At 34.9% G+C, this 144,179-nt stretch overlaps 1 protein-coding gene across 2 annotated transcripts; it reads left to right on the top strand.

Annotated features, from left to right (window-relative positions):
* The first annotated feature begins 60,842 nt into the window (after window positions 1-60,842).
* Window positions 60,843-135,542, top strand: LOC124638405. 2 transcript variants are annotated; one of them, XM_047175364.1, is made up of 3 exons: window positions 60,843-62,059; window positions 124,726-124,734; window positions 133,011-135,542. In XM_047175364.1, the coding sequence occupies exons 1-3, from the start codon at window positions 61,303-61,305 to the stop codon at window positions 134,414-134,416; spliced, it is 2,172 nt and encodes a 723-aa protein (XP_047031320.1). In that variant the 5' UTR covers window positions 60,843-61,302; the 3' UTR covers window positions 134,417-135,542. The 2 variants fall into 2 exon arrangements, with proteins under 2 accessions (XP_047031320.1, XP_047031328.1); XM_047175372.1 differs by lacking the exon at window positions 124,726-124,734.
* Window positions 135,543-144,179: the final 8,637 nt, after the last annotated feature.

Below are 144,179 nucleotides of genomic sequence, written 5' to 3'. Positions count from 1 at the left end.
CATTCTGGTCAAACCAGTCCTCGTTGTTTCGTTTTTTGTATCCTATGGTTTCCGTAGCCACAGTCAGTACGGTGGATGAGATCTGTTTCCATTTTGATATTAAGTCACCTTGCTGGGCATCAAACACATCTAGCGCATCTGTTAGGCCTTTCTGGTATTTCTCTTGAAGATCTTTACAATCCAGTCGATCTAAGTTGAGAGATATTGGTTTAGCCCTGCAGGGTCTTCGTGGTTCACGAAGGCGGAGTCTCAACTTAGTTACCAAAAGCCTGTGGTCTGTCCAGCAGTGCGCGCCGCGCATAACGCGTGTGATATGCACCTGGGAGATGTCCCTTCATCGCGTTATCGCGTAATCGAGGAGATGCCAGTGTTTAGAACGCGGGTGCATCCAGGTGGTTTTGAATTTGTCGCGAAGCCTAAACAGAGTGTTTGTGATGGTGTGGTCGAATTGGGCACAGAGTGTGAGTAGTAGTTGTCCGTTACTATTCATATTGCCCACACCATTATTTCCAATTACGCCCGGCCACGACTCAGAATCTCTGCCAACCCTCGCGTTGAAATCCCCCAGCAGCAGTATTTGTTCGTTTGAACGTATGCTGGTAAGGCATTGGCAAAGTTCTTCATAAAACTGATCTTTGACACTGTCCTCGTTACTCATTGTTGGTGCGTATACGCTTATCACATTCAGGTAGTTGTCGTTTGGTAGGTGAAGGCGTAATGTGATAATGCGGTTCGAGATGTATTGTGGACATTCTGGCAGTTTTTTTGCGATGGTGGATTTGATGGCAAAATACTACGCCAGCTAACCTTCGTTCACTTTGGGGTCTTCCTTTCCAGAAGAATGTATAACCAACGCCGATTTCCTCGAGTTCGCCTTGGTCAGCTAAGCGTGTTTCGCTTAAAGCTGCCACGTCTACATTGTATCGAGCAAGTTCACGTGCTACGACAGCAGTTTTACGCTCCGGGCAAAGGTTTCCGTCATTATCGATTAATGTACGCACGTTCCATGCGCCAAATGTCATAAATGATGATTTTGTCTTATTTTTCCTGTGACGTCGACCGCGAGTAATGGGGTGCCTAAGCAGCCGCGGTTGCTACTCCCCCAATTTGACGGGACAAGCATTTTTTCAGGACACCTTTTCTAGCCCCCTCCCCGGCTGAGCGGGGGAAGCAGTGCCTCCCTGAATAGGGCTGCTTCATCACCTAAGGTGCTGCCCAATCCACATTGTTGTCCCAAGTGCAGTGCAGAAACGATCACTCTCCTTAGGCTGCCATACGTGCAGGCTCCAGACAAAGCCGGGTGTGCACCACAACCCAACCTCTCTACTTCAACCCATCGCCGCAGGTCTTTATCAGGATCCAGTAACCAGAAGCAGTCAGTTGCGAGTGAAATATTTAAGTGCGTAAGTGTTTGCGCAGACACACGCACTCTCTCGTCCTCCACCCTCTATTCCCAGTGGAACGGAGAGTGCCACGACTGGAGAAGGGTTTGGATGCAGTGAATGGCCGACGAGCACTTTTGACCTCTGTCGTCGCCCTAAGCCTATCACAAGACTTCACTGCCCCGCCGAGTCCGCCACTATCGGTTGCCTATCAGCGTTGGTGTGCCATCTTCGCCGGGGCAGATTCTACGCATAAAGCGGGAGGTATCCGCAGCACCGGTGCCGAAGCATCCAGTCCCCCTCACCGGGTCTAGCCCACGAGTCGACGTGGTTAACCAGGGTGTGGCCGCTGCATGCGATACAGCTACTTGGAGCCACCGGTGAGAGATTATGAGCCGCCGCAAATTTTGTGAGCTCCCTTTCGGTCGACTAAACTACACAGGTGATTGGCGCCCCACTACACACACAATATTCAGCGATCGGTGGTTAATACAATTATTGCCGCAATGTTTGTATCGATATAATTTTACGATGTGGTCATCACACGCAGCGGCTGTAATTAACAATAATTTGTTGCCTAAGTACACAATTGTTCAGTCATTTGATACACAAAACAGTTTATTTAACTAATTAATAATATGACAAATATTCACTCTGTGGAGGACAGTTTCGGGTTTTCTCTAATTATTGTTGGTTCATTAGTGATTAGTCGATATATTTGTGTGGAAAACACTAAAACGTCGATTGTATTGTTTGTATCAGTTTCATGTTGTTATAATCAATTATTGAACACAAATAGTTGACCCAGTTTTCATGTTAGTGGTCAAAGCAGTTACGGATATTATGATGAGCACAGCGTTACCTATGTGTTCTAGTTTATTGTTATTAAATATTCAATTGTTTTTCAGTTGTGACTTCATTTATTGAGAAAAACAAACGAAGCCCTACTTTCATTGGGGGTTTAGGCTTACTTAATTTATTTCTTCACCTATTTGAAACGTTTCTCTAAAGATAATTTATAAAGTTATTCTTCATGCCGAATTACATAATTCAGATGGAAACCTCGATAATGAGTCCTATGATCGGAACCAGCACTTTATGGTCAGCACGGATATACCCAATGAAACGAGAACAATAGACGTCCTTCGTCCTAGAACCATATAACTTGTACCCTAAATGCTTAGTTACACTGGTAAGGTTCGTCAGTATGTCAGTGTGTGCGTGACGCAGGACTAGGGACAGCTGATGGCAGATAGGGACACAATGCGCTTCCTCTGCTCTGCGCAGTAAACATGTCTACAGACAATAGAACCTTTGTCACTCGCACCTACTGTTAACGCTGCAGCCAGAGACGTTCCTATTATTGATCTTTGCATAATTTTAAGATGATATCTAGTTTTAATAACCCACTGTAGTCATATATACGTAAACGTATATAGGAAATTGAAGGGAACTAAGCGTAAACGATTTTCAGATTGTGGCGACATTTTCTTTGCGGATATTCATAGATTTTTTGATTCTAGAATTCGTCGCTAGTACAAATGATGTATAGTTAATCATTTGGAATAACTGTTGCATTGCATGTGTTCAGATTTCATCACTTCAGTTCGTCGGTAAAAATGTGAAGAGGCAGAGGTATAAATTCTCCTCCACCTAAAGGTTGACTGGTAGAGAACGCCTAAGGCGTTAAGTTCGCCTTTGTACAAAGTAACAAGTACAACCTTAATAGATGAAGTATTGTTGTGTGTTTGTCGAGGACCGTTAGGGTATCGTTACATTGAGTGAATGGGACTCATTTGTTGTTCATTAAGGACCGGCTTCACGTAAATAGGTATGCGTAGTTACTTTAACAATCGATAGGGTCCTTCTTCTTTTGTGGTGGTGACGACCATAGTGGCTGCCGGTAAGGATACAAGATTTGATTTTGAATAGGGAAGTGAATATAGGAGTAGTTGGACAAGGACACCTTATTATCATTATCTTAGTTGATTAACCTGCTGATTATCTGTTTTTTATATTTTTAGGGAACAGACCCACAGTGTTTTTATATTATGTAGGTACTTTGAAAAAGTAATTGCTATACATGTGGAGAGGTAGGAACATAGAGTAGGTAATCCGTATCTGTCTAATCTATTACAAAGTTAAGTATTTATGTTTTAATGAATTAAAATGGCATTATAACAAATAGTGTCTGTATCATCAATCACTTTCTTTGCTGTTTTATTCACTTCATCATTTTGAAGAGACATCGATCCTGCGCTAACCGACCAAATATTCTGAGCTTCGCTTTGTACCATCTCTTAGATATTATGATCGTATCTCGAGAGATTACATGTCAGAAGAAATGTAAGAGCTGTTCCATTCATAAATAATTTGATGGATTTTATAAATCGTTTTATACTTATATGTACCTATATTATTGCGGCGGAAAAATAAAAGCCAATTTTCTTTAATAAAAGACTTTTCATTCATCTCATAATCTTGTCTGTACTTAAGAACTAATTACTGCCAAAGCCTGTTGTTCAATTAAGTCGTTGTACGGTCTAAGATTATCCTTCAATCCATTACTTCATTAGCTGTTCAGTCAAAGACGTCAGTGCTATTAGGGATTCTGCCGGGATCCTCGTTATCTAGATAATCTGTCTGATGATTGTGCTGCCGATTATCAGCCGGATTACGTCAGGCTTTTTTCCAGAAACTGTGGGATTATCTCCTTGTAGGTGTAACGCTGTGCGCATATGAATGAACTACTACTGTGAGCATTGTATTGAATACAAGATTGGGTCCACTCGTGAGGAATTTTGGAATCTCAATAAATCCGCTGAAGCGTCTTGTTCCAGATTGCTTTTTACGCATTTCAGATGCTTAAATCACTCGAACAGGTACAATTGTATTTGTTTCTTAATTCTTTAGCCACCGGGTTTTGTTATTTATTTGATATGTTTAAGAAGTAAATAAAATAAACGTGCCTAAATATAAAGAGTAATATAGTAATCTGTGGTAATACCTGTATACTTAGTTTGTATGCAGCGAGCCTTAGTGAACGTTCCCGAGGGACCGCAAACAGACCACTTAGGAGTTTTTGCGTAGTTAGAGGCCGATAAAATGACGCTCGGATACGTTACAACCGCAACCACGATGTTTACGCCGGCACAGCATATGGTGTACTCTGTGTAAATAAACAACGTTAAGTACTCATAAATTAAATTTCAAGATATTAAATCAAGTAATCTACGTTTGTAGGTAATCAAAATTGATTTATAACTCTGTTATTTGTTACGGTATTTACGAAACAGCTGTTTGAAAATCATATTCTTTAAAGTGTAGGCACCTACTGTTTTGGCAACTTGTCTCCCTCATTTTTTTTACCAGACTGCTATTATCTATGTAAGTTACTTCGGTAAATGAAATCGTAAATAATTTTGAAAAAAGATTGCATTGCTGAATACGAGGTGCGTTTTACAAATGATCTGAACGACATTAAATATCAAATAACAAACAGCTCAGCACTTTTCCGAAGCGGCATTTTAGTGACTCATCTCCGGGATTGAATAATGAGAGGAAGGATGTGTGCTAAGAATAACTGCGCGGACGCCGAATTGACGGGATCCTGTGCTCCGCGCTATTCCTGACGTGGATGCGTGGGCGCAGATCATTATGGAGCACCCACCGCATAGGGGCGACACTTACTGTTTGTTTACGAACTGCGGCCATGAACACGGACGGCCATGAACTTCACTGGGAGCGTTACTGTAACCCATATTAGTGGTAAGGTCACCCTTATTTATAAATCGTATGATTTTTGGCAATTTTAGCCGGATAATGTACCCTAACTAAGCAATTTTGTGTAAGATCGAAATATTATAAGAAGGTATCTTCAGTGCGACGCTCCTTGTAAAATACTCGAGTCCTTTTATTATAACGTTTCAAATAGCATAGTTTAATGCAGCTGAAGTATTTCCCTTTGAAAGTAACTTCTCAACTTGAACGTTAGTGGTTTCATTTGACAAGTTGCGCTACGCTTACAAATGAGATCTCGTATTTTATTACATTTATAATTTGAATTTTATTACGAAGTAGGTAAGTAAAATTATATCAGTCTATTTCTTTACAAAGGAATAGGAAGATTATTAAATATTTCAGGACTTCTAGATACCTATTCATATAGCTGCTGGATTTAAATTAGATATTGCGCCAAAGTCCGAGATACATCACATCATTATAGAGGGTGCAAAAGATATACTTTTTGAAAAGAACTAGGATATCATGAGCCTTCCTCCAGAAATCTTTCAGAAAATTATATTCGGAACAAAAGTTTTTTACATCACTACACAGTTCATCATATTGATATCTGTTTAGAACATGTGCTTGCAGTAATACTTACTCTGTGATTATCTGCTGCACATCTGATCATTTGGTGCACGTGCGGAGTCGCTCGTGCGTGCGACGCGTGCGCAGTAGCGCGGGTATAACCGCCCGCTGAATAAATTACTGCTATTTTGTAAGATGAAACGGTTTTTCAGTAATTCAGCACGTGGAGGCAAAAAGAGTTCTAAAGGTTTATGATAATCTAACAACTATATACCGAAGTCCTGCATCTGTTCTAGGTTTCAGTCAAAATTCATTATAGTTCGGCCATTCAGAGAATGCGTTCCTGACACGTCGCGATTGAACTGACGACGTAACTTTGCAATGGCGTTGCAGTTACGATAAAAATATTTTTGCTGGTTGTTTACCGTTTTAACAATTGAGGAGCATTAAAACAACATTATTATATCAATAATCAATGAATGTTATAATTTTGTGCCAAACTGAGTGTCAAATAACTTGGTAAACAATATTTTTCTAAATCTATACTGCGCTATTACAAGGTTATGTCAGCGGTTTATATTTTGTAGTGCTGTGCTAAAAATAACAGGCAAGTATCGTAATCTGTTCTTATACAGTTATAATATAAAATAATACGTTTTGATTTTCTTTTTAAGAATTGGAAAATAATGGACTATAAGACTTAATTATAACGTTTATGAAATATAAAAATAAAACTATGACCAAACCGCATTTTTATACTTAGATTAAAAATGGTAACCCCAAATGGCGTTATGGGCCGCCATTTTGTGACGCTAAAACAGTCGTCCGTTGTCGTTTCGTGCGCATAGACCACGTTTTTCAAGTGTTTTCGATCTGTTTTTATTTGATTACCCGGCTTTTGTTAGACCGAGATATCAGGATTGATTCTGTTATTGATAATAATATAATTATACATGTAGGCGAAGATGATGATGAAGACACCACCTCCTCAAGCAAATCGGAGTCTGATTAATATTCTGTTCGCACATTCAATTCAATGTACTTGTAACAAAGAATAAATAAAACAATTTTATTATATGAATATTACCTTTTTTTGGTTTCCACTTAAATAACTAAAATATAAAACAAATGATTCCGCCAATTTAAAACGAAAATAATCTTAAAATAATGCGGCGGTTCATTTTGAAGGAACGGTAACGAACTCAGTGTTATGTTGTGCCCATCACTAGTCGTGACTAACTGATAGGTGTCAGGAACGCATTCTCTGAACGGCCGAAGTATAGTAACTTGTGACTTGTGCATATAAAAAAGCTGTGAGACACCTTTTGAATTCATATCGTGGACTAAATTGACAAATACCTACCTAGGAAACGCAGCAGGATACTGCATGTGTGTCTCTAGAACATTCCACTTAGTAAGTACCGACAAACCGTTTAATTTGATTGAATCAAGTGCGCCGGAGTGCGGCCCCCTGCCGGGTCCGTGGCCACGCCCACTTATCTGCGACATTGTTTTATTTATAGATATGAGTTGTGCTCATCTGTGCGGTATGCCTTTATGACATAGATTTTGTGACTCACTTCAAGGATCATATTTAGAGCAAAAGAATCATTCAGGTACCATTTAAAAGGTAGTTTTCTGTAGACAAATATAATATCGTCATATCGTAGGTTTCTCCCAAGAGCGGCAAACATATCAAATAATAATTATTTATCTCCTTCCTCTGTTTAACAGGAAGTTCCTTAAAATGATGACCTAGTATTACGGTGAATAATCTCAATTACGGTGGGATGCTGAGGATGAGATCCGCAATGACGAATAAATTATCCAGTAGAGGTCGTTTGTCTCCTGTTTTGCAGAATCCATGTTCCCTATAACGCATGCTCTGAGATCGTGATGATACACGTGTGAGTTTTAGACGAATATTTATGAGTTCACAAATTCTTCAGTCTAAATTCCAGATAAGCTAGATGCGATAAATCTAGCGTTTCATAAAAATCAATGAAAACAAGATTTTTACGATGGAATAGTTGAACTGTATCCAATGCATGAGGCATCGGTCACATGACGCGGAGTAACGGGTGTCGTAGTGAGGAGTTATATCTACATAGATACATATATTATATCTAATTATAGTTATAAAAATAAAAATAGAGAACCTTGAACAATCTCAAAGATTTACTAGTATAGAGATAAAGAATATTCCTCCGAAAAAAGGAGAAACCAAAGCTGAACTTCTAGATCACATAAATAACATCGGACGGACCCTAAACCTACCACCCATACATTATAATGAAATAAAAAACATTTTTCGTATAAACACAAAGAATGAAGACAACAAACCCATTATAGTGGATTTTTCTACCGTTTTTCTAAAAGAAAAAGTTATAGAACACTCAAAGGAATTCAACAAACGAAACCTCAAAAACAAACTGAATACTTCACATCTACACTTAGATGGTGCACCGAAACCAATTTACATTGCAGAAAACCTTACAACAAAAAACAGACGATTGTTTTTCCTAGCCCGTGAATTTTCAAAAAACAATAATTTCGCATACTGCTGGGCCGCCCACGGCAAAATTTACGTTAGAAAAGGAGAAGGAGTTCCACATATCCGCATCCGCTCTGAGGCAGACATCCAACAACTTAAATAAGATAAGTTAAATAGATAAGTAAGTCTAGTAATCTAAGAACTTTGTTAAATACCTACTTAACCAGAGATACCATTACCTTTGTACATAGTTATATTCTAGCTACACTGCAATTTTATTTACACTTTTTCTTAACTCTAAATTTAACAATTGCACCATTTATTTAAAATACCTACTTTGTTATTTGAAAATGGCAAATTTTTCAGTAAATTTAAACGAAGACCTAGACTCTGTATCAGTAGCTCATTCTGCATCGGGTGATATTGAAGAATGCCATACCTTATTAAAAAACCCCAGCTCAACTCTAAAAATTTTTAGCCAAAACATTCGAAGTATTAACTGTAATTTTGCCAACCTACAGACATTACTTGCGCGTTCCAAAATTGATTGGGATGTGGTAATTTTAACTGAATGCTGGCTAATGCGTAATCCTAACATACCTGAAATTGCGGGATATAAATCTCACCACACCCTTAACAATTTGACACAAAATGAAGGTGTAATTATTTACTATCAACAGGACAAACAAATCAGTATTGAAGAACCAGACATACAGGATGCAAACTGTCTTATAATTAAAACAAAAATTGATACGGCTATAATTGCAATTTACCGCCCACCTAGTCATAAAAACATAGAAAACTTTTTGATCTCGCTTGATAGATGCCTGAGTAACCTCACTAGTTTTAAGAATGTTGTTGTAATAGGAGATATTAATATTGATATCATAGACAATACCCCTGATACAAGATCTCTACACTACCTTAATTTAATAGCTTCGCACGGTATGCTGCCAGCTCACACCATCCCTACACATAACCGCACCTGTCTGGACCATGTTATGTTAAAGACTAAATTAGAGGCACACTGTTATGTCGCACAGACATATATTACAGATCATAACAGTGTTATTTTGTTTATTGACAGAATACGACTACAAGGACAAGGCTCGAGAACTATAAAACGTGTTGATGAAGAAGGCCTAAACAGAGACGTAAAAAACCTAGATTTTAATCATATTTACAGCATCACTGATGTTAATAAAGCTACAGATCTATTAATTGACTCCTTAAATCAGGCTATCGATAAAAATACTACAATACAAAAAACACCTAGACGGAAAACAATTTTAAAGCCGTGGATTACTCCCGGTCTTTTAAGATGCATGCGAAACCGCGACAAACTGTATCAAAAAGCGCTAAAGTATCCAGACAATGATATAATACAGGTTACATCAAGGAGATACAGAAATTTTTGTAATAATATTTTGAAAAAAGTCAAGAGGAATTACGAGAAAGATTCCATTAACAAGGCCGGTAAAAACACAAAAAAAATATGGGAAGCTATTAAAAATATAACGTTTACTAATAAAATTCGTCAATCACCAACAGAACTGATATCGGATAAGACACCTGCTGAGTCTATTAATAACGTAAACTCATTCTTTGCCAATATAGGCAAAAATCTTTCTGAAAAGCTACTTTCGAAACAAATCCAATATTCCACTCAACACCAAAACATTCAATTCGATTCCACTTTTCATAAATCTCTCGTTCTCCTTCCGACAGACGAAGATGAAATTAAAACATTAATTACTAATTTGCGCAATGACTGTGCTGTAGGATTAGATAATATATCTGGGATCTTTCTCAAACGCTTTTCGGACATAGTTGTCCCACCTCTGACATATATTTGCAATCTTGCCTTCTCCACTGGAAAATTCCCACGAGCATTTAAGAGATCAAGAATTGTACCTGTATATAAGAGCGGTGACAGACACTGCGTAAACAACTACAGACCCATATCTATACTCCCAACACTATCAAAAATCCTAGAACGGTTAATAAACAATAGACTAGTCAATTTCTTAGAAAATAATAATCTTTTATCCCCGTCGCAATTTGGTTTTCGCTCAGGTAGATCTACTGCGGATGCGGTCCACGATCTAACTGATCATATAGTACATGGGCTTGACAATAAAAAGAAAATAATTGCTATCTATCTTGATCTAGCTAAAGCCTTTGATACAGTGTCTGTCCCAATCTTGTTAAATAAATTAGAACAATTAGGAGTTAGAAGTCTACCACTACAATTGTTTTCAGATTACCTATCTGACAGGACTCAAAGAGTAAAAATAGATCACTGGCTTAGTAATGAACTGCCAAATGAGTATGGAGTACCTCAAGGAAGTATTCTAGGACCCACATTATTTCTTGTCTATATCAATGACTTATGCAAAATCAACCTGCAAAATGGTAAAATTATTACTTTTGCAGATGATACGGCTTTATTATTCGACGGCGATTCATGGAATGAGGTTTATTCTCACGCACAGACCGGATTCAATTTAGTTTACAGATGGCTTTATGATAATCTCTTAACCTTAAATGTAGACAAAACAAAATATATGACTTATTCATTAAGAAGTAATGAACAACCAAATCTAAACCTTTACGCACATTACTGTGACTTATATAGCTCATGTGCATGTCCTAAATTAACTAAAACCACTTGTATTAGATACCTTGGAGTTCTCATTGATGACCACCTGAATTTTCAACAACATATCGATGCACTTGTTAAAAGAATCCGCAAGCTAATTTTCATTTTCAAAACCATACGCCATATCTCAGATACTACAGTTATCAAGTCAGTATATTATGCACTTTGTCAATCGCTACTTATCTATTGCATTACTTCTTGGGGTGGTACAAGTAAGTCTACACTCATAAACTTGGAACGTGCACAAAGAGCTGTATTAAAAGTCAGTTGTTTTCTACCCAGACTACACCCTACCTTTGAACTGTATCAACATTGCAAAGTTTTGACTGTTAGACAGCTCTTCATTCTAATGACAGTTCTCAAAAAACATTCTTTGACACACAACTCAATTAGTACTTCCCAGAATAAAAGGATCCCCACTGTATGCACAATAAACAGGTACAACACCAGTTTCTCACATAATTTTTTTGGTTTTCTTGGGACATTCCTTTACAATAAAATAAACCAAAAATTACATATCGTTACCAATACTAAATTACAATGTAAGAAGAAACTGACTACATGGCTTCAAAACTTAGATTATGACTCAACAGAAAAATTATTAAAACCTATAAACTAAGCTAAATTAGTAATTATTTATAGTAAAAAAAAAAAAAAAAAAAAAAAAAAAAAACCTTCATTGTAGGACTACACGTCAAACACTATTGATACCTATGCTATTTATACATATTGATAACTAAATGCAAAACATAAATTAGATATAAAATAAAAAAATAAATAAAATAAAATAAAATTGATGATATTACCTAAAATATGAAACAAAAATAACTAATAATATGAAACTAAAATATGAAACAAAAATTAGAATTATTAAATACACCACTACTAACTACCTACTAAATTAAATTTAGAAAAAATAAAAGTACTTTGTTAACTAAAAAACTTTCTAGGATTAATTCATCTGCCCTACCACAAATTTTATATCCTAAATAAATTATATTTTAAGTCTTGATTAGTAATTAAACTACATTTGATCTCAAAATGACTACACTTTTAAGTTACTATTAATTAGAAGTTTGCCATCGTATGTACTATGTGCATAATTGTGAATGTAATTGTACCTACCCACGGAAAAGTGGCTCTTAATATTAAGTTAATTTTGTGTTATTATTATTTATTATTGATAACGCGTATTCATAAGTGGAAAAAGCTATAATTATATGTTATGTGTTATATATTTAAATGTTTATTTGCAATAAATAAGTGCAGTGACTTATGTTTGTTAACGTATTCCTATTTTCTGTTATTTTAATTTATCTATGGTATAAGCATTACGATAATAAGCATAGATGTATTTTAGATTTCTCTTTGCCTCTCTCCTTACAAAATGTACTGTAGAAAATTCAATAGGATTAATGGTGATCTGTAACACAGGGGTAACCTTAAGCAGACACCATTCTCTTAGAAATGCAACTTGTATTGTAATGTACTTTTAACACTGTAATTGAAGAGAAAAATAAAGATTTTTTATTATTATTTGTATGTCTCTAACCGACCACGGGACTACAGAGTCCCGGATTTTTGGAAGGCGAACGTGGGGCCGAAGCCAACACGCTGAAGCCCTTTTGAGACAACTTTAATGAAATGGTAACACAAAACCGACGATTATCCCTGTATACACTATAGAAATGTACCCAAGGACAATCCCCGGTTCTGGGCTAAACTATTGCTAACTGTGGATGAAAACTACTTGGGCTATTGTGATGGGATGCTAATGGACTAGGAATGGGGAAACTACGGGAACTATGGCACCTGCCGATGACAATGTATTAAATACATGTAAAAATGGCAGGTGGAGACTCGCCACCTCACTTACTGGGCCCCCGGGAATCAGTCGCTAAATCGCAACAAGAGGGCAACAGGAACATGAGCGGCTGAGAAGGGTGAGGATACCTCGGCGGACTTTAAACGCAGATCACGCGCTCCCTGTGGGTCCAGCATCACCGGCCCACTCGCCACTTACCACGAGGCACCTACCCTCCGAGTGGGCTACTAACCCTGCTCTAGCGACTCCACTCTGACCGGCCGATGAAGGCAAGCCAAGAGGCGGGAGACCTATCCCCCGTCATGCTTCACTCCGGCAAGCCGGAGGTGGGGGACAGTATACTCTCCCTGGAGCACTCGGATATATAGCCCCGCGGGGTCGCTACTCCCCGTCATCCGCCTCAGATGCCCTGCGGGGCCCTCAGATGCCCTGCGGGGCTTATTATTATTATGTAATTTTATGTCTCTACCAGACCTCGGGACTATAGAGTCCCGGATTTTTGGGAGGCGAACGTGGGGCCGAAGCCAACACGCTGAAGCCCTTTTGAGACAACTTTAATGAAATGGCGACACAAAACCGACGATTATCCCCGTATACACTATAGAAATGTACCCAGGGACAATCCCCGGTTCTGTGCTAAACTATTGCTAACTATGGAGGAAAACTACTTGGGCTATTGCGATAGGATGTTAGTGGACTAGGAATGGGAAGACTATGGGAACTATGGCACCTGCCGATAACAATGTTTGCACACGTAAAAATGGCAGGCGGAGACTCGCCAACTCACTTACTGGGCCCCCGGGAATCAGTCACTGAATAGCAACAAGAGGGCAACAGGTACATGAGCGGCTGAAGGGTGAGGATACCTCGGCGGACTTTAAACGCAGATCACGCGCTCCCTGTGGGTCCAGCATCACCGGCCCACTCGCCACTTACCACGAGGCACCTACCCTCCGAGTGGGCTGCTAACCCTGCTCTAGCGACTCCACTCTGACCGGCCGATGAAGGCAAGCCAAGAGGCGGGAGACCTATCCCCCGTCATGCTTCACTCCGGCAGGCCGGAGATGGGGGACAGTATACTCTCCCTGGAGCACTCGGATATATAGCCCCGCGGGGTCGCTACTCCCCGTCATCCGCCTCAGATGCCCTGCGTATTATTATAGTGGGTTTAATGTACCGCGCACGTGGCAGCCCTAGAGGCTACACTTCCGAGTGCAGTAGTGCCAGCGACGCGACAGCTACGTTATCTCTGCTGAAAGGACATCAACGGAATTCACAATGGAGCGACGTCATTGCTGTTTTCGGACCAACTGTCAGACAAAGACACCAAATGCAGCGTTATTTATCAGGTTTATTCAGGCATTTAGGGAAAGTTTACCTACGATCCGTTCTGAGAACTTAATCACAATTGTTCTACTCTAAATGGAAAACAGTCAGCCTTCAATCCAGAGAAGCAGTTTTGTATATGCTGTTCCACATGATATTTATAAAGTTGTCACTTGTTTAAGATTTTGCTAATAATAAGTACTTATGTACCTAAACTGTTATAGTGTTATATATACCTTTTATTAACGGTAAAGTCCTCAGATAAATAAGAGGAAAGGAAGACGTATATAGGGATTAGATATATTATTAACTGTTAAGTGCAGAACTGATGAGGATAAACGCTATTTGCACGATCGTAAAGGAGCTCGTTACTAGGAATATTACAGAGTTCATTAAAATGTACTCATTAGCAGCCAACAAGAACTAATTATATAATATATAGCTACCTACGCGGTGCGAGTTAATTTTAGATAGAACTGTTTACACGAGTTCTATTTAAATGATGCCAGTTTTAGTGCCACTAGATTCTGCATTACCAGCGTATTTGTTTAACAGATGACTAAACTTATCGGTCGTTTGTCAATAGGCAGTAAATGTATTTGCATTTCCCTATAATATGCTCATTGATAGTGATAAGATAATTTGATAGTGACGATTCTGTTTATAGGACATAATGTTAGCTTTTATGATTGCCTGTATTATTGGGAAGTTCTAGAAAAATCTAACTAAGCTCAGCTAAAAATAAGTTTGGCAAAAAAATGCAAAACAATAAAAAAACCTAAGTACCTAAGAATGATAAGATAACTTATAACAAACCTACATAATTGAATACGAATAAATGTGTGTGTGCTCACAAATGAGTCATCATTTTTTAAAAATCTTTTTAAGCAATATTAAAAACTAAAACTACAAAAAAGTAGCCAAGAATTAAAATATATCAATAGAAAATTATAATTTATGTTATAGCATCGCAGTGCAGCAGTGGGTCAACTCCACCATATTGAATGTCAAGGAGCACAGGTGGAGTGCGCCCGCGCCGCACGTGACGACACGCACACACACACATACACCCAGTGCGCCTGTGTGAGTGCTACGATCACCTTAACCCTGTTAGTGGACTAACGAATGAGGTCGATAATTTCATAAAGTTTTTATTATTTATTTTCAATTAAAGCTATGAATGGCTATTTAACATAAATAATATATTTTTTTGTTCCATAAGTGTTTTTGTACATAATGTTTGTACATAATGTCCATAATGTTTTTGTACATAGAAATTATTTTTAACCCACTTTATATCGCTGTTGTAAGAGCAGTGTTCCAAATAAATTGCTTTATGCGCATTTCTTATTCTGATTCATATAAAATGCACATTGTGCACTCTACCACATTTTCTTATAAATAAAAGCAGTAACTTTGCTTTCAGAGCAGTTATTTATAAAAAGACTACACTGATCTGCCATGACCTTTGTAACCTTGACAAAATCGTAAAAGTCGAAGAAAATAGACGTTTTGGCAGCTTACATCACATTGATCGATGATTTCATGCTTTCGTCATGACTGGGAAATAAACGTCAAGTGTGAAATATGCTCTGTAGGTACTATTAAAAAAATTGTAGCTATCGGATGGTTTTTCCAATATTTCGTAGAGTTTTTAACAATAGCTTATTTGTATCAATAGATGAATAACATAAGAGTTACATCTAGGTAACATTTGGGCTCGATAATGTATTTTTTGTAGTATTTGCTTGATCAATATTTTACCTTTAAAAAGTTGTGCGAAATTATAAAACAAGTGTTCCAATTTGTTTTATTTTCCAATGGATGCACAGCAAGCAAATTAAAGTAGCATACTAGTTGATAAACGAAGTAACGAACAAGTTTTCGAATTAAGAATGGTAAACATGTTGCGTTTGTAAAATTAGTCACACATTTGCTAAGCTAGCAATAACTACGTGCAGAGTTATATTTCATAACACCAACTTAAACTTTAGTTTTGTGTTATGAAATATAACTGTAACTAATATAAAATATAATATAATATAAAATATAACTGTAAATAATTTCAAATACGTAGTATAATGTAATATGTAATATAAATATTACATATTACATTATATAATAATATTTATATTACATATTACATTATACTACGTATTTGAAATTATTTTTTGGAAAAGTTTATTTTTCTCCAATGTCTCAAAGATCTCTTGAGGATCATGATTGTGTATATGTGATCATGCTAAACTAATTCATCAGCTTATGTAACGAAAATAATAAGTTTTTCATCATCCTGCAAGATCATTATTCATTAAATGATAGGTCACTTCCAGAGATGGCTGTAAGTGATATTAATTATATGCATTCAAGTGATTAAACAGCACCAATGAGGAAATAACTACTTACTGAAATACCTTCCACGAGGAACGACTGCAAGTGTGTATGTTAATAAATTTCTAGAGAGACTACGTCAATCTGTATACCTATAGTCCCTTTTATATCAGAATATACTTCAAAATGGCTTTATTTAAGCACTTTAGCTAGGTAAGCGTGCTCGGTTGGAAACTTTTGGGAAGTTTCCTACACTAGTATTTTCAATTGATTTAATTAAACTTCACACGATGTTGGAACGTCTCCAAGATTGTTCAATATATTTTTTCACTGGACGAGCTGCATTCCTTCTATTCGCGCTTCTTCGCTGTTAGTTGCTATCGATTCTTGCTGCTTTAAAATAGACTATAGTTTTGTAGAAAATAAATACTTGATTAAACAAAAATAGAGTTTTAACATAGGATCTTCCGTTAATTCTTTAACCCACTTTTATTCCTTCTTTTTCTCACAAATGTTAGAGAAATTGATGACTAATTATTTTAATAGAGTACGACTTTAAATGATGATCTGATAAGTAAATTATTAAAATTTCTCTGAAAATTAAAATTTTCACATAAATAAATTAAAATTTTCAGATAAATTTTAAGTAATAAAATTCTTATAAATTCAGAATTTTAGATAAGAAGAAGTTTTAGACAATAGGGCGAAGTGAATCCAAGTTTATTACTAGTGCATATTAAACTAAGAGATTATAAAGCACTTATGATGCAGTCACACCACGGGCCTCGCCTCGTGACAGTGACGTCACTCGTGCATCGCGGTGCAAGCGCATCACGCCGACACTGACAAGTGAAAAATTCATAATTACCGTGCACTTACCGCGCTATTACTGAACAGCGTTATATTATACGGTTGGAAGACAATTGTTGAGACATACAGTTTTAATGCGCGAACGTTATAGATAGAGAACTAAGTAGAACAATGTGCTGTTGCTCCCCTGATATATTAACCTGAAAATGTTCTCATTATGTTGAATTACCAATAAATGGCCAGTTATGATGCAGTTAGAAAGTCTCGTTCATTATATCCATTAAGTAGGTATTTTTCCTACTGAAGCGTGGAACCTTCTCAATAGGCAGCCATAGCCTTACTACATACTTTCACAGAAAATTATATCATATCGAACTTATAATATAGATAAAAGTGTAGATGCTGAAAGCTGGGCATAAAAATCCTCGATGGTAATCAAGTTATTGTTATTCAAAATAAGAAAACCCGTCAGCTGTGACGCGTCAACAAATTACCGAACAAAGCGTTGTAATTCGAGCGCCGAACTTCCATTATTTTGGGGAATTCTCAATTTTATCTGTAATCACAACACGTTCCGATTCACTCTGAACGCGGTAAATGTTCAGTAGAGTGAAAAGGTAACGACATCATAAATGATTGGGACAATAACCATCTTTAATGTAAATTTTTATGCAGGTAAATGATGTAAATTTTAAAAGGACAAAATGTACATTATTTGTGTTAAATTAAATTATTTTGCTGTAAGTAAGTATTTACGCCAATCATGCAAATTTTCCAGTTAATTTCCCACTTAAAGGTGCTAATTAATGTTAATGGCAGGACTTCAGTAATTTTCCAAAATAGTTTATATAAATTTATTCATGTCTGACAATTTTGCTGTTTAGTTGCCCAAGAATGTTGGGATTTACAAAGTTTGTAAGCTTTCACCGTTTTCGCTGAAACACTCTGAACAAATTCAATAAGTTTGCTGGAAGTTTATTCTGCATAAATAAACATAGTTTGTGGGAAAATCATTATCATACTTTATTTATGTTTATGTTAATTGTAGTTTGTACTTGGCTAAGTTTTAAACCCCTACAGTGTAATGAGCGCTATTTGTAGTTCAGTTTTCTTAATGATCTTCATTGTGATTTAACTTTTGAAATAAATTCAGAAGTCTTGCTTATTGGCCTATTCACTATAACTCCACGCAGTCTAATAAAATCAAATAGGTATATTAGGTAATATTATTCATTATTCATATGTAGATGTTTACTTGAGCTCCTTGTTTATCCCGAATATTCGAGAGTCTGGTCACTTTTCGATAACTTTTGTTTTTCTTGTTCCGTTGCCCGAGGTCATTGACCTTCGTCGGGTAGTGACGCGCAGCGGTCAAGCCGGACCCGGGATTATCCGGAAAATACATTTCCAATTCTAAAATAATATTTGTATTTTATCTTGACTACATTACGAAAAATCTATTTTCTAAACAATTTTATGTTAAACGGCTTTCCGTTATAGTAAGAAAGAAATTGAAAATAAAATAATGATTATTAATAAAATAATATTCGTATTTGAAATGACTGGAAATTCAGATTAAAGCTGAGAAGTATCGCGCTTTTGGAGGACATTTTAGATTAATCGACATGAGAGCTTATTGTGAAAGCTTTTGAATGGCATATTTCACTAGCAACGAATACAGCTATAATATAAGGATGATCCCACTTGATATTGCGGTCTTTATAGAGGTGTTTGACCCTCTATTACTTCGATAACGATGGAACTGCCTCCGTTAACCGGCGGATCTCGATAATGTCTGCACCTGATGGTTATAGGAGTCTGCTGATATTGCTCCATGAAAATGCAAATCATACTGTAGGTATAGGATCGAGTACAGATATGAGTGCGTAGTTCTTTGCTTTTCCAAAATTACGTAGTTTTATACTATGAATAGGTAGAACATTTTTTGTTAGCCTATTAGGAAGTTTGTAACGCTTGCGTAAATCATAGGTTTTACTAACCCCAAATTATTTAAAAAGTGAGTAGGATACTAAATTAAATATAGAATATTATGTAAATAATAGACACAGTGACGCTACATATCGTTACATGTCTAACTATCAAGATTAATGAGATAATGCATTCCTGCCTTGGACAGACGCACACTGAAGTCTTAACAATAAGGTCTTAAATAAATAAATAAATATTATTTCATCCTTTGGATATGGAACCTTAAAACAATAGAAAAACTTGCCACCAGAAAAAGGGGCCTTTCTTTTTGACAAGTAAATCAGATTCGTGATTACAATACATCACGACACCGTGAGCACGCGGTGCGTTTTTGAGGCCAAGGGTGTAACTGTACGTGTTACTACTTACAACCGTTTACTGGCTGATATTGTTTGGGTATTTTCCTTTGAGAGCTACAACTTACCTCTTTGTTTGGTTAAATCAAGAATTTTACTCCTACAGACTGATTCAGTCGCGGGTAGGTCAAGGTATACGCACCCGTGCTAAGTAATTTGCTTAGTATAAGTATAGTTAATGGCAACATGAATGAAATAGTTTTTTAATAAATAATTTTATAATAACTTTCTTTAGGCTTCCGAGCATCGTGTCATACTCCTATGTATTGTGTTTTTGAGTATGACTTACTTATTTGCTTTAGCAAATGTACTCCTTCAAAATAATAATTTGAACTTTTTGTACATAAGGCTTACTGTACTTTAGGGAACAACGTTGGTTCCTTGTGAAAATAAACCTTAAGTATGTACTGCTATATCCACGCTGGGGGCTGCTTTATACTACACACTATATACTATATGCTATATACTAGTAATCGTTTTCATCCACATTACTACATAGGTATATGATGTCCATAATATAAATTTTCTCAGACGTTACATTGCTTCCTACAACACAATGAAAACTACGGTATGTATCGATAACAATATTCCCGGTGTGGCACATCACTATTGCACAAATTGACACATTGTCCACAGCTGGACAGTGCGCACAACGATCTTCTGACCGTCGGTTCCGTGGGAACGACAAACTACGATCTTTGTTCACCATCCTACTACTGAACTTACAAACTATTACATTTGGGACCTATGAGGTAATTTGCTAGCATTTACACTTCTCTTTAAAACTTTATAACAACTAACAATAAGTCTAACGAAAGATTCCGCTATTCAAAAGTGACCTTGACATTTGAATAAAAACCCCAAGAGTTTTTATCTAGACTTTGGATGAGCGCGCTCTTTTTCATTCTAAAAAATATTTTTTGTTGAACGAATTCAAAGCTATGATGCTATGTTTATTTAGGTACATTAATGTATTTATCACACATTAGCGTATAAAAATATATCTCTTTTTACCATATCTTTATTTTCCCGTCCACATTTTACAGTTATTGCCTCTCGATATTGAATAAATTATAGCACTTCATATAGAACCCAAAGTCAATGTCAGCCATTGGTGTGCATATAACATCGATGTTATTACTTTCCTGTCCGATATTGTTTAAAAACATAATAATTTACTAGCATTTCTCGCATAAATTACTGAAATCGACGTGTTTGTTTCTACAGCCAGTGAAAATATATCCGAGAACACGTCATCGCGACACTGCATTTAAAACTGAAAATAAATCGATATTTTAAAGTATCAAGAAGTGAAAAAAGTTATTTTTAAAGGTCAAGGTCATTTTTTATTTTAAGGTTAGATCGTTTATCGAAGAAAAAGAATTGGATTACACAAATGAATGGATGCAGTAATGGGGAGGAATAAATTAAATGTCTCAACCGGATTTGTGAGCCGTTTGTTTTGCAGGTAAATGTATATTTTGCGTTGTAATTTGATTAAGTCTTGAGTGAAATGAATGGACTGCAAAAATAGCAGTTATTCACCCGAAATGTACTGTTCGTGCGATACCATGGAATGTAAATATGAAATTATTATTTCATGTTTGTTTGAGACTTCAAGCTTAAGGATCACTTGAGGGAGACTATTTCTGGTTACTACTATTGTTTTTAATTATTCTGATTCTGATATCCTGATAACATCTACTGAGAATGAAGCATTCAACAAAACAATGACAAAAACGTTTCCAGTTTCTTTTATGAACTGTTTACTAGTTAGAGGTAATTACCAGCTTGACACATCCTTGAAAAAGGCTCATTGCCAAAAATCTAGGGCAAAAACAATCGACCTATATTGAAGTCTATAAATTAGATTAAGCTAAGATTAGGGTCTGACATTGACCCGGCTGTTGTACCGACATAATTGTAATTACTGTCTAGCAAAATCATTATGAAGTCATAAATTACGCAATAAAAAGGATCTCCTTTTGGCAACTAATACACGAGATACATTGTTAATTGATACATATTGCTTTCGAAAAGATAAAAGCAATAACAGCTAAAGATCAAATTGATCTCGATATACAACTATAATAGGGACAAACGCAGCTTTCCCGAAGAGCGGAGTAATTTCGAATTGTACAAGTTTTGTAACGATTTATTATGGAAACTAAATTTTACTTTGAGTCAATTTGTGCAGGTCAGTTTATTCGGTGTGTTATTGAGTGAACCCAAATATCGTCAAATCCATACGTGTAGCAACAACCTATGTTCAGCAGTGGGTAATAAATATGCCTAACTACGACTGAAAACTAACTTGCAATACAATACATCAATCCAAAAACTGCAACCAGTGACTGTACGAAGAACCGAAATAACTTCAGATTAAAAAAGTAATAAAAAATCAAAACTCTTTGAAGTCAAATAAGTATTCAAATTGGAATCGCGAATGATTTGAAAGCCTAGCGACGGAGTGAAGGGGAATTATTCACAATTTTGCTGGAAATGTGTTCTTTAAGCAAATATTTATTTTTGACGTACAAATTATTTCGATTGCAGATTACAAATTAATTATCTGCGTGGTATTGAACTGAACTGTGTCATTTGGTATGCCATTGGTAGAGGTAATGCAGAGTTCAAGTTATGTTCACAGTATTAATTACCAAAATTGGTGTCGCTTTTTTTGATACAATGTAACATTAAATAAACTGTAGTTTCACTTACTGAGAGCACTACATCACACACAATATTTTTACCAGATTTACGGCACTACACCGAGCTTTTTTAATGTATAGCATTTGTATGATAAGCAATATATAGTCATAGTAATAAGTTTTTCGTTCTTTGCCCTTGACCTTGACAAGACACCTAAGTGTTCTACTCAGTGAATCTGCTTACTAACGCAACTTACGCGATAATTATGTTCAGTCACTTACACTTGCAAGTAGCACTTATGACGGGTTAAGTTACAATTACTTTGACAATGGTTCATTTAAGTACCATTACTCGTCGGTAAGATGTCACTTAATCTCTGAGCTGTCGTTGGATGGCATAATCTAAAAGCACGGGGCTCAGTAAAAACTTGAGAATTACTAAGTACTTATTTTATAATCCACAAAAAAAACTCAAGGTCAAATATAACAACTTGTACGCTGTAAAGGACTTCATAATCTCTTATTACAAATTGGAGACACGGCATTGACCTAATTACACTGAATACAACTTAAATGGTAATTAAAACAATGTCCAAAGTTGAAATAGTAAAACCGCTTATATTTTGTTACTTGGGTCATGCGTGAAAGCTGCGTGTAGCGCGGCAAGTCCAGTCGCTCGTAGGCCCGCGAGCCATAAGCCCGTGCTACGCCGCTACGACGCTACGCCGTAGAAGTGTTCACAGTTTGTGTAGCGAAAGTTCTCAAGTTTTTTCGGAGAAGGGTAAGATATTTTATTATGATTTATTAGATTTGCGGAAAGGGATGAAGTATATTCTTAACAAGGAAAAATATGAAACTTTTTGGTACTTACACGTGTTTTCGAAAGTAATTCAAAGTTCATTGAAAATACGTAGACTGAAATAAACTCGTGTTTTGTTCATGTAGGTACAAGTTCTGAAATTTAATTAATTACACCTTTTTTAAATGAAATATTTCGATATCATACATCCGATAAACTTAGAGCTTTCGCTTCATCAGATGCAACTTAATTGTTTTTACTGGAACAAATAAATGAACGGATTACGTTATTAATTGAATGGGAACTACTGAAAACTCTCAATTAACTCGGCCGGCACTTGACCGATTTTATTACTTCATCTAGCTGGAACTTGAAACTTAATGGAGTACCTTTATAAAGTTTCTGTATTGCCTTATGTTTAACAAGCGAAAGTTTTGTTAAGTATTTGTTTGTTATGTTTTTACGGTTCAACTGATTTGGATGAAATTAAATTTATTCCTGGAATAGATATTTACAACACAAAAAGAAAACTATCCTAGTAGAACAATAAAAAAACTAAAATATATACACTATATCTAAAAGGCGTCAAAAAATTCATCCCCATCGCTGTCAACTGGGAATTGTCTGTAATATTTAAATGGGATTTTTAAAAGTACTTCGCATATGATGGAGATTAATAGACCAAACCGCGGGAAACATAGCACATACCTAATTAAGGTAGCAACCGATTCAATATTCTTATTAAAATGTCTTTTACTAGTTTTTCAGTTAAATAGGATTCAAATAAGCGCGTCTTCTGCGTAGTGGGTCGCGTAACGATCTATTGTATTGTGGCACATTTTTTCTATTCCAATTTAAATAAATAAAATTCAGTCGCTTCAATGTATATATTATTATCACAGTCTACCAGCCGGTTCTATCGATTTATGCTAATAATCGTTAGAAAGAAGTTTTAAATCCCTTATTCTTGTAAAGATAGAGATTCCCAAAAAAAATGCATAGGTACTTATGTCGTTATACCTTTACTGGATACCTAATTTACTAAGTTTTCTTGTGCTTATCGCATTAGCACTTCAACCCCAATCATTACTTGATTAAACTACCTTCATGTAGACAACGTTGATGTTCCCCAATCGTCCTAAAAGGCAACATCCACGGCGAGCGAGCGATACCTGTCACCGTGCGGGGCAATAAACCCATTGTCTTTGATATTATAGTCTATCTATGGGATATATGGGCTTTATAGTCTGTAGCGACGGATTCATGACAAACATGCAGATAGCTTGCTCATATATTTATTAGAATTGCCCTATGAGTCATAGGTATAACGTGGTTTCTGTATTACGATCTCATTATTTTGTTTTCTTTGGCATCTAATTTGTAGTTGTGCATCTGTATGTAATAAACAACACTTCTGTAAAAGCAAATCGTCAATACGAAGTATATTATTAATTAGCTGGGTGCTCAAAATAACCTAAACTGCATTATTTCTTGAATACTTTTTGCTCTCACCCACTGTTCATTTGATCCACAATTTTCAGGCACACTTTTGCCTGACAATATCCACCCATATACTTCATCATATACTACATTAAATATATGAATGAGCTTGTACATTAAATACCTCATTCACATAACTGAGTAGCATCCAGCACTTCTCTATAACTTATCTATACAAGATGTTCGAACAATCTCCTACCGTTCATACTGCCCTGGTACCTCACCAGGCATGATTGTATCGCTCGAGGCGTGGGGGTAAAGAGTTGCTAGATTAATAAAGTTTTGCACTACTTTGTGCTTTCATATCTGTGGAGAATAGATTTATGACGTCATAAAGTAGAATCTACAATAATTATGTGGTCATAATACTGCATTTTTTACTTATAAAGTAATAGTTTTAAGTTTTTGGTTGGTTCTAGGGTGAAATGGTCGAATTAAGTGTGAAGTTTGGCGAAAGTTATAGTATACATTTTTCTGAAACAAAATCCTAACGTCTGTAAAAAAAGTGATTAGCCAATAAAAGATATACACGAACTGACCATTAGACCAATGTACTGGAATGCTCATGGCTGGCCGTGTTAACGACGCGCGTAAACCGCAAATAAAATTGTTATGATTCTGAAACGTTCGGTTTGTGTCAGCTCGTCATAATCATATAAATGTTATGCTCTATCTGTCGGTTGATATATGGCGGCTTTTACTTCTTTAATGACAAAGTGTGTAATGGATATGTCATCATGTATTGCTCAATATACATCTGCGATCCCAGGGAGCCAATTTTCTCAATTGATTGGGCTCTAAACCTTTTTTATTTCGTTCTTTTTTACATCTACAAGTTAAGGGACGTTGTATCATCATCATGATCATGACAGAGCACTTGCCTCTTTTCATACGAAGGAGGAATGAGCGTTAATCGCAAAACTAAGTGCCTGAAAGGCTGGTTCTTTAACCACCACGAATTTTTCACGTTTAATGGGATTGACAAAGGATAGTTTTCAGAATGAAATTCTGACTATTGCGATAGTGCTGATAGATTACAGATTAGCGCTTTTCAGGAAAGATTCCCATCAAAAGGGGCTTTGATACTCTAGGACAAAGAGATTAGTCAGAACCGTACGATCCTACATTAACGGATATTCGGATTAACCCTAAATGGGTATCGAGCGACGCGACGCTCCACCTCGCTCCCGATTCTAATATATTAAGCTCTCTGTGTCGACTGAAAGGGTGCGTCCACATCTGGCGAATGCGCCGCGAATGCGCAGCACGCGAGCCGATCGCGAGCTGTCCGCGAGCTGCGCGCGTGCATTTTTGTTCGTGCGCCGCTTCTGCTTGGCCCGCGCGCAGCTCGCGCGCGACCTAAGCGCCGCACGCGAGCGGCGCGCAGGCGGCGCGCGACGTCTGCCATCTTCGATAGTACTGAGCCAATATACGGAACTGTAAGGGCGAGAACTGATTGCGCGCAGATCGCGCGCCGCTCGCGCGCTCTATACGAGCCTTGCGTGAGTTGCGCTAAAGACAAGCACCGAACTATTGCAGTGACTGCACGCGCGCAGCTCGCGGACAGCTCGCGATCGGCTCGCGTGCTGCGCATTCGCGGCGCATTCGCCAGATGTGGACGCACCCAAAGGGAATTACGAATAAAATAAACCTGTTTGATTCAGAAGTTTTTAAATTGCGAAATCGTGAGATTGGTTTATGTTATGTCTTTTGTTATTAATTGCCTTGTTAGTTTAGTATACAGTAGTATCCAGCAAGGTCCTTCTGCTAATGTCTAGACTTAAAAGGTTATTTATTTAGGATTAAAAGGTTATTTATTTTATTTTAGGGAATTTATTGTTTCGTAAAGCATTTAAAAATAAAGTCACTCACATTTAACGCTTTGAACCCTTCAAAAACAATGTTTAAATATAAACACATAACAAAATGTTTATATTTAAACTATTTAACACACATTACCGTAACAAATTACACTTACTATTATAGTGGTAACACAGATTGCATCGTACTGATGACGTCACGCTGTCGTGTCGCTCGTCAGTGCCGTGTCGTGACGTGCATGCATGCATGGCGTCTGTGGGACACTGGTATCATGCATTTCATCATATGAAGGTCATGTGAGATAGCCCCGTATTGCATTGTAAGTTTGTAAATGGTATTAAAATTAAGTTAGTGGTAACTTTAATTTCACTGTCGCAAATAAGTAGTTGGTGTTATAAGTTTGCCCACTATGTATGTCTGTCTGTTTGAGTGATGTATCTGTGACATCATAGCTCTTAAAGGGATTGACCGATTTGGACGCGGTTTGTTTTGGTTGAAAGCTTTTATTTTAATTTTTTTAATGCATTTGGTGTCCATGCGAAACTCTTGTCAGTTAGATTGAGCTAAGCCTTCAATAAAATAAGGAAAAAGGATAAACAAACCATAACACTAAATAGTAAGATTTTCCTAGTAAATCACACTTAGCCTCGATCGATTAATCAAACTCATAACCATTATTGTAATCGTTTGAACAAAAACTATATAATGAAGTGGTTTGATTTGACAATTGAGTCAGACAGGTTTGATTGCAGTGATCAATCAATTGCTTCGTTGGGGGGAGTCCCACGGCGTGACGTCATGCTGTGACCATGCGAGGGTTGGCAGACGTCACCAGTCCTTGTCTCTGGTCAAGGTTTAAAAATCCTTGTTTTGTATGCACTGCTATTTATTATCGCAGATTCTAGTCTAATCGCTTAGGTATTCAAAGTATGCACTTTTGTAAGAATGTAGGTAATATTAGCGGGCGGATAAAAAACTCTTGAAATAGATCGGTATCAGCTTTCATTTTTTTTTTAATTAAATAAAACGCATTTTTTAATATTTGTCTTTTAAAATCAATACGCAAGGCAAACTTCCCAAAGTGAAATTAGACTGTGCTGACTAGTCAACACATTAACTAAAGAGTTACTGACCTGTTTTAAATAATTTAGTTACACTAATATCTTTTATTAGATGAGCATGATGTAGTAGCAACAAACAGAATGAGTATAGGTTTGATCTGATAACATTGACCGTGAATGCGTCATGTAGTGTGAGCCATCATTACCGGCCATGTGGATAGTTGTGATATTTTTAGGCTTAAGTAGGTACATGGCTTTTTAGTTGATAAGTACAATCAGAATAAAATAAATGTGCTCCAGTGAATCTTGCAATTACAGATTTATCAATCTACAATAACGTCAACTGTTAGAAAACAAATGGATACGTCAATAAACTGTTCCATTAATAAAACAATTAGTTTGTACAAGATTAGGGCTTGTTTGACATTTCACGCGATATTGACTTCATTACTTGTGTAAATGGTCGAGCGACATCCAAAGACTAAAATATTTGGCCACCAAATTATTAAACTATTGGATTATTAACATTATTGTTTGTTTATGTAAGTACACTGAAACGCAAACCAATTAACTTGATCATTTATTAAAAAAATAATGGACCCGTATAAAATTTTCAGAGTGTGCAATAAAGTTTCATGATAAGATTACGTATTCGTACAAATTATTAAGTAGTCTTTCACTATTTTTCCATAATAAACATGAATTCTCTGTCCTCCATTATAGGCGTGCCCTGGCAAGCCTCGTTCAGTGGGCATTGTGTACACGAGTAGGTACGGTACATTATACGTACATTATACTGGACACTAACGAGTTGCAATTGTGTTAGCTCGCAAACACGACTTGATGACAAACTGTAAGTGAGCAAATCATCATGGAACTCATGACATTACGCTACAATTTTCCCTTTTGATCATGTAGTTTAGCGAACATTGTGAGTTCTTGAGCAACTGTGGAAATTTACGTGCACGTGGGCACTGATGGGATAGACATGAAATGAATGGAAAATACCAAAGTAAACACTTAAGTGAAAATAAATTGCTACATGGTAATACGATAGACCCTTTATAAAAAGCGTTGGATGGTATTATTCTGATATAAGTGGAATTTTATATTTCATCTAAATACCTGACAAGAACAGATTTCTCCAAAAACTTGTTACTGTCTAAAACAAACCTATTTTTTGTAAACATACTCAGTTGATCGGTTTTTGCAGGAATAGGTTTGCAGTAAAACCTGATTTCATCGTGAAAGTCTGCTATCACAAAATAAAAAAACAAGCTGAAAAATACCTCCATCGGTCGCAATAACCGGAGGCTTTCCACGAAATGTCGTCCGACGTGAAATAATTGTAAAATGGTGGAGTTTTCAGCTTGGCACCGAACGCTAGGGAGCTGTGGCCATAGATGCGTAGTCAATGGAAGCGACTTGTTACGCTTGAACTTGTTCCTTTACGGGAATGTGAAAAATGATTTCATTTGAGTATGAATTTTTTTATTGTTGAACAATGTGTACCATTTTCTCCTTCTTTTCTTTCTGCTCTAATTTTTTATTAAGGAAATTGGCTAGATTACTATTTACTTAGACGTATTGTATGCAACTGTAACTCAATTTAAAATCGAAATCAGCGTTATTCAAAGTAAATTGAGTTACACAGTCATTTCAACCTAATTAGTGTACCGATGTCTCATCTAGTAGTTTCTTGTATCGTGGAACTTCGTAGCTACAATTTAATTGGTAAAGGCTGCAGCTCACTTTACGTCCCCACCGTTATGAGATTGCACCACGACGCGCGACAATTAGTTCGAAGTTTCTACTGTTCTCCTTTATAACTGAAAACAAGTATTGAAATGTTCATGCACTTGTGCATTAACAAACGATTCAGATATTTTGCATATTTAATTACAAGCAGTTCCCGCGTCCCACAGGAATACTGGATACAATGTCGTAGCCTGTCAAGTTCTAGTCTATTTGAGCAAGTACCTACTTAATAAAACTGCCGTTGGTAGTCAATAGTTTTGACGTGGCAGAACAGATAAACAAATAGAGTTATGTTACCTTAATGTAAGTAAGCTTTCAATTCAAAAGCAAACAATCCTTCTGTTTACGGGAATGATATCCCTCTACAGAATAGAGAGCCCCTCTAGAGAGTAGAGTTGTAACTATGTTACAGGCCTAGTCCACAGTTGTTATTGTTTTGCTCCAATTTTACGTACATGGTCAAAAGCCGGCCACCACAAAGGGATAATGGGGCTTTGTGCACTCGCATCGCGGCTGTCAGCCCTTTCACATAACACTAAGTTTGTTGGACAGAGTGACAGTATGTCCTTATTGTGATGGCAATGCCTTGTACTCGTAGAGTTATATAACATTATTATGTTACCATCTCATTGTTGAAGATAAAGATAAAGAGTTTCTTTGCTTGAACGAGCTTATTTCAGAAATATCAAATCCTTCTTGAAAAAATATTTCAATATTAGATAACTTACTTATTGAAGAAAGCTGTATGCTACTCTTTATCCGGGTGCATGAAGAAGAGGGTGCAGAAGTTAGTTTGTTATAATATCAGTTAATCAAAATACATCAGTTAAAATCATGCCAGCAAAAGACAGACGTTTTTAGAACTGACCAGATAACAATTATGATCACATTATACACTAACCAAGTTAATTGCTCACAAGCTCGACTAGGAGCAGGATACCACAGCTTTGCCTTAATATCCTGACAGGCAGACAGGTTCATCCTTTATATTAGCGAGCGGGTAGACAGGCCGTCTTTCACGCACTTGATTAGCCAAGGGATACATTGTGGGCAAATTAGCGTAATTTGAGAGAAAACGGGAATTATTGATGTATAAGGGTTATTGTTTAGACGTAATTTGAGATGTTTGCAGGATTAAATAACTTTGTTATCTATCTTAAGGTGCAGGTAATAAGTACATCACATGATACGCAGTAGGCGTAGGTGTTAATAAAGCTAAGTACAAAAACACAATGTGTGTGTATTCACTATATTTTATTACGCTTTACGGTAGATCATCGGAAGAGATTGATAATTTTTATTTAGGTGTAGGGCCGTATGTTACTTTATAAACTACTTTTTATCAGTTTCGTGAACACGAGAGTGAAACCGTAGGAAACAGCTAGTGTTTCCTCAAGCAATTAACTCACAAGACAAGACTACGTAAGCGGGAAGTGTCGGCCAGTTCGGAGCTATCGGGGAAGTTCCCACATTCATTACCCGACTGCGGCGAATACTTGCAAACTGCTGACACTCGCGGAGATTGGACCAAGATGTTCTATATCTACTTGCGTTTTTCGTTGGAGTTGCATCTTTCTTGATTGTAGTGAAGTTACTTCAAGATAAAGTGAGCAATCTCGTTTGTCTGGGGAAACCGCGGGTGGAAACTATATAGTCCGGAATTTAACTACTTAGCGTTTTTTTAAGATCCCGTCATCAACAGATCGTAAAATAGCCGTAAGTCAATATTTTGCGCGAGAAATAAAATAAAAAGCATTATGTACAAAACAACATTGTAATATCATTAAAATTATTCAAAACTCACTCAAATAAATACAGCAGTCTTTCTTAAGTAAATGCTACTTTACTGAAACCTGGATGTTTTATCCCGTGTGAATCAGGTTATGATGCGGGGCGTCTGAATATTTCAGTGCAAAACTCGCAGGAGCCAGTGGAAACGTTATGAATTATTTAACTGGTTTTAATGGTTTTGTTAGATTGTACTCTTCTATTGTTTACGCTGTCCCAGAAGATTTATACAGTACTTACTTTGAAATACTGAAACGCTGCTTAACTGTAAGTTCTACTTAGAACTATTTCTGTTGACGAAAACATATTGAGACACAGTTAGAATGATGTTTATATGAGTTACTGAGTGGCGTCTCAGTATTCGGGCCTTTCGCATAGTATGTGAAATTGAAAAGACTATAACACATAGGTATTTCATGGTACACTTTCTATCTTCAATATATCAGAAGACTTACTTTGTGTACCCACACAGTCGCAAGTATATGTTTGTAAAGCTTTGGGGATGCCAATGAAATAAATAAGTAAATGTTCTCATGGGTAATACGCGCACTGAATAAATGCTCACCGGAGTGTGAATGTGTTCATAATTTGTTCATTTGTACGAAAACATCTAGAGAGAAATCTCACGTTTCATGTATCAATTTATCTTTGCTCGCTAATTGGGTTCTTTCAGACTTAATTTGATACGGATTTCTAAAGAAAATGTTGGTTAGTATTATAAAATGTGAATGTTTAGCTGTTTGTAACATTTTACAAGATATTGGTAGAATTAATTTGAATGGGATATTTAATTGAAATGTTTATATTGATACATATTTTTAGGATACCTTTTTATTCCCAAAAACTGCGGGTTTATCTAGCTTTTATATACTCTTTCCTTTTCGCTTTACACTATAAATAAAACATGGTAAGGTACGAGTATGTAGTGTTGTGACGTAAATCAGTGTCCGCGACATCGGTATATCGATTTCTTGATGAATAGGTGAGCTGGTCCAGTTTGCTTTGTCAGTAGGGATGGGCCAGCTGCGCTTTTGTTTCATGCTAGTAATAAAAAGTTTAGTTTAGTCTTTATATCAAGCAATGAAATTAGGGTTGGCAAAAGCTCTATCGATACCGTCAAATAATGGGTACAATATATTTCGACAAAGCAGAATGTTTTTTTAAATTAAATATTAAATGCAGTGTTCATAGTAGGTATACTAAATACTTATGTATTATAATATATCCATCCATCAGTCTATTACCATTATTACTACTTGTAGTATACTGAAGAGCAATATGGAGGAGGAAATAACTAAAATGCTTGTTTATACGTAATGGAGTCTCATTTTGTGTATCTAGTGAAAATTCATAAAATACAGCATGAGCAAGACTTCGTCTTTATTCTTGGAAACACTTTCAATCTGCACCTGGTTAGTAATTACTTTAGATGTTGGCTGTACAATCACTGTTCTGCTGTTTATTTTGCCAAGTGAGGTAACTGTGCTGTAACACTGTGCATTAATTATAATTATTACTTTAGAATATGAAACACGTTTTAGAAGAAAACTGTGACTAAGTACATAATATTATATGACCTTTGTTTTCCCGGAAGATATGTCAGGGCAAACTATCAAGAAAATGGATACACAAACGTAACTTAATTATGGCCACATGGGATCGGAGTTTCATTTTGCCATCAATACGTATTAACTACTATGAGTCAATTCTTCTATCAAAAAAATTGCAAAAAAGAACAACAACATAGTTTCAGGTACAGCAATGTCACAACATAAAAGTATTCCTAACTATGTTGAATGCAGTTCCTAGTATAAACTGATGCAGCTAAGCTGACGATGTTTCACAAGAAGCGACTGCCTATCAGACCTTTTCTACCCAGTTACTACCCGGGCAACCCAACCCGACTTTTTAAGATTGGTTGTCTGTCAGAGTTTCTGGCTTATCAGCAACCGTAACGACTTCTTTAAAATAAATAGTTATCTAATTTGAGTATCGCACCCTCGTAATTATCGATAGCTTTCGATTGTAGCACAAACTTCAGATGTCGAGAACTTCAGGAGATCGATTCAATACCCTTTTGTTTGTTAATTGATTCCGTTGTATCTTGTAGGAAGTTATTTTTATATCATCCTCATCCCAGGGCATGAAACGTTATCCATTCTTGGGTATCGATAAAATCGCTTCGTTTTTATATTAGTTTTGCTGCATGACCGGTACATAATCTTCATGACTTTCATTTTTGTATCCGCAGGTAGGTATTATTAATTAGAACTGTCTTCCTATAACAACTTCTTAGAATCGTTTTTATGTTCACATAAACATTGAGATTTTCATCTCTCTTTATTCCATTAGGTTCTTTCCTGCTTCCGAACTGTTCGGCATACAAAACTCTAGAGGGCTCAACTCTTGGAGTGAGTAGGTAACTCGATAGTCGCGTGATCCGAAACGTCGCGCCCTCACTGCGCGCTCCAAGACTCTTGACTTTCACCGCGGGACTGGGAGTTATTTATAGAAGTAGTTTCTTTATGCAGGGAAATGGGGGATTTTGGAGTTCTTTGTAAGTGGGTAGTAAAATTAGAGTCTTTTTCAGTGGAAAATAGGACCCTTAACATAGCTCGTGATGCAACTTGACTGGTTGAAATCGTTCCTATATGATTATGTTTTAAATGTAAGCATTTTGAACAAACAGCGACACTGAAAATATTTCCATTAAATTAATTTAAAATTCAACAAAAGAGGATGAAAACGGGAGGCGGTATTTGAATAAACCTATATAATATTTGAAGAAGTATACCTGCCTAATTCCCATTCCAAGTAGGCTTCAACGTTCGCGTTTTAACAAATACTTTTCGGAATGATCCTGTTAAAAGGGGTTTCCCAGTTCCGCGCAGAATGTCGAGTAGTTCCTTATAGTTAGTTGTCAGGAAACATTTGTATGCATTAGGTGAACGTCGTCTGAGACCGGGGAGGAGGGGGAGGAAAACTTGGGGAGGGAGTGATTCACTGAACGAGTTATTTCGCTAATGTAGTGCTTTTGTAATGCCACCAATAATTCCACTATGGTAATTTAATTTCCATCTGTAGTTTTCACTGGTTTATCGAATTAATGGAAATGTGGTTGTTATTCTATTGTTGGCACTCGCAAATGTCAGTGGAAAACTATTCTAATATTCCGTTGTTTACAGTATGTTGATGGTAACATACTTTTTAAACATAGGGACTCGTGTAGTACAGGCTTATATTTTCAGAAGCTTTTGCATAATGCCTACATATTTTGTTCTCTAGTCATTTTTATTTCGCTGTGGAAACTAAGGCTTTTATTTTCTAGAGCTACATAAACAAGCGAGCGATGAGAGCATTTTTAAAGCAATTATTAAGGGTAGGCTGTCATTTTGGATTATCGAGGTTCGGCATTTTCACGAAGGCTTTTTCTCTTACAAGAAAAACATCTTAGCGTTGGAGCGAAGCCTCCTGAGACAATACTTACTTAGTGTGGCCCTAATCAGTGTCCTTGGAAGGCTAAACCGTGCCCCTGACACACAACGGATAATATATGGTGTGTCTTTTGAGCTTCATGTTGTCTTCAGGGAAGTTTATTAGTTTATACTTTTTTTTATTAATTTTGTCGCTTTTGTAGTGCAGTGTAATAAAGTGTATCTGTGATGTTAAAGAAAAGCGATTTATTCGAAGCGTACATTTTTGACAGTATTGATTCCAAAATTCAGAATAAAATATGTACTTAATATTGCAAAATGACGCAATGTTTTTCACTGGCGCTACATTCGGTTCTCAAAATAAGGACTAAAGTAAACTTTCACATAATTGCAACACAACATTTTGTGGAACACAGGATTTTCGCTAAAACATTACTTGATGGAAAACAAGCAGAACAATTTGCATGTACAAATGTTTTCGGGATGAAACGACACAGAATTGAGTTTTAATTGCATATCAGATTCAGTTCACGTCGTACTATGTACTGTACATGTGTATAGCTATGTTAATTGTTTATGTACATTAATTGAATTTAATTCTGTTGCTGCCAAATTACTGAATAACTGAAAGAGGTTGTTATGACTGTTCATGTGTGTGCACAACTTGATTGGTTCGTGGAATACAATAAACGAATGAAGGTAAACATATTTATTTATACTGAGAAATTACCAAGGATCTACTAAATTGTGATTGAATCTTCTGAGACTATTAAGCTGTTTATAACTTTTTAAAATGAAGATTACACAAAGTGTGATTATATTGTGACAAAATAACTACTGTTGTTGTATGTTGTTACAGTACCTAGGGAAAAGCTTTTCTCCCATAAATATCAATTATATTGTGTACTTAAGAAGTATCAGTATCTCATGAACCGTGATAGTAAGAGAGCTGAAATTTTCACACATGATGTATTATTGTTGCCGCTATAACAACAAATACTGAAAACTAGAATTTAATAAATATTTTTTTCAACAAACGTGATTTTTTGTCCGTTTTATAAATACGGAACCCTTCGTGCACGAGTTCGACTCGCACTTGGCGGGTTTTTTTTATTAAGTAAGCAAATCAACTTAAAGGTTATTTTAAATTGTAATTTCCACCACTACGTAAACTCATAAGCCTGATTACTCTGTTATAAATAGACACATTGTCACCTCTGAACAGGATCTAACAAGGATTACTGAGCTATTCTCAACACGTCTGAGGACAGAAGCTGTTGGCACTATCTCGGCGCCATCAGTACACAATTCATTAATATACACAAGAACATCAATTAGCAAACAAATAGAATATTAAGACATATAATATATTTAAAACGATATGCTGCCTCATTTTTTCGTTTGAATTTGAAAGAGATGGAACGATGTATAAATAATTATTGAGCCTAGGTATTTCATTAAGTTGTTGTGCAACGGGGTCGTAGTGAATGCGTTTTTCCTAATGGTTAGATAAGGACCAAACTGCATATAAAATAAGGATTTTTCCTTATATCTACACACTTCAGTCTGAATAATCATGCAGCACATCATCTGTCACCCTTAATGCAATCAAAACAAGTTCATAACATGACATATAATATTTAATTCATTTAAAGAACTCCTAACAACTAGTAAATAAAGATAAATTAAAATTGCATGAACTAATAAATTATGGTATATTGCTATGGGTAATGAATTAGTCCACATTTAGGTAATGGATCTGTGTGATATTAAGTTGTTATAACCACCCACAGACAGTCCATAGTAATAAAATACAATGTCTAGACATTGTGCTAACAGCAATCATATCTATTCGCCTATCTCTTAATTAGCTATTAACGAAATTAGATCACTTAGTACTAAACTCAATATCAACCATCTCTGACTGAGTGCCAATCATCACGCTTATTTTAGAACTTAAATAATAAACAAAATTAAGTTGAACAACTAAAAACCAAAGGAGAATTAATAAGGAAGGTAGAAAATTAAATGTGTTAAACAAAACACAAACGTAAATATATTTATCCATCCTATATAAACACGTAGTTTCAGATTGTTCGCCATATTTATTGGTTCCACCGCCAGTCCCGGCCAGCTGTGACCACAGAACTTTTGCAATTATGTGCCCGGGATTACGCGAAAATTATCTTTTGTGCCTGTTTTATCATTTTATGTAATCTTAAATATTTTCAGGTGGTTGGTGGATGAAAATTGTGTGGGAACAGACAACTCGTGGTCCGAAAGGTTATCTTAAACAAATGTCAGGCTCCTATCAAAATCAGCCTCTTTTTTTAAAAGGCACATTTGCTTACATTTTTTTAGGAAAGTTTACCTTCATAAAAATGTTAAAAGCCTTAACCACAGAACGTATTACCAGCCAACTATAGCTAAGCTTCATTTATTCCTGTAATATAATTTTAGGCTTAATTTTTTTACTTTACTTTTCATAACCTAGAAGCCTATTATTTCGACCTTACTATATTTTACACGCGAATTCCATAAAGAAAGCCATTTATTCTGGCACGACGCCGACGCCCGGGCGGTGTATCACGGCTCACCAGTCACTTTATGAAACAATTTATAAGCAACGGAAAAATAAAACTTCCGAAAAAGTTATTAGGATAGGTGCTTAGAACGCGGTGTAAGAAAGATTTTTTCCATGAAAACTGTGTAAGAAAGAATAAGGCTTGCAATTTACTGTTTATTCGCAATTTTATAGCTTGCTGATAAGGCAACTTTTCTTTTTAATGTGTGAAAAGCTGAATCTGCAAACATTTAATTTCCCAGAACCTAATCTTCCAACTGAATAGAACAAAAGACAAACAGACAATTCGCATGCCGAACGGTCTTAGAAATGGGGCATTACACTCTTAAATACTTGTTTAATTTGCCAACTTTCAGTCTAGAGCAAATATTCCCTTGTTTTAGTAAGAGTTGAGGTCCCTAATGGTACTGTATTAACATTCAGGATCAGTTTGTTGTTACAGTCCGGGCACGTTCGTCTCGGGAGATCACAACTTTTCCGGCTTCACACATCAATTTTTATTACATGTCTGTTGTAAATGTTTTTATTTGCAGTTTAAGGGGATTGTCTTTAAGTGAGGATAAATAAACAATTTTATTTTCTGTTCTATTTGCTCTTCTAAACGCTACGCAATACTAACTTGGCTAAATACACATTACGCACAATTACCTAGTACTTTTTTAGCTAAGTTCATTCTAATGTGAATAAACGAATTTTGCACACAAATGGAGCAAAAGCGACTGTTCAGTGGATCGAAATTCAATTAGCAAAATCGGCAACATTTCCTTCAAATAAACAAAATAAATTATAACATGATTGATTGTCGCTCAGTGCGCGATTTGTGAGGTACACAATCAATTCATCAAACTGAAAAATTAGCTTTAAAAATGTGTGTAAATTGGTGACGGAACACCCACGCGAAGAGTCGAGTAGCCCAGAAGGGCAGTGGTAGCTCGAGGCATAATTAACACTAATTGGTTTGACATCTGCGAGGCACGTGGCCGCCCCTGCCTCGTCGGGAGAAAGGTCACCACTGCACAGAGGAGAAGGTCAAAGAGCTTACAGCCTCTTTGATAGTTCTAGAAGCTATAGAGAGATGGATTCAGTAAAATGTCACTGACAGGTTTTGTGAAGGATTGTTTTTAAACGTAGCTACACTTATATTGAATAAATATATTTGCATGAAGTCTTCAACTTTGGCAAGTATTGGTATATTAGTTTCCTTGTGGTAGTAACTTGAATTTCAAAGTTCTTAGGAAGTAGTTCTCGGCTTTCCAACGTTTGTCGCGGCAACATAGAAAAAATTCTCATCGTTACTTGAGAATGGCACCGTATGTTCCTATAATTTTCACTGAGATACACACAAGTGTACCTAGTAAGTACTCTATTGTAGATACTCTAATGCTTAGTTCCATTAATATCTAGTTTGTATCAATTACAAGAATAACGTAAACATAACATAAGAAAACAACTACACATTTACACATAACCCTACACTATTTGTGCTATTACACAGACAGCCTTTCACAGCTTAACAATATTGTCGTACCTACCCTGTTTCACCTATCAATCACAGAGCATGTTCCTAACACTAAGTAGGCCCCACGCTCCATTGCTTCCCCGGTGGAAAGCCGGGAAATCGTCCGCGGGCAAGCGATGCGTGCAGGGTTAAGCCGTGGTTATGGGCGGTCGCGGTCGAGTTGACCCGCGGGAAAATTATGATTGTACGCTGTTGAGCACTCGCTCGTGAAGGGTTGATATGATACTGTGTGGTGATAGTTTGGATGATAGGTGATTTTGTTTGCAGTGAAAATGCCTAAAAGGGAGATTAAACATAAATTATATATTTTGGTAAAATTATCTACTTATTTGGTAGTAAAGAGCAACACACTATATTTCATAGTAAAAGTTTTGAGAAACAGGTGATGTAAGCGGATGCCATGTTGCGCATCATCATCTTCTACTATGAAATCCTTTAGTTAGAACCTTTTTCAGCAAGACGGGGAGCCATACGAGGTAAACAAAAAATTAACCTGAATAACATCGACAAAGCATGTAGCTTAAATACCATAGTCGACAAAACAATTGAATGCTAAGAAGTGTCAAAAGTTAAACAGCTAAAATAGTTTGGCGTTGCTTTTACAGGCGTGAAAATCGACACGCCGCTCATCGTATCGAAAAATATAGTTCCATGTTGAAAAATGTTGGGAAATTGTGTAAGCGGATTTGGTAAATGGATTCCGTTGTGGTTCTCCGCTTCACCGCCACCGGGGGCGGCGAGCGGTCAGGTATCGTGTGTGGGTCCTATAATCTGTCTATAAATTTATATGAGATTAGAGATTGAAAGATCACACAGCCAATATACCTACATGTTTTAGGTAAAGTTACTCTTAACTTTCGCAATTGTAATGTTAGCCAGGATAACGTAAATAACGAATGAGTTTCTAATATTATTCATATAGCTAAATATCCAAAATAATACAATATCCACACGGGTGTGACACAATCCCTGGTTATAACACTGTACCGGGAATTAGAGTGCAACCATTTGTTAATCTGTTTGTGACCAGTCCACTGTGTGTGCCTGTTTCGTGGAAAACTGCACAAATTCGAAATAGGTACACAAATATTGAATATAGGTACAAAATAAATAAAATTCCAGCGCCTGTTTGCAATCAAAATGAATTGAATGCGTAACAATGTTTAAATACACGCTTTTAGTGCCGCGTTAATCAAAACTAGATCAACCGATTTTTGTTTTACTTTATTCATTTAAACCTATATTATCATGTTATGGTCCACAGGTTTATAAAATAGGTATGCTATATACAAAAATATTGACTACTGAACTAAGACTACGTTTAATTTGATAAAACAATGGAATCTTTTAATATTTTTTATATGCACAAAGCGGGTGGCGCCAAGGGAATAGTTAGTTATAAAATAAGCAATGTCCTCATACAAATTCGTAGCTAAGCAGCAGGTAATCACTTCAGTCGGTTGACGAGAATAAGCTTTGCTTTTCATTCGCTTTGTTTCTGAACGCGATGTAGGGGAAAATGGGCCAAAGTGGAACATAGTAGATACACACTACACAGTAACAAAAAGTATATTTGCGCAGACATTCATGCTTCTTTTTGTATTTTAGTGTTCTTAATTATATTACATTCCATAATAATTAATTTATCACTTAAATCTGAATACCGTTTTAAGTTACTTTAGATCAATTAGAAAATAAGGAAAAGTTCATGAAACGTGTGACGATTGTGTTCACAAACACATATTAGGTAAATGTCATGAGCTGGCCTGACCTTTGTCTACTAAAACTATGTTATAACTAGACTTTTACTGAAAAAGTTTCATAATTCCTGATTTTCCCCGCCAACCATACCACAGAGAACTGTTAGATCTAAATGCTCCACTGTGACACATAATTACATTTCATTCCCCCGCTTCCCTTTTCATACGTGTATATTAATTCTGCAGAAAATTGTGTCATGTAATAGCGTAAAATGCTATAGGTACCTATATATAAGTGCTGGTGTAGTGTTGTACTTTCTACATTTGAATGTATTTAAATCTTTTGAATGAATATTCGTATTTCAAACTATTTGACCTACAGTCAGTGACGGAATAAACCCTTTTCTGAACAAACGCGCTACGCTTAGACCTGAAAATGTAATAAACACATGTTTACTATGTGGTTTTAGGCGAAACGAGAGAAATAATCGCTGACTCACTTTATTTTGCCTAAAGTGTGCCTAAAATACGACGATTTGTGGTCGGTATAGGTTTACAAAGCCTTAAACTTTAATAAAATCGTCGTACACTATAGAATACCAATATCGAGTAAACAATACTTGACCTTGTACCATTTTGTTTGAGGATAACAAAGTACACGTGTGATACGTGAATTTATATGTTACTAATTTATTTTATGTTTGTTTACAACTCATTTCGCGGTAGTCTAGACGTTGGGACGCCTGCACTTACAAAACGTGTAAAACTTTCTAAGTGGACACTGTTGACTATTATAAAGGAATATAATGAGGAAACCTGTAAGAATCCTCGTATCACAAATCTATCTTGAGGAAAGGCATTGGTCATGCCATCCCCGTGTGAAAAGAGGCATATATCCAGCAATGGGAATGTTGATATATATGATAGTTGTACCTTTTCTCAAGATAAAAGGCAACGTAAAGTTGTATGCGGATGTAACTCAGCAATATATCAAAGTTACGGCCTCGTTTTTATAGCCACTTTATTATTACTATGATAATAGTATAGCGGTTTTATCTCTCACATTTTTATGATAGCATACCATACATCTTAGAACAAAATATCAATGGCTTATATGCTTCACATACCACTGTAAAACACTTATAGCATTAAAAAAGTGTTAGTTAATGACGTTAGCTTTCAACCATGTGATTTATTTCGATACAAATTCTGCAGTCTAAAATTATGCATAATGATAATATGAAGCTCATACATTTTGTTAGACTGCACAAGACGGTGCAAAGTTTCTCGTAAGTTGTAGTTAACTAGAAAATTGCTTCTCACGAAGTTACTGGGCTTGAAAGTCAATCGTAGCTTTTATTATTCGATAAAGTTTTCAATTCTGATAACTTGGAAATTGAATATCAGAATACTTGTATGGGAAGAGTCAGGAACTTCCATTTGCAAGTCTGCAGTCTGGAGCCTGAGAAAGGAGATATGCTTTTTTCTCAGGTGAAGGAAATATTTCAAAGCGTGGAGCAGTTAGAATAGAATATGTATTGGAACATTAACAGGTAATACACATTAAATTTTATTTCTAAGTTGCCACCATCAATTATCGTCATTCACTATCACGATCAATCCATCTTGTATTCTTTGTCCTTCATCTATCCACCGATACATTATCTGTCACTCTTAGATCTAGTCCTACAAGTATAGTATTTGCATAATTCATTCAAAGGATATTCAAAGGTCGAACTCTATCGATCTATCTAGTATATAATAATTCCTCAAAACGAAATGCAACCATTTTCTAGGCTGCATTAAGTTTTTAAACATTCATTTATATACGAATACGAACAAACTTCCCCTTTAAAAGTTTTTCAGCACTTGGAAGTTTCTTGGCTAAGGATCTAATCGAGTTGCAAATATTTAGAATGGAATATCTCTACTGCTTGTTCTTCTAGTCGGAAATAAAAGTTAGACCAACGTTTTAGTGTTATTGATAGATTTCACATAATACGTATTTTACCCTCCAGTTACTCACTGGCTTTTGTTTAGATATTTATGTTAGGTATAATTTACCCATATTCAAATTACCTACAAACAATAAACATATACGATGCTAACCGCAATTAGTGCTATAACAATGCATCCACTTAAATTAGCTATCATACATGACCCCGCGACCTTGGGAAATCCATACCACTATACCTAAGTGAAGCTGCACTCAAATTAAATGCATATTTCCTTTGAAGAAACATAAATTTATTTATGTACCTATATTGTTAGCTATTTCTCGCCTCCGGGGAAAACTTCTGCTAGGAATTGCATATGAAATAGCCTGTAAGGGTTCAAGTCTTAAGCGTTCCACCTGTACCCACAGCAAACATAGCAGTCTGTCCAGATCATTTTATAGAGCAACTATCAAATGCTCATCATCTGCCTTTTTATTGTACCACTGCAGGGTACAGGCCTTTCCTTATACAGAGAAGGAATGAGCGTTAATCACCATGTCTGGTTAAGACGGATTGATGATTTCAGACTTTAAAGTAAAAGGGAAGATACATAGATTATTACATACATCCTGCTATACCTAGGATTGTAATACCTAGGATTGAAGTTTACAATAGAATAGTATTGCGTATTCGGCTGTCGTCGACTGGTTCCTGAAGTTTTTCATTGCAACAATAGCTGGCGTTTTGTAACACTTCGTCAATCAATGGCGGCTGTCAAGTACATGTGAGTCATGAGAATTCTATGGAAAATATGAAACCGCAATACTATTGCTTTGTCTTGTTTCTTGTTGATTGTCTTTCCTGGTAACTTGAGATAACTTGATGTTAAGGATAATCTATACTAATATTATAAAGAGGAGAACTTTGTTTGTTTGTTTGGTTGTGGATGGATAAACTCAAAAACTACTGGACCGATTTTAAATATTCTTTCACAATTAGAAAGCTATATTATCTGCGAGTAACATAGACTATATTTTATCCCGGTGCGGGCAGTAGCTCCCACGGGACGCGGGTAAAACCGCGGGAAAACGGCTAGTTGTATATAAAATGGGTCTAAATGAAAGGTGCTTTTTTATTTTCTAATAATAAATTCTTATTCTAAAATAGATGATGATGATGACGTCAGTTGAACTTTACAACACGTTTTTTAAAGAATTTAAAGATAAACAGTAAACGATTACAATTGATTTAAACATTAGTGTATTATTTGAAAACTCGCAAAAAAATTATATGATGTACTGGTTGTGCATATTGCAATCTAACAAGAAACTTTATTATTATTTTACTTTTTTTTTTAATTATTATTTTTACTCTCCTAAATAGTTGTTTTAACGTTTTTTAAATATAGAAATAAAAGGTTAAAGTTTATCTCTATTTGATAAGTATAGGTTTTGAGGAAAACAATTAATACGTTGTAGGAAAAACTAAATAAAGTTATCTTGCTGTTAGCAAAAACTGACCTACTAAATACTAACTAATAGCCAGGTACTTTCTACATAGTTTCACCTGTATTTAATAATCTACTTGCTACATCATACGAATAATTGAGGAAGAAGATTGAAACTGATACATTAATGGTATACCCAGATAAATTATGGCATAATGAACTTTCCTATACATATATATATATATATATATGTCACCGTAAGATTACAAACATCGTTAGATTACAATCTATCTCGAGAGATTGTAAACTGTCGAATTATTGTAAACCGTAACACCTGATTGCAATTTAACGCATTATTTTTCGCTATATTATAATCTATCGATGAGAAATTGTCAAATTGTCAACTGTCCGAAAGCTCTCCCTGATTGGTCAGTCTTTTTGTAAGATCGAGAGCGATGTAGAGCGGTCAAATTGTCAACTGGCGTAGAACGGAATGCATCTTGCGCGCTGATTGGTAGAACGTCAAAAAAGACAATGTTCTTTGCAACTCCCGGTGTCACAGCTCTTTGACGTGCAAAAATAAGTGACGGTTTAATTTTTTATAAAATCAAAAATTGTACTTAATTTTTAAGACTCAAATTACACACAATTAAAAATTGTATTAAAAATTGAAGTTAGTGACGAAAACGAATCGCTGCAAAACCGACTCCACGTAGTCTTGTCTGCCCTACCCCTAGAGTGCAATTCAAAACCGCGTAGGCGCGGAGGGGCGAGGCGGCCTGCGAGCTGAGGCGCAGGTAGTTTCAGCGCTCGCCGCCGCGGCTGAGGCTGGCCAGCTCCGCCGGCCAGCAAGCCGAAGCTGCGGTGGTGAGCGTGAAAACCATCTGCGACGATAAGCTCGCATGGGACCGCCGGAGCCCCGCAGCGCCGGAGCCGTGACAGAAGTTATGCTTGCTGCATGTTGCATGCTTACTTCCATGCTGCAATTAATATGGGATGTGTTATATTTTAAACAAAAAACTCAGTAGGTACGAGTTAAAAAATTAGAAGGTAAATAAATATTTTTATGATGTCATTTAATAGTATTTAAGAAGTTTACTGTTAGAATGCATGCTACAAATTTAGATGCAAAAAAATAACCATCATGCTGAGTTGTATTTAGAGTGGAAGATAACTCGTGGCTAAGATAGTATTATTTAGATGCTCGACGCTTTATTAATTGTGGCTGACTTAGTAATTTAGAAGGCAACATACATTTTTGGGGGCGAATAATGATATTAAAAAGAAGCCTGTTTAATTAGCACCCCTTTTATTTTATTTTTAAATATTAGTTTGTATTTGAAGACAAAATACCTAACTGTATTTTTATAAGAGTTATTTTTATATAAATTTAATACTTGAAGAATTTTTGAAGAGCATTTATTTTATTTAACTGACACCTCTATTTCATTCCTAACTCTACGGGAACTCCATGGGAACAGAACGGCTGGTCGTGATTGGTCGATCTTACAAAAAGACTGACCAATCAGAGAGAGCTTTCGGACAGTTGACAATTTGACAATTTCTCATCGATAGATTATAATATAGCGAAAAATAATGCGTTAAATTGCAATCAGATGTTACGGTTCACAATAATTCGACAGTTTACAATCCCTCGAGATAGATTGTAATCTAACGATGTTTGTAATCTTACGGTAACATATACAGGGTTACTGGTAAGTAGACCGCATCCTTTCAGGAGGTGATAGTATAGGTCAATACGGACAAATTTGACCCTGGGATACACTAGGCAAAAGTTAACCCGTTTCAAGATAATCGAATTTCAAGATCAGTCGTCTAGGTACACGTATAAATTTTCATTATCAGTCAAAAGTCTCGTTTTTGTGGATTTTTGTGTGTTTTTGGATAGAAGATGAATCATTTCATAATAACAAACCATAAAACTGTACAAATCACAGAGGAAATTATAGTGAACAGCAATTACTTTTTTAGTAGATATTTTCTCAAAAATATTACTCTTAATTTTTTTGTGCAGAATACTTAAAAAACATCTACATTTATCTAGCTATCCAAAAAGCCACAAAACACACAAAAATCCGCAAAAACGAGACTTTTAACTAGTAATAAAAATGTATACGTGTACCTAGACGACTTGTAAAGAAAAGATCTTAAAATTCGATTATCTTGAAACGGGTTAACTTTTGCCCAGTGTATCCCAGGGTCAAATTTGTCCGTATTGACCTATACTATCACCTCCTGAAAGGATGCGGTCTACTTACCAGTAACCCTGTATATAAAACACTAAAAGGCAAACACATCTATTTCATGACTGAGACTTACTTCTATAAATTCCAAAATAAACCTCTAAACATTACTTTCTAGAGCAATGAATGGGAATCGCAACCTTTGACTAAACTTGGCCTTAGTTAAAAAGAACTAGGTAATTCCCTAGTTGTAGAGATTTGCTACGTGTGTAACGAGGAGGACGAACAAACACAAAGGCACAAAGTAGTGTTATCTATAAATAATATTGGTACAGAAGTGTCATCAGCGAGTTTCCTCATCGGCCACTAGTTATATAAGAACGCATTAGTTATGCAAGTTGCCATCTCGACCGTAATATAGTGCGGTGTCATAAGTCTATATGTTGTGTTACTAGGCTACCTGTATTCACCATAACTATATATCTATTGACATAGGCGATTAAATTATTATATGGCGTTAGTGGCCCTGGCCTAAGATTGTTGTTATAAACTCTGTTCAAGGACTGATAATCCCTTACTTATGGAATAATTATTTATGCTGACTTTGTTTATCTAGTTTAGTAGCTTTTGTTAGCAATTTACCCACGTCACGAGAGAGCTATATCGTGCACCCGGATAAAAAGTGGATTTTTATTTTAAAACGGTTCAGTAGTTTATGCAGCAAAATCAAGGAGTTGCTGTCGGACAAATAATATTAGGACAAGGATAACGACTTTATGGTGAAACTAATGAAGGAATTAAAACGTGTCGACATCAAATTACTTAGGTATAGTCTCTGTCTCGATTATAAGCTACTTCATATTGATCAAAGGAGTTTCCCCGAGGACAACTCCGGGGCACAGTTAGTAAAATTCTTATTCGATCAAAATTCTAAACTTACTTTTTCCTATCATTCGTACTTGTCCCTAGGCATCACAAAAGTACCACGGCTGGAGTTTGTCAGTTTGGTATCGAGATGGAGACGATAAAGTTCGCTTGACGTTAACTTGACGTTCGCGTTGTACTGCTGTCGAAACTTTACTTTCTGTCATACCTTACTCTCCAAACTTGGTGGACACGTAAATGAGCCTTTTAGGTCGGTTTGTTGCGTAGATGTAGAATAAGTACTGTTTGTGATGGACAATTCGATATCTACATATCACCTTATTATTTTAAAGCTGAAGAGTTTCTTTGTTGAACTTACTGACAGGACTACTGGTCCGACTTATAAATTAGGTATTTCTGTGTCTATCATTGTGTCACTCATTCATCGTGGAAACTGCTCTATATTATCTATCTCTGATATTATTATGCTCTAGTTTTTTCTTCGGGTGCCCATGATCCCAAAATCTGCTAACGGAAACTAGTCCTTAATGTAATAGGTAAATAACTGATCAATTATTTTTGTTGTGGTATTGGATGTTAGTCAACACGAGATGAAAACAATAGGCCCATCGTCCATATGGCGAACTACACAGAACGTTTGAGTCACGAGCCATATTTTAGTTCCATCTTTGAACTGTTTATTATTGAAAACCATATATAATAGTATACCTATATAATAGTAAATTCTATTTATGTGTAACCGCAAATGTCGCGAGTCATTTTGTTCTATAGTATAGTAATAATTAAGTAATCAATTAGACGAGTAGGCATATGGTGGGCGGGTGGCACGCGAACACACATATTTTCCTGTATTTGTTGTGTTCATGTAAATAAAAAGTTTGGTTAGTTGCTATGTCGGTGCAATGTAAATTAGTAAAAATAAAGTGTCTGGTTGCGTACAATTCAACAAACCTATTTGTGATACAAAACCTGTTCGATTTTCGCTTCGAATCAAACTATTAAATTATAATCACTGGACGTATTTCATTTTTGTAAACATATCCTGGAGGCCTTTGTCAATACAGGTACATAATATGTAGTGATGAATATTCACATACTTGATCTACAGGGTAATTAAGATAGGATATACAAGTTTTGTAATTGCTTAGCAGCTTCCACACTGTTTGCCGATGAATGGATAACATGAATCAAGTGTTATATCCCCGAATTGGATAAATACATCATGAGATAGGATTCTATCTCAGTTTTTCAGTCACTGCTCTAACGTTAAAGGGCCGAGGCAGCATATACAAGAGATCGTGCTGACCTTTTCTATTAAGACCAAACCACACAAGGGCTTATTTAATAAAGAAAAATAATAATTTTCCTACTTTTGACGCACTGTTTTTCCAAATATCAACAAACCTTGAAATGAGGGAGAGCTTTTCAATAAGTATTAGTCAGGATTGTCGCGTGTTGAGCAAGGGTTGGGCTTGACAATCAGGGTCAACTGACCACGTCAGCCTATGTCAACGTTCCCGTTCAACGAGTGTCGTGATTTAAATACGACGTATATGGTTAATTTGGAAAAGGGTAAATCAGTTGTGGTGAGAGGTAAATACAGATACATGTAGGTATTCAATTGTATTAGTATTGATCGCCTCAAAACTGGAAAATATGTCTTCGTCGTTACGTGAGTTTCGGGTAATCAAAAATATTGGCTATTTAACAAATCAACCAATGTAAGGGTTAAAGGATAATTTGAACTACAAATAACTGTAGAAAATCTATTAAATAGAACTTATATGTAACTAATTATCTTTACATTTTGTGATATATTTAATCGAAAGTACTTAGATAATAATTTAAAGTTGCTAGACGTATTTTCTCGCGAACTAGCAGTAAACAGCCCACATATACTTTGTATTGCAAATTTTCGTAAACCGCAGTCCTTTGCACGGAATATCAATCGACTTGCTGACGTCACTGCATTTTGTCGTACTTCACGTGCTGTTAAGGAGTCTCTACACTCACAGGAGATCAATCTATATGAATGCGTATTGGGGTATCTCGAATCTTTAATCAAAATGACTGTTATGCGCATAAAGGGTAATCGAACTCCGTGGGTTGTTAAGAGATTTTTAGCCTGAATTGTGCCGTAAGGTACTGAGCAAAGGCCACCCTATTTTAATACACCTCCAATTTGAATTTGGATTGGATCCCACTAATCACGGTTGTGGAAATATATCAAAGAGTAGGAGAACATAGAGAAAGTAAGCTGTTTCTGATAGAATATCACACATCGTTGATCTAGATGTGATTATGTTGTAAACTGTAAATCCCTTTAAAATATACCTATGTACTTACCAGCAGTTACAAGATGCCACATCTAAAGCCTCGATATGTAGTCAAGTGTGAGAGGTCTGTAACAGCATAGGATATTCCGTGTATGTCAGCGTATGTCCAGTTCTGTGAAGCTTGCAAGTGTTGCTTAACTCGCTCTGTCCGATGTATTGCATTAATGATATGGTGACTGCAACAAACGACTGTTGTTCCTAACTCTGTGGTTAGAATGTCGCAGACCACTTCGTTTCACATATATTTTGAAATTCAGAAACATTACAGATACATTTTTTTCAACAAACGTACAAATAATAGCTAGATTACTAAACATAGTTGTGTAATATATTGAAATTCAAAACCATTTCAGCAGTAGAGCATGGGAACCTGAATTTGATATCTACTTGTATATACATCGAACAAAAAGACTTACCTATTAGATATTTCATATCTCTATGAGAAGAAAATCGCATCGTAATTATATCGGACACCAACCAAACCCACATTTGCTTCAAGTTATAAAGAAAACTCTTCACAAACCACAAATCCGCATACAACATTGTTTTGAACAAGTTAGTTTGTCAGTAATGACGAACTAATGAACCGATGTGAAGATTAATCACAAGCCACCGCCATTGATTGCTAATACGCAGCACGTGAACCAAAACAAGGAAAACTGAAGGAAACACGAGCCGAAAGTTAGGGGAGTGTTGTGTTTCCTATCTTTATTTACTCTCTTAATAATACTCATTCATTCTGACTTTCTGCCTTCTATAATAAAACAAGAAATATCTCCCACTAGATTTGTTTACTAAGTCTTGGTAATTCGGTTTGATAAGTGTTCCGGGGGACTTCTCATACAAGGACAAATTATAGCTTTTGTTACTACTTAACACTGAAATCGTTTTTCAGAAGAATCTAAATAAACAAACAAGTAATGTTTCCTCTTTATTGCATCAGTACCTGCAGATTATATGTATAATGCTGATGCTAATAGTGATCTTTAAAAGCAAAACCCTAAAAGAAAATGACGCAAACCTATTGCACTTTTGGTACCTTCAACACCTGACGTAGGCAAACCTAGTACTTATAGATATGCCATTCTAGACCACCATTTATTTAAAAGTTAGGCTTCCATTGAAGAGGACAAACGTACTTACAACCTATAGTATGTATGTACAAACTCATTCTTAAACCGTCTTCGTACACGTGACGTCACCCGCGCCGTCAGCAGTAAAATCTGAATATGTATCAATAGTCGCAAGCGCATTGCATTCACGTCACGTGTAAGCCAAACAACTTGTGTAACTCTGGGTTGCCAGGTGTGCCTTTAATTTCATAAATAACTTTATCTGATGTTGAAGAATTGTTAAAGAAAAGTTTTAGAAGAATACAGATGTTACTGGCAAAGTTATGTCGTATTTAATTTACGTAACAAAACAATAATTATTTTATCCAAAGATACTTTTAAGTTAAAATAAGAATTACTTATTATCTTTACTTTACTTTAGGATTGCTTTGAAGTCTGGAATGTGGATAATTTGGATTGTAATCAAAATAAAATTCAAGTCCAAATGGCTTTGAATCTTCTTTTGTCTGATTCACATAAAACGGCTACTGAAACTGTTCCAAAAATGTACGAAATGCTTGAGATCTTTTCAAGCAAATCAAAGGGAATTCAATTCTAAAAGGTCAGATAATAAAGTTTTTTAACTACTTGAAGCGCTTATTTCATATTCTTCGAATACAAGCCAAATTAACGTATTTAAGCAAAATGTTGATAATCGTGTTTCGTAATTAAGATAGGTATTTGATGTTAAAAACTCGACAAATTGGTCTCTCGTCTTAGCTAATTATCGCGGTCGTAAATTATGAGTCTTCAATCAAAATAACGCGTTTTGAATAACATTACCATTGATGAGAACACCACGTTTTAATAGATTTGACATCACAAGCATGGCATTCTGTTATGTGTTGAGTTTACATTATTTTGTTTATTTACTTAAGCCTTGATTCGTCATGTTGTTTAAACCTTGGATTTGGTTCTTAGCCATTGAAAGTACTATAATCATAGAAATCATGATTAATGTACTATAATTATTTTTATTAACTGTTATTTATAGATTTTTGAATGCATAATTAAATACAATGAGACCAATGCTTATTCGCTTATTCAATGTTAATATTTCTAAACGATAAGTTAAAATACTTCTACCTCTAACTTATTGTTTGAACTTCTTAACGCTTATTTAATTATTGCTATAGACTTTGTTTCACCATTCAAAAACTCTTTACCCAGGTGACCGTTGATTGTACCTGGCAACACCCTCAACTCAACCCTACCAGCTTTACCCATAACCATAGGGCATGGTGTCTCACGGTGTTTCCCGTCGTGACGATAATGCTTTGCCAAAGCGCAGGTGTGCGACCAAGAATACACTATTTATTCTTTTGTTGGATTCAGTAGAATTCCCCCGCAAACAGGAAGATTTGTGTAAAAAAGAACTGCGACGATTTTTTGGGACAAGAGTAGAATATCCTTTTATTGTTCATCAGTAGGAAATTATAGCATGATACATACAGACAATTATGCAATAGTAAAATTCGTGGTTTTATCGCGCAAAAGCAATATCTTATAGACAACCTATTGGATGGAGTTGACAGTTACCGAGTGATATGGAGTGTCTGAAGTAGGTACAAGTGATCGATCGAATCGCGAAGGCTGTATGAGTATTAGACACGATTAGTAAACATGTATGCGTTTATATATTTTTTTGGTATCTACAGATACTTATAATTATAGCAAAAAAATATCTTGATTGCTTTTTAAAGCTGGTCATTTAAAAGTTTTTGCTCACAAATATTTTTAGACTAATTTGAAAATAAACTTTTGCATCTGCGCAAAAACCAAAAAGGACAATAAATCGCGATAAGTACAGCTGGTACAAAATGTATATTTAATTGTTTGTTTGTTTTGAAAACAAGGGTTGCAGTAATGTGACTGTTTGTTATTGAGGGCCGGTGACGCGGTGTTACAAAACATCAGTCACAGACTATGTAACGGCTACACAAGTGATGGTCGGGTCACTTACATCATAGCTGGAAGTTGTATCACACTGGACATTGTACACATCTCAAGACAATAGTACAAAGTCACGACCATAAATAATTTCATAGAAGTGTCTCTTCTACACGGCTTCTACACAAAAAGTCGTAAAATGTTTTGTTCGCAATTATCATGACTATTGAAGACATCATTAAAACTTACATTTTTCACACGAACAACGAGTGTTGTTGTCACTCTCAATTTGATTTCTCTATTGATGGAGACAATGATTATGTAAAAACATGGAATAAAAACTAGTCTTTATTTGTTTTCTCTGAGAGGTCAAGTCAGGTTGTAATATGTATTGAACTTGGCATTATGATAAGATTGACATCAATTACCTTATCAATGTGCTGTTAAATATTTGAAAATCTAAATCTGCTTTGAAAGAGCGTGATGATTGTCTGTATGGAAAGAGGTCGTCTCCCTACAATGGCACTGATGATGATTGTCTACATTATTTTTTTGTTATTTTCCATGAATATTCATGTAGTCAATCCTCAGTTTACATTTTCAGAGTCTTCATAATTCTACTGTAATATGGCAGCATCCTCATTCAATCACGATATTGTTAAAACATAATCTGAAGATGTTTTGCAAACAGTTCGCAGCCATTAACGCTCATAACTTCATAACGAAAATACTTGACATTGAGGAAACCTACTCAAACACTGCTCCTTCAGAATACGTCATTAAACATCCAGTAATCTTCGTTATATTGATATAAATATAACCAGCCGTTTTACACAGTTCCATTCGCTTAGCTATCGAACCTCTTTAAGTAAGTACCGTGATAAAATGAAACCGACGTAGTTTCGGATCCCCATTTGTCTCTGTACGAAATATCAGCTTTATCAATACTCATCTTTTGAAAGTTTACTGACATAGGCATTTACAATATTAATTAGTATTTACAAGTACCCAGTAGTGATGACACAAGAGCAAACTGTTAGCTTAGTAACGGGTCACGGTTGCAGGGACGATATTATTTGCTGACGACTCCAGTCGTGTAACGTGAAGCATGTATTTTGTTCCGATGTTCTGTTGCAATGTGATATTGCGAAAGTCGAGACATTTTAAAACAGTTTTATTAATGAGTTACAATTGATAAATGTTATTTGTAACAGTCTGCCGGTTTCATCCACATCCCGTGGGAACTACTTCTAGCACCCGGATATATCCTTCGTCTAGTAAGGAATTTTTGGAATCCATCCACTACTAAGTAGTTCCTGAGATAGCGCGATAGCTAATTTTCAGCTTTATGATATTACCTTAGATTGGTACTTTATATCTTTGCCTGCTATGTATTGGTAGATATTATTATACTTAGTTGGTATGTACTTTTTTAATATACCTCCTTTAGTTACCCGCCTCTTGTAGTACAAACACATTGGAGTGTAGTTCGTACATAATGGTGAGTAGTTCACTTGTTGTCTAAACATAGGAGGTCAAGGTCAGTGTCGCGATATTGTTAGACCGAGTCTAGACAAGCTATGTGTGGATATAGTAGTGCAAGATTGTTCTAGAAAGAGTTTTAAAAGAAAGGTGTCTTTGTATTTGCTATTTGAATTGTTGTTTGTGAGGATACAATACTCGTAAATAATTATGTAGTCCATTGTAGATGATTACAATATTTTGCGTCGTCATACGCATTACGTATTTACGCAGCGACTGAAAACTAGGACAAAATATTGCATGTAATTATGCTACTTTTTCATAGTTCTCCGCCGTTACTTACACGAATGAAATCATAGCTATTAACGAATTATAGGTAAGCTATGAGCAAGCAATATTAAATTATCAATCGTAAGTAATGTGCCTAAGCTCAAACAATACCAATTTATACCTACCATCAATTATTGCTAAACGCTTTGCCATCTGAAAGGAAACTCGTGAATCCTACATTAGAAGACACAATTCTTTATCAAGATCTCAATGAGATGAGCGTGTCTTACGACACAACTTGCTTCATCGCTGCATTGAAAGAAATCGACGCATTCGATGTTTTTCAGAACTTTCGAGCTTGCATCACGACGCTCTTCAAGATGGCAATGATTACACATGTTGTCAAATCGTGTTTTATGACAAACTGGGTTTAAACCAGTACTTAACATTGAAATTGTATCTTTCCATTTATTTTGTAGAAAAAAAAGAAGAGAAAAAAACTGTTCCATTTATTTTGTGGTAGGTAACTAACAAATCTGACAATCTAGGCTCCCCGAGGGTATATTTTACAACATTGAAGGTTTTATACTACCTACTTAAAAGTTTAAGTATTTTCCTCAATATTTTCCTGCGATTTGACTAGAAGATTCACAATGATCTTAGCCTTGCTGATCATCTTGTGTCTGTTGCAACAAATAAACGTGCTATTATTATCTGAGTTAACATTTCTTAGATAATGAGAATTCTATAGAAACCAGGAGGTACCAGTTAAACCAGGAGGTTCGTTGTTGTTATCTTATGTATGTAATGCTATAGTTTAAGACTCTACTACTCTCACATAGATAAAACTCTTAGGAAATTCTAGACTACGTAAAAACTAACTAGAGTACAGTAGAAGTAAAATGAAGTTTCCTAAGCACTCGTTTATTCTCGTCCATTAACTTTCATTATTTCGCTAAACACATTAAGTGATATCTGCGTCATGTCTCTTACGCATGTTGTGCTTAATTATTTTTATTCTTGTTGGAATCTTATTAAGTTCAGATAAGGAAGGGAGTGATTGTTAGTTTGATTATATGATGAAAGGGAAGTGGAAGCAGAAAACTAATGTCGACACCATACAAATTTCGAATTGGGCTGAAAGAAAAAGAGAAAAGTAAAGTCGAATATTTCAAAATGGGATCATTTAAAGCCTCATTGTCTTTTAAAAATTGATATCCTAAATCCCGCTTTCCGTGGTCAGGACGTAACGTGAAAACGACTTGACCGATTTGGCTGAAAATTAGAGGGGAGGTAACTTAAACTCGGGAAAAGGTTTTTGTCACCATCCGGCTACGGGACGCGGGTGAAACTGCGAGCGAAAGCTAGTTAGTTATAAATTTTAGTCGGTTTACGCAGTTAGGATATTTTACGGGTTTCCATAACCAGTGATCCATATAAAAGTATTTCAAGTGTATTTTCCTAGTTCCTGTTCCGTACCGTTTCGTGTTTCAATCTGCAAACCTCTCGAGAAGTTATTAAACGATCGGAGGCTTCACTTGATATTGTTTTGATATTAATAATGTTTGAAGAGTGTCGGGTGATCACGTTTCACTCATCTCGGAGTTAATATCGCGTTTAACAGTCATAATAATCATTACACGAGGCAACCTTAGGGCAAGTTCATGTACACTTCTATTTAACGCGATTTTCTTACTTTACAGGCTACAAGCTATCACGATATAAATGTTTCGTAAGTGTAACTTTGCTTATATCGATAATGTCACAAAATACTGTTATGTTACGTTGATTACGTGTGATTTTTCGTACACCCGGGTAGCCTATTATTGTCATTATATCACTCGATACAGATCTGGTTCGTAATTAAGAGAAAACATCCTTTATCTTAATAAAAAAAAATATGTTTACTCTCATATTAGTTTGTAATACTTTTTTTAATTCATATTTATAGAGAAGTTCCTCTTGTTCATTTATGAAAAAAATTCAAAAGTGATGTTATTGCTTTATGAGGAAGATCCTACAAGCCATGGTACGGTACCTATGTACACAATGGTATAAAGAATATTATTGCCTACAATATTGTCTAAAGAGGAAAATCAATGTTTATTTTGTAAACCTGGCCCCGATCAGGTCATATCTTATAATGCTGAAAAACAATCTTCATTTTTTTTATATTAATATACCTAGCTAGATTGTTTTACTTGTTCTTGGATTGTTTAAGGTCATTTACTTTAGTTATTTCTGAAGTGATAAATATGACGTAAAATATATATTTTTGATATTATCATCTATTGCCTAACACAGCCTTTAAGGGTAACTATTCGTCTGTATATAAATTGACGCCTGTGGTGCATAAGATTGTAACTGCTTACTATAAAACATAATAACATCATACATGCATAAAAATCACAGAACGATGTTTATTTCAAACCTCGGAGTTCTCGGACAGACAAAATTTTAAATCCGTTTCGACCCTTTTACACTTTTCCTCAAAAGGCTGCCTAAAATGGCACCAGTTTAGCAAAGATCTAACTAAAAGCATAGCAGTATGCAAATTTTATTCAGGCCCAAGCCTACCAAAGTACAAATCTCTCGAAGTCAAAGAATTGGTCTCCTGTATCAAAGGGAATCAGAAGGTACATCGGTGTATTTTGGTCGATTAATACACTGCAAGAGAGGTAATTTGAACATTCTATAAAAATACCAGCTCATTCTTGTAACTTAACTCGCTCAAAACTCTCATAAATGTTTAAAAGAACGTGTAAACATCGTTTAAAGTAAGTAGTGTGCTATAAAAAGAGTGATTATCGTGTCGTCAAACGTTTGTGAGTGATCTCACCGGGAGTAATGAGAGAGGTCAAGGCCTCCTACTAACTTGCACAAACACGCTTGACAAACATACTACTTGTAGTATGCAGAAACACATATGTATGTGTACCTGCGCAATGATATGCATGAGTGATAAAAACGTATAATTTCTTGCGGTAGCAAAAACAAGCAGTAAGTTAAAAAGTCTGAAATGGATACCTATGTACCTATTGAGTTAATTTTCTATATTAGGGTTAATCATAGTTTGATTATTTATTTTTCTCAATTTTAAACCTGTTTTATTTTTTTATTAAGATAATAGTTTTCGTGTCAACACCTTATAAATGTCAAAAGACAAAGGCCTCTCTCAAGCTGGGAAAATTTGCCTATCTATAGTCATCCCGCTGGCTGGACATGCGTCATCGCGAATCTTCTGAGTTGTAATTTGTTAATTTTTTTTTTCCTAGCAGAATAAAATCCCTACAAATACTTCGCTGTTTTTTATAGGATCCCCGCATGAATTTTCCGGATATATTTTCATCGGGTCTATAAATAACGTACTCGCAACAAATTATTGGTCCATTGGGGAATCAGTGTACACCCTGATGGCGGTGATATATTCCAATCATCCCCATCACACCCACACATAGACATGAACACACCCTTAGGGAATTACAACATGGGACTAGATAAAAAGTATCTTTTGTCCTTACTCGAGTTGCAATTTTAGAGCAAAAATTCCTGTTAAATAACTGTGATTGTAATAAAGTTAGATAAATAACTAAATGTTGAAAGAATCTGTTTTGAGAACTAAAAACTTAAAATTAACTTTATATCAATTGAAAGTGTTCTCTTCCAGCAAACCCAAGGGAAATTCCGTTTTTACCATCTAAGTAGCACCAGACCTCTCGAATTTATTATTTAAATTCAGGTTTCGTCTACAAGTCTGTACCTAACTAATAGGACTTTATCTGCTCGTAAAATGATCTTAATTATAATGTATAACACAAATTACCATACTTGTAATATACCTCTTATTCAAAATTAGGTGCACATTTTAAAAGTAATTTGTTTAATTCAAATTTTAAGATTTCTTTTTGGTTCACTAATGTTTTGAGATTAAACAATGGACAAATAAATAATGGCATTGTATAAAATCATTTATATTCTGATACCTAAACGAAAACAACTATTTAGTGAGTTCTGAGAGGTGATCACACGGTTGCTAATCTTACACTATCATCATTCAAAATAACATTTAAACATTTCAAAGGAAAACATTACAAATGAAGTAAATTGTTTTAAAATTGCTACATACGCGGTTTTTGTTCAACTCTAATAGTCTGTAAGTATATACCGGAGAACATTTATGATTTTTTGTTCAGCGGGAAAAATGCGGACGACAAAAACTTAAGATCTTTTCTGAATAGTTTTTAACCGACTTCCCAAAAAGGAGGAGGTTATCAATTCGGCCGGTATATATATTTTTTTTTTTTTTCTATGTATATACATCGATTACTCCGAGGTTTATGGACCGATTTACGTGATTCTTTTTTTGTTCGACTCGGAATAGCTGCCAGTTGGTCCCATAGTCATCAGGTCAGGATCTGATGATGGAAACCCTGAGAAATCGAGGGCAACCTTCGAAAGTTGTAGGCATACATAGGGTAAAAACTTGATACTCAGGTGTACGCCTAAAAGCACTATTCAACAGTGAAGATTTGGAGCTGATCTGATGATGGAAACCAGAGAGGGTCGAGGGAACTCGACAACTGAATATGTAAACTACCTCGTGTTTGGGCTTAAATTATTTGTATTGACAAGACCTTTGCAACAGTGAAGGTTTGAAGCTGACCTGATGATGGAGACCAGAGAAAGTCGAGGGAACTCGACAACTGAATATGTAAAATACCTCGTATTTGGACTTATATTCTTTGTATTGATGAGAACTTCCCACTTGTATGGATAGTGACAACTATACGTATCACTGAAAAGCTTTAAATAAAAAACTTTTTTACAAAAAAATTAAACCGACTTCCCAAAACACTAAAAAGCAAAAAAAAACTATTTTTAGGTGCATCGGCCTAGAAGTCGGTGGCAAAATTAACTTAGTAACATCCATTAGACACCGAATTCTAGGCCGATGCACCTAAAAATAGTTTTTTTTTGCTTTTTAGTGTTTTGGGAAGTCGGTTTAATTTTTTTGTAAAAAAGTTTTTTTTGATTAGTTGTTTTTGTTTGATGTGAACTCATTAACTTTTCATTGTAGCTATTCAAATACTAATAGGTATATGTTTATGTAAATCACATGGGGAGGCACGTGGCCTGAGTAAATAACCGGTAGCAGCTAGTTTTTTGTTAAGCTAGTCTGTCCGTGGAATGTCTGACCACAGTTTTCACTGCGTTGTTTGTTCAAGATTTGTTGTTATGTGAAGTGTGATAATTTAATTTTACGCAAGTGTGTAAGTGAACTGTTGTCGCCGTAAAACTCATATTCAATCTTTCATGAAACATGCCTAAATCACACACGAATAATAACAATAGTGCATTGTTTTTCTCAAAATCCTAAATCAAACAATATTCTATCAGATATGAACGGTAACAAGAGGGAGTCTTGTCAATCTAAACAAATAAATCAATTTCGGTGAAGGCACTATTGTACAGTCATTGAATAACACAATAGTGCTAGATATAAGCCACTAGGATTTCCACTCTTTGTTTTACGAACCAATGCGAATCTAATGAATACGGCTTTGTGGATATCGGCTCGGAATTGAATCATGTTTATTTGGAAAATGCCAAAATAAATCCAAATAATAACCCTACACGAAACTCCTATCAAAACACAGCAAGAAAATATCCAAGTATGCGAAGAGAATGATTATTTGGTTTACTTATTGGTTTTGTTTACGTCAATCAATGATCCTTTATCCGGCACAGTCACAACTGAATTTCTTATCATTATCGGAAAGAATATTATACAAAACAACTGCATTTCCTATTCATAAAAAGCAAGGATAAAAACCATGGATTTAACCATATTCCAGTTAAGTCTACCACGGACAAAAAATCGAATCAATTTCCCGTTTCATTGATTCTTTGATACCTCACAATGACGATCTAGAACATTTCACCAACTGCACAGATGAGGAAAATACTTTTTACACACGATCTGAGGAAAAGTTTTGCACTAGTGTTAAAAGGCAGGAACTAGGTACCCAAACATTACCATTGCCCAAAAAAAATCTTATTCAAGACGATTTGAACAAAAAATAATTCTTTTGTGTCATTCAATTAGTGATTGTTGACGTTTTTACAGGCTGGTAACAAAATATACAAAAACCTCTAGTAGGCTAGGCAAACAAGCACATAGATGATAGAATTTTACATAAAACTAGTGACTGAAAAAAATATATTGTGGATTGTTTTTGTACACGTTCATTCTAGAGCTTTCTAGTGCTCATTCAAAGTCTTTAACTTCCTCTAGTGCTTTTCCTTGTGTCCAGTGGAACTATGTACATATAACAGATTAAGTCTAGTGGTTCTTGAGATTAAAGCGTTCAATACACTACAATAACTGTTCAGCTTTACAATGTTATTAGGCAAGATGGTGAAATCTGATGGAAGTGAAATCTGAAATACATGTCGTAAATTCTCACATTTGTTTAATTCATTATTTCATCCCCTATTTTGAGGTTATTTTTATCAGTGATTATTTTTACGGGGTCATCGAGAAGAACAAAAATAATAAATAAGAGGAATACAATATACTGCTTATCCTATCCTACCACAATATTCTTATTGTTGATGTGGCAACTATTAGTAACATGACAAGGAATACCTGTTGCAGTAACTAATTTCACGGTCAAAGCTCAAACTCCTGCATCATGATAATTCCGATGATTCTGTGATGTCAGCGCCATTGCTTTCCTCAAAGTGTCAACTAATGTCACGTAATGATACGATTTCAATTGTTATCTCAATTTTTTATCAAGTGTGGGTCGGATTCGAGTTTAACCCCAACAGAATCTCTATTTATAAAGTCTTCGTCATGCACCTTGTCCGGTTTATTTTGATCTAATTTAGATAAAATTAAATGTGCAGTTTTTATTGCAAAGGTATGGGATGCAACTTGATTAGCGCACATAAAATTTAAATAAAATACTTTGCAAACAACCTGTTTGTGCCATAAATCCAATAGTAGAGTACCCTTTTCGACGCCATTAAAGTGACTTTTGTTATTGGTTCCAGGTGGATGGTGCAGACAGCAATGCGTTAATGCAGCGATACAAGTAGTCGGATCATTGAAATCAAAGCCGGGATCAAGTGACCGGTGCGCGGGCGCACGCCTCCGCGCCGCCACCGCGCCGCCCGCCACTCCAGCGCCGCGACCCAACGCACGCGCACGCGCCGCGCCTCAGCGATATTCGCTCCGATACAATACCCAAAGTGACTGATTAGTGTAATGAACGTAATCACTTACTGATTGCAGAAATCTCTTCATTAAGTCAATCGACTTTTATTTTAATCGATTCACGTTTTTGTTAACATTTTCTCTTATAAACGGACAAGTGCATTGAGTAAGTGGAGAAGGCTACATTCCAAACCGGTGTCGTTCTTTAATGGACGAGGTGTGTACTACTCTGTGTGTGTTTAGTAGTTAGCGAGGTGGTGACTGGTTCGGTTTTAGTGTTTACAGCTTTCCTCCTGCAGTAGACAGTGATATACGGTTAAAACGTTACTCGGAAACTTGTGAACTTCCCTCAGATACGAGTTCCCTAGCCATAATGTAATAGTGTTGACAAAAAGTGACAAGCATTCAACAGAAAAATGGCTCGCGGAACGCTGAGTGAAAACGAGCGCCACTGCTTAGACGCAGGCGCAAAAAATCAATCAGAACGTCTCCAAGAGTCGGAAAAAACACTTAGTGATTGCAAACCGAATGGACTCAGAGTGCGCTTCCTGGATGAAGAAGGCAAAACGGAAAGGATGGTCAGCGCCGACGAGGTCGACTGCGCTGTCACGCGGGTCAAGAAAATACACATTCTTAAAAACAGAAGTTCCAGTGAGACCAGCATACTGCTGAGGAACCCGTCTCTCATGAAGAGGCGCTCCAGTTCCGAACGCAGGTTCAGCGACGGATTCACTGACAACATAAACAACAACAACTTGAACGAAAATCTCAACGGTAGAATAAAAACGACAGAGTTTGACAAATCTGATAAGACTGATGAAGCTGATCAAACCAAAGAAGTAAACGGCCAGAGCTTTAAAAAGAATTGCAATGTGTACAGTGTGAACCAGGCGAAGACCTTGACTCCAGAGAAGAAGAAGTCACTACCGCTGACGATGCCGAGGCTGATCGGCCACAAGATGCAGGAGAACGGTCAGACCAGGTCCATCCTGCCGGCCGAGGTGTGTCTGGCTGACGGCGCGTCTGGCAAAGACTTCACGGCTCGTGCCATCGGTCGGCTTTCCCGAGGAATTGGGAAGCTGCTCCGGCGCACCAACAGCGTGCGCATCAGTGATCCCGATCCTGTGTACAAAGTGGCGTACCTCGGAAACGTACTCACCGGCTGGGCTAGAGGTGAGTCACATTTATTTATTACTTAAAAATGTAAACCAACAAGAATAAGCTATGTAAAAATTTCGAAACAGGTACTCGTATGAAATATAGTAGGTCCACATAAAAAGTGAATTTTGGTCGTTTTACAACCGAGACGGTTACCCTAGGTTCGACGAATCTCGTCACGCTCTGTCTCTCTCCAGCGAGTACAACGGCCTGTTAGATAATATTATCACTTACGGTATCTTCTAATAAAAGTGCTTGTTGCTCAACCTTACCTACAGTTATCAGATGAAGAATTTAGGTCAACAAATTGATAGATCATTTCGCAAAGTGCAGAAAAAACGGTGGCCCTAAGCTGCCCTGCGGAACTCCGCGTTGCTACATTCCAATGAGCAAATTGATTATGTATTGAGTTGGTTTCAACACAAATGCACGTACAAATTACAATAACGTACCTGCTTTTCAAACACAATATGGTTGATGTAAAAGATTGGTTCACTAGGAAGTTATAAAGCAAACGGTCACACTAATCTTTGAAGGAATTATTATTATTAATTATTACATTACTATTGAGAAAACGTAGCAATCACAATATCTTTTCATGCCAATACACGTAATATGGTATATAGTTTTTTAAGTCATGTCAATACAATCGTTATTAAGGTTGCGTAAGTGGTCCAAGGCGACTCGACCGAGCAAAACGGTCGGATCTCCAAATTAGTAAATTAACTCGAAATAGCGAATATTAAACATTCATAATGCACCGTTTACAGAGATATCTAATTTGAATGTCCATTGCAATCACGAGCTGACATCGTGGAGTTATTTGATAACAACTGAAATAAGTCAGACCTTCGATATAAAACATTACATAAATAATAACATTTGGGTGCTAAGAACTTTTTATGTTAGGCTCCTCGGATAAAAGGTTCTCTTTACTGCCCACCATTTCAATAGGCTTCTACTCAACACTTTTCACGAAGTAAATAATGTGTAATTAGGTATCCTTTTCGATTCTCGGCTCATGTTGTTATGCTAAATTTTATAAACATGCGTCAAACTAAGCTCGGAGATCAAAATCGTGCCAATGTACACCTAACTGCGTTGACAATATGACACCTTGCTAAGTCGAATATCCACAATATTGGTTTTAAGGCGCAAAAGATACATAACAGTTAACGATAATAATCATTAATTTGTATTCTCAATAATAAGCCTTAGCAGACATAACAACTGATACCAACGAATAAAAAAAATACTTAAAACATTTGGCATCGTTTATCTGCTTCACCGAATGACAATGTTAATGTAAAATGCAGGAGCCGTATGCAAACACGAGATGTAAACGTTTTAATTTAAATAAATACATGGAACAAAGCGAAAGGAATGTCGATGTTAATCAGAAGACTTTCGTTTAGGCGCATCTGTCATGCGTCGCTGTGTCTGCTAATTGCCGAGACATCCGAAACCGAGAGAAACTAAACAAGCCTTATCATGTGATGATACAGCAAAAACTAACATTTAAAAATTCTATGTAAAGAATGATAATGATAAATCTATAAACTTGAAATAAGTGGGTGAAGATCGCGCACTGTTTGTACAGATGCTGTTATTTACATTTAAAGTTTTAGATGCTCTCTAAATATTTAATAGGATTAGTTTCAAGACTGTGGAAATAAGAATTGTTGCAAAATCATGCCTCGACCGTCCTTGGTGCAAGGATGTGAAGTAACGTGGAAATGAAATATTTCGCTGATTATTATTATTTACTTATTTCTGAAGGCCCTAAAAAAGAAACATGGCATAGAAATATTGCATAAATGAAAGAAGGAAGTAGATACGCTTAATAAAAATCAAATGTTCTACTGCATGTAGACAGGTTCATGCAATTGAAGAAAGTAAAAATTCAAATAAGCCCGAACCAAAGAAAGTTGAAGTAGTCAATGAAGTGAGCATAAAAGATTGTGATCAGAATGTGTGTCAACCTGGACACGGAGTTTATTCACGAGTGAAAGCCACAGCATCTGCACAATGCATCCTAATGGTCTTTTACTTGATCCGAGATCGTTAAAATTCTTATCGTACGTGACGCGTTATGAGATAAGCTTAACTGCGCACAATGTTAAGATCATGGCTAAAGTTATTATGGTCATTAGTCAACACTGCTGTTTTTTTTATTGATGGTGTTAATTGATCCTTTTCCACGTGAAGCCAACGTGTCATGTGTTTGTTAATTTTACCTTTGACATCAGCGTGATTTCGAGTTACACCAATTAATGATAAGGTGCGAATTGCTTTATTAATCTTAAAGTAAATAATTTTATTTTCTGACGCACGTATCATGTTAGCAACCGATTGGTGTTACTACTTCAAGTAGACTTGGAAATGAGAGACAATGTGGCTTTCAATTCGTTCTCGCTCGAAGGGCGATCTCGGTAATATGCATTACAAAATGTATTAACTGTAATTTCCGTTTTCTAATTCTATTGAAGGTTATGAGCGTGGAGCGAGGGAAATGTTCGAAAGCTATGGGCTAGCCTTTCACTGTTATTACAATCTTTACACTGACCAGCTTTTTGTCGGACACAGACATACACAAAAAAACATTGTATTTCACTTTTGTTTACAATGCTATCTCCGATTTATCGGTTATTTCATATTTTTTCCTTCTTGTAAATCATTAAACTTTTTCAATGTTATATTCAAGGTCACTCGTGGAGATGCAGCAGTAACGTGGGTAAACAAATTATTGCCTATTGTGTCCAATCTTATTGTTTTCTTGTCACTTAAGAAAACAACATCAGTGGTTGATCGTACACGTGTAATTCCACCCTTGAGTTATTTGCTATCAAATTAAGTATTATCTCAAGTCATAAATGACTGACCATGAGAACTGTTCCTCTTGGAAGGTATTTTATTTTTTTATCTTATCATTATCATTGGCTATAACCCACTAAATGCACACTGGGCCCGTTACTTGTCTTTAGCATACAAATGAATGTTTATTGGATACACCTACTTACGAGACGCTCGTCAAACAAAACTCGTATGTTTGAATAAAACATAACATTTCTAACCTCCTAAGATATCTGGGGAATGTAAAATATTGCAGTTATTTCGACACGCGGTTTAAGAAACTCGAATAATTTATAGTTCAGTGTTCATTTTGCCTTTAGAATTTAGCAATGATCGTCAAGGCTGTCTAAATGATGATATTGTACGACACGTATGGCCACCGTCTCCGGTCGCAATACGTCTAATTTAATATTTATTATTGTTCATCATTATCTGATGATATTTATTTAGAATCATTACGGCCACATACTGCTAATGTTTCTATTGTTCTTTTTTTGTCTTCATCATTAATAATTAATAAGTGGGCATGATCATTGAAGATGTTATTTATGAGTTCAAATTGCGACGTAGCACTTCTCCTGACAGGTGTAAATCTTCTTTGGACACTTTTACTAGTTATTGTGGTACTTAGCAGTAACAACTTTCTGCGTGTATTTTTGAATTTTATAGCTATGATCGTTATCTATAATTACCCTAGCTTAGTTTAAATTTATTGTCATGGGAACTTGATTCAAATCATACTGTAACGGCTCTAAAAAGCTGTGACAGTGGGAACAAAATGCCTTATCAACGTATGTGCTCAAACTTCACGTTATCTCCACGAACACCTGATATTATGGGATCTTCTTCCACCTGAGCGCTATAGGACCCCATGTTACAACGGAAGCGCACGATTGCTCTCCGTCTCGCTTGCTCCCAGGCTCTCGCTCGCACTCTTTTTTCGTATCGCATTCCAAGCATCATTGTTTGGTCGGTCGCTCCCACTGACACGCTCGGCGGCGTCTACTAAGCCCACCGACTTCATATCTACCATATAAACCCTATCAATTAAACATTAAAGTCTAATTTCGTTTGTATAATTGTTCTCGTATTTGTCCCTAGCCTACTGGTTTTTGTTAACGCTATTCTTCATTATGAATGTAATAGTCGGTTGTAATGAAACGTTCACCGTTCCTTAGCTTTGATGTTATAAAAGGAATTCTTATTTACATAGTGACATCAATCATCTCTGTTGTATGTATGGAGCTATAGTTTTGAGGCTTATCAAAATGTCTTAATTTTCTGACATTACTAAAGTATTTTATCAAAATAAATGTCTAACTGTATGCTTGAAAGAAGTCAATCCTATTTATCTATACTAATATTATAAAGAGGAAAACTTTGTTTGGTTGTAATGAATAGGCTCAAAAACTACTGGACCGTTTTTAAAAATTCTTTCACCATTCGAAAGCTACATTATCCACGAGTAACATAGGCTATATTTTATCCCGGTGCGGGCAGTAGTTACCACGGGACGCGGGTGAAACCGCGGGAAAACGGCTAGTAGTAACTAAGTACCTACACTCTGTATTTAAATACATAACTTTGTACGTACATCACATGTACCATATCGGAAATTATAATTTTATGGATGGTTTCATACCTATTTTATAAAGCAAAATTGTTACTTTTTATCGACATAATTAAACTGGTATTAAATCTTAACTTTGATAGGGAAACACGCCATAAATACTGATACTAACTTTTTGTAGGAAATGATTACAGTCAATTATGAATATTTTGATTAATGTTGATGATCTTTCGTCTTAATTTTATCTATCTTTCAGATATATGTATATACAAAAGTTATATGTATACCTACATCGCACTCATTGAAACTTCATTCTACGATGAATATAAACTTAGGTATACTTACATATTTTCCAGCAGTTATAATTTAAGCGACTTCTTCTTCAATCTATACTACACGATTTCATCTGCCTACAAGATTTCAACCCTTTAAAACCGTGACTTCATTCATCAGAACTAATTTAAAAACCAGTTACACCACGAAATCGTATCTCGCACGGGTACATTCGACCATGTTTCCTGTGAAAAGAAAACAAAAAGACATGAATTAACTATCATTTCTGTAATCAAACCGTGACTGGTATCACGTAACTATGCTTTATGATGACAATTAAGATTTTTTGTGGTTCTACGTCGAGCTATGGCTGCGCCCGCGCCGACCGTCGCCTTGGCCAAAATGTTCGCGTTTTGTATCTCGAACTTTTTTCATAGGCCTTGAATTCTATGTTGTAATATGCTTAGCATTAAGCCATTCAAGAGAGCAATATATATATTCGACATAATTGTTTTAAAAAATTACTACAGTAAGTATTTTTATTTTTAGAAGTTTAACTTAAATATTGGTATGTAATTAGATTTTTCTAGCTAGATAGTACGTGACAAGTATGTAAGGGTCGTTTATTATCTAGCTATGTCTTTATACACTCTGTAACCACACTACTTAAATATTGTTTGACCTATGTTTACCATTTAAATAAAAAAGTGTAATTAACCAACAGTTATTTACTACAATCATTATTAAAATGACGCGTAATAATTGTAACAATTATAGAATTTAACACTTCCGTTTATCATTTTTTGTCAACTTTTTATTCAATTTAATCGTAGAACCAAAAAAACCCGTTATAGATAGTTCAACTCAGATTTGCGCGCGGCCCTATGTGTGCGTCGGCTTGTAAATATACAACTTTCATTCGTGTGACAGTGACGTCGTCCGAGCATGACGTGTTTTTATCGCTTTTTGTTATGGGTACAGTCGTTTACGAAAATGTCTAGTTCTTCACGGAGAAAATGTTTAAGGAGTCAGGTAGCGTTTCAAAAAATGAAACAACATTCAAAGCTTTTTATTATTACATTTTACAGTTTTTCATTATTTTCTCATAAGTTTTTTCAAATTGACGTTAACAGTATCTAAGAAATAAATGAGGTGAAATATCTAAGATGAATTAAATACTCCTTACATATTTTCTAGATCTCGGGGTACGCGGACAATAAATAAAAGTGTGGACTAAGAATGTAAAAAGACGTATAATCTAGTATAATAATGTAAACAAAATGTGTGAGGAATTTTAAAAAATAATATTGCTTCGCATAATGTCGACCAAAATAAGACGGAAATAATGAAACTCATAAATGAACGTTTAAGTCATATTGATGAAGGGATGTTGGGTAATACTTGTCGACATGTACAAAAGAAAAAAGAAAAATACTATAGACATTTTGACATGGAGTCAAAATTTATAATTTACCTCGGTGAGAGTAGCGAATCCGAAAATTCATCATTTGATTTTTCAAGTAGCGATTCAGAATCATTATAAATAAATAAACATTAAATTACGTAATAACTGTTTTTCTTTAAACAGCCGTAACCCCTAAATAACTGTATTTGTACCCGACTGTACCTCTTGTCACGCACACAAAGTCACTGTGTATGTACAAGGGTTACCCACACATAAGGCCGCGCGCAAGACTGAGTTGAACTTACTATACCATAATCTTTCGCTTTAAACTGCCATTTTTTGTCTGGTTTACCTCCGAAGGTCTTTAGGCTTTGATTACATATTTTATTTCCGAATAAGTATCACTTTTTAAAACAATTTAATATCAATGAAGTTTTTTCAAACAATAGTTGATGTCATGAGTTATCAATATCGCAGTTTATAACTGCATGTCATACTTAGAGCCATCTTTAGCATTCAAGCAGTAATTAATATGCTAAACGCGGCTCAATTAGTTCATAGTTAATTGTTACATCAATGTGTGTTAGTGGCACAACAAGGAGTACTTTATCACCTGTCCTATCTTTCAGAACAGTGGCCTATCAATGTTATTTATTACAATGATTATTATCTAACTAGAATTAAACTTTGACATGAAGGTTCTAAAGAGTTGCTCATTTTTGCAAGTAAAATTACAGAATCTATACTAATATAACAAAGCTGAAGAGTTTGTTTGTTTGACCGCGCTAATCTCAGGACGTACTGGTCCGATTTGAAAAATTCTTTCAGTGTTAGATAGACCATTTATTTAGGAAGGTTATAGGCTACTTTCTATTTGGATTTGTGCAGAGGTTTCCACGGGATGCGAGTGAAACTACTGGGAGATGCTAGTTTATAATATTCTATGCGGTGTAGCACAGATACGGGGACCCGATGTTAGCAAGCCAGCGAGTTAACTACCGTTGATAACCGTGCGGTTATCGGCACTCGCTCTAACCCACTTCGCTACAGGTGCAACCCACACATTAGAAATATTTCTTTCTTTATTCTATTTGTTTCTGACAAACCTGACAGCGGAATTTCACTTTTTATAATTCTCTTTTTTCTCAATTACAGCTTTCATCTGCAGATTATGTATTCCATTGTTCGTGGTTATGCATATTATATATATATATATTATGGTACCAATATAATGTGTGTGCATGTAGGTATGTATTTGCACATTAGTTACACATTTCGGCCGCAGTGTGTGAAATTGCGAAATATTATGAATAATGCGTTTGCGATAAACCACTAAGATTATAGCTGAGCAGTGTTAAATGTTACTCGGCAGCACATTAAACTGCCTCCCTTTAGTAGCAAGGTAGGAAGGTACCTACATATTATGTACTAACATAGCTACATCGTAAAACCGTGTAATGTACACTTCCTATAATAAGCGATTACGGTAACAACGCAATAACGAGCGCGCGATAAAAATGATTAAACTTGAAATCATGTTCGCCATAGCTGCAGCTACTTGCAGTATAAAACTCCAATTAAAATATTCCCTATTACACTCGGGTGCATAAGGTCGTTACGCTTTTTTCCTTGGAAGCGGCTTCCTATTACACTCCAGTGCATTTGAATGGGGAACTCTTTTAAGAGGACGAATTGGAATTTTTGGCGCCAAGGATGTCAATTTTTCTCAGTAAATACAAAACGGATCAAAATACAACTTGGTTACCTGAAAGTTCATGATATAAGCCTTATTTTGTTAGTTGTAGAAACATGATTAGGTAACTTTTATAACAGAGAAAAATATATCAAACATACCTCTTTTTAAAAAGAGATTCACATATTATGGGCAAACGGGACCGATTTAAGCCTCTTAACTTTTTTAGTAGTTGAGTATATACATACTCTTTAAAATGGTAGTAGGAATTTTTATTAAATTATCATTTCTAAATATTAAAATTACAAAACCATTTTGTCGCTTACGACTTTTAGTTATAAGCTAGCGCGCGTATTGTTATCCTCGCCCCGCTCAGACGCTCCGACCCCTTTTGGCGCCTTAGATGCGCGTGCCGGTTATGGAATTATTGTTGACCACTTCCTCGCCTTAAATGTTTTTGTTCCCGTGAATCCCTTGATGTGTGACTAAGAGGATATTCACCAACTAGTGGAGGTAGCATGAGCAATCGCATCTACCTGTGTAATATTTAAGCCATTTTACCTGATCCAAGTATACCTATCTTCCTTAAAGAAATATGACGTTCTGAGTATGCATGTTTCATAATTATTTATTTCATGATAGCTATGTGGCCAAGTGACAGTTCCTAGTGTCAAAATGATGTCTACGAATAATTCACATGCTTTTGGAACTTTGTACTTAGTAGGTTTATGGTATTGCAATTTACACTGCAACTACCTAAAACTCATCACTGCTTATTATAACCAAGTAAGTTGTATAAATATTATTGTTCAGTAACCTACAAGCTGATGCTGCTATTGTCCCTATCTCTAATTAAAATAAACACAGCTGCATCTCAAGCCTCATAGGTAGTACCTAATATTATGCATGTGAATATAACCCTGCCTGTCTGTCGTCAAAACTACTGAACCGATTTAAATACAATTTGGCACACATATAGATAAGATCCTAAGAAAGGACATGAGTTATTTTTTATCCGGGTGCAGGAAGTAGTAGGTACTAACATTTTCAAAGTATTTTCTTACACATGTAAAGCGGGCCTCGTACGTAGCGCCACGGTTGGTTGCGCCTAGAAAGTAAAGCTTGAAGGTCACTGAGGCAACCGAATGTAATGCAGATTTGGGACCTGCGCGTGCGCCGCATGTTTATTACGGATCACTTGTTGTGCCTCTGAGAAGGACCGAATAGTTCGGCAGTTTATGAGGTGTTTTGTTAAAGAAAGATGAAAAAACAAATGGGATACATGAAGGATTTGTTTCTTTAGATATGTTGAAAGTTAATATTGAAAGGATCAATGAAGTCATCGCGAGCATACGGTGTAATCGATTTATAGGCATTGGCGACGTTTAATGGCACACTAAAGTTATACAATTGATAGAATAAAAAAATCTTTAACAGCTCTCTGTTACTGAAATCGATACCTAATTGCCTACTTCAAGCAAAGCGAGTTTAAGGTCGCAATATTTAATGTCCTTCGGTTATTAAACCTTTTCCATTGTTTTCAAAGGTTTTAGTACTAAACGGCTTTTGTTTGTTTAAATGTAGCCACAATGAGCTCGTAAAACCCCTTGCATGGTTCATGACATGTGTCAACGTTGTGAAATTATTGTGAGACGACTAACTTCTTGACACAAATCACTGTATTACAGTGCTTTCATACTAGCGGATATTACGCTCGGTTCTTCTAAGCGCGACACATTCCGCGGGATAATTAATCTGTCTTGCTGTTTCGGGCGTCATCATTTCTACAGGTAGTATTCATTTGTTTGGTGTCGCTTGCGCGCAGAAAAACCAAGCAAAAAATCCGCTAGTGAGAAAGGTCTGTTCAATGTACAGAATTTATCCTTGAACTTAGGTATGAAGTCGTGGTACAGCGATAGAAGTCAAATGACAGACAGGTACAAAGCTACGCGCGCGAGATATAAACGTGATATTTTTCAATTGTTTTATTACGTGACAATGTTCTCTTTATGGGCCATTAGAGCAAGGACAAATTTAATAAAATAAAAGATTTTTTGTATTATTTATTTTTATAAAGTTTCGAATTATTGACGACTCCATTGTTATTTGAGCAGATTAAAAACACAGCTTTTATCGCGTCAGTGCGCACTGTTGTTTACCCCGCCCACACATTTTTTCTGATTATCGTAAAATATTTTGTTTATATTGCAACGCGAATAGAAAAATAACGTTATTCTTCAAAAAACTGCACTCACGCAATATTGCATTCCATGCAAAATACATTGACACAGATTGTCGATACTTTGCAATGCTAATTCTGTCATAATACGCTCGATTTACGTGTTTAAATGCACATGATTTTTTTCTAGAATTTTAGGTCATGTTTATACGTTCACTATTTCATATATTTTGGTAGAAATTATTATTATTTACTGTTAATCTCTACGTTGATACAGTAATAAATGAGAATTAAAGGATGACAATTTTGATTATAATAGCAAATTATCCAACAGCCAGTAGCAATAATTGATCAGTTGACACAGTTCGCTTTCCATATATGGTTTATATAAAAATCCGTCTAATCTAGAGCAAATCCTTTACAGAAACCAAGCTCGTTATATTATTAGATCAACTGCAGATTTTTGTGACGTTTTCGCGTCCCACTGCAATGCATTAGGCCTCGGCCGGTGAGCGTGAAATATTCCTACATTCCGGCCGACGGCAATTAATTCCATCGTTGACAAATATGAATGTTAACGATGACATTCATGCGATGAGAAAATATACGAATACTCTATATTTTACGCTCGTTTTCTTCGGCATTGTGAGATGAAAGACGTTTAATTAGATAGTCGGAATTACTAATTATAGATTGAAATCTTTTTGCTCTCACTTGTAATTGAGATTCTCCGGTTATAATGCCCTATATTCTATCGCAGAATTCCTAACCGTAGAGTGATACAAACATCACTTACATACTCATTTTCTTTCAGTAGATTTTGTACAGTCCATTGTGTTTTAAAGGCTGAAGCACACAACGTCACGGAAGCGCGGCTTGGACTCGCGCCAAGCCATTATGACTAAACTGTGTCTTTGACACATTAGCATATGTGGGTAAGCCGACACTCGCTGCATTTTAGCATACAACCTTATTTACATTACAGGATACAACTAGCTAGCTGTTTGATTTATATTTTAAACTTGCCAGTTTCAGTTACGTAAACAGTAAAAACTATTTCGATTTACTCTTAATAGCTACAGACCATTGTTCAATTTAATACGCGATTTAAAAAACATGTTCGAATTTATTCGAGAAAACCCTAGACCATGCTTAGAATAAGTCTTTCTTAAACAGATCAATTAAAATGAAATCGTTACAATATTTCATTTCAATAGCTAAGTTAGGCAATTATGAACCAATTCGTACAGCATACCACTCAGGTGCAACAATAACTGCAAGCACTCATAACGCAACCATTGACAAAACTTATTCGCACGTTCGTACGATGTGAACAAAGAGACGCAGGAAAAAACATGGCGAATGAGAATTAAAACAATTTGTAATTGTTTAAATTGTACGGATATTGTTTTTTCCTTATCGATATTGTTTTTAGCAATGCGTTGTTTATTGAACCTTAATTCAAGAAATATCTTTTAAGTATAAGTTAGTAAATATTATGAGTTTTAATAACGTTTAACACAATTATTTTGCTGTTCATGCAAAGTATAAAACGGTTTTTCAGGTCAGTATGAGACTAACAGGTAAATGCTACCTACACACATACCTACATACTCACATTTATTCGTGTAACAAAAACAATAATTACAGAGACACGTGTTTAATATAAAACACCATTAAACAGCAATACTACAGCAATAAAAACACAATTATTGATGATATTAATTACTTTAAGTACAAGTATAAAACTCGTATGAATTTCGTAATATTTTACGCAAGTGCGTTTCATAACCTTTATAATTGAATTATCGTGGTTTACTGTCTGTAGTTATGTAATGATCGGCTAAAGAACGATATGCACTTAACGATGTTATAACATTAACACGCGAAATACTTAAATGTACCTTCAGAGCATCTGTTTGTAGGTTAAGTTAAGGATAGTACAATTTTTTCACATAGGAAATGGCGAAGGGTATGGGGTCTGTCATTTGTAAAATCTACGTTTACAAAGTGCTGTTTTGCAGCCAAGTTTGAATAAACGACTTTGTATTAAAAGCCAATAAAAAAGTGATTGAATATCCTTAGAAATACAGCGACATTACAGTAATAAAAAAGTGTAACCAATTCAGAAACAAACGGGTAAACTGAAAACGCCTTATAAGATGTAACTTGTTCACGATTTAAAAATATGTAATCAGTACCGGCTAGAGAGTGCACCAGTGTGCAGTTGTGCGGGTATCGCGCCATCTAGCGTTAAATACGAGTAACACCGCGCGAGATAATTGTACCAAGTAACGAGATCAGTTTGTTGTAATCGCTCAGGTTTTGAGTGAACGTAAAGCACTATTTACTTATCCAGTAATTGCACTCCGTTATGCTTGCGCTTATTTTAGAAAACTTCCTCTCTCACTGAGTAGGCATATTAAATGTGCCATAATTAATTATCTTGATCTGTATTTCCGATTCTCAAAAAGATTTTACCTTACCCAATTAAACCCTACAAAATTAAATTCCTTGCAAAAGGGGACTTATGTCCGGCTTTAATTTATATTTCACGTGCCTACATTACCGCCCATGAGTTTATTATAATAACAATGTCACAGAGTAAAGATAACAGCACTAGTTAGTAAATAATTCGCTTAGGTACAGTTATTATAGTACTGCAGTTGAATATATATTTGACTACTCTGTGTTAGGGTGACCAAGAGGTTACTCGATAAGATAAACGAACATGGTTACTTAGTGTCATCTCTCACCTTAAGATATTAATTAATTTATTATTGTAGGTATGCTGTCTTGTAAAAATAGATTTATCTGTACTTTAATTAAGGACGCTTTTACATTTCTCACTCGCTCAATTTTAGGTAAACTAGCGGCAACACAACGACATTGCGCTCACACACACATAGAAGCCATTGTTGGCCAGAATTTGTACATCACTCAACGAAATTTGATACTTGCAAGATTTTTTATATTATATTATTTTTTTTCGACTGTAACTAGTTGTAACTTACGTGTTTGTAAAGGGTTTCACGCTTATTGACATGATTTTTAAATTTTGTGTGATGTGTTTGTCATCGGATTATATGAGTACTGGGGGATTCAGCACTAAGTAACCCCTCTATACATAAGTATTTTGGATGAAAATAAAAACCGTTGTGAGAAATTAAAATGTAAAAAATAAAAACAGTAAACAACCAAAAAAATATAAAAACAAAATGACAAAATTAACATATTTTTAAGAATTATTTTTAACAGTCAATATTTTTCTTGAATGTAAACTATGGTCCCTAAGGCTAGTGTATCGTGGGTCAACCAGTTCTGGAAGTAAACAGGTGTTGTAGAATTTAACTAAATGTCCTTCCATGTTTTCCTTCCAGAACTGGTCGTTTCGTTCCACAAATGCATATTTAATTTTGACATTGCCAGTCCATACGGCAAATACGCATTGGTTTTGAACAGTTACTCGTAACTGGCCCTGAATTTGGTAATACCATTTGCTTTTTTTGTTTATTATAAAACCCTCTGAGGTGCATTTTCAAAAGTCAAAAAATATCAGAATGGCTGTCACCGTAGGATGCTGAATATCTTCAAAACCACGAGGGTAGCAATTGGTAGCAACTAATGGTAGCTGGTAGCAATTAGGTAGCAACTCTCTAAATGTATTTCGAGAGGATCGGTGATTTGTGACGGCGGTCCTGATGCAGACTATTAAAAACGGTTGTCGTGTCTCATTTGTCGTGTTTCCATCATTATGAATTTTAAAAACATTAATTTATATAACATAAATTATGAACATACACACATACATACATACAAAGCCTGTCAAAATCATAACTCTTCTTTGGCTTTACCGTAGTTGGGTAAACTCCAACATTTTTTTTGGTCTATATCCAATTTTTTTTGGCCGTGGCTTCTGTAAAAAAATTTACTATTTCATAAAAAAAAAAGTTCGCCATCATGAAATAAATACACATTTTCAAAATCACAACCCCCAAAAATCTTTTAATTGATTACTCATAATATCAAATTATTAAAAAAAATGTGCCCGCCATTTGGAATTAAAAAAAATATTACTGTCATTTTAATAGGTATCTATTATCTATACAATTCTAAAAATAAGTACGTACGTAAGTACGGCCATGATACAACATGATGGCCGTACTTACTTTTGTTTTGATCCGAAAAAGTATCAACGTATTTCAGTCCCAGTACACAAATCGTTACACTCTTTACTTTAGATTTTACGTATTTATTTTTTTCGACAAAGCGATACACCCATGCGTCCATGAGCGCGTCTGAGCGCGGAATGACGGTCCGAGACGTGCGCATAGCGAAAAAATGTATGAAGAAATTTGAGAGTGATTTTATAATTTACTGTAAATTATAAAGTGGTTTATGTATGTCAAAAAAAAATAGCTGAACGTGTAGAAAAATACATTAGCTGTGATTGTTTTATTATTGGAAGTTATAAATAAACTCCACATTAGGGTTACACGTACTTATTCAGACCCCTTTTTTTGTACTTTTTTATGATTCTTCCGGCGGTGAAAACGAAATTGTGTAAAAAAAAAGTATGGGACTGTGTAATTATAATGCATTTAACGTGGAGATGAATAAATTACCTTTCATTTAATACCATAATATTGTGAAAATTGTAACTGCTTATGTGTCAAAATGGTACCTAAAAAACATTGATATTTGCGAGAAACCGAGCAAGCGTCCTTAAAAGAATGTGAGGTTAGTAACAGATAGGAAAAAATAAATTTTTCATTTTTATCAGAGTAACGATTGATTTAAAAACAATAACACCGAGTGCAAATGCACTTGAAAAAAAAAAATTACATTACTTTCACAACATTTTCAAGTAGTTTTTCCTCAAAATATAACCTCCAAATATATTTTTGATTACCATACACCATTGTGTGGGACGAGCAATCTATCATGTAAAACCGTTACATAATTAGCACTCTGCTGAAATTAATCTGTGGACCGGTAGTTACGCTGCGCCTGCGACGCATTCAATCGATTTCACGGTGACTGCAGCTCATAGGTACTCGGTTTTATTCACTGATAAGCTGGGAATGTTGGTATAAAGTACAAAGGTAGAGAGTTTTCAAGGTTACCTAGGTACTGTTGATTAAATGTATTTTGTAAGTACTATGTATGCTGCATTTTTTTTGCATTGTGAAGGAACCGTTTCATTTTTTCGCATGAGAGAATATATTTTATCTACACCTACATGTTTTTTGCACTATTATACATAAATAAATTTAAAAAAATATGATGATTTCCTTTAAGCCAGTTTTTTACGCTGATAAGCTTCGTCCTACAATGAATTGAGCAATTCTAAAATCGGAATGTTAGTGTAGTATAAATCGTCCTTGACTGTCGAATTAAATGCAAAGATACGAAGGGCAAACCAATACAATATTTCTTAGTAATAATAATAATGTTTGTTGATGATATTTTTACCTGGATTTAATGTAATGGCATTAACTATTAAAGTGTTTTTTTATTGTGAAAAATATTTTTGTTAGTCACTATGTATTTTTAGGTTAAATAAAACCCTGCCAGCTAATTTAAATCAATTTTTAATGTTTATAAGTTATAAATCATACATAAATAATAATTTCTTGAGTTTTTCTTCTAGGTGTAATGATTTCTTGTGAAATCTATTGTTCTTTCGTGGACAAAACGATATCTTTAATCGCTGACATCACAATTAATTCAAATTAATAGTAATTCTATTAAAAGAGCGTATAATAATAGGATCTCACGATTGTGAAGCTATTTAATTGCTATTTAACACCATTTAATGATACTTACATTGAATAAATAACACCTTCAGTAGGTTACTGAAGAAAATAAATAAAAAATAATTATCTACAGTTATATTACGATTATAATGAAACTATATTTTTTTACATCTGAGAAAAATCGTACATTATTTTATGTATTTTGTTATTAAGGCTTAAATCACTTCAATTCTGAAACAATGCAATATTTTGAATTAGCATAAATGATAAAAGATAACATTAGTCTTACTCGTAATATTTATTCCAAATGATAAGAAACAATGATATTTCATTTTGAGTAATTATTAACAAAACGTATGTAACAGTACAAAGGTACAATATTTAAATTGATGCATCATCATTATTCAGATAAATCAAGTACCTATTGGTTGTTGGCTAAAACTTAAACAATTAATTGATATAATATCGAAATAAATCGACTAGGTACCTAAAATGGGTAGAAGTTGTTTTATTTTTGATTTTAATACGTCCCCAAAATCAAGCAAATTAAAAAATCTATTCAGCTTTGCGGTTTCTTCACCTTGACTTCGACGAGTTTTTAAACTAATCATTCTCATTCAAAAATATACTTTAGCATCATGAGACAAGGTCTTTAATTGCGTGGCAGAAACCTAGGCTGGACACGAGACAGGCTAAACTAGTTATACAATGATGTTCTATACTTGTGTTGTTTGGGATTTGGACCAGTTTTTAAGGCAGAACATTAGCCAAAGCCACATTTTCGACAGATTGTAAGAAAATAATTTTTAAAGCTTTTTCTACCTGTATCGAAGGCCTTATAAAAAAATAAAATATTGGGTCCTAAAACCACTTTGATCAAAACAAAATAATATTTATCTAATATTTTTCTTCTTACTTAACTAACTGATTAAGCCAAGTAAATAGTGCCTTAAGTTTAACAGTTATATTACAGTTATTAATGATCTTATCAAATTTTCCCACGGTTATCAAATAGTACTCCACAATCATTTATATAACCGACGATAATGATAAGAGGCATTAGTCATGTTAACGTCATCAGTGACATATTGAAAGAAAATGGTTAAAATATTATTTCAAAACCATGTATCTACCTAAGTCCCTGTTTTTCTTTGTAAGAAACTGTAACCTACTGATGTGGGAACTTCCAGTTTATTTAATAGGAAAATTGCAATAGTGCACAGTTCTTTCAAATCTGACTCGCTTACGATGATTGGAAAACAACATCATAAGTAAACACAAGTACGGCGGCGGCAACAAGTTGTTATGCATGAAGGACGGGCTGCTTGCTGTTTCCTTGCAAACATTATGCGGCGGGGGTACTTGGAACGTGACGTTTGATAGATTCAGTGAATTTACGATGTCCCTTCAGATGATGGAAAAAAATCGAATAGGGGAGGAATAAAAAACCGTTTTAAAACTTAATTTAGCAATTTTTCTTTAGAAGTTGAGCAAGTTGATACATTTTCAGCTAATATCTATTATCTTGATAATCATTTAACAGCTTAGGTATACGTGCGTATAGGCGTGTTTCTATTTTGTCTCAATAATATTTATCTTTCGATAGTGATATGATTGTCTAGTGACGTAATTAATTTATCGCTTAATTTGCGTATCATGAATCAAAGCTGATACTTGTAAAGCATTTTTTTCACCACGCGTTAGTCACAAGTTATTTAAAGAGACTGCTAATTCAATATTAAAAAATAATAAATACACCGAAGTTAAAACCCTCTGAAATAAATTCACTGCTCAAACTAACATCGAATACCTTAGTTAATCAGTAGTTTCGCACCTCTATTTGATTAAGGCCCGTATTTAAGTAGGTACTCCAATCAAGAATCTCCTTCAAATCATTACCAGCCACACAATCAAAGACACCCCATCCCCATAAATAAAACTCCATCGCAAATACTATGGACTTCAACTCTCGACCCTACAAGAACGTTCAGACTACATAGACTAAGCAACAGCCACAATAACACACGTTACACATTCGTGATATAACAATCAGCGAAGCTCCAAGTCCGTACGTAACCTCAGTTAATCGCACGTGATCGCAATACGTTGAGTTCACGCGATCTTCCAATCAAGGCGAGAATCAAAGCTCTTCGTGAGACGTACTTAATTGATTTCTGTTTCAGGCGTCAATTGGTGAACACCCTCTTTAAAGAATAGACGAATAATACTGGCCAGTGCGAATGGACGCAGGGTTCCGTAATGTCGTGAAGATCGAGAAAACAACGGCAAAAAATATTTTTGAATAATGCAACTGTTTTGTTATCACGGTGAATGGAGGTCCGTTTTTCCCCTTTCTGTATAGATCTCTAAAATCTCATAAATAGCCCTAAAATGTCCAACAGACAGTGGACTGTCTTTTTCAGACGTGCTTTAAAATTCCAGACAGAATTTACTTGCCATAATCAAAATTGAAATCTCCAGCCACTCTCTGTGACAGCTCTGATAAATGTTGTTGAACAACTCAATTATATTCTGAAGAACCCAGACTAAAGGCTGCTTTAACTTCTCAAGTTTTATCTATGTCAGAAGAAAAATAAAATAAAGCACCTTGTCACGTAGACCTCTGAAGTTTTTACAATAGGGTCTGTCGTGCAAAGTTATGAGAAAATATTCGTGTTTTTTCGAATATTGCTGTCACGTAGCAATGTTGGATTGTAATTAAGTGAGGTCTTGTGACCTGGCTCACGTTACAGAGGTCACTCTGATAACTCTCAAAGACAGGTCACGTCAAGTGTGATAGTGATGATATAAACATTGATCATGATCGGAACCTCACTACTGATTATTCTTGACATTGCTTCTGAAGGTTGATTTTTTATCAAAACTTAAAGATAATTTTAAAACTTGTTTTACTGTTTTTCTAGGAAAGTATTGAGAACTAAGCCTATTAAATAAATTAGTGCTCATTATAATTGTAAATGATCCTTAATTGTTTTTTTTATGTTTGCTAGTCTTCAAATCATTGGGCAAAACTGTTACGATTCGTAACTTATATTATTTCTTAAACTATTCGTTTTATATTTTCAGATATCTGATCTTGGTAAAATTTATAAAGAATCACGTGTTGGAAAAGTACAAAACTGTACAACATGATTATATCATCGATTTGTTTGTTTGTTTTAACTTGAATGGCTTATTAACATAAAGGTCACTCCGCTAAGTAAACAGTCATTCATTTTATTAAGACAACAATATCAAATACACACATCAAAAGTGTCTAGGGATCAACATATATTTTTGCAATAACTTTTCTCCTGATTGATATTAATTAAAATTTTCTTTAAGGATTCATCAAATAAAGTGTTTTCGTTTGTCACAGTAACGATAAACCAAGTCACCTTTGCACTAATAAAGAAATTTGCCATTTTCCTAATAAAGGGATTTTTGACATTTGAAACACTAACACAAAAGTTCGAAAAAAAAGACTGAAATAACAGTTTTCTTTAAAAGTTTATTGGGTAACTTAAACAATTAATAATCCGTGTTTCTACCGCGAACACTAACAACACAAGAACATCGGTTTGGCATACTCAAAATGAGTTCATCCAAATCACGATGTGGAATGGCCGCCCATGTTCGTTGCAACAACAAAAAAAGGTCTTCTTGCGACTGGATACCCTCCATATTCGGCAGAGCTCTTCTCTGTAGCATATCCCATGCATGCTCAATCGGGTTCAAGTCTGGCGACTGAGCAGGCCAGGGCAGGACATTGATGTTAGCTGCCGCGAGAGTCTGTCTTACAACTCTTGCGGTGTGCGGTCGTGCATTATCATGCATTAACTGAAATAAGGGACCGATTTGCACTTGTAGAGGAACGATGACGTCTGATACAATCGTCTCAGCATAAATTTGAGCGTTGAGGTTGCTTCTGATCCAAATCAACTCAGTTCTTCCGCCGATCCAAATACCCGCCCATACCATGATGGTTCCACCACTATAAGGATGGACTTCCTGGCAGGATTTTAATCGCTGTTGGCGTCCAGGGGTTCTCCAGTGTCGTATACGTCTTGTATCCGGTCTCATACCAAAACGAGACTCATCAGAAAAGCACACGAAACGCCATTGTTCTTCTGCCCAATTTCTGTGTTCAAGAGCCCATTGATATCGAATCCTACGATTGTGCATTGCTATAGGTGGTACCCGTAGCGGTCTTCGGGAATGAAGGTTCACTTCATGCAAGCGGTTTCTGACTGTTTGGTCGCTAATTAAGTTCCCTGAAGAGTGATGAAGCCTCACGGCTAACATCATGGCGGTTATTGTTGGAGCTCTTCGAGTTAAGATTTGAATGTATCGGTCTTGTCTCCGTGTGGTGCAGCGATACCGTCCTCCATGGCGCTCAGCTACGGTACCAGTGCTTCGGTAACGTGTCCAAAGTCGACTGATAACACTCTGACTTGTATTCAGAGCTAAAGCCACAGTACGTTGCCGGGAACCAGCTTCTATCATTCCCACGGCTCTGAGCATTTCTTCCCTGCTTAAATGACGTCGCCGCTCCATAATAACGTTGGTTTTAATCAGTAGTAGGGAAACAGTAGCACTAATAATGTCTTCAATGCGTTGTATGTGTTTATAGGGAAAATATTGACAGCTGATTTTCATCTTTTACTCGAATTTGATTCACAGTTCCTGATTCAAATTATGAAATGCACCAAAAAGGATCCATATAAATTTATAAAATCATAAATTTATTACAAAGCCACATCTCAATCTCAAGAAATCCGCATAAAAATGCTTGATCCCTAGACACTTTTGATGTGTGTAGTATTAATGTACCATAAATTAGAGTTAAGTATGTATTCGGTCAAGTCCACCACATTGAGTCAACAGGTAGAGCTTATATAAAAAAAGCTTCGTAGCAAAGCAAGTACTATCCAAAGATAAAATACGCATTAACAAAGTTCACATTTCTTAGAAAGTCTGATAGTTTTTAATGTGTTTACAATATTGATACAAATTCATTATCAGTCCACGTGGATTAAAACGAGATCACAACAACACTTATCTATGCTAAAAACCGAAATATTTCTGATAACTAAATATTTATGTATCTACGCAACAGAATACCAGTGTAGTGCCTTGCGATTAACTTTTACTTTAATTAGTTTGTGATTTAGAACACGATATGATTAAGACAATATGATTGTACTAAAAAAGTACTGGTTGTAAATGAAGTATATTTTCTTTTTTTTGTTTTCTTATCGGGTAGCCTCAACCTAATTATAAAATTAGCTATCTTTTAAATACGCATGTCTCCTTGTAATTTTCCTTCCTTGTATGATTAATTTTATTGTATTAGTAGTCTTTGTTTTCGGTTGCACCTGTGTGGGAGGCGTTATTTTCAGTAGGTATATACATTCAAGAATTAAAACGTAATTAAAGATTATGTGCGTTCAAAATATACCTTGTAATAGAGTTTGCAAGGTTGAATAAGGTCCGATGTACTTTATTGCACAATAAAAGGATTAATTAATTTTACAAAAACAAACTTAGTCACTGCATTTTCTGAATACCACAAAATGACAGGCTAATGATGAATTGAAAAGGGTAAAGTCCTGTAATGATTATGATTGGAAAATGATGAAATATTTTGTTCATAATAAAAAATGGCACTCACAAATGAACATGAATCATTTGAAGGCAATGACTTCAGCAATGACAAATTCACCAATGATACAACAAATTGCTTGTGTTTACTTGAACACATAAATTGTAATAAATCTTAGATTTATGCACACAGCACATGTTACGAGTAACAACGTCACATTAGCTCAAAATAATTCGTAATGTTTTAACATTTACGTTATTTTAAGATGTCTGATATAATATAAACATTTAAAGATCTTTAAGTATATGATGATAAATTGTCATGTCATGTGTACGTGAGCGCTTACAGATTTTATTTTGAGAAATTCTTGATTTAAGTATGATCCTTGTTGTTACCATGCAAACATTATTTTATATATTTCAAAGTGTTTTAAATGTTGTAAATTATCTTGATCGTAGTATTCTGTATAGGTATATATGGGATATGACTATCATTATTCTGTTCAAATAAATATTACTTTACAAGAAATTTGCAATAACCTGCCATTACCTAAGATTGTCTAAAAATTATTTATTGCTGTTGTGTCGGATTTCCTGTCACAGATTTTTTACCAACTGAGTTCATATTTGCGTTCAATAACAATAGCATGGGAATTGTCGAACTATGGGAGGAATATTTAATTTGAACAGAACAACACAGTTTTTTGCGCTAAAATGTACGGCGAGCTATATTCCTGGAAATTCTATGGCCGAAGTTCAATACTGTGAGTCAATATTTGGGAAGCCAAACAGTGTATTAACAGAGCAATTAGTTATATCACAGTTTCTATATGAAGAACTTATGGAGCGTTTTACGTCAATGCGAGATTACTCATGATGCAAGCAGATTATCTGCAGTATAATCTTGAATTGGAATTTTTTCATAAGCTGTTATGGTGTTCTAACTCCTTATCTGTCTGGGGATTACAGGCATTTCTCAGTTGTATGACGTCATCGTCTGGTCATCGAGAGACTATCTGTTTAATACAAACTGACGTCATGACCAGACCACCCTGTGACTTCGCGTGTTGTCATTTTGCAAATGTACGGCAGTTGGGAGTGTCATTATGAAATGAGTTTGAAAAAGAATTTTAGAATGTTATTGTTCCTTACTCTGCGGGAATATTACAAAACATTTTACTCAATGATGCAGTTTTTCAACTCAATTAAGAGAGATTAAAATTTTTTCTGCAAATGTTGATGTAAGATTTAAAGACCGCAGTGATTACAAATTTTGTCTACTATTATATCTGTTACTAAGCGAATTAACATATGAAAATTATTTTAATTAAAATCTCGACACGTGTAGAATGTTCTCGAAATCATCAATCACTGAGAATTATTTTTGTACATGGGACTTTAGATTCGTATAAAATTTTGATTCTTAGAGTGTATTATATGTATATTAAATGTACATATTTGTTTCACTATTTCAAATCACACAGAGTCTTTTCGCCTCTAACTCATAACACATCTCGAATAATTTTATGATAAGAGCTGCTGCAGATTATGTTTATATTATATTCGGTCCGTAGCCAAAATAATCAAACTCTAAACATGCATTCTTTCGTAGAGTTATCAATAGACAATCAATTGTTCATTTGATCTTCAAAACTATCAGCCTTAGTTATACAAATACCTATGACAAAAATAAATATTAAAATATTATTCTTCACACAGGTACTTAAAGTGCCATTTACCCTGTATGGTGCACGTGGAATTTTTACTCAAGGAAAGACAAACAAAAAACCGGTGAAACGAGGAAGCGGTCAGCAGAAACAATTACTCTTTTGAACATAAGTGATGCCCTTTTCGTCGCAATAAATGTCGATAATTTCTTCTCGTGAACCGAGCGAAGTGAAAGTGGACCTTGACAGGACTCGTCACATTCCGAGATTCGATACCTGTTGTGTGTGAAAGGCGGTGGCCTTGCGGTCTGACTGTCAGGACTTTGAGGAAGACAGGAAAATGAGTTGTAGGAGACAGGATAATGACATGTAGCCAGGATAATGATAAATACCAAGGATTTTTTTAGATTGCCCTTATTTCCGCATGGTGTGGAGTAATGATAATTTGTCTGACAGGGAACAATTGATGGGTGACCCCTTTAAATGGCACGACACGCGAACGTGGAATTAATAGTACCTTCAACTATACTGTAGGCATGTCATTTACATTTATTTCAATTAAATGATTTCAAATTAGTACACATGTAAATTAACTTTCGATATTTTTTCGGTCCTGACTTGATTGCTTAATTTAACATGCTGTATGAAATACCTACCTATAATATAATCAAACCATAATTTAAAACAGTCATAACAGTATAACCAGCCAGTCCTAAAACGATTACAATTTTAAATACAAACATTATTTGAAAAGAAGATTAGTACTGTATATTTAAAGTTTAAATGTACCCTACACCAGCTACTGCTTAAAAAATGTTATTATAGGCTAGATGAGTTTTTAAATGATAATTTTATCTAACATTAAGTATTGTATTTTTTGTAATGCTAAATTCATGTTTTCTTTTTTTACATGTATTATAATTGTATATTAATTTGTATGTCATTGTTGACAAAACATAGCGCACTTTATTATTTGTAAGACCTATATAATGTTACACCTATGTTTGACAAATAAAACATTTCTGATTCTGAGACAAACAAAAAAATAAAACATTTCTGATTCTGATACTGAAAGCTTTTACATTAAAACATGGCGGACGAGCCACAATGCATCATATCAGATTTAATTTCTCTAATGGACTCAATAACCTGATGGGAAAGACAATACATCGGCTGAATGGGGCATACGATACGCCATGATATTGTCCCATAACACGTGGGTATGTTTGTTCACCCTAGGGTTCACCTTGATCTGTCCTTGTAATAAGGTAGCATGGGAATTCTATGTAGTTAGTGGTGAATAGGATCGTTTGATCGCAAATGATCATCTGGTTGGCACTAATCGATTATGTAATTGGATAGCACTATCCTTTTGAAGTGTCTCATGTGTGGAGGTGTGAAGGAGTTTGTTTGAACGCGCTTATCTCAGGAACTAATTAGTGATCCAATTTGAAAAAAATATTTCCCTGTTAGGTAGCTCATTTATCGGGCGCGAGAAGTAATTCCTTCGGGATGCGGCTGAAACTGCTGACAGCTTCTTAGTGCTATTAGTTTGAAATCGACAACATGCTCTAAACTTATCGACATCAAAAATTACTTCTTTGTGTAGTGCCCCACATGATTCAATACAAGATCATAACACTAACATCCCGCCATGCATCTACACTAGAGTGCATAAAGCTATGATAGCATAATAGCTAGTTATGTAGTTTGCTCGAGCCGGCACTCGAACCCGTTACGTTTAACGGCCGGGAGCGCCGCCCACCGCGCACCGCTTAATCGCCAACATTGCAATCTGATTTAACTTAACTTAAAAGTTCTAAGAGTTAAGTGATTTTAACCTATTGCTAATTATTGAGATAATCCTTATTTCTGATTATCATGCCATTAATATTTGTTTGTGATAGTAAACTTCATCATCAGCCTATCGCAGTCCACTGCTGGACATAGGCCTCTCCAAGTGCACGCCACTGAGATCTATTTTCGGCTTCTCGCATCCAGCTCCTGCCAGCCGTCTTGCGCAAGTCATCACTCCACCGTGCCTGAGGACGTCCTACACTACGTTTGCCGAGGCGTGGTCTCCACTCTAGAACTCGTTTACCCCAACGGTTATCGGTTCTTCGGCTAATATGGCCAGCCCACTGCCACTTCAGCTTGCTGATTCGGTAGGCTATGTCGATGACCTTGGTTCTCTGACGGATTACCTCATTTCTGATGCGATCCCTCAGAGAAACGCCGAGCATAGCTCTTTCCATAGCCCGCTAAGCGACTTTAAACTTGTGGACCAGCCGTACCGTCAGTGTCCACGTTTCGGCTCCGTAAGTCATGACAGGTAGGACGCACTGATTGAAGACTTTTGTCTTTAGGCACTGTGGGATCGACGATGTTAGGACTCGACGTAGCTTCCCAAATGCAGCCCAACCCAACTGAATTCTCCTATTCACCTCGTCCTCAAAGTTGTTTCTACCTAACTGCAATGTCTGCCCGAGGTATACATGTTTCCGAACAACTTCGAGAACGGCGCCGTGTATCGCAATCGGTTCTGGTAGAACATGTTCATTGAACATGACCTTGGTTTTGTCCAAGTTCATCCGTAGGCCGATGCGTAGAGAAGATTCGACCAGGTCGTTCAGCATCTGTTGTAGGTCCTGCAGCGTTTCCGCCATGATGACGATATCGTCAGCAAATCTCAAGTGAGAGATGTGTTCGCCATTGATGTTGATGCCGTGTCTTTTCCAGTTCAGCGTCTTTCAGTAAACTATGTTTTTGTAAATAATTGATTCTAGTCACAGATTATCTCTTTATCCATTTTTTACAAAAATATTACAATAGAGTCTTTTACTACATTATCCTTGTATATGTAGACCAACTTTCTTTTGTATTGTTTCCGTAAAACCATCGGCTGCCAACTTTTCTTCATTAATTCCGCAAATAACACAAGAGATGCCAAAGCGTGCAGATTGTATCCCAGATTCCGTGCACGAAGTGTATACACCTGATAGGTTTCACTTTGCCAACAAGTAAACAGACTTTGGGAGCATATACATTACCTTTATTAACATTAAATATTACGGTAATTAGCTGTCATTCAAAGATACATTTATTAATTAACACACTGTAATTAAAATTACTATTTGTGGTTGCATTTCCCAATTTCATTTCACACGGTTTCGTCTAGCCCGATCGCATGTATGAAAGGTTTCATTAATCTAGGCATGGGAGGTGTGTGTGGCATTTGCTAATGTCAACTAATCCTCAGGGAACAGTTGATCATATAGCTTATGTTGTCACCGGTCATTATTCACGCTATTAAGGGTTGTAGTAATTTCTCATTTATGTTCACACTAACAGTTGCAGTTTGTTAATATTGTTTTTAATTTGTAATTAATAGCTCGTTTGCAGCGCAATGACATCGTGCTATTGTTGTCTAAACGTTGCCTTTTTATCTGATCGCAGATAGTAAAGAACTTTACCCTTTTGGGGGTTATTTTTTATTTATTTTTGTGGTGTTGTTGTTATCTACAATCGTCTAATTATGCATCAAAATAATTAGACGATTGATGATAAAAATAATCAACGTTAAACTTAGGTTGTTTGAACAAATTAATGAACATATGATACAAATTGCGTCTGAATAGAAAACAATAAAAAGTTTAGTACCTATGTTGTTCAACCTTTAGTTTAGGTCTGTTACCAAGTTCTGAAGGTTGTTATAAGCTCAGGTCATTGACCTGTCTCAGTTGCACGTTATGAATTGCAAGTTGATTAGTTTCGAAGGAGTTTTGACTAATATTTGGCAATTTTTAGCTATTTTCTTCCATATACTTTTTGGCGGCTCTGAATAATTTTCTTTATTAATCAACATTGTGTTTATAACAGGTTTTAACTTGATTTATTATAAGAATTGACATTTAAAGAATCAAAAACAGGTACATATTTTAAGATTTTATTGCCCTATGATAGTGGACTTAAATGTAAATTCGATCACTTTTCGTGTTTCCTCCTTCAGGTTGGTCGGCAAACTTGTTGCTAATCTTGTTTACATTCACCGTGGTCAACAAGAGATGGTATTGTTACAAGGTTTAATAATATTTTCTGTCCCTTTACCTTTTGTAATGAATAAATACATTAACTGTGATATTTTCATTGAACAATTTCTTACAGTGACTATAATGAATGCGTGTTGATAATTGAAACATTTGCTCTGAAAGTTAAGAACCGTGTAAATGCGAATTTCGAACAAGGCATAACACGACTATATAGTTTTTATAGCGCAGTTTATCCTCATTACGCAATAAATGTTTGCATAGATTTATGGTAATTGAATACTGCTAATTCACGTCACATATTTATTTAGTACGTAGGTACATGAAGCTTGGAGGCATAGAAATCGATTCGGTTTTAACTCGCATATAGCAATAAAAGTTGAATGAATTTTGCCAATTTTCCTTCCTCCTAATCTTTCCTTTTCTCAGAGGTTTTATGTATCTTTATTTAAGAAAATCTATAGGTACCTACGTCTATTTTCTATTGGAGCATAGATAGCTCACATTTTTCTATGTGTTCTATCATTACGCCACTAACCATTACACCTTACATACTTAAGACATTCACAGAATAAAAAAAGATTATAGGTAGGTACCCATATAACTTCGGACACGGAAATAAGTGCCTTTTAGTCATATTATGGACGTTAAAAAACCTCTATGGTCACAATAATAAGTTTATAATGAGAGGCAGTAAAAAATGTTCACAATTACATGTGAACTTGCAAAGGTTTTTTGTCTGAAATCATTCATGGTTTATTGACAGTGTTGGTATAAAAAAATTAGACGTCACAAGAAGTGTGACGTCATAAATAACAATAGTTTGTTGCGTATCAATAGGTTGATATGTTTTTGAAGGTACACATACATAATACGATAATTGAAAATATGAGACACAAATTGTCTAGTGTAATTAATTCTTTGATTGAAAATATATGAATAAAAGTAATGTTTTTAATAATTGGTCAAATAATTAAAATATAATTTTCATAATACGCAAATAAACTTATCCTTTTTATTTTGATAATTATTTCATAAACTTTTTTTGTATTTCGATAAATAATAAATTACTGTGATAAATGTACTTCTATTTTGTCTTAGATATTATATTATGAAGGTTGTTCGTCTCATTTATACATATACCTACCTTAAAAATACCTAATCATTTTACGAAGGAATTTTTCAAATAAACAGACACAAATAGCTAGGTGATTCACCATGTATTACCCTATGGCATGCGAGCACATATTTACAAAACAAACAAGAAAGAAGTATTTAACGTAAACACATAATACAAGTCAATAATGTTAGACGCGTATGTTATTGTTACATAGATTAGCATAACTGTTGGAATTTCAACTGGAAATGATAGAACACATAGAAAAATGTGCTCTATCTATGCTCCAATAGAAAATAGACGTACCATATTTTCTTAAATAAAGAATTATAAAATACCTTAGCTAGGACTGTAAAGAAACATATGTACCTAATTCTTTATGGGGTCCGTTTGATTTATTTATACTCTCAACAACTACATATAAGTTACTATACCTAACCTAGAAAATCTATTAATTATATCAACACCTGCATCCATCGTCTTTCCTTTTTATTTGATGTTTTTGTACCATTCTAATCGGAATATTGAGAAGCATCAGAAATAGACTTTACCTGACTTGACTCAGAGAACTGGTTGACGAACTTCGTTTCAAACCAGTTTAACGTTTAAATAAATTAATGGCAACTAAAACTGTTGTTTGCTTTGCGACAAAGCCTTGGAAAACAGAACCTTGGGATTTGATTGTTTGGGAGAAAAAGTAACTCGTTATTTTATAGGTATAAATAAGTAATTTAGATTTGTTTGTACTGAACTGATAGGTTGATAGGTAACTAACCAGGTTGACACTCAACTGAAGCCATCAACTATCAGTATCCTGTGTACTAGGGAGCTAACTAGCTATCGGCCTACTTTAGTGAGCTTCAACAATCTCCCAGCTAAGAGCAACTCCACACAACATGTTTACGCGCGTATTTCAAACGGACTAACTCGCAATTGGCTTGTGGCACCGAGCGCTACAGCATTCTATCACATGACAGCATAATCAGAAACATGGGCGTGAATGCGTGTAGCATGCCTAATTCTGAATAGCAGTATTATGACTTAACAAACAGGCCTAAATCAGAGACCGCTTGGATAAATACGAAGCAAACAAACAGTATAACATGTTGAAACGACAGCATGAAATATTAAAGACCCTCGAAAATTCTAAGAAACTCTCGATTCGAAGCAGGATTTATAGGTTTATTTGTGTGTATTTGCGAATTAGGTTATAAGGATAATGTTACCAATCGGTCAATGGCACAATTAACGGATGAGTGGAAACTATCTTTCGACGTTGACCAAGCTATGGCATCGATTGCTAGAACAAGCAATACATCTTCCAAATACAACTGCGTTGTGCGTCTTGGCTCGTATGAAAGGCCACTAGCCGACTTAAAGCAGTGTGCTCACAGTTGGAGTACGTCGTAACTTGTGTAAGGGCCGGTATGTCGCGTCAGATTTATTGATGCTCTGCTTCGATACAGGGCTATAGAATGTTGTTATTTAGAACTGCAGGTGATCATTATATATATACTGTAGAACATTTTTTAGTTGTAGAATATTAAGTTTGGCTAATGTTCTCTTTTCGAGAAAAAAATGCATAAGGCTTAAGATGTTGCTTATTTAAATGTACCCATCCGAAGTCGCTTTTTAAAAGTTAGAAAAATAATAATAAGTCGTTGATGAATGGAACATCCAAAAATTTTTTTTATTGGTCTGGTAGTTCCTGAGATAATTGCGTTCTAAAAATATTACGTTTATTATAGTAGCATGAATTACAGAATAATTCACAGCAATACGTGTTATATTGTGCGGATATGACATCAGGTGTAATGAGAATTTAATAAGTGCGTCATTAACACGGTTTCGACATATGTTATTGTATAGATATATCTGTGTTCATGCATCTAGGCCATAATAATGCGAAGTTGCAGAAAAATACGCGCGACCGGGAAATTCACGACAAAATAATGAGGACGCACCTTTATGACGAACCACGTGTAATACAAAACATGTATAAAGCGATAATTGTGTAAAAAAAGCCTTTGATTTAGGTTTATCTGAATAGCTGCGGGCGACAATTTCCTCGTTTTAACATACTCTGGTGCCGACAGTCGGATTTTATGGAATTGTTTCATGAAATAATAATGTTAATATAATTGTTAGAAGTGTGTGAGAAATCGAGTGTACAAAGGCCAGAATACTCAGTATTAGCATCGTGCATGAAAAATTGAAAATGCGTGAAAAAACAACTAGTATATAATATACCACCTACATAATATGGCTTCTCTTGACCGGGATGGTTGGCGTTTCTTGGGGGAAACCTAAGTTCAGCAGTGGAAGGCAATTGGCTGATATGATGATGATGATGATAGCTTCTTTTGGTACCTGCTACTTACTCATAAATAGATGGTAATTTCGTTACACGCAGCCTCACAAGCTATAAAACAAATGGCGATCCGATTTCTCTCGGCCACGTGAGCAGGAAGTATGTAACTCATAAATTCAATAAAAACGTAGTCGATCACAATGCCACGTTATCAACTATGGCAGTAAACTGATGTAGGGCAACCTTTGAATTTAATTAACTGCTAACCTTAGCTGGCCGCATTATTTGTTGACAGGTTATACTTTATTATGAGAAAAAACCACAATGGTTTATCGTTTCAAATAAACAACAAATTGACATAAAAATTATCAAACTAACCCAGTTAAATGTATTCAGTTAAAAATTGTCATCAAAGTACTAATAAACTTTCTCGATATAACAAAGCTCAGCAATCACCAAAATCAAGGCAATTTGATGGCACCCGCGGAAAATGTTCAGTAAGTATCCGAAAATAAGCCAATACAACAAACGACTCACGTACACTACACACATTAATAAGAAGCCATTACACTCGTAAATTACACAAGAGCACCAATTAACAAACAAACACTACAATAATATACACATTCAAAAAGAACATTGAAAGTAATGGTGGATAAATCGCTAGTTGGTACAAGTTATGTGGTTGGAAATACAAAATATATACATACATGATGATGGTTTCATTTTAAACTGGTTTTAATATTGCCAATTGTCGCCAAATGTTTGTACAGATGTCAATTGATACAAGGATTAAACGTTGGAAATCAGATAGTTTTACATTTTGTGACACAGAACGGTGTAGCGCTCTATGCATGTTTGTATATGTTGTAATAGGTACCTATGTTCGTATGTACTACAATGTTTTATTGTCCATTCATCAGCATCATCGGCCTATTCAAAATTAGTCCACATCATTATGAATCATGATGATCATGAATTTCAGAGCCATTGTTCACGCATAGAATGTCCTATCTCACATTATATAATAGCAGCAGAGTCTGTTTGTTTACTAATCTCAGGAACTACAGGTCAGTCTTGCATAGACTGTATAACTATTGGGTATGTATTATTGTACATACACAATAGAATTTTTTACGTTCGTAAGTGCTTGTAAAGGCCTTAATGAAATATAACTTTGACTTAAACTATGGAGACTACAGGCTACTTTAATCTGGGTGCGCAAAGTACTTTCCCCAACACCAGTTGAAACTGCTGGCAGAAAGTAGCAGATCCATATCTCCGATCCCTAGAATCTCTAAACTCTTATCTCATCCAGTGATGCAATGTCCTGGTGACCGCAGCTCAAGCTCACGACCGGCTGTTGGCTTCACTGGCGCCCGTGAACTGCTCACGCAAATAGACACGCGGTACCATCGCAATAACAAAATGCGTATGACTACCATGACTCATATGAAGTTTTATGGTCTACTGAGTTGTGACCGCGAGTTTGCTCGCATTTTAAGGTATTTTTTTACTTGTTCAAAAAAGCTCAAACTTAAGAACTGCTAGACAGCATTTTTTGAATGGTAAAATTTACAAAAGACAGCTTTTAAGCGCTCACCCTTCAACATTTCCTATGTTTTAAAATGTAATCATAACTTTGGTTACGTGAATTGATAAACTTAACTCTTAATCTAACTTTACTTTGCGGCAACTTTAAAATTGAATCAAGATTTGTGTTAGTGACATATTGTTTCGCCTGAAAGTTGAACAAACAAATAAAAACACGTAATTATACGTACAGATTAACGTGACACAATAAACTGAAAACCTTCGTCGGGTCACACACAGACGTGCACATTTCTATGTTATAGTCATGTAGTGGTTTGTTGAATCGCGGCCAAATTATTACGAAGCGCATCTGTGGCAGATTGCAAACACTTGGTCGGCATACCTCACAGTTAGAAACTTTTGTATCGAACTGCTTTTATTACAATTTTATAAGAATTAAAGTAAATGTACGAAGGTATTTTTGACTTAAAATAGTTTTCTATATATTTGTGTATTTTAAGAGCTATTTCTAATGATAGTTTTTTTTTTGTTACAGGTATGTACAGTTTGTTGAAGTTCACCTTTTTCACCAAGGTAAGCAACACACCCATATTTTTGAATGCACTTTTATAGCGTCTCGAAATATAAACGCTTCTATTCGTCTCAAGCGTTTTGTTTAATTCGGAAACTCAGGTTATCAAAGCAAGTATACGTATTATCAATCAAATGAACCGGCCCACGGATATGAGCGCTGACTAATACACCAGTATCTATTTTGACTAATAGCCTCACTGACACGCCCATTAAATACCAGAATAACTAGTTATATAGAACTGCGCCGATATTTACAATTACTCTTGTTATGTTTGGTTGATAATTATATAATCGCATTCGAGAGATTTCTTGGTTATTTTCGCGGTAGTTACATTTCTAATTAATGGTCAATGGAATATCGGTCACAAAGGCCAGTCTTAAAGGCGACTCTACTACGTTTGAGGTTATTTTTTAAAATTGGGATTTTGGATAAGGGCAGGCGTGATCATGCATAATAAAATTAGTATGTTGTCCACATTTATTTATAACAATTCATCTTTCACATTATATTAATTGAGGAAATGAAGGGAATATATATGCATCTACCAATTATGTTCAATGTCATTTGTATTTAAAATTGAATTACAACATTTTCTTGTGAGATAGGTAGTCTGTATGAAAAATCGCTGTATAAAAATAGCAACGAAGAAGTAGCCACAATACACAAATCACTCACTATGTAGGTAACTGTTGAGATATTTCACACTTCTGTGACAAATTCAAAGCTTTGAGTTTACACGTGTTTCGGTGAAAGCCTCATCTTGTGACACAGTCGGACTTTACTCATTCAATCAACAGTATTTTATCTTATCTTCAAAAGAAAATACAGGCGATTTTTTTGATAACAAACTTTGAACAAACTTAAAGCTAACGAACCCTTTAATTACAATTAAAAACTTCAATCTTCATTAATAACGACTCAATGAACTTTATTATTTAATACGTTTTTATATAAATGGTTATTATTGACGTCAGAGAACAGGCCCCATCTGGTTTTTATTATCTATGTAAATAAAATACCGAAATATTCCAAAGTGTGGAATTTAACAGTAAACACTCATAAGTATTTGATTTATTCTTTTTTGAAACTGTCGTAGAAGAAGAATACCCAATTAATAATATCTAGATAATATCGTAGAAAGTTTGGTACAGTTATTCAACTTATCCCTGTGATCAACCAGCCCTGGTCTCTCTTTATAAGACCATAGACGATCTCGTCTAGTCTTACCAGATAATTGTTTATTGACATTACCAAAATACCGAAGTAAATTAGGTATAATATTTGTTTAGCTAAGTGTATGTTTTTGTTCATCTATCATAACACCTGAATAGGAGGAAAAACGAACTGGATTTTCCATATTCGTCTGTAAAAGCTTACTTTTTGCAATTCATTTCGAAATGTTCAATATCTTGTAAGATAAGAAGGAAGAGACATTTTACTTTATAAATGCCGAAGGAAAGTAATCATTCTGCGCGTCGTACTTATATTGATGAAACCCATCCCTCTTGATAAATCCATAAGAATGGGCTGTATCGATAAATTATGTAGATATGTATGTTCATTCGGCTCAACAATCGCAGAGGTCGGACACCCAAATATGGATGTAGCAATATTGACGAGTGATTTCCGTAAAAGTGACGTCTGTATTATTCGCTTCCTTATTTTTTTATAATTTATTACCCCAATATATATATATATACAGCTTTATAATAAGTCTTTTTTCGTAGTCAAAAGTTGAAAATCATGGGATTACTTTGCTTACAATGACTAGACATTCGTACTAACTTGTAAAAGTATTTTAGTGGAATACGAATACTATTATGTGTACTAAGACCCCATGAAACAAATTCTCACGCTTTGAACAAATTACGCAAGACGCACCTAAAATTGATGGAACTTTCTACAAAAGAAATAGAGTGTAAAATTGATTCCCAAATACTGAGCACATCACTAAATCACAGTGTTCCCAAAGTAATCATTAGTTATGCTAACACTACATCGACGTTTGCACAACACTTATATAACATACTCTCGAATGTACGGACAAAAACATTGCTTCGTAATACTTGTGTTTATTTATACCAAATCTTAGGACATGTGTTGACTATTATACGGTTTTTGCTGAAGTTAAGGCGGATCTTCAATCTTTAGCACATAACACTTTATTTTATTTTATTTAACACTTTTGTACACATAGAACACAAACAATAATAAATAATAGGAAAAAAATTGTACAAGGGCACAGCTTATCTCTAATGAAATTTCTTCCAGCAGGCCCGTTATGGGAGAGTTAGAAATAGAAGAGATAGGTACAGATAGACAGTGTAAAAAGAAAGAAGATATAACCAATAGATAATCACTAACATAAACTACTTAAATACATATATATATATAAATATAAAATAAATACTATATACATCTATGACAGAGAGGAAAGATAGTGTTCTTTCAACTTGCGTTTAAACACAGCAACAGTCTGGCAGCTCCTCACCTCAGGCGGCAACTTATTCCACAGCCGTACAGCGTGCACGGTGAAGGAGTAGGAGTAGAAGTCAGTGGAGTGGGAAGGGAATTTAAGAAGGGATTTGAGATGTGTCCTGCAGGACGCATCAGGTGAGCGAAGAAAGGAGAAACGTTCCCGCAGGTACGAAGGAGATTTAGGATTAAAGAGGATATTAAAAAGAAGACACAAAATGCGAGTGTTCCTGCGAAGACGAATTGGGAGCCACTTGAGTTCCTTGCGAAAGTGTGAGACATGATCATACTTTTTAAGATTGAAAACAAAACGTATACAAAGATTTTGCAAGCGCTCAAGTTTATTTAAAAGCTCCTCAGTGGCATCCAGATAACAGGCATCGGCGTAATCTATGATGGGTTGGATGAGAGTCTGAGCAAGAGATATTTTGGTTTTCAAGGGCAAAAAGTATTGAAGGCATTTCAGCGCATGGAAAGTGCAGTAAACTTTACGACTAACTTCATTGACTTGAGCTGTCCACGATAAGTTTAAATCAAGTGTAATACCCAGGTTTTTTGCTGTATTAGCGTAGTCAATCTGAACCCCATTCAAACTTAGAGGTGGTAGTGATGCAACATCTAACCTGCTACGCATGTATCTGCTGCCAATGATCATAGCCTGAGACTTCCTGGGATTAATTTGCAGCCCAAAGGACTGCGCCCAATCACCAATCGCATCCAGGTCATGATTCATGGCAGTAACAGCAGCTGCTGCATCTGCACAAGGAAAATGTCTGTAGAGCTACAAGTCGTCTGCATAGAGATGGAAGTGGGAAGAAATGACCTTTGTGACAGAGTCAATGAAAATAGAAAACTATAAAACTGAAGAGTTAATGTCAGGTTTATGTGTTCAGGAACTGTTGGTCCGAGTTTTAAAAATATTTTAGTGTTGTATAGCCCCTTTTCTTTCTAGGAAGAATATAGGTTCAGGTGCGTGAAGTAGTTTTCTCGAGATGCGGGTGAAACCGCTGGTAGAAGCTAGTCACTTATAGCGTGGTGCGATAAAATCGATCTATATGTATATATAATATGAATATGTATGTATATATAGCTTGTTATAACTTTTAAACGTAGTCTTAAATATTTGTACTTTGTTTAAGTGTTATTATAAACTAAAAAAATCTATCATTGAGCATGACACGTGTAGTTTTTTGTAATCGATATTTTGATTCGGATGATAGGACGGTATTATGATTTATGGTGTTAATGATATTCGTTAAATAAAAATAGCCATGGCGTTGCTATGGCGGATCCGTTATCGCTTCACGTCATTAATATCCGAATTTGAAGAAAAAAATTGGCTTTGTCTTCTAATATTTTAATTTTATTCAATAATATATCAAATTACGAAAAACATCATTTATATCAATATTTTCTTTTTTTATATGTGTAGGTATTTATAAATAGTAACTTTGCTGTAGTCAAGCAATTAATCCCTAAAGATTATCGCAACATAAAGAATTGATTGATCAATTATTTTGTATTGAAGATATTTAATTAGCTGTCAATAATATCCATACAATGGTGATAATCTTCTCGTTTAAGAGTTACCATTATAACCACAACGCGTTTGTTTATGTTCAAACCACAGAGATATAATACGAATATGTTTTAATACGATACATCTTGCGGTTCATTCTGTCATAGATTTTAATGAAGTGACTGAGCACAATTTGTAAATATGACAAAAGGATGAAGACTACCTTTATTGTATTTTATGTAGGGACCTATACAAAGATAATGTTATTATAACTATCAAGCTCTTAAGTATCTTTTTTTCATATTCAGGTCCTAAATGGCCACAAGTGTGCAAAAAATAACTTGGTGTTTTGTACTGCAAAAGGGCTTCTAATGTTTTGATTATTTTTTCTGTTGAGAATTTCATGCAAACTCAAAACTTAAGTTTCCATAGCCTAGATCACAATAACAATTCTAAGTGTAAGTTAGTTAAGCAAATTAACTTAAGTATAATGAAAGTGACCAGGATAAGCTAGTTTATGACATCCCGTATAATGACTCACAAAAATCCTAATCAAAATGTACCAGCCGTCCAATAAATGAGTAATTTACATAATCACGGTACTAATTATGAATGCCGATATAAATCATGGTACATGGTAAGTATGCCGTATGTGTCCGGAAGAGGCGGCGCCAAGTCCCACCACGTGACTTCCGCGGTCCCTCAATACGTGGAATACTCTAGTTCAATTGGTAACAGACTTTAACGACTTTTTCTGAAACTTTCTAGAGGTAAAAGGGTAAGAAGGCACAAATAAAATAAAATTTTTCTGGAAAGTCTCAACTGGATGAATGGAAAACCAATAGGTGGAAGTACCTAACTTAGAATTTACGCTCATCTGCCTTTGCCGCTTGACATTAAAATTTCATCAGTCATTACAATAAAATAACTTTATTAAACATCGTTGTCAGATAAGTTCCTAGAACATAAACTCATCTCCACTGAACCGCAAAAGTCTATCGTTTATTACATAAATTCATTATCATAACATTAGATGATAGCAATATGTGACAATACCACATACATTGTCATTTACTCTTTATGCAGCCACATAATTTCCTTCACCGATAAGATTAATAATTTTATGACCATAATCCATCATCGCAGACCACAGTGCTGACATAATTGACCATATCCGCGTGGCTTATACTCTCTGGCTTATAGCCATATAGCCAGCATGATCAGGACAGAGAGACGTGATCTATTATAAATATAATTACGTGAATCATTGTATTGAACTATGAATAAATTGTTGGCATTTCATGAATATTAAAATGCCTAGTTGTGGTGTTATAAGAAGAAGTGCAATGTAGTAATGGTCTATTTATAGTTTTTTTCTTAATAATACACAGGAGCTCGTATAATTATAGATTTAGTGGGATATGACCTAATGTGGAATTTAATTTAGGCAGTACTTTATTTATCTGGACGTTCCTTTATTATACACAAATGTGCATTAATATCTGGTCATTACATGGTGCAAAAAATGTCTAGGAGCCATTTTATTTCCTTTATTTATGGTCAGATAACAAAGGATTTTTTATTTTAAAAAAATATTTTATTATTGTTTTTTAAACGAGGAATGTCAAACAAACCACATAACACTATATCTAACAAATTCTAAATATGTCAAGCATTGCATAATAAACACATTTACAGTAAGCAATCTAGGAATAACAGGAAAGTACTCTAAACACACACACACAGATATACACACTCACACATACATAGGTGAGGTTGTCGCTCATCGCACGAGCTGTAAAAGGCAATTGATGGAAATGAGGAAGTCCACTCGTGCGCAGATGAGATCGTTACAATGATTTTCCCACGTATGTACCTACCTTTATTAATGATCGTCGTATAACAGGAATCAAACCATTTTGATTGCTGATGTCCTTACTAAAGCACATCAAAATGCGAATTTAGTAAGGACATTACGATTTACGTTAAAATTGGTACATTGATTCTTCAAAACTGATTTTTTAAAAGAATTTTCCTGTTTCAAACGGTTTTTTTTTCATTTCCTGCAATAAATTCGGACAGGAAGTAATAGTTAACACCTCCGTGTCAAAAAATACCACACGCCATTTTGGGCTGTAATGCTAAAGTGATTAAGGTCAAAATGTCATCCGTTAAATATTTGTTTGCAAACTTATGAGTTTCATTGAAAAATATGTAATAAATTGGGGGTTACGTCACAACAGTTTCCTGAGTATGTAACATCATTAACTATAACTCTACATAAAAGGTTTAAATGTCATATTCTTTTGTAAAAAGTTCGCGATTTTTCGATATGGGGAAGTGCGACCTTTTTGAACAACGTTGCATAAAAAAAAGAATAAAAATAACACATATTACGTATTCATTTGTTTTGTTACCGGTTGTTTGTTCATACATCATTCTTGAGATTCCTAACCGTAAATGTTAACTACGTTCTAGCAGTTAATCTGTGCAGTAAATCTTGTAATAACTGCGATCTTAATTGACAGAGTTATAAATTGTAATAATGCTGACGGAAAACAGTTAGACCTATTTTCAATAGAATACACGTGGAAAATTTTATGGATGTTCCTAATTAAAATTTTAATGAAGGTTGCTCTTGTAAAACTCGTGTAAATTTTGGCACATTTAAAATAATAATGCCTTTTTACTCTAAGTAAGTGTTTCATCTAAATAACACAACAACAGTTCAGCATCATTTAAGGCAATAAGCGCACATTAGCCTCGATTCATTTTCTTAGAAGTTCGAACCAATCGGTGTCTTCAGAGAAAACAATTTATGTAATTTGACGTGTTACATAATTTGCGCTGGCTTTTATAGGTATGTAGGTCACTCCGAGTTTGAGCTAAAGAGCCGCTTTTGTGATAATTATGTAATGTGCTTACTCACCTTTGCTAGCCAAATAAAGATAGTAGGCTTCAAGTTGAATGACATTTACGATTGATCATTATGTGTGTTGCATTTTAGTGAAATGATTGTCATGTTTGTGAATGGGTGCCGCTATGGGACGGGGCAATTCAACTTCTAGTTGTTTAAACAGTAAATATAGATGTGATTTTAAGCGATAATACAACACGAGTTGTTTCAAGAGTAAATTCATGAAGTTTCTCTTCTGTTTATTTCAATAAAACTTACCAGAACTTCAACATAGTATGCTTCAATAGACAATCGCTACAATATTGCTCTGGTACTAATTCACGGCCGTTTACCGCAGCTATTTATGTTTATCAGCCGCCTACACACCCAGTAATGTATACTATAATAACATTAACTCGAACAAGGATTATGACCATCTGTTAAATAACTTAACATGTGTTTACGAGTAGTAACGGTCTGAGAAAGGCGCATGCGTACTGGACATTATAGGCCCAAGAATGTTATGTGAACAACTTTATATTCATAAGGTTAGTTCACAACACGATCAGACTTATATTAAGTCAATGACCTTAAGTCTGATTTCTTTTATTTAGAATGAAAATATTGTGGGACACTTTGGACTTGTTTTCAAGAAAAAGTTTAGTCTATGACGTAGACTGTTTGTCCTACTTTTTTCTTACATTCTACAATCTACAATCTACTTAAGATTGAATTAGTAATGATTGAAGCTTCTAGATATTCCATGTCAATATTATGTCGTATAACGAAGGACTTGAACAACTTATATGATTGACGCAGACAAATCAGCTCAGCCGGTTTTAGTCAAATACCTACGAAATGTATGATTAAGTTAAAAATAACTCGTGGGATATAAACGGATTAGGCCATTAATATATTTTTCATCCCACCATCTCGGAAAGAGTAGTTTTACCCTTTGATATCTGAGCGCAAAAGTCGTTTTTATCCTCTAGAGCGGCAAAGTGATTTGAATTTAGAACATCGTGTGCAATACTCCATTTGTGACAATCTTGATAAGACTTTTCAAACAAATACATATTAAATAAATAAAATACTGCTTAAAATAATTATTCAATTAATTAAGTATTTTTTATTATTGTTTTTACACAGATTTTTAACGTCGTTTCATTTTTAAAGTGAGTTTTCAAATATGTTAACTTTAATAGGTACATCTTTTTAATTTGATACTCGTATGTGCGCGCCATTTTGTTTTTTTGCATTTAGTAATTTCCTCGATGAGGTGAGATGAAAAGTTACGTGTTGCACTCGAGTGCAAAGATTTTTCACCTTGTGCTCTTTTGATTCCCTCGCTATCGCTCAGGATTCTAATTATTGAAACACTCGCTACGCTCGTGTTTCAATTTTAGAATCCTTCGCTTGCTCGGTCATCAAAATTGAGCCCGCGGTTAAAAAGCAACTTTGCACTCTTGTATAACAAATAACTATTATTTTATTTAAAAGTTAATGCTTAAGTTGGAATATGAGATTTTTTTAACGTACAGTCAACTTCAGGTCAGTGGTAACAGTTTTATTGGAAAATCGTACTTATTACTATCGAGTTAAGGTGCATGACAGTTACCACTGATGTGCGGTCTACCGTACCTATATGTACAGTGCTTCATATAAAATTACGTTTTTTTTTTGTATACCTATTACCTACTGAATTAGCAAAACAAAGTAGTTTGTCTTCATAGTAAACAAAGTGAGGTGAAACAGGTTCCATTTGAATAATTTCATTGGACTGTGTTACTGCTCTCGCGCTTGCCATTTTTATTCTGTCAGTAAATACGTAAGACGTGGAAATACTGGCTTTTATTTAATTTACAAGTGTACTCAATTTGGCCCACTCTACCCGTGTTACGTAAAAGAAAGTTTATTTTTATGCAACCTTACATTCCGCATTCAGGATTTTGTAAAATCCGTGTAAGTTATTTTAGGTCTTGTTTATATTATAGGTAGTCATGCAATTTATAAATAAAGAATACCACAAAAAATAATTAAAATGTTTAGTTTCCACCAATTAGGAAAATAAACTTCACCAATTAAACTTTGTTAACAAATACCTATTACAATTTTTCCCAAAGCGTTCTGTATTAACGAACAAGTTTCTCTAGGGAATACACAAAAAGTTGGAAAAACCATTCTATATTTTTATCTATTGATTAAATAATAAAGTACACTTTTGGGAGCTGAAAGGTACAAAACGTCCCAATCATTGCTTTTAAAACTTTTAAACCAAACCCATTGAAATCTTTCGAATACCATTATACTTCAGTAAATATGTCACTAGGCCAATCCACCATTATATTCTACCATTGTAACATACTATCAAAACGGGTCACATAGATAAACAATAGCAGATCGAACGCAATGTTGCAATGCACTGGATCGCGTAAAAACTCGTCGGCCATAGAAAGTGGCGCTCGGATCGGGGCCGCGGCGCGCGCGCACCGTTGCTCTACCGACAACTACTGAGTATTGATTGGTTGTTATTATGAATGGTAGAATTTTATCCACCTGTAGGAAAAGTAAGATGAATTATGTATGTAAAAAATATGTTTTGATACCCACTGTGTCACCTTAGTCGTGGACACCTGCACAGTATTCGAGACTTCGGACTAAACGAAATATTAAATAGTGTAATTTGATTAAAAAACAAAAGCTAGGTACAGAAGACTGCACATCAGTGGTAACTGTCATGCACCTGAACTCAATGGTAATAAGTACGATTTTCCTATAAAACTGTTACCACTGACCTGAAGTTGACTGTACCTATATTAACTTAAGGAAAAGTTTGTTGTGTTATTATTTTATTAGCACCATCAGCATTTACTAAGGTCGAAACATTTTTGTATATTTTTCAAAACAAGTTTTTTTGTCTATCGATGTGTATTATGTTGATTATCTTCCTTAATCTTGAAATATAAAAATGTAACCCAAAGTCCAAAATCAAGTAATTTTGTTTTTTTTTTTTTACTTAAAATATAGGTGAACCACTTTAGGTGTATCGATATTTTTAAGTGACATTTAAAATACTGCTTGTTTTGAATAACTAAGATTTTTACTTTAAATGTGCTATTGAAACAAAATTATTTATTTTGTTTTTATTGCAAAAAAGGATTGAGCCCTAACAAGTACATAGTTTTATATTATTAATATATTGTACATTGTAACAAACAATGAACTGGGTCGGTAAAAAGATACAAAAAGGTGCAATTTACATAATTAATCTTATTAAATGTTTGGTCACGTTTGTAATATCGTGCTTCTTATGTAGCAAAATGTTAACTTTTCTATTTGCATATTATTTTTTATTTATTTTTTGAAGATCTCGTGTTATCAATTTTATCACGTTTAGTGAACGTACCTACACGCGAGTACGTGCTAATTTAAATAATTTGCTAATTTTGTTCTTCTATTTTTGCCAAACTACTATTGTATGAATATTTAACGAGCAGAAAAAAGTAGACTAACGAAGTTTTTATACCAAAATATTTGAACTCAATGAAAGAGAATCTCAGTAGGTAAAATAAAATAATTTTTTTTCTGAAGTATTGACCTCAACTAAAAAAAAAAACCGGCCAAGTGCGAGTCGGACATGCGCACGAAGAGTTCCGTACCATTATTTAAAAATGAGCAAAAAACACGTTTGTTGTATGGGAGCCCCCCAAAATATTTACTTTATTTAGTTTTCAGTATTTGTTGTTATAGCGTCAACAGAAATACATCATCTCTAAAAATTTCAACTCTCTAACTATCACGGTTCTGAGATACAGCCTGGTGACAGACGGATGGACGGACGGACGGACGGACAGAGGAGCCAAAACAGTAGGGTCCCGTTTTACCCTTTGGATACGGAACCCTAAAAAAACTAAGTAAATAACGATTCATGATGAGAAGATATATTGAGCGCTTCAAGTTTTTACTTCCTTTAGACAGAATTACATAAGCACAGCCAGATAATTTCCTGATGTGTTCAATTGATAATGAATTCGGCAGTTATGTTATTTCCTCTTGATTAAATACAACCGGTTATTTCAACAACAAAGTAAAAACTACCGGGAAGAGAATGTTAAACTTACTGTAATGTTACCGTAATGGTGTTCTGATGAGTTACGTATGCGCTATAAATAAATAATTGATGTTTTTGTATGTTTCATACTGAATATTGATAACTTCTAAGAATAAGGTCTAAGTACCAATTTGTAAAATTGACAAAAACCGATTTGAAAATTTAATTCATTCATTTGCGTAAAGAGGCATTTATAAATGATTTGGTTTCACATTTTTAGGTAGTAGCTATTCAATTCAACAGCAAGCAGATTTTATTTTATAAAAAATAATAATAATTAAATATATTTTCCTTAATCCAAGTTGGCTATATACAGATTAGTCGAATATATTATTATTTACTTCTAGAACCATTTAACAAGCAGAACGATTTAAAGTGCATCCACAGTTTCCGCGGCCATTATCAGGTTTGTAGCAAATTATCCACATTTACATAAATACATACGCACAAGTTCGCTCGGGTCATCGGAATATACTTTGTTATGAAGATTATTATAAATGTGTAATAATCATAGTGCTTGTGAGCTATCAGGCTATTTCAATAGGCTTATATAATGTTTAAATAGATAATTTACATACATAAAATTTCGTAATAATTATGCACATCTGTTGTGTAAAATTGACGAATGGTAGGGTAAACGAGTCCTTGATATCCATTGGTGATAATAAACCAGAATATTACATAATACTTTGTCTTGTGTTTTTTTTTTCGAAGTGAATGGAACACATTATTTATGTTGAACTTTATAAATATTTGATCCCAAAAACCGTTACCTATTAATATATGATACATTCAACTCGTAAATAAATAAATCTCGTAGCGAAACTATTTGTCAATTCAATATCGGTGACAACTACATACGCACGAAGTGATATTAGTTATAAAAAAATCTCCAGTGCTTATGTACTATCATATACCTACTGTTAACAAATTATACCGAGAGTGACGTGTTCTAAGAAAAACCGGTAAAGTCATTATATGAGACAGGCTATCATTAGATAATTAAATTATGTGCCATTGTTTAAGTTGAAGCCGTTTAAGAGTCGGCGCGCAATTAGCACGCTGTCGGCGCGCTGTACGCATGAGGACCGCTCGCTTGCAGCACGCGGGCGGCGAGTCGAGTTGTGTCGAAGCGGCAAGCACGCTGACTGCTCGCCGTTGGCTTTTTCATATTGACATTACGAAATATATTATAATATACAGGATTTAATGCTCTAAATTGAATGACAACTTAAATGCTGGTGCGGAGTCGTGCTGTTACGGTGCCGCTATAATGTGCCATAACCTTAACTCGGTGCTGGCAGATGTTATTCATCAAACAATACAGTCAGATGATTTATAAAATATTATCCTTCTGTAGTGCGTAGGTAAATTGGTATTTGTATGATTTTCAGAGCTTAACAAACGTTGTAAAGATTGAGTCTTGGATATAGGAGTTGACAACATAAAAAATGACAACTTATCTAAGCAGTCATTTTAAGAAAAAAAATCTTTTTATTTTTCCTGTATGATAGCAATTTTATGCCAGGTTTGTAAATAATCATATGAAATGGTAATAAAATATGCACTTGATGTTTATTTATATTTACACGTGTAGGGATCTCGCACATAAATAATTTTCTTGCAATGAATAAATTCATATTACATTAATTGTTTAACATAACAATAATTATATTATCATATTGAACAGTGGATATTATTTTACATGGACATAAATTATTTGAAATATTTATAACAACGCAGAACATAAAATGTCGAATTGTAAAAAAAATGTAGGATTGCGCATGTTTGCGCAGACATCGATTAAGTCAGTTTAAAACGTCGTAAATCCTTGTAAGATGAGCTGCGCATGCGACGTTATGTCACCGAAATACGAACAAGTTTAGAACGTGACCTGCTTAGCTTAAAAATTAGGGACATTCGGGTTTTCCTGCTCAGTTATATTTAGATGTAATCTATAGTTATGTCATGAAAGTAATCGTTGATGTGGTCACCTTAACTAGAACGTGTTTATGCGTTGAAACTGGGGTTTATCCTATTTGTAAAATTTTAAGGACCTTAAATCGTCTGCGGGTAAGTATTTTTATAAATCATCCAATAAGAAACCTCACTTATGGGAATACATTTATATATCACTAGCCGTTTTTCCCGCAGTTTCACCCGCGTCCCGTGGGAGCTACTGCCCGCACCGGGATAAAATAGCAGATAATATAGCTTTCTAATGGTGAAAGAATATTTGAAATCGGTCCAGTAGTTTTTGAGTTTATCCATTACAACCAAACAAACAAACAAAGTTTTCCTCTTTATAATATTAGTATAGATGAGCATAACATAAAATATTCATGAGATATACCTAAGTTAACCCTTCTATGAAAGTCCATGTTACGAAATAACCTAGTTTAAGTATTCCTTTTAAAACCAGACCGTAGCAAAAATTTAATTAGTTCAAGAGAAGAAAAAAGCTTATATTTCATTCCCAGTTAAAATTATTTCAACAAATCTAGCATACCATTTTTACATTCTCCGGTTCATTCCGCTAGTTTTTGACTTGTTTTTATTTTGTAAAAAAAAAACTTTGCTCTCGCGTCGTCGGCCGCCACTCGAAAATGTTATTTCGAAGCGCGAGCCTTTTTGTACGTGTGTAATTTAGTTTCCATGTTTCCTAGAAACGTTTCATAACGTAGTTACATAGATGACAACGTCAAAAGATACGCTAAAACACGAGGGTGGATGAAATAATTGATTTTTAAAAGGTGTGATACATTTTCTTCTTGCTTTATCGTGATACTTAGGTACATATTGTTCGTGAAACTAAAAACTGAAGTTCTTGAAACTGAAAATTATTAGAAAATAAATTATATAAGTTAGAAGAAATTATATAATTTGGCATCTACTCTTACTAGACTAACGGGTTTACGAGCGTTCTGGGGGCACCCGTATCCGGATAATATAGCCACTAAGGGATAGGGTAGCTGTTCAACTGTGCAAGATTTTTTAAATCGGTCAAGTACTTTCGGAGCCTTTACAGTACCTACAAACCATTAATCATTTTTTCCTCTACATAGCTTAGATAAGGTACATTACCTACCACCGATAGGCTTCAACCTAATAGCGTGACTTTACTCACACTCCTGCAACTTTAACATAAACCTATTACATACACCCGTCCCACGTAGTCTTTCATTCAATAGTATCACGCGTCCACTCACAATACACCACAGAGTGACTAATTATTCCCAGCCGGACTCGTCACGACGAAGCTAACGAATGTTAATGTAGTAGCCACCATCACGACTGTGACCAATCCAGCTATGTGAACTTAGGAAAATGAAGTAAAAACTACTGTTATGTCAACTAGGAGATTATGTAGAGATATGTAAAGTTTGTTATTAAAAATCCTTGACAGTCGTTACGGGTAGTCAGAAGCCAGTAAGTCTGACACCAGTCTAACCAAGAGGTATTGGTTTGCCCGGGTAACTGGGTTGAGGAGGTCAGATAGGCAGTCGCTTCTTGTAAAGCACTGGTACTCAGCGGAATCCGGTTAGACTGGAAGCCGACCCCAACGTAGTTGGGAAAAAGGCTCGGAGGATGATGTTATTAAAAATCGGCGGGGTAAAAACGATATCATTCGTAATTTGAACATAGTTTTAAAAAAGGAAGAAGTTTTCAATTCGACAGGTTGTTTTGTGGAACGGGCCTGATTTTGACCAATCAAATATTTGCACATTTAAAAAACGCATCGAACCCAGACTTTGTTGAATGTTTGAATTCTTTGTTTTGGCTGGAAACCGGTTAAAGCAAACATGAATTAAAGCATTCATCCTAAAAACCTGAGAGATTTTATCACGCAAAGGATAATTGTCAACAAAATAATTAGAGGTACCTACTAAATGGTGATACTGGTGGTATCGCACTTATGATTTTCTCACATCAGCGGACCAAGTCATAAGATATACGGTTCTCTCCATTATACCTAGACAAATGACATCATTTTTACAAGAGACAAGTCATAAAACTGTTCTCTCAGTACAAACGAGCCAGATGCATGGAGAAATGCAAGCACTAATTAATATTGAATGTAATGGGGGCGTGGCTGCGAATGCTGATGACGGTCGTGTGACACGAGTGCGCATGCCCAGAACTTACAGTACTCTATACTGATCTTTAAACATAGGTTAAACGGAAGAATTTTAAACTAAATCTTCCAGTTACTGAAGGTCTTAATTAAATCGTTAGAGTCATCCATTTGTTTACATAATACTCAAGTTTTTTTTCAAGGCTGGACAGTTGATATTATTTTCCATAGTAACGAATCTTTGTACCCAGTAAACAAACAAACTTAAAATATTGATCGAACATTTTTTTGTTGTAATTTCAAGGCGGTTCACATTAACAACGTAATCTCCTAAAGTACTACGAATTAACCTCTTAACTCGCTTAGACATCAATTAGAAGTAATTAAAGTGTGCATGATTCATGCGCGAGCGCCGTCACACAAGCTTGTCCAATTAGGTGACAACAGCGTTACTGTTATATTGTAAAACAATATGTGGCCTACTTCATAACGCTTTTATATTTGCAGTTTATATGCGGAAATGTGTATAAAACCGTTGTGCTAAAAACAATATATACCTAGTTGCAAAATTGTAGGTGAAAGAGAGCGTAATTTAAGTTCATAATGCGAAGAAAACCCTTTTAGATGTTTAATTAAATGTAAAACTATAAATCATTCGTAGTGGCAGAGTGGAACACAGCTGGAGTCTATTTTAATTACTTCTAAAAATAATTTTAGAAAATCTAAAAGATAAAGTGATTTCATTTTAAAATTACTCATATTGTGGTTGGTAATAATTTATCTTCTTCAAAAGCATTAAAAGTAATGCAATTTAATACGCATAGTTTTCGAATCAGGCATATTTTACAGTGTAACAAAGATGAGTAATCTCTTCTGAGCAAACTCGTTTATTTACTCTGTAGCAGTGCATTGAACACATATTTGCATTCCCAGTTAGTTTAGGAATTAATGCAGTTCCCAGTTCAAACAGTTTATCAGTTCAGTTGACTCACTGCGCCCAGGTATGTGAGTCAACAGTTAATTGTAACTGCTTACTTTAACTTGTTACAGGCACTTGAAAGATTTTATACATTTCCAAAAATGTCTAGCTTTCCGTTAGTGAAAAAACAACATTCTAATCAAGTGTTCTGTTTGAGAAAATTTAAATAAATTCACAAATGCAAATTGTAAGCCTTGACTTATCTGAAACTGGAATTAAGGCTTCGACTAACTTGTCATACTTAAACAGATCTATAAAATTACTGAAATAATTTACGCTGATGAAATAGCTATCGCTTTTAGCACATTTTATTACAGTAATAAAATAACTAGCCTGGCTGCGATTTGTTATTTAATCAAAGGAAAACAACACGGTAATAAATTTAAAAAACAATCATATAGATATTCAAAATAGCAAAAAGATGACCTGAAATGAAAGACATATTTACAGTTAAAAATTTTATATGTCATAACACATTATATAATAATTTAATCCTGTCTAAACATCCTCTAATCTCACAGTATTAACTTTTCAGATTATTCGACACTTATTGTATCGCTGTCTAGCTCAAAACAAAATATCATAACGCTGTATTACACTCGGCATTGAGAAGGCCACAGTCTAAATATGGTCGAACAAAAAACTTGACACGCTGATTATATACTGTTATTTCAAGTGTAAGATGAATACTTTTTGTGTTCTCTGTGATTTTTTATCTTAGATAATAATAAAACAAAAATATGAAATGACAGATGAATAATTTAAAGACAGGTATTCTTGTTTATTATTTAAGTAATACTATTTTTCTAGAAATAATTGTAAAACATAACTTGTGCTATTCTTGTTTATAATTTAATTTTACTTTTCTAGAAATATAATTATGTAAAACATAACTGCTTGTAACACCTAAAAATAACATTAATGATGTTATTTATTCGTATTTAAATAATTTTACATGTAATTCACATATTATGACAAAATATCGTAAAAACAGTCTTAGTTTAAATCGTAAAAACATTTATCATCTTAGCTAAGAATTTCCAAAGAATTCTACCTAAAATTAAAAAAAATATATTTTTTTAGATATATTTAGCCATTTCTCCATACCATGAAATCCGACCACGACAGCAACATAAGCATAAGTCTGAACCGAACATTATCGCGTGTAACGCATGCATAGCAAACGCCGCCGCTTGCCAATCCGGGACGCGACTAACGAAACAGGATATGTACAACCAACCTTAATTGTTTTACAAAACGTACATACACATACTTGCTCAATTGATTTTTTGCCAAATTAATCGAAGGAAATTAATTGTAATAAACGTTCATTGATTGCAATTGATCAACGTCTTTATTTCGGGTCAATGTCAAACATTAGAATCAATTATTTGAATAACCACTGTCATTATGTGTCGTTTGATTATAAGAACAGACGCAATTAATATTATTATCTTCTAATGTGTATAATTTACTGTTCAATTAGATTAAGGATATTCTAGAAAAGCGATTTTCCTTAAGAAATGTTTAAACTCATTAAGAAGTATTTCTATAGCCGTTTAAACTCCAACGCCACGATATAGGTTAATCTGTACATTAAATAAACATTTACATAGTTCTTGGAATGCCTTAAAAATCATTCTTACATAATAAGAATCTCAAATCCATATCAGTTGAGAGATTTAATTGGAAATGTCATTGACAGCGCAATGTTTCAAATTACAAAAACATATTATGATAGATTTTAGGACCTTTCACCTAATTGGTATAATCAAGGTTTAAAATTACTATGTATTTAGGTTTCTGCATAATAATATATTTTTATTCCTTTCCCGTACTGTTCCAATGCTGGGCAAAGGCCATACCATTTCGTCGCCTTATTTCCCGGCCCTTCGAATGATCCCACTATATTGCACATGCTTTCGAATGACTTGAGTTCTTGCATACTAATCAAGCAGGACCTTATTAAATTCTATAAATAGGATGCATTCAACAAAAAGAGAAATCTCATTACAGCATAATAAATCAAATTCTTAAATTCTTGTTTCTTTTGTTTTCAGGTAAGCGAGACGTCTTGTATGAACGTTAGGCTACATTGAGTCCGGTAAGGTATCCTAAGTTAGAGCTAATTTCGTATGACCTAACTCAGGACATGATATATTTAGCCACGGTTAAATGTCGGATCCTTCGTAATGAGAAAACTGTTGGGCAAAAAGTGTGGATGGAAATAATTATAACAAACTTATAAATATAACAAACAGCAATGTTTATTATTACTTACCTTACCTTACCATCTTTTTAAAACCGGATTTGCTCAAGCTTCATTTTTAAGTTTCATAATATTATCAATCTTACCTAATAATCGACAGAAAAACATGACATTACATGAACTTGATGCTACTTTCATGTAAAACTATAATACGTATTTATATTCGGTCAATAGATTATTCTAAACTACATGTTCCTTAGCAAAACTTCCCAAAACATCGCAATAGGAATCTAATTACCAAACAATGAGACAAAACGCTTGACAAGTGCATACGAACAACAAAATATCAAGGCGAACTAACAGACCGGATTGGTATGCATGAATGGACCTAGCCTACACAACTACACTACTAAACAAATTATATACAAAAACAAACCTTAACACTAGGCAGTAAAGACTAACTTCGTAAAACACAGTCTTCAAATCTAAGTCTTAACGCACAGCGGTCAAAATTAAATTCTATTTTTTGTTCCATACGGTTGTATTTTCATTGATGGGGTGTATAGTATATGTTTAGCTATTTCGTGGTCATTGTACCTTTATAAGGCTCGGTTGCAGGCTTACGGCCTTATTCGGTACTTATGCACGCGATACGTCGGTAGCTGGGTTCTATTCTTGGATTATTAAATCATGTCATTGGCACACATATTGCTTTGTATAGCAAGGTTTTGTCTTACTGAAATCGGGTTTATCATATGTCGGACGTCTTGAAATTCATCAGTATTGCATCCAGGCTAAACAACAATTATCGGCCCTTGAAACTCAATAATGCTTAATTTCAATGGAAAATGTTTCATACAGTTCATTGACCTTTTTAATTTCCACATCAAATATTACAATATTTTTAGTTGTATAATAATAAGAACATTGACCTCCCTAGTTCTAGAAACGAGAACACTATATTCAGGTACAACAAGTTAATTTAGTATAATTACCGCTACAGCTAATTAAGTTCTTTATTTATCGCTTCATTGGGCAATTAGTAAGACGAGCAAAACCTTCGCTAGGTTCAACGATCACTTAAATAGCTTTTTATTTTAGACTCAAAACTGATTTCAGGCTGAAAATTGAATTTCGACAACAAAACAAAGGAGAGGACAATTTTGTGAAAGAAAGTTCTCAGGATAATTTTACATAAGTATTTCTGTTCTGAAAATATCATGTGAGAGTACGTTCAGAGAAAATACTTTATGAGGAAATATGAATCAGTGCAGTTTATAAAGCAAGTTCAAAGAAACAATGCATGCGTTGGTTGCTCTTATGAGTCATAGTTTAGAGTTCAATCACAGCGAAATCAATGGTAGGTGACAATCAAACATTTCCAAAGTACTTAATTAACTATTTGCGCATAATACTAATGACATCCACATAATTTAGATGTTCTTAACTATTGTTATACTCATGGCATTAAACCCTCTTCTCATATAGAAAAGGGACCAGCATTAACCACAACATTTACTCAAATAATATTGTCACTCTACCAAAATTCAAAATCGAGTTTCGAAAATAATTTTGCATACAGAAACAGTTGAAGCCAAAAATGTCATTGACATTACGAGGCGCCGCGGCTCACGAGTTGTGGAACCAACTTGTACGTGGGAGTTACATTTGGTAACTGGTAACGCGGTACACTAATCTGGGATTATCGCCGCAGGTGACTCCTGCGCAAGTAATGTGGATTTATGATGTAATGACAGGATTAATCGGTTCAGTTTAGGGCAAACAACTGTTGAGCAGGTTATAAAGATAGGCGTTAATGTTTGTTTAGATAGTAGTGATTTTTGTCGCTTGAAGGAGTCAGGTAGGCTTAAACTAAATTAAGAGACTGCGAAGAATCGAAAAAAAGTTGTAGAAATAATTATAATCATCACAATGAGTTTTTTACTGTCCCACTGAAGAATACAAGCCTCTTTTCGTACAGAGGGTAACTTAGATTTTCCTCTCTTAAGCGAAGCTATCAATGGCTGAAAGATTGCACTGCCCATTCACTACTAAGTTTATATTATAAACTACCGAAATAGACAGAAGTTTTATACCTGAAAAGTAATCATCCTATATTCAGAAGAAATCAATGCAAAGCCTATCATAAAGTACACGTCCACGATATTCATGACCAGCAATAAGTACACACATGTTTAAATCTGCTAACATTTTTCCGATGACACAACAGTTTGCAAATATTTTCATCACAGCATGTTGACATCTTCTTAAACGTGAACACTTCACTATCTAATAATATTTGATTAGAGCACACTGTGGTTAATTAATTAATCTAATAAGAGATTATATCGCCAGTACTTGTTTGTTAACTAACTTAATCTCGTGATGTAATAGTTATAATCTTTATTACGACGTACTGTAATAGGATTAGGTTACGCTACTAGTTTTGGTAGTTTAGGATAGAGGTGAATATTGTTTGGTGACTATTTCTTACTATATCGATAAAATGATAATATTATCTTTTTCAGTGTTTTGATACACAATAACACAATACTAAAATTCTTTGGTTTTGTATTTCTTCTTACTCAAAGACAATTTTTCAACAACAATAAAAAATCAACAATAAAAAACATCAACTTAGACATGTATGTTTAGTGGACATAAGTGCTTAAAAGCAGTTTGCGGCGGTTATATAGTTATTCCTTTTTTAAGTAGCATGGTATAATTTGTCAACATATTAAATTGACATTAATGTCAAAAAAATGATGAAAAAACGTTATCAACCCAAAATGGCCGTCCTTCACATATCATAGCCTCTAAATTCCCAGTCAACGGCCTCTCGCTTTAAATAAAGATAACTCATTTATTTCATGAATGAACATCAACTTAGCAAACTTCTTCACAGGAGAATAAATAGCCAGTTAAAGTGTTAACTGTGAAGACAGATGACTGCGCTTTGGTATTGCTAAGAGGTTACCTTAGCAAACCTATTACTTTGGATTGTTTCAACAAATATTACATTAGTCGAATTGAAGCAGGTAATAAAATAGTTAGAAATTGGCAGCTGTGTACTAAGTACTTATATTTCAACAGTCGGTAAAAAGTGCATGTTTTTTAGCTTATTTGTAAGTTCCGATTGTAACAAATTATTTTCGCCAATTTCATACTTCTCAAAGCAGCAATTCGCAATTTGTATAACACTAGTGTTTATAAAATAAAATATGATGTTCAAAGTTAAAGCTTTTCCGATACTTTAGAAAAGGTCAGTGGATCGCATAAACCTAGATCCATATCCATCGACTAGAAGTGACCTACACGCGATTGCCAAGAACACGTGCAGCCTCTGTTTCTTTGATAAACTATCATAACATACACATTCCATGTTTACACAGATACCTGTTGGACTAGATTTTCTTATGAATTTGTCTACCTGTGTGGCACATATTTGAGTTTCATGCTGTGAGTATAGTTGCCAACTATACTGTTTTAAACAGTATTCTACTGTTTTTCACTAAATTATACTTTTTACTGTCTAACAAAAAAAAAAGTATACAAAATACTGTTTTCAGCATCAAAATGCAGACACATTATTATGTGTTACATTTAGAAGCTCCAAAAAATATGTATTTAAAAATAATAAATAAATACTGTTTGTTTTGCTAAAATATTGTTTAATAATCTTCATAGACCTGAATATACTTTATTTCTTGTAAAAAAAAGTTGGCAACCCTAGCTGTGAGCACAGTCTTTATGTACTCGTAGTTTCAATGTAGAAAATACACTCTTTGTATCTATGGTTCAAGAAATGATACCGTGTGATTTTGATATTCTCTTAACACTTCGCCCTTGAAAGGATTATTCGTCGATATAATTCTTAAAATGCCAATAAAAACGATTGCATAGGTACGTCACTTTATCGAAAAACATTGAATTCTGCGAACTCGTAATGGACGGAAGATTTTACGCTAAAATAAACAAAACAGTCGTAAAGCAAGCCGCGATGATAGCATTATTACATTTGCTTAAAAATAGCGTAGCAATTTAGGAGGTTCATGTGTTAAATATGGTTGAAAAGTAAATGTTTATTCAGTGCGGAGTAACGGCAGGTAAAGAAATGGAATTTTCCTGTATACGCAAAATTTCCAAAATGATTGTTTTGAACTCCGTTTTAAAAGCGTTTAGATTATTAGCTTTTTACAGTCGATTTAAATAACACCATTAATCGACATATTTTATCGTGCATTAATAAATTCCTATAACATACTTCCAGTATGACTAATGTCATAGGAATTAAAACAACAAACAAATACTCTGAAAAATTCAGCTAGCATTTTCACGTTACAATGACAAAAATGTGTTTTCAGGAAAATCCTCTTTCCATATTGCTGACTCATTGTAAACATTTCATGAAACTATCTTCTGAAACAGTCTTACTGTGAATGATGCATTTTGAATATCTGCCAGAGATGCAGGACGGATATATTTATATTAATGGTTATTTGGTTAGTAAATAAAAATGCATTTACGTTGTTGCTATAACGGGAAGCGCTCATAAAAGCGCCGCCGTGTTTTGATGCAAAGAAGTTGAAATTTTCTGACAATCGTGATTTAAAAAATATATATAGTACGGGTTTTCATATCTTAAGACACTATTTTAGATTCCAGTAATGTTTACGTACATTTTTATAGAGTGAACTACTTAAATTTTCTGTGTTATTTCTGAAAGTTTTATAATGAGTTTTATACCCCTAAATGAAAGGGTTGAAAAAGGACTTTGCCATAAGGCAAAGTCATGGTGCATTTAAAGAAATTATAAGGAATGTTACATGAAACATTCCCTAGCAACAACTATTCGTTTCAGTAAAAATATCCTAGCAACAGTTGTTTATAAATTGTAAGTACAATATAACATAGCTAGATACCATTCACGATAGATGTTTGTTTATAATAAATTCTCTGATCGAATACTCTTTGTGATCGTAACATGTAAACTGCGATTGTTTTTCTTTTACACATCACAGCAGGTTTGGCGCAGATCACAGGGTAAAAAGTCCTTGAACATTTTCATCTGAAAATATTTTTAAAAAGACTGAAAAAGTATTAGAACATTATATCCGGTTTTAATATTATGACGCTTTTCCTAAGGGACAATTAGTCTACGTAGTTATAAATTCCGCTCACGGAATTTGCAATGTGAAACTTTTTAGAACAATGTCTACAATTAAGATTTGAAGGACTCGTACTTTAAGTTTTACACGTGTAATTATGAACCAAATTATATTGAAACTAATATTGTCATATTAGTAGGTATAAAATATTGGGGCTTCAATCAACATTTGTGTAGGTAAATGTTCCTTGGAAAACTCTTTCCATATTTTGATTTCGTAGAATTATTGAATACAGTTCCAAAAAGGCTTCTTTCTATAACCTTTTCCAAGGAAAAATATGATAAATGGTAAAAGCAATATTGTTTGTTTGATTCGAACAAGTTTATGTGTGTGGTGTACACACATTACTGACGATTGGCCACTCCACGGAATAGGTTCAGGCCTTTTGTCAAGAAAAAACGGGACTTTTCATAGGGTTCTAACTGTTTTATATGAAGAATATTCAATATACTGGTTAATAAAAAAAAACCTTCCTATATCAGCTCATTGAAATGTCTAAAAGCAATATTCTTTAAGTTTTCATATTAGACAAATATGTTGATATGGAATTCAAAGATAAACTGTTTAGAGATAGAAACTAATTACTGAAGTATTTGAAAATCGTAAATTGATTATGTACTATCATATTGTTTGTATACTACTTTTTATCGTCTGTTTCGCTACAGATAAGGCCTAATACGGATAAACGATAAGGCCTATTAACAGCAAAATTAAGAGATAATTAATATTCATACCTACTGTCAAAGTTGTAATAGCAAATCCTACTTCATTATTGGAAGAAACAAAGAATTTCTGAATATTTAAAAACTAAAATATATAAATCATCGTGATGTGCTATTAACTCGCAAATAATATACTAATGCTTATCTTTGTTCTATGATTGATTCGGTCTAGGTAGGTATTAGTTTCAGAGATTAAACGCAACTAATACGATTATCATTCATCAATCATATTGTTTGTATTGGATATTCCAGACTTTTGAGCTACCTATCTAATTCTACCATGATATAACATAATACAATCTATTTCTTAATGTGACGTATTGATTATGTAGAAAAGATAAACTATTTAATAATAATCTCTAATAATGTGGGTTTTCTTTAATAAGTCTGATAAATAATAATCCGATTTCCGAATTCCGACAGTAAGAAAACACTAAGGTTTGCTCTCTTGCACAGTACATATATGTACGTATATTTTAGAATAATGTGTAGGTATGTGTTAAGTCTGAAAATATTATGCCGATGTGAATATAATGCCGATGTTACGCGAGCATAAAGTTAAAAATAAAAACATAGGAAGTAAATACCTAGCCAGTGACCGAGAAGTTTTGTGGAAATGCATTTGTCACGGTATGGACACGTGTCACGAAAGATTACAAAATCCAAAAAAGTAGGTATATTTTCAGAACAGCCAAAAACATATTAGCATCTGAATTGAGACCCTCTTGCTTTTAGAAGTCGGTAAGCATTAAATACACAGTCCTTTCGATGACAAAACCAATAAAAAGAATATGTGAATAAACAGAAAAATATATTATTATTCTTTATTGCATACTTAACAATTAATACAACAAGACCTATAAAAAGATAATGAATATTTCTAAGAAGCCAATTAATTATAGAATAACCATGCCTAAATCAAGATGCATTTGAAATATAATGAGCCGGTTAAAAGGAAAACGCGATATTTTCCTCAGTCATTAGGACAAAACCCTTGAAATTCAAGGTGAATGACAAGAGAAGGTTCCATCAGAGTTTATTCCTGCTTAGTATTCCTGTTCCTAGAACGTTCATAATATCTGAACAGAGGTGAATTTTATGCTTATATCACTTTATATTGCACAGGGTTTATATTTTATTGCAGTTTTAAGCGTGTTTAAAGGTTTTGTTTTAATTTTTAAACTACATGTTTAGATTTCTTAAGCTATTTTATTTAGATTTTTTGTACGACATAAATCTTATTTCTTATCTTGCAGTTGAAACTGTCATGTATCTAACAAGTGCTAAAAAATCTGATAAATGAAGTCGAATTATATGATAAAAGGGTTGGAATTAAATCGTGAGTCTTACATAATTAAAAGATTATCTACGAGTATAACCACGTGCGTGCATATAGCCTGCGTGCCAAAACCTGACATAAACCGTCATAACCCGCCAATTGGTTGCAAGCGCACTATACTTTCTAGTAAACGCTATAAAAACACTGTGCATAGTAATTGTCGTGAAGTTGTGCAACTCTTGCGCAACTACTGTTTCCTCCTATTGTACCATGTTTATATAATATAATAAGTTCTTAATTTAAACTGTTGTTCTTTTATGAGAGAATTATGTTGATTGTTCGTTAATTGGTGAGATTGAAGACATGTGGAACGTGGCGAATGTGTATATGTATTAGTGACCAATTTATGGTTAGGTCACATATATCTCTAAAAGTTATGCCTGTGAAGGGGCAAGATAGTATATAGCAGCTCCATTTTCAAAGCGTTTTCTTTTTAGGAGCCCAGAAATAGTTTGTGTGCGCCAAGATCCAACTTTAAGATAATTTTTCAACTCTTATTTTGGAATAAAAGATATTGTACTTTAGTAACGTTATTTCAAAAACTATTTTATTACAAAACTCTCCTTTACTTGTAAAAACCGCACATTTCTTTCCAAACAATGAGAAGTTCACGCCGAATCGAGGTTTCTTCAGGTCAATACCAGCACAAAGTCAATATTAATGTCCCATTGTGCAGTGGGAACGTCCTCATAACTCTAGCGACACACTTAGCCGCGACTGTATCGATACTTTTGTATACATTGCCTCCTCAAAAATATATATATATATTTCGTATGGACAGTTCAGTATCAAGCGAATGTGCCTCTAATTTTTTTTTGCGAAATTATATCGTAATAAATTTGTTATATAAAAGTCCCATCAGAATTGGTCAGCGGATTCGTAAATCACAAGCAATCAAAATTACAAGACAGACATTTTTGAAAAGGGTTGATAAAGGTAACTCAATGTGGATATTGTAGTAATTAAACTGTTTTGACACAAAAACATGTAAGTTCTTTTTTGTTTATTTATTAGCCAAACAATAATAGCAAGTCAGGAAGCAATGTATGGTGCGCTATGGAAATTGTATAATGTAACATTCACAGTAGCCGATGCTCCATTGTCGTGTCGAAATATGATATACGGTACTTATATGTCCCATCACTATTGTTCCGATCATTTTAAGGTGGTAGGGTTGTCAACGGGATAAGATTGGTTTTATACGAATATTTTTTTTATTTTATTCACTGTCATGTTTTGTGTTAACAAGGAATTCAATTTGAGTTGAAAGAAATGACACGGTAAAATATTTACATTTTAAATTATTGTCACTTACATATACATGTAAAAATTAACGCTTCATAGAAAGTGCCTTAAACTGTCATTTATATTTAGACCGAAAATTAAAGGGACATGTGATTTATACATATTGCAATACGCAGATTTTGACAACTTTACACAATACATTAAGTTTATGACTTTTATTTAATTTCACAGTATGTGAAAACATATTCTACGATTACAGCTTCTGTTTCAGTCATTAAGATATATTACGACCATGTATTATTACTTTAAGTAATATAATTGTATAGTAGCCCACTGTAATGGAAGATGTCTAATATTACACTTGGATATAAAGCTTTTTATGTAACGGTGCTATGACAACAGATTTGTAATTACACATCACTTTATAACGATATTACTGTCAAAAGTAAAATGTGATAGTGCCTATTCGTAATTTACCTTCACAGCTTCTTTGCTTACTTTTTAATATTGAACAAATTTTTCCCAATTTTTTTTATTTATTTATTTCTGCACAATACAGACTTTCTAACATACCTATGTATTTTTTTCCACAAGATAATACATCTTTAAATATTTTTAGCAATACACAAAAAATAATAAATGCGATGTAATTAAAGTTATTAAATAATTGAGTTATAGTGACAGCCCTATTGACATGTCGCGCCGCCTTCCAGACGTCACTTCCTGTGCGATTTGCATCCGACAGCCACCGCTCTCTTAGTTTAGCCGGCATTGTTCAAGTATGCTAATGTCATCTAACCGACAGATAAAAACAGTTACTTATTGACATACATAACGCGTTAATTAATATGTATCATGAAGTAGGTTAAATAAACTCCTGTGTGTTGCGTTTTTCCGCATAGGCATTGCAGTGCTATTATTATTTTATTGCACAAAAGCAGGTAAATACATTATCGCTAAGTACAGTTGTATAACTATTATACGTCTTTTTTACAAAATCAGATCATAAACTTACTCATAAATTCTTGTAACGATAAAAACATCGATAGATTACAACAATCGACTCGATAACATCACTAGACGGGAAATGACAGCGCAGTCGATATTGCCGCACATCCCTTAGGAAATAAGATTTTTACGCCACGATGTTATTCAGGTCAAAACTATATCGATGCGATTAAAAAGAAAGATAAGTCGAAGTCGGAACTTCGAAGTCGTACATACAATATAACCGGTAGTGAACTTTGATTGATTGATTTGACCCGATCACTAAGTTAGCACAAACTTCCTGCTTTAATTTCCTAAGCTACCCGGAAAAAGCCTTTAAAATGCACACAAAGAAAAGAGACAAAAAGTCCTCCTCAGTACTGAAGACAAGGATGCAACAATTAGTGCATTCTTGCATGCAGATTGTGTACAAGTTGAGAAAGTCTGAGATTGCCTATCGAGTAGGAGAAAGCTGCCACGCCTACATACCTAGGCAGCCCTTGACTCAGCCAGGGCATATAGGTTTATAATGTGCATAGTTGAGGTAAAAGCTTGTAGAGTACTGAATGCTGTTTTGACACCAATCGGACTAGTTGACAAGGAAAGCTTGACAAGTGCATTCTGGAACGAGTTTAACGACGCACTAAATTAACTCGGACATATTTCAAAGATTTAATCACATTGGTCGTTAAGAATATTTTAACTGTGATCTCATACCTACAGATTATAACTTTGCGAAATCTTTTATTTATAATTTTATTAAAAACAAATAATAAATACACCCGATTCTCGTCCGGAAAAACAATTGAAATGTAAACAATAACATTTACCACTGACCTCGTTAAGAGACTTCCTCAAAATTTCTAAGACATCAAAACCTTCACGTAGGTAAACGCACGTGATATGGGAAGATAATTGGAAGAAATAAAGCCTTCGCTAACTCGAGCATAGATACACTTCCGCGTCTGAGTATTTCATTGCTCGCCGTCTTGGAAGCGAGCGCGTGCGCCCGGGACCACGACGCGCAATGCATACAAAACAGGAGGAAGTATCCATTTCCTTATTACTTGGACATTCTGCTGAGATGCGCTAAGTAGTTTAATGAAGATGAATATTGTGATTTTATTTTATGAACGATTTTTAATGTTGAATTTATCTAATAAATTCTAGATTGCAGAATTAGTAGTCGCATATAAAGAAAGAAAATCATTTTGCCTCTTATCTCAGTGAGCATTTTCTTACTTATTGGGTATCCGTATTTATTTTGAAAATGCAAAGTCAAAAATCAATATATGCATACTTCTTGTATTGTATTAGTTTTAAGTTGTATATATAAGTTTATTTTTAATTTATAAAATTAATGTAAATATTTTGTAAATATTATGTAAATATGATAATTATCGAAAAAATAAAAACATTGTCTTCTTGTATGTATCATCTCTTAAGCATAAAAATTTTCGAAAATTGAATGCAGATGTGTACAAAACGATTTAACAAAACCAATTTATTATTGATGGGTAAAGATTTAATGTAGACTTAATTAAGCTAAATTGATCATTATAAAAAACTGTATCGATATAAGATATAATCGATATCTCAAGGTTATCTGGTTGCATACTTGTTTCTTTATTACATACCTACCTATCTGTTATTAAATATTAGCAGTTATTGATATGAATAGGGAATTTTAGCACATAATTTTTCTTCCTATAAATTCGAAGAAACTGTTTTCTTCAAAACTACCGGTAATCAATTATATAACATAACATTGCTAAATAAATTAGTAATAAAACGTTAAATATTTTTTTCTATACGTAATCAATTAGAAGAAAAAAACAATGATGTTCGTATATGACTGTTTAGCTGGAGTAGGTATCTAATAAATTAGTGGAATGTGAATAATATTTTTTTTGCTAAGAATAGCTTTGCCATGTTTGCGACGTCTTCAATATAATAAATGTTTGTTCAGATGTTGAGAGAATAAATAAAAACGCACATTCACTTGTAACAATATTTGTGTACGTATCGTAATACAAAACCGCTTTGGAATTACGAAATCTTTTAGGTATATAAAACTGTACATACTGTATATAAACATGTACCTTTACTAATTATTTATGAAATGGGTAGGATGGTATAATAATTTGCGCCATCTAGGCATGTCACTATTTTCAAACACAACTATGTACCTGAATAATTAAATTGTAACTTAAGAATGATGCAAATAACCAAAGTGTATCCGAAATGTGGGCAAAGCAGCCTTTTGAAAAAAGTAATGAACCTTATGTAATTTTTCACTGTGTAAATTTTTTCACTGAAATTAACCAAATTGTTTTTTGTATTGTTCACAGGTAAGCAAGGCAAGTCACGCTCCACACTTCTACATACCATTACGATAAGTCCTACATTCATAAGATTTTCTTCTCTTCATAAAATACTCAAACCTCTCTTAATTAAGTTGTTTTGTTATGATAACAGTGAATTGAATTGAATAAAATTAAGAGATGTTTGAGAAAACCCATTAATGTTCCTTCCAATAATTTCATTTCAATCGACGGCGACGCATGAAACTCTTCAGAAATCAACTTACTTGCAAAAAAAACAGGCACTTAACCTTCGCAAAAAACATCTAAACAAAATAATAAAAGGGCGACGTCATAATTTGATTACTCGTAAACTATTGATTAGTATAATGTTAATAACCTAAGGATGTAATTTATAACGAATACATGCAAATGAAGCGAAAAAATCCTTATTGAAGGAACATTACAAACCAGTTGAAGTATCAATTTACACCTCACGATTTCCAAAGAACTTTTAAATACATAAAGTATATTATGTATATTTTTTATAAAGGTGGATAAACTACTGATGTTTGGTATAAGTAATTAGGAGTCAATTTGTATGAACTTCCTTTGAAATAACCGGTGTAACATATTTTGTTTTACATCCATTTTTTGTCGTTATAATTAATCTACTTCGCAGATTACGATCTATGATATCCTGTCTTATCTATTTATTACTATTTCTATCATTTTTTTTTATGTTTGGATTCATCCAAAGTAGAGGCGTCAAATACAAGTGCTAACATTATCATCACCCTCCTCTTGTCCCAATTTAATTGACAGTTAGTGTATCATGTCTTCTTTCATTCTTCTCTTGTCGTCTCACAAGAAACCACTCAGTTAGTTACATCATATGTTAAAAAACCAGGTTACAAGTAACCACAGCTAGCATCGGTTCAACGAACGTTGTAACGAGATGATAGTGAAAGTTGCGCTCGCGTCGCTTTGACAAGTTCACTTACCCGCTAGCCATCGATCTTAGGCGTCGGTGCTGAGTATTCAAATGTACCAGTGTTTATACCAAAAATTATTTTAAAGAAGGTATTTCTGATGATTCAATCCCAATAAAGAGACGTAAAATATAAAAATGCAATGAGTTAGAATAGTTATATTAGCGTATTATATAGAGCACTTATATAGTTACAATATTTTTTTTTTACTGGAACTTAATTTTAATATGGCTTTCCAAAAAAACATATTTTGGTTTTACCATAAAAACATTCATAAGCATCTATTGTTCGATTTTAATCGTCGTTCCGTTACGCACAGAATAGGTGACTCCTTTCTACGCAATAACAAGTGACTCATTTCTTTACGGTGAAATTATGACGCAAACCCAATAACGCAAGCATAGCCGAGTGATATACTAGTGTAAGAGTAAATTGTACCGACATTTTGTATGATTGCTCATTTAATTGAGGCTCTTGAAAGCTCGCGTTGTGAGTGTGGGAGAAAGTTGGGTAGCCAATCCTGCACTTATGATCTGAACATTAAAGTGGGCCATTTGACGCTGATTATAGGCCTGGTGGCTAAAGATATGATTCCATTCAATTTGTGTTTCTATCTGGTAGTGGAAAGGTACAATTTTGGGTAATTGAAGTATTGAAGATGACTTTTACCGAAAAATTACATCTTCACGAAAGTTTTGATGTTTTTAGTAAGTAATTGATCCCCGCCTAGGAAAAGAAAATGAATTATCTCTAGTTTTGATATTTAAAGACACTTAGTGAAAGTTTTTAAGTTTTAATGGGATAAAGGGCAGAAGTATGATGATAATGAGTGCAAGTTTTTTCACGCCGAAGAAAATCCTTATAAAAACCTGGTTACTCAAAACAACAACAAAAAAATTGCCCTCTCGCTCACCACGATACTCTATACGAAAGTAAACAACAGTAACATGAGACCAGGATCATCACATTACACGTCGCCGCAACATCTCCGGTAGTGGTCACGCCGTCCCGACGGACATTACACAACTGACCCGCTGTTGTGACGTCACGCTTGCTCAATGCGTGGACTGACACGTGCGAATTGTTGCAGAATTACACTTTTGACGTTTTTTCAAATATAAGCAATAGATGTTAAAAGTCAAAGTCAAACCTCATGAATATAATTCGGTGTGGATTTTTTGATAACTTTTGCAGTTTCTCAGCGTGTACTAAACACATTTTTAGACTGGCTGCAAGTTTTAGAAAATAATACTTGATATTTAAATGGGTTGAGTCATGAGTCAAGTTTTTACGAAATTAATAGCGAATTTATGTTTTTCTTCCACAACGCAGCTTTATGTATCTTATGCAAAACTGTTGAATTAGACTTTGTTGATCTTTCAGAAATATGCAATAAATATACACATAACTCCAGGCGTAAACTAGATACGTGTAAATAAATCTTATGACACACCGGACAGTGCGCAATGCAGGCAGGTCGATTCTGCAACAAAACTCAAAGAATTGTCGCAATAAACTACATTCGCGTCAGTTGCGTTCCAACGTTCCTTTTTCGAATTTTCAAACACGCAGGCCATTCCGCATAGTTTTGTAACCTACTCAAATTATGGAATACGAACCTTTTTGGTCAAGAAAATATTGCGAATTAATTATTTTAATAAGGTTATGTAATTAACATGAATTTTGAGTAGCATGTTAAACCATATAACGAACATTTTAAAGGAATTGATGCTTAATCTGATTTCGTTGGGCAGAAATAAAATTACTTAAGTATGGTAAAAATAGCAAAGCTGCTTTAATGGCACTTACCACCCACGTCTATTCTTCTATAATTTGGTTACGTAGGCGTTGAATGTGTATCAATTTAGGCATAAAAAGCCTGTTATGCAAATTACTGTAATTTAATTAATGGCCATATAGTAAGACAAATTATTCCATACGTTACTTTTTACATAATGAACAATCTTCATGCCTTCATGACGTTTCGTGAAAAATACATTACTTATGTAAATTCAAGTTCGGGTGCTAGTGATTTGCGTGTAATATTTACAAAACACTTCACACTGTGATAAATACTGAAATCTCACGATAATGCTTCCGGATTTCTTCACAAAAACATGAAATATCTTATGTGTTTCACTCATATAAGAGTTAAGGTTTTACATAATGGAACGACACCCTCAAGGGTTAAAAGATGACAAAATTATTGCAATACAGAGTACCTACTTACTTACTGTATGTAGGTACTTCAAAATTGAAGCCTATCAAACGATTAGATTTCCATTTTTCTCTCCACGGCTTAAAATAAAACGAACTAGTAGGTAGGTATGACTTTTACCCATGCAGTTGACATATTCAATTAATACCTATACCAACTAATTAAAATGCTCAGAAGGATAAACTTAATAAGCGTGCGAATGACTGAAATGTTATTTTGACTTGAACTTGGCATTCAATTTCCCGATGGGCTTAGTAATAAAATACGACCTTTTTACTTACTGAACAGACAGCTAGGTAAAGTTTAAAAATCCTTTTAAGCTTTACCTGTCTACTTGGTCTCGGTAAATCTTAGATAATTTATTTTTTGTTTTAGTCCTGTCAATGGTACATTAAATTATATACAATTTAAACCATTATTTTTTTAATTATGTTGTACAAAAGAGTTGTTATTTACTTCGTTAATTTTGAGGGTAATAATCCCCTAGTGGGCTACATGACGCTAAAGGATTTTCAAGTCAGCTTTTTTCTATCACTATGTGCAACTTAATCAAAATTCATCCAACTAATTCGAAGCAAAAGTGTTAGTGAAATTCAACGACATATTTATTTCGTACTAGCTGACCCGGCGAACTTCGTACCGCCTAATTATTGGCATATTTAGTAAGTCACAAACACACGACACACTTTTTAATTTATTTCTTTACTTGCTCACCGTTTAGACCTACCCTGGACTACGAAAAAACATTTTAAAGCCAAAATCAGCTCAATCGGCCCAGTCGTTCTCGAGTTTTAATCAGACTAACGAACAACAATTAATTTATATTTATATAGATTATATAATCTAGTAGTCTCTTAAAATGGCATCTATAATCTTCGCAAGGAAACTAAACAGCTAAGTGTTTCTAAGAAGAGCTAGATTATATCCAGTTACATAATGTGAGTAGTTATCAATCATAATTACATGAGCAACTGGTTACACCTGTTTAAGAGTTGACCTTTACCAATGCATCCAATGTGTGGATAAATCTTAGAAGACGCTGTAGGTAATTATCTTGTAGATAGTACTAGGTTTTGATCAGATATTTTTTATCTAGACTACAAAGAAAGATGTAGAGGAGATAATTATTGTAAGTTAGAAGACTTTATGCTAATAGATAGGTACATAAAACTCGAATCTGAACTGAACTTGCATCTGAAACTCGAATCGAACTCGAATCTAGTGTTCATCTCACGGTAGTCACAAAGCTTGAGAATATTATTTCGCGAACCCAGAGAATGTTCACTAGAACACATCCTATACGAACTTACATTCACTATACAAATATTGATTAGTTCGCCATATTCGTAAAATCCTTTAAAAAAACGTACAGTAATTACAAAATGTTCATTTTTTATTCAAAGGATGTTTTAGGTAAGTTGGTGCTATTTACAAATGCATCGCGATTAGGATGCGCCTGACTTGGAAGTGGATGTTTACCGCGCATGCGTGGCGCGCACTGTACAGGATGTTCTGATAGTTTATTCAGCAATAAACTTAGATTTCTATTAGAAAATGCTGAAGTGTATGTAGTTATTAGTAGATATGTTTTATGGCTGGTATTCTTTTATGGTCGTATATAATATGTGATTTAACATAATGACTAATAACACGGTTTCACTCATGTCTAAAAAGAACTACTGTATAAAGGAACGCAGATAAGCCATTCTATAAAGTAAATTAGTTTTCATGTTATCTCCATAAAACATAACATGTAAATTGCTTCAGTTTATAACGTAGTAGCATAGACAAGCTAACTTCCCATTAAATATATATCGTTCATCGTTACATTGCTGGACTCAGGCCCTTTATCACACGGGGAAGAGTTAACCGTTAATTCATTATATAAATCAGAGATAAAAAAAAACTACACGAAACGAAAAATCTAAATAAAAATGGAATCCTCCCGAAAGTTTTCTTGAGTCTTATCCGAAACCCATTCTAAGCCTCTTTATCGTCGTTTCCATACAATTAAAAGTATATAAACTCGGTACATAGTAACCGATGGTTTATGAGCTTGTTTTATGTGTAGTCGCGACTCATCCCAACAGTTTATGGGTTGTTTCATCTCTTAGTTATGGGGACATGGCGCCGCGTCAAAGGCTTTTAGGATTTAGACTTTTTTAGGGTTGAATGTACCCGGACATTCTTTTAGAAAACTATTTTATTTGTATGACGTACTTTTTTATGAATACCTAGTTTCTTCTTTTTGCCTGTGCCTGTGTGACAGTTCTCGTATTAAAGGTGCTTATCTTCTATCATTATAATCCCTTTTCAGATACGCATTTCATTTTACACTCAATTCATTCACGTTTGCTTTGATTTATCAAGTCTAGTTTTCAAAACGTGTTCTCTTTAAATTATGCTGTAGGTACCTGAGCTGACTCTGAATAGATGCATTTAATATAAGCAATATAGCAGCTAGTATCTAGTATGTATATGAACACTTAATCATCCAGGATGTAAAAACAAATAACTAGAGCAAAGCTTCACAAAAAACGTGATTGGCAAAATGTTTTCTATTTCCTTAACGTGATACAAATAATTGCACATGACTGTACATGTGTTAACATGTAATGTATCACGAAACGTGTTAACATATTGTAATTATCATGTTACTAATTATATTAGCACCTAGATCAGACCACGACCGATTATTGCAATAATCGACTGTTTAGCGGAACTCGATCAGAAGTCGATTACACGATCGATATTGACGAAGTCTTGCGATTTACTGTTTGACATAGTGTTAATTGGAATCGTAAGAATGTTGACATAAATATTGTCGAAATAAATATTATTGCGAAACTGTAAACATATTGGTTAAATTGGTCCATCATCATTTAATTTATTCATGTCTCTGAGCAAAAGTTGAATGAGAAATATTTTTAACGGTAAAATTTTGACAGATACCCATATCATTTAAAAATCCCAGACAGCGATCAAATAAAGTCTCCCTTACCCTTGTTATAATGTCAATTGTGTCAGTGTCAGACAGTTTTGACACTACACTTTTATTTCCAGTTTGTCCCAGACACTTACTATAATATCAATATAAATAAAGTTCCGTATTCATAATAAATGATTTTCCCCTTTTTTAACACGATCGAGTTTAGATAAAACATTTCTCAGAGATTTCCCAAGCGCCTGTGCATGCGCAACAATAGAGAAAATGCCATAAATCTATGTACGGAACGCCTGGGTTAGTTTTTATCTGTTTCCCTCTCATTGGGTAAGGAGATTTCTAGATTATTGTGGCATGAGACCAGATTTAAGATATACACATCGCTACAAATGCTTGTCTATGTAGCAGATATTTTTTTATCAGTGTATAATCGGTGTAATCTTTCAGATTTGTCCCACAATATTATACCTACTCAAATAAAAGCTTTACGACAGCCAAGTGCTTTAAGAACAAAATAAACTAGAATATTACCCCATCAGATAAAAGTACGGTTTTGCACAAATTTAGTACTTAAGTCATTTGTGGGCATCCAACCTTATATTTCCATAGAAAAATCTCGATGCTCTAGCGATTAATGAATGCAGAATCAATAAAAAAGCAAAAGCAAAAAGAAAACTTATATCTTCCTAAGGATATTATTACAGCTCTCTCCACTGACCTACTACCCATAAAGCCTTGAAGAACTAACGAAGTAGATAATACTTCAGCTGTAGTATAATGAAGTTGCTCACTATAAGTTATAAGGGCCGTAGTTTTATATCGAGATGTAATACTGTTGGTCCCTTTGTTGAAGTGTCCTGATTCTGTTACAGTTGACGCGAGTTACTAAAAACTTGATTTAGTTTAAATACTATCAAGTATCATGGATTTTATCTAAGTTTTTTTGAACAATAAAGGATTTAAAGAATGAACCATGTTTTGTAAATGAATGGCACACGTTTTACGTTGATATTTAATTATGTATGTTTGAACACTCGATGATAATTAATAATACCTATGTATTTACGTGTAAGAAGCTTTGATATGATAATTGTAGAGGACAATTATCTATGTACATGATATAACGTGACAACGTTTGGTTCTATCGCGGAGAGTCTTTTAAAATCACAGATTACGGAATTTTACATTAAAATCAACAGCTATTGATCTTCAACAGCGTATCACCACATTTACTTAACAGATTTACCTCCCCACTCAGAGTCATTTAATGGTTACTTAAGCCATTCCTTAGTGAAGGATTTGTATGACATTCCGTCACTAACGAGTGACTTCAGTAATCATTAAATGTCTCTGAGTGGGGACGTCAATTGCATTAGTTTTGTACAAAGGTTCACCGGCTTCTATGTTACAGCCCAATTTATTTCGTACTGGGAATTCAAGGCTTGTTAAATACCCACAAATCAAATTAACAAATATTGAGACAAATTGTATAGGGTAGACGGATAATTATTTGCCTTTTGAGAGCTATAAACCTAAATTAGATTAATAAATTATAGTTTTGAACTTATCCTTAACAATAAAAAGTCATATTCATTTAAATATAATGTTTCTGTCTTAATATAGTCTTTATGTTTTTCGTAAATATCCTTCTTTAAGTTCCAAAATTCAATGGTGACGTCACAGCCGCCATGTCACGGAGAGCACGTTAACGAATGTTATCTCGCTCGCACTACATTCCCTGGTTCACCTCGAAACGTTGCGATCGACAGATCATTACAATAACAGATTATGCACTGACAATGTGTAGGCGGGCGAAGGTGCCTTGTATCGCAGACTGATTAGCTATCAGTATCTTGTAAATTAGGAAGCTGATTTTAATTTAATATATGCCTCTATTTAAATTTGAGAATTGGGCCTAACAAACCTGTCAGTCTTCCTTAAAAGCTTTAATCGGTACCTAATTGGTAAAATTGTAACGCTTGTCTAAAATAGTTTCCTTTCTGATGATATTCCAAACCTGTTAATCTAGTTCAAAATACATATTCAAAATCCAGTACTAGAATTTAATTAATTACGATAATGTATTCTCTAAATTACAAAACCTGATGTATCGTTGAAATTCGACGCCCCGTGTAAATGATAACGGCATAAAACTAATATTTGATTTTATTGTTTACAGGTGAGAGCTGTGTCGAGAAGCCACTGGCGACACTCTGGCGCAACTACCAGCAGTCGACCAAGCCCGACGTGGTGATGAAGCTGTCCGTCACCAACTCCGGCCTCAAGGGGTTCACCAAAGAGCACGGACTCACCGAGTACTGGTCCCACCGCATCACGTACTGCGCCAGCCCGCCACACTACCCCAAGCTCTTCTGCTGGGTGTACCGCCACGAGGGCAAGAAGCTCAAGCACGAGCTCCGCTGCCACGCCGTCCTTTGCACCAAAGAATCAATATCAAAGAAGATTACAGAGGAACTTCAAGTCAAACTGAAGCAGGCCCTAAATGAGTTCAAAAAGGACAGAATCTCTAAACAAAATGCCAGGCTCAGTCTCGCTAACAGTGTATACGAAAACCCAAGTATGCCGCGCAGGAAGATCCTGCTCAGCGTGGGAGCTATGAACTACAGACCACCACTAGAGAGGTCTAAGTCAGCTCCGAAACTCGGAGCTATTGAAGAACTTTGTTCAGAAGAAGACGAAGAAGAGGCGGAGATGAACGCCAAACAGAACAGCGAGCCCTGGTCACGGACGTCTCTCACGACGGACAACTTCTATTCCTCACAAACGCTCGACAGACGAAGGACCGACATAAAGTCCCCGAGGAAGACATCATGCCCCGAGGGAATTATAAACAGAACGCTGTCAGACTCCGGAAGCGGTAATGTTACCGTCTCCGATGAATTTTTGGAATTGTTGGTGAAGGAAAGCCAAAAGAATGGACGCATCGATGATACTAGTCATAGTGAAGGAGAAAAAGAATCGAGATTGCTGGAAGCGATTGCCGAATCGAACGAACTGAGTGACAACGCTGTGGCGGAGGGCGACTGTAAGGCTCTAATGCAAAGTAACTACCTCGTCACGGATAGCGACGACGGGTCTGTTTCTTCGGGCTGCGAGACCGCCAGCACGGTCACTGACACCGAGCCGTCGTCCCTGCCCTCGTTCCCTCAGGAAGAGCACAAGGAGCACGCGGACACTACTGCCTCCTACATGGACCCCAGCTTCGAACACAATGACATGAGGAGCAGCAATAGAAGCTTTAATTCTGTTCACATTATGAATAACACAGACCCTACCACCGGCTCCGAGGAGGTCAATCATGTGCCAATCGGTGAGAAGAACACCTTCAGGCGAAGATCTACATATCCCCCTCTGCGTGCCGATACTAATATTATGTCAGATTTCGATGGAAAGTTTGAATCTCTCATAGACAATCTGACTGATGTAGACAGCCTCAACTCGAGCACAGAAACTGAAGTCTTTAAAAACACGGGGGACAATGACAGCGCCTGCAGTGACGAGTCGGGGTACTCTGAACTATTGGATGGCAAAGAGAGTATCATTGGTAATACTATTATGGTCTAAATATTCCAAACCATGGCCGCCTCTTAACGAGTGTTTCATTTTCAAAGAAAATTGATGTCCCAAGGACAAGCAACGCTCCCTTGATCTCTAGCGGGGCGGCAGCCATGTTGAGAACTGTCGAATTATTTGAGAGTAGATTTAGAGATTAATTGGTCTGGCAAAATCAATGCACGTAGTGAAATATTATTGTGAATTCTTTATTAGGGTATAAATTATGTAATTTTACAGAGGTACTTTCGTAGGGTTTTATGACTAGTTTCAAATATTGATTGCCAAAACAACCTATTCCCGGATTGCTATAGCAGTTGGTTGTCAGTCTCTGTCGTGTTAGAAATGCACTTCTTTGTAAATACAGGGTACATCAGTACTTCATCCAGTTGTCGTATTACTATGTTTAAATGTTTGTATATATTGTAACGTAAGTTCACGTATTAGATGAAATTTATCGGAGATTTTATTTGTAAAGATTTATTGTAGTTACTATGGATGCGAACATCTGTTTTGTTTTGTCGATATTTATTGTTTAAAGTAAGTATATTGTAATAGTTGTCGAGGTGGGCTGTGGGCGGCACTAGTGGGTGCAACTACATTTATATGAAATGTATTGGCAGTATCGCAGGCGTGGGGTTCTAGGACAAATAACTACATAGTACTATTGTGTTTACACAGTGTTCGACCGTTGCCCCTCGTAAATAGTGTCGCTTATCAGCCTGTCTCGGCGATTAGTTTCTGTTGGATCCACAGCTTCAAGCAGCACAATGACCTTAATTAAGTATGTGGCTAGATGGTGCAGATATATCGATATTCCTAACACAACACTACTAAGTTTAATGGGACAAATAAGTCTACGTCCAAGTCCAGTCTCGTCCTTTTTCCTTTATCTTCTTTTTTTCTATTTCATATTTTGTATACTTACCTACCTATTGCGCCATCTAGTTATTCATAGTTAGTTGTGTTCTTTGGCTGCTTCTATGTCTGCATTAGGGCTGCCGATCACGAGCAGTCAGTCTGTACTTACGCATTCCATTCGCACGTGTACACCTACCCTAGCGGGTCATCGTAATCCTATCATATTTGTAGCGGAGGATATTTTTTCGACGAAAAATAAATAAATGATTAAAAATTATTTCCGTTTTTTTTTGTAATTCACCTTCACAATTCTATAACAAGCCAAGCCAATTTTGAAATAGACGTTTTTTTCTAAAACGGGTTGGTTTCTCAAACAGCAGTTTTGCATCTGGATAATGCAAAGCTAAACCACACTGTCATTAGCTTTTACCACAAAAAGTCATCAAAAGCAGTATCTATTTTCATATCTCCATTGATACATAAAGCAAAGCAAAATGATATGAAAAAATGCAATTTATATGTAGAATATGGCGACTTCATAGACACATGCTATCTCATCTAATAATACACAAACACTATAAGGTGTTCATTTGACGATCTGAACAGAACTGTTAATTATCATCACGACAGAAGAAACAGCACCTCACGTGCTTACATAACTATCAGTAATTAGCGATAATAGACCTAATGACTCGGCCAATACGGTGCAATTTATGTAATCAACCCAGTACCTGGTACAGCACGTAATACGTTAATTACTGACCAAAACAAAGAAGTAGATACATAATGGATGGAGTCATTTAGAAGCAATTAGTACGCACGTCTTAGATATAATAGTTACTGCAGTATATCTAATCCAATCATTTTGGATTGGATATTTGAAGGGGAAGATATTGACAGTTGTACCATTAATCCATTATTCTGATATAAATAAAATGGAAAGAAAATTATGAAAAAGAAGGAACTGTTATTATTTATTCATCTATAACTTCATTAAAGTAACGAAGCAATTAACTAAAATATTATTGTAGGTATTTGAAAACACGACGAAAGTTGTACTACACAGCTTACTAAGATAATTACATTCGTACAAAGCAAAGTAATTAAAATATTTTAAGTACTTTAATTAACAGAGAACTAAATCCAATCCTTCGATGAATTTGTATTTTCTCAAATAATTTCAATATTCCAAAACTTTTAATGATTTTAATATGTTATGAAAACCACTTTAGAGGCATTATAATATTAATGGCTAATCCAGAAAAAGGACGCTCTTTGTCAAAGTAATATTAGTTTGCTTATGACTTTGTATTAGGACATAATGTCATCAGTTTTACAAACGAGAATAGATCAAAAGATTGAAACAGTAGCTTTCCAGTATCTCAAAATACTTCAAAAGGACTTTCTTTTTTTTCTTTTCAAAGGACGACATAATTATAACATCTGATGATATCTTCCTAACCGATTATCGGCCACAGCGGCTGCTCTCATAGAAGGAGATCAGCCAGCTGCGCAGGACATATTATAGTGCAGGCGCATTTGTGCAGACACAGGTGTACTCTCTATTCCTTTACTTTCTGGGCGTGATGGGACGGTAATCCGAACGGAAAGAGAGATCTATGGTAAGTATTCAGCGTCTGCTGATGCAGTTTCCAGCTTCAGAAAGACCAGCGATTTTATAAGGAAGTAAGTATTGTAAGTATAATATATAAAGCTACTAGCGATTATGCACGTGGATTAACCCTAATTACTGCATTCCCGTCGTTATATTGATAGCAAAAACTATGTAATGATGCAAAGAACTGATCCATGTATCCGACGGACGAATAAACGATTTTCTTTGCTAATTGTTCGAACAACGATTTATTACGCTACGTTTTCTTAGTCATTTAGGTGGGCTAAAATTCTCTTTTTCTTGTCTTGAACGTATCTTATGCTTATTACCAGATAATTATTAATTAATTAATACACAATTTACAAAGACAATTAAAATCCCTTTCAAAAATTTAATTCCAGTTATTTTCAATTTAAATTCACGCATAATTCTTCAGATACGCTTAGGTACGTTCTTAGAATTGTTTACTTTTTAAAACAGTGAAGACAAAAATAATAATTAAAAGGGGTAACAATGCCCTGCCTAGGGTACTCGTTGACGATTACCTACAACCGAAATACCGCATGGTGCGCCCACGCCGCCGCGCCAGCAACGAAGCGTGACCGACCACTGCGTGACAGTGTGACACAGACTAATAACAAATTAGAGGGACTATGTTGATCCATTTTGTCGTTTTCGTATAGCATGTTATTTTGTTTCAAAGAGATTCGTTATGGAAATCTTTGAAACAGTGAACATCTGAGAAACACAACAACTTTCTTGTATAGGACATGAAATCAGGATAGGGGAGCAAAATGTAGTAAATATTGTAATGTGGCAGTTTCTCATATTATAATAAACTTAGATACTGTTTGTTCTGTATAAATTGAGTCTTCTTTTTCAAAAAATTCCAGTGACACCGAAATATCTACATTTTTCAACTCTATGGCAAGGTGTAAGAACTCCAATGCAATAAAAGGAGGTCCCTCCAAGCGTGACAAGGAATAAGGTCACAGAAGGAATTGGGCCGATCGATGGTAACTTAAATTTATGGTAAGCGATTCGGAAAATAAAATAGGTAACGGAAGAATCTTTTAATAAGTCCCAAAATGTCGTAAATTTTACTATATTGGTTCCTTAATGAATAATTTATAGGACGATTAGTTGTCTCCCGAGATTTCACCAGTCCTTTTTCAAGCTCTCTAGACTGTCAGTTTAGGTACATACCTGATAATAAAACTTAACTCTAATAATATAGATGAACCCTAACTATAAAACAGAATCGTTTCACTTTTGAAACCGGGAGTCGAACCCGCAACATCCGCTTCCGCGGCTCGGTTAATGGCAGGGGAGATAATACCCGGTAATACTCCCTGGAACATGGAGTAGATAGCACATGGATGACTTAGTGTACATGATACCCTTTACGACGATTTGCTGTTTCCGCTTTATTTTAGTCAAGGAAAGTGGTAAAAAGAACATATGAACATTAATTGCTATATATGTACAAACTGAAACCTTTAAAAACTAAAATATTATATAGTACTGAAATAAAAACGAATATAAAAGAAAATTCGCTTGATTGTAACTTTATTTTACACTAAGATAGCACTGATCTATTTAAGTTTGTAATGTTTACTTATGAGCTTGGACTACATTACGTTTATAACCAGTTCAAACTTATGCTTGTCGCCTCATGGTTGAAAATGACGTTCTTTTATTTAGAAGTTCATAGTAATGTGTAGGAAAAAGAAATTACACAATTTTGTAAACAAACAGTTCCTCTTTGACTAAATTCTTATGTTAGTCGTATGTTCCATTTTTTCAAATATATATAATATTACTATTTACTGGTTCCTCCTATTATGAAACAACAGCCAAGTTATTAACGTTTCATTACACGAATATGAATATCTATAAAACATAGATGTAGGACCTAATATATATACAGGGTTACTTGTAAGTAGACCGCATCCTTTCATGAGGTGATAGTATAGGTCAATACGGACAAATTTGACCATGGGATACACTGGGCAAAAGTTAACCCGTTTCAAGATAATCGAATTTCAAGATCTTTTCTTAACAAGTCGTCTAGGTACACGTATACATTTTTATTATTAGTTAAAAGTCTCGTTTTTGTGTGTTTTTGGATAGAAAAGGATGCGGTCTACTTACAAGTAACCCTGTATAATACATTACAGGAATATAAAATTAATTAATGACGTAGAGGTAACTGATATCCACATTTAATGCTAAGTAATAAACGCGAATATGGGTTTGTGAGTTCGAGTGTGAACATACATACGGTTAATGAATCGATACGAAAATTGTGACTGATGCAAATGGTTTTTGAAATTGTAGCTGACTATTGTATGTAGGTACTTATTAAAGAAGACAAATGACTGTGTACCTAAGTGCATAAAACCCAAGTGACACCACGGGCTACAGCTAGCAACCCATAAACACAAATTAATAAATTTTACCTCCAATACAAAACTGTAAATAATTGCTTTGCAAAAAACGAAGGCTGCACAGGCCATAATCGGCATAATTAAGTAGATATACCCAAAAAAGTAATGACTTTTTGTTGGGCCAAGCATTCTGCCTACCTTCGAACAGTGAGGTCATGCTGTACCTGTATCGACGAGGTCGACAAACTGACACTTTTATTTTTATATATTCTTTCATATTTGGGAAGGGCTTGATAGCAGCTGCAAAGGATGGTAATACACTACTTAAATATTACCTTCCATATATATCTAGCCAGTGACATGGCGAGTTTCTTACGGGGCCTTACTTCGATAGAACTGGTGGTGTGATCCTGATTACAGCAAGGGACAAGGGTACCTGGTATCGTGTTTAAAGAGATGAAAGACAGTCGCTCGATGAAAGGACTTGGACGCCAATGTATTTGGGAATAGGCTTTTTATTTGGGGAAAAATCGTTATGTTTACTGCGCTGTTTTTTCAACAGTGAATAATATTTACTGCTTGATCAATAAATACGTGTAGGTAAATAAGCCAGATGTCGTATTCCAAGGAGTGAAAACATACTTCAAGAAATATTTGAATCAATAATTTCTAAAGATACACAAGCCTAAACTGGGCCAATAACTTTACAATGAAAAACTCAATCAATTGCCTGTTGAATGATTAAGGAGTCGATGTTGTGTCCCTGTTGCCACGGAGACGCCCTGGTTCGATTCCCGGCCAAGGAAATCCACGGTATTGACCGGTCACTTCATAGAAGGCGTAAAGATATCAATGTTAGGGCATGCGTTATGCAGTGTAATGATAACTAAGTCCTTCAATTGTTTTGACGTAATTGTGTTACTTTAAATAATATTTCGATAAGATCATTATCTGGGCAACTATAGATTTAATGAATGTTGACAAAAAAAAAAAAAACAGTTGACTATTTTTTCAAATTATTTAGGTGACCACATTGTCTAGTCTAGTAGTCTCTAGTTCTAACCAAAAAATGGTCCCATTTAGGACCATTTTAAACTAAGAAAACATTGAAAATCAGCTAAATATACCTACTAGTCCTTTATTGGATAACCTAGGATGATTTACATCAGTGCAGGTGGATATACATATAATAGTATCTAAAATTAGTGCACAATTCTGCTTCTCAGGATAAACAATTTCTAGGCCTAGCTTTGTCACCCAAAATGTCATTAACCCCAGAATGGGGCACTCAAAATTTTTCACAATTCGCATAACGGCGTATGTCGAATTGTCGATAAAACAATGAAAAATATTTCGCGAAAATAATGCTGAATACGAACAAAGGATTATTTTGGGAGCCTCGCGGAAATGTGCCTCTCAATGGGTGTACATTTGTACAAAACGTGTGAATACGCATGTTTTGACAGGTGACAATATGCTAAATTGTCAATAATGTATGTCGCACACGGATTTGAAAGTCATTTTCTTTATTTATTTATTTCGTTTTGTGTGTTTGTGTCCTCAAACTCCGAAACCAGAGCGTCGATTCGAAAATTTATTTCACTGTCAAGAAGCTTGAAACATGCACACAGTATCAACCTCTGATCGCGGGTGCAACATCGAACAGTCCCACTGGGTGCACAAAAGACTAATATTAAAGGTCAAATCCTAAAACGGTCCAATTAATGAATATGAGTAACATAATAATGGATTTATATATGTTTGTCTTGAAGTAAAAAAATAATCCTTCGTTAGGCAAGAATATGTCAGTAGCTATTGCTTAGAATTAATGTATAATATAATTAAGATACAAAATCCTCAATCCACAGGTATCATTATTCCATTTTTTTTTCATAACAAGTAGCGTCATCTGTGTATTTTTAGACGAACTATGTTATGAACTGGTAGAAGACTAGATAGCGCTATTACAACAGTGAGTTCATTTGATATTAGTAATTTTAATTCAACCTGAAAAACGCACTTAGGGTAAAGGTACGAAACACAAATAAATACTTAAAGAAGAACTTAAATCAAGTGAAATAAAAAAGGATATAATGAATTATTCGTTCTCACCCTGTCATCTACAGTTTTATGAGAGAACTAAATCATATCGTTTATAACCGTCTACTAGATGGCGTTGTTAACATTAGTTAACAAGTTTGTATAAGCTTGCATAGATGTCGCTGTAGCCGTAAAGCAACGAAATAATGCCTTTCTTCGTTTGTACGAATATTTGCGAAATAATAATTATCTTTGTGGGTAGATAGGTAATGAAAAGTGGTCGACTCACTTCGTTAAACCCAGTACATTTTAAACGTTTGACCACTACCTATGTATATGAATGTTTGCCTGTGGCACTATACCTAGCTCATGAACGGATGAATCGATTTGTATGAGTTATTTCAGCAATTTTTTCAGCGGTGGTTCTTAGACACGTCACATCGAAATCGGCCCAGCCGTTTTTAAATCATTGCCCCTGTAGATTTTTCAAATGACAGCATTTTGCAAGGGAGATTTTTTTATATTATTATTTTTAAGTGTGAGGAATCTTTCCATCCAATAGTCAAACCTTATTCAAACCAATTACCCGTGTCGATCTCCCATTAAACCCATTGTACAATCACGTAATTTACAACATTACTCAAACGGCCGAATTCTGAAACGTTCGAAAAACAAAAGTAACACGATTGCTAGTTCACAAAGCTATTCTTCGAAGCAAGGTGCTACTGCCTTTAAATTGTTTTAAAACAACACTTTTGCGACAATAAACCCATAAAATTGATAAAAGCATGTCTTCTAAATGTTCTAAGGTACCTAAAGGTAAAAAAACAGTAGCAAGTTCAATGGTAAATATTTTGGTCGGCCATTGTACGTCGACTGTGGGCCCCGACGGGGTGCTTGTTGTTCGAAGGTAATTTGACAGGTTGGCTTGTAAAGGTGATGTAATTCTTAAGTTGGGGAAGTCGTTATTCAAAAATTTATCATGCTTCTGTTGATGTCAGTCATAAAGATATTATTCAATTTTGGATTGGTCGTTTTTGAGTAAGTGCTGCTTTGTTAAGGCATGTAGCCTTATAAGCTGCTATGAAATAGCAGGTACTTATATAGGTTTTTCGAGGAAGTTTTCGCTGCGTACCACCAAAATGTTGAGATGATATTCCACCACCTATTAAAAGACCAAAAAGAAATGTGAGTTTTAAGGTGAAACTGAAAGGATTTTTGCTCCGGCACCTTAAACAGTGGGAAAATGTCCAAGTTACCTTTTCCGCCATATAACCTCCACCCAGGCTTCGGATGATTGCTGTATTTTTGAGGTTTATTTCGTTTCTGTCTTTCCGCTGATGATCCTTATAGGGAGCTCATATCAATTTTTATTAAAATGTGCTGCAATTCCGACCGATGGAAGCTGAACAAACAAAGCTACATTTCACTATTACCGACAATTTATGCTCATAAATCTATTCAACACCGAAAACATTTCATTTAAATAATTGCCATGCTTTTTTTTCCTCATCAGTTGGACATCTTGAAAAAACCTGAAGCGTGGCGCTCTGGGCGTGACCGATTGACCGCCCACGAGTCTGTGCCTACGTGAACACTGCGCAAACATTGTGCAAAGCTGTGTTTGTGCAAAACACAATGGGAATAAAGGAACTGTTGGGGTTGTTCTACAGGTAGATTCAGGAACAAAAGAGTTCCATATCCCCTTATCGGATCAAATTGCGAGGGAGATGGTTAAAAAATGTTCTTTTGAATTTGAAGTTTTGTTCCATGCAGGACATTGATAAAAACAGGTTAATTTACGATATTTTAAAGAGTTCATTTAAGCAAAATTAAAATAATTTTATCAACAGCTCCGAACACGAACAGATTTTGAATACATTTGATTGTCATTCACAAACATATCTCTTCATAAGAATTGATATACCCATGGACAACTTTACAAACGCATAATAATGCCAAATTGTAATATTGTTCCGGCCAACAACAAGTCCGGATTATTGGGCACGATGCGCGATGGCCGGGTCGAAGTGTGACGGATATCTGCGCGTGCGCACCTCGCCCTACTTGACCCCGCGCTGTGACCAATCGCACACGTTTGGCACTCCACATTTATTTGGGCCTCACACTGCGTGGCTGTACAGTATTAGCCAAGTTAATAAAATGCAGAATTTTGCAAGTAGGTGTAAGAAATAAACCTACTTTAATGTTCTGTTACTTTTTTAATTTTGCCTAAGCACTAAATTATTTTAGCATTTACATGTTTTCAGGATGTTCAAAAGACTATAATTGTATATAAGTAGGTACCTAAGTCTATAAACATATGCAATACCATGAAGTCGTTTTGTTTATGTATCGAAGTGGAAGCGGAGCGCCTGAGCAAAATGGCATAGCAATATTACGCACTGTTACGGAGACTATAAAGTATGATTATGATGATAGTGGTTTGTTCTATTAATACAGTATCACAATCATTTAACGCTCATGAGTGTATTTTTTATATCCAGGAGCCTAGCACAATATTGCCCGAAATTCTTCAATCCCTATGGGAATTACTGTTGAAGAGTTATAGATGATGTTAGGTAAGTAAACGACGTTTTGCGAAATGTTGCAGAGAACGCCTCCAGTAGAACAGTCTGTAGCTGAAACCTTTTATTTAATAAATTGATGATAATTACCAAAAAAAGTCTAAATATTTTTTCTAAATTATGGTCGAGTGATAGATAACTTGCAACCATACTCATTAAAAGATAAAACTCTTGTTATATAATGATTTTCTATTTTATTATGTCTCAGAAGAACTTACAAAAGAAGTTCAAAAATAATCCTAAGCTTGTCAAACTAAACCTTCTGCGTAAGTTACCGGCTC

Source organism: Helicoverpa zea, chromosome 2, assembly GCF_022581195.2.
Source record: "Helicoverpa zea isolate HzStark_Cry1AcR chromosome 2, ilHelZeax1.1, whole genome shotgun sequence".
Classification (NCBI taxonomy): domain Eukaryota; kingdom Metazoa; phylum Arthropoda; class Insecta; order Lepidoptera; family Noctuidae; genus Helicoverpa; species Helicoverpa zea.
The sequence above is the reverse complement of the archived record's forward strand: the minus strand, read 5'-3'. Positions and strand labels throughout refer to the sequence as shown.

Bases quoted from the DNA above. Each gene is read 5' to 3' on its own strand.
- LOC124638405 (XM_047175364.1), top strand. From the start codon at position 61,303: ATGGCTCGCGGAACGCTGAGTGAAAACGAGCGCCACTGCTTAGACGCA.